Consider the following 105,237-nt stretch of genomic DNA (forward strand, 5'->3'; position numbering starts at 1 on the left):
AACTTTTGCACAGTACTGTATATTTTTATTCTGTTATTTATTTTTCATATATTTTCTGTACATCTAATATATTTATATTGTATTGATTTGTATTATTTTCGTCCACTAAGAAAAAAGAGAGCACAAAGAAAAAGAAACTACCTTAAATACACAGGTAGCGGAGAGTGTTTTAAGTCAGTGTTAGTACATTTTTTTCCCCTGAAAGTAAAGAATGATGTTATATATACACAATACACAGCACATGTTTTTATTAACATTGGTAAAAGCAGGGCCATAGCCAGGATTACATACAGTAGAATATAATAGAATAATAGTGAGTCCCCCTAATGCATCCCCTAGATCAAAAACTGGGGGTGCAGTCTTTTTTTTTAATATTAGCATTTTTCATATTTTATTTATTCTGTTAACTGCTCATTTATACCTTCTGTAAACGTTATTTCCCAAAATGAGGGCTTAAAGGCTGTTTCAAAGCCATACTGTCAGGTATAAATTTCTGAGGGGGGGATGCTGAACCTTGTGTTTATGTACAATTTTATTGACCCAGAGTCAGTCAAATCTGAACATATGCAGTCTAAGACTGTATTTGTAGAATGCTTACTTACCCCAGGTTGATAAAACCTTTAAATTTACACATACACACACACACACACACAAAAAAAAAAAATTCAGAGGACATGACCTCAATTTGCTCATGAGCCAAACCTGTAATTCTCTTTCACACCATCAGAGGGGGACCAGAGAGCTTAGCTACGTTTCAGCAGCAGCAGCAGACTTTCACACAGTTTATGTGTTTAACTCTTCATAACACTATCATTACTTTGACCAAGTCATATCAAGAATAACATAAATATGAAGTTGTTTTTTTAAAGATTCTTGAGTGGATTGAAAACGTATTTACTCTGTTTGCACATAATATATTGTTTCTTGTAGTAGCCTATGACACAGGAGATGAAGGGGGTAAATTTGCTGATGATGTTGCACATCCTTCAACCTTTGTTTGTGTAAACTGAGATTTTACACACGCTGTGCCTCGTGCAGCTGGCCTCAAGGCTAGGCAGCTTGTTATCCCTGTCAACACAGATAAGAAGACTTTTACAATCAGGGCTTATCTCTCTGTAATTTATGATGAGGCAAAACACTGCCTTCAAGATCAAGACAGTTTTTATGAGCTTGTCTGCTGGAAAGCAGGGACAATCAATGACGTTTTTACCAGAATCTATGTTTAATATTTCAATGTATGAATGAATTTATATCACCTTCTCAAAGTCACACACCTTGAGATTTTTCCAACAAAACAATACCACCATGATTGGCATTGTGTTGAATGTTCCTTCAGATGCATTTTAATACCCAAACACATCTGTTGATCCAACAGTTTATCACTATCTGGTCATTTTGAACATATAAATAATCATAGATTAGAGAGCAGAGGCTTGTCCTCCAGCATGGATTACTCTGGTGTGGTGGCCTTCGTACAAACTCCATTTTGATTATTAAAAGCAGGGGACAGAGGAGGCAAACTGTGTTTTGTTTCCTATTAAGGCGACTTTTCTCCCACTAAGAGGATTACCCCTGACACGCGCTCAGGAGTTACGTAAGGCTGTCAGGAGGATAATATCTGACATTTCCTCATATCCTGCATTTTGGCAGCTCAGCCCTCTGTGAAATCGGTGTAGTTGATCTGAGGTGTGTGGTAAAACAGTGAGCATGTGGCGTAAAAGAAAGAGGGACCATTTTTAGAACAGTGAAATTCTTTATTCTTGCTTTAATTAAACACATGATAGAGGGAACAGTAGCAAGAATAGGTAGGCAAGAAGAACATTAAATTATCCTTTAGGGATCAGATCATCAGATGTCATCATCCTAAAAAAGAAAATCATCCAGAAACACTCTCAGAAAACACCCTAAAGCATGCTATTTATATTCCTCTTGTGTGCCAATTTCCCACCAGTGGGCAAATAAATTTGGCAGACTGCAAATCTGCAGCATCTGAATTAATGGGGATGGGACACAGATGTGCTCCTAAATACAAATCTTGGCAGCTTTGACTTGCAGGATGTATGTTTTCTGATAAACAAGGCAACAATAAATGATCACATTTCAGCAAAGAAGAGCATCTCACTGTTGTGGATGCAGCTTGTGTGAGCTGCTAAAGTTACTGACAGAAAATCTTCACAAAAATCAAAAAATTTAAAGCAATAAAGTCAAGAAACAGCTAGACTTGCTTCTTTTTTTATATCCTTACCTTTATAAAGTATTACAGACTGTCTGGTAAATACAGTATGATGCCTGTATGTTGTGCACAACCTATTACCAAAGTCATACAGGATTTAACAGAAGTTTAGCTGTTTCAGAATGACACAATGTATGCTGTTTTGACTTGATGAACTCTCATTTCTACTTCAAATCCTGCAACCCACCACAAGCAGTTTGGAAACACATTGTTATGCCAGAGAAACCTGAACCTCTGAAGACTGCAGGATCTCCTGGGATTTATTCTCTTTGATGTTAAATTAAATGAGCAATTTGGAAAAACCTCATTTAATTCGTCCATCACATCATGCCCCATCCCTGTGCTCTGTGTGACTGGCCCAATCAGCGTTGTGCTGCTACTTGAATCACTTTTATAGGCAATTTTATTTTACTTTACTTTTATTTATAATTTATCACATTTAAAGATCCCCTCCAGACATGTTTTAAGACATATAGAAGTATACTGCTATGAAAAATAATTTGTGGCGAATATGTTTTTTCCACAAAAAAGTTCAATTACTTAAAATGAAATCTACTCCTTCTCCCTCATTAAAAATCCAGAATCTATGAATATGCAATATATTTAATTTTTTAAGGTTTTCCTGTTGGACACAAGATGTCTCCTACTTCACTGTAAAGTCCATTTTCAGTGTTTGTGCACTGGAGGCTTCAAGTTTCTTCATCACACTTGTGGAAGTTGAAAACTGGACTATGATTGGCTCCAAACTAGTTGTGATGTCACAAATCATGCTCGTAGGCCCGCCCCTTAAAATCTTATTTTCGATGAGCACAGAGAAACGTTCCACTTTCAGCAGATGAATGTGAAAATAAATTTTGCATACACATCATTCTGCACAGTGTTGTTCCAACATCCAACTGAAGGAATGAGAAGAAAAACATTTTTGAGTGGAGGGAGACTTTAAAGTTTTTAAGGCAGCTGCTGGACTTGCACAAATGTTTCACATTAAGGGCTGGTATTGTGGAAAAACAAAAAAAAAGATCTGGATTAGGGTGATGGTGGGGGCCCTCCTGTGTTATAAAATGACTCTCTCTTCTATCTCCTCGGTCTTTTTAAGTTATTTGAAATTTTTAAATTTGCAGCTCAAGAGCTAGCGGTGTTGAGGCGGAACCCAATACTATGTCATACCAGAAAGTCAAATCAAATATGCAGGAAGCTTTAGCATGAGCCCATCACCGCCCAGCCCTACGCAGAATGACTACGTAACTTCTGTAGTCACAGTTCAGGACACTGGAAGCAGGACACTGGAAGTGTTGTTGGTTGTTCAGCAACTTAAAAGTCTTTACAGCCTTCCAGAGGAGATTTCTTTCTCTTTTTTTTTTGGAGATTTTCCCTGCATTATTGGCGAGTAGTTCTGTGTGTGTGTTTGGCGCATTTTGCAGCTAACCGTCTGCTTAACGAGATGCAGTACACTGCAGGATTCTCTACTTTTACATCTTCAATCTTTGGATGAAGTTTTAAAACATGGTTTCTTTCTGTTACTCAGCTAAAATAATATATCTGTGCTAAAGCTAAGCTAGCGACCTCCAGCTACGTTTGAAAAAATGACTTTTACTTTGTGGGAAACTTAGACACGATCTTCTGAAACATCCTTGTGAAATCTCACCTGGGTAACAGCAGGTTCTTCCCCTTCATTCAGGATCAGACTCCAGTTCATATATACAATATATACTGTCCTCCAGCTGCAGCCATTATTCCAGGTAAAGATGCAGCGTAAGGGAATTTGTTTTATTGATTAGGTAGTACTCTGACTGGCTGGGGGTGAAGGTGGGGGCCACACCTCCAGCCAAATGTAGTAGGTGGTCATTATTAATGTTGATTTTATGTGAACAGCTTCCAAGATAGCCTGCTGGAGGACCGAAGGGAATCTGGGCTGTAAGGAGAGATGGATTTAGAGAAATCCAAACAATCTTTGGTGAATAAAATGTCACAGATGTTTAAAATAGACTACTCATAAAAATGAGTCAAAAAAGGCCATAATACCAGATCTTTAAAGATTTAAGAGGAAAGGCAACCTTGAGTATATTGTAATCAATCCTGCACTCCATTTAAAACCATTATTACTTTAGACTTACATTATTAAACTACTAAATTTGAATATGTCTGGCTTTTAAATTATTTAAATATTCATTTTTACTTGTGTTTTCTCTGCTATATGTTGTTTGTTATAATCCATATGCCAAATATTTGTGTCCAGGTACAGTTTCCTCCACAAATCCCTCCTCATATTAAATATTTGCATCCATCAGAGGCTTAAAGAGAACAGACAGCGAGCCAGGCGTCCAGCACGTGTTTTCTCCCCCTCGTAACCTGCACGGCGAGTAGATGAATTACCCTCGTGCCAGAAACCCGCCTCCTTGAAATGTCAAGGCTCCAGCTGCCTGGCTCTGTATTTCAGATAACGAGCGCTGCTTGTAAGCTGCCAGGCAGATTGTTTGCACACACAGACATTAGACAGCAAGGCCCTGATGTCACATCCTGGATCATCCCTGCAAATGCTAGGGAAAAAAAAGAAAAGAAAAACAGAAAAATAAAACACTCCTGCTGTTTCCTGGCTGCAGTTGCCAGGGCGACACAGCTGACAAGTCCATCTCAATTTTCCTCCCTTTTCCTTTCTCTTTTTCTCCATTTTTCATTCTCTTTCTCAGTCTGTCTCATTTCTTTTTCTTTTCTGCTTCTCTGTGTTTGGACTTATGAACTAATTTCATCAAATTTTTGACTGTCAGGACTGTCTTGCTTGAGTTTACCTCAGTATAAACAGTCTGCTGATGATGGCATACTTAATTGTTCATTTAGTAAGCGGTATGCAGTACATACTGATTATGTAGTAGGAAGTACGTTTCTGTAGTATGCGATTTTGAACATAGCCACAGAGAGCCGAAGTGATACTGGAACTTCCGTTCTGTTACAGGTGTAAGAAAACTAAATTCAAAATCCCATTGACATTTGAAGTGTGGTAAATAACTAAAAATCCAGCCTTAGTCCACAACCTATTTAATATCACTGTTTATTCAATATCTCTGTTTTGGCCAGTCAAGGGGTTGCAGTTAGTGCAGACATGTCTGTAATAACAGCAAGAGAGAGAGGAGCAGCCCTGTAGCCAGAACAAATTGAACGGGGGAGCATTCAGTTTTCACAGGGAGGCCAGACTTTAAACATGGTTGGAAATGTGTGCCTTTACAGGGTAAAAATGCCAATACTACTATGTGACAAGAGAACCCCTCATATTAAAATAATGCTTAACAACACGTACTTTAATACTTTAATAATCACAAACTTGTTAATTACACAGTATCAACAGAAAAAGGGTTCACTCAATATCTGTGTCAGAGCGCATCACAGTGTAGCACAAGCAATTTTCTAATTCAAACTTAATGAACAAAAACCACAATGTTGCTAAAGCAAAAGCTGATTAATTTAACCAAAATGCCACAACATAACATAACAAGCCTGAGCCTTGCACCCCAATACCCCAAGATAGCAGAGGTGACAACAAAAAGTTTTTTAAAAAAGACATTAGTAGTCAACAAAGCCAAGTTACAATGATGTAAATAGGCTTCCCATGCCACTGTGCTGGTAAGTTTTGATGAGAGCTATGCTAAAAAATTAATGGTTGTTTATTTTTGAAGGTTTCAACTTCAAAAAGCAAGTGCTGTCTGGAAAGTAAACCCCAGGAACACGCTTCCTTTTTTCATAAAAATCGATGAAAAAATATCTGAATGAGAACTTGCACATAAACTAGACGCTAGTGGAACAGAGGCTAGCCTTCACATGATGTCATGACTAATGTTGTTAGCCATCGCTTAGTCCTATCTGTGATTTAGCTGAGCAGTATCGACATTACTGCGATTCCTATATTTCTCCATGTTGGACTGGACTCATAATAGAGTGACAGCCAACGCTAGCTAGACTCCCCTCCTTTGTATACCATGGGACAAACACAACACTGAGTGTGTGGGAGCTGCCAATGACTCAGCAGGTGTTGAAATAACATGATAGAAAAGTAACTTGTAGTGAGAATCAGTGTTTATGTTAGCTAGCTAACTAGCTTCTACTTTCTGAGTGGGATACAAATTGAACAGCATGATTGGTGCTCCCAAATGATGAATGTTCTAAAGGGACTTCTTAAACAGTAACCTGCACTATGCAGATGTACTGAAAAAGCACAGGATTTGACAGCAATGGGAAACACCCACCCATAGGCTGAGGGTTGTGTCCAAAAACACACAATATTTGCACCATCATTATCGTTCACATTTCCTTACAGAAAAAGTAAGGACAATTTGAATTTCAGCTCAACTTTTAACCAGCAATAACAGATTTTTGGCTTCTCGTGGGCAATGGAAACAAGCTATGAACACACTGACATATCATCACCTTTTTTTTGTCTTCACTATGATTCACTACTTTTACATACAAGTAATCATGTGATCCATTGCTAATATAAAAACACTGATTATAGTTGCTTTAACATCCCTATGAGATTCCTAAACCTAAATTTTAATCTCAGTTTTAACCTTTGACCCAAATCCCAACCTTTAAGTGTCACTGAACTTAATCCTAAACCCCATTTTAAAGTCCTTCAAACTGAATACTCATTTACTTTGCCCTTGTGAGGGCATTTGGCTGTCATTAGTTTGGTAATACAGAATTTATACACACACACACACACACACACACACACACACAAACACACACATACACACACACACACACACACCCAGTGTGCAACAGTGGACAGATAATAAGGCCTAATAACATATTGAAGATACAGCTAGCAGCTCACATCCTGCCCAGACTGTGACCCTACATTCACACTGAAATATTTGATCAGACAATTTTAAGGGCAAAGCTGTCATCGCCTGCTGCAGAGAAAGAGGAAATTACTTTGCAGAGAAGACACTCCTTTCACCTTCTTACCCATGGAATCTGGGTCATCTTCATCTGCTGCATCTTTGGGTAGCACATTTCTCCCATCTGTCCCTTCAGTATTAAGGCTTTACAGCTCTGTCTTAAGAGGGGGTTGGATGATGCACTTTACACCTGGCTGTCTTAGAGGAGCTGTAATTGCCTAATGAGGGGAAATATGTTAGCACTCCTGTGGCTCTCTAACATGATACATAAAAATAACCAGTATGAGTAGATACCATTATTTTACTAAAATTGTAATAGTTTACATTTTAATGTAAAAAATAAAAGTCAGAATATAATTATATTATTATAATATAAAGGTCTGTTTTGTGCTTATATACTGCTCACTGTTCTTGTTTTATTGGCTCTTTACTCTAAAATTCCTCCAGTGCACAGGAGGAGATGCATTTAACATTTCTGTCATTTTGGAATAAACAGGTTTGAATTAACAAAGACAGGCACAGTGGCCATGCTGCTGGAACTGCTTTAATAGAAACTCTACAGTAGTTACCAGTGGTTACAAATTGTTTGGTTGATAGGCAATTTAGGAATTTCACTGCTGTGAACATAGCATTGAACACTTATTGTAGTATGAGACTGAATCAAATATATGTCCACAAATAAGGGAAAGGATTTCCCCTCAAAAATCAAGGGACATTGCTTTGCTAAAGTGTAGAAATTCCAGAAATGCCATTCACATGGACACAAAAATGTGGCTTCTTCTGCTCAAAAAGTCTGTCGCACAGTGCCTCCATCTCCCAGCATGCTTTGTGCATTATGTTATTATGTTATATAAAAAAAAAAACTCAGGAACACCTGGATGTGATTACCTGCATGCAAATTCAGTTCAATTCAAAGAACTGTATTCATCCCCAGAGGGGAATACTACATGCTGGGCACATCAGTCAGTAGTGGGGATGGGAGGATTCCCAGAGGGGAGGGGGGAGTTCAATAGACAAATGGCCTCAGGTACAGTATGGAGGTAGCTCTTTTTCTTTTTGTACTGCAACTGGGGCAGCACAGATTTATTCTTCTTGGGGAGAAGCTGCATCTGACAGTTTCTGAAACTTTTTGCACAGGTCAAGCACAAGTACACCTACTTCACATAGCAACTGGCCAGGTGTGTGACAGTCGACTCAACTAGCTACTGTTAGCTACTAACCTCTTTTGGCAATTATAACCACATTACATATTATGTATTGTTGCTTATATCTGAACACTGCAACAGGTGAGAAAAACACTTAATTGATCAAAACTTTTGACAACAAACAATTTTTTCAGACACCCATGCTATGAATGTGTATTCCGTAATGGATATAATTTTATTTGTAGTCAAGTGAAAAACACTTACTTTACACAGCAGCGGTGATGGCTTTAAAATGTCAAATTACTGACTTCAAGTTGCACTTTGGGGGGGCACTTGATGGAAGCACAACAAGCTGCAAACTTATTAGTAAGCAGCTGTTTATTTACAGCTTCAGCAGAAACAAAGCAAAATTATCATTTCCACTTGGTGAATCTAAGCCCAATATGCACCTTTTAGCACTAGTTTCTTTAGCTGCTAAATGCCACCATGTTCACCAGCTAGTCACTAACTTTGTCTGACGCTAAAATGCTGCGTTGAGCAGAGTCGATGATAATTCTTTGTGGCATTGTTACTAAGAGCAACACCTCTGACATTACACTTTACCCGTTGTTCATATAAAAATATTGATCAGGGCAGCTTTTAAAAAAAAACTAAAGTGCCGAAAATTCTCATCAGACTAAATGTTATTGCGTAAATATCAGCAGCTTTAAATTTGAAACATGTTGAAGTAAGTAAAAAATGTAATGTGGGGCAAAGACCAGTCTTTTAATGTTGTATGCTGTATAAATAATAAAACCTCACTTTGAATGTAAATGAAAGATGTGTTTAAGGTTAACTGAAATATCTCTAAATGCCACAGCTTGTATTTTTATTTTTGCATAATGAACACCTTTGGCACTTCCTTTCACTCCTGATATATTAAACATCCAGATACTTTTGATGTCTCTGCTCGACCTTGGTAGTGTTGTAGTGAATACATTTGAAGTTGACACACCATCTGTCACTTGACGCACACTGCTCTGCAATCTATTGCAACAATCATATGCCTTCGTAGACAGAGTACTGTGTTAGTACATGAGTAAGGGAGGTAAGTGCTATGGTTATGATCAGGAAGCCTGAGGTGACATAACAATAAATTAACTGTAACCTTACAAGCTTCCTGTGTCTAAAATTCTGTTGAGTTCCTTCATACTTCATTCACTACCATCATTAGCGTTTGATTGCAAATTCTCTCTCTGTATTCATGGGAGTCTCTATAGTACCTGACCTCTCTTTCTCTCTCAAAGGAAATTTCCTGGCAGTGTTATGTTGCCTTGATTATCGGAAAACACACATACCTCATAGAAAATGGATTAAGAGCTGTGTGAGATCCACAAATCATCAATGTCAGCTTTAAAGATCAATTTGTAGTCCTTCCTTTTCGGTGGAAAGAGATGAAAGAATAAACCACTAGAATGTCGTAATTTTTAGCATCCAGCCTTCTAAACATGGCAGTGTGTAGTGCCTGTCTCTGCCCAATTAAGCTGCACAGATATTTGCTACCTCATGTCATTTTTAAGAGAGATTTCACCTGCAATTTCACAGGTAATATGCTGTATTCATCCTGTGAATCCCACTGAATGATCTTGCAGAATAAAGAAACTTCTTACAGTTCACAGCAATAAATGAAAATTGTATTATTTGCCTTTGTACATTTTAATGAAGTGTGATGTAGCTCATCATCATGCCACCTAGTCCAAACTTCTCTTTTTGTGGCTTTAAAATTACACTGGAAACCTTATCTCACATATCTACAATATCAGGTTAGTCCGGCTCTAATGCACTCATAATATTAAAATTTCTCCCTATCTTGTTGTGGGCTGAACACTCATCCCTTGAACAAATAGCTCACATCTCTCAGTAATGAATCACATTCCCTCCTCTGTCTGCCTCCTCCATCCACTCTGATATGTTCCTTAAGCTAAAGCATATTAGAGCAAGTTGATTAAACATCCATTCTAGCTCTCTCCTAAGCACTTACTGGTTCGTCCTCAAACACTTAATCATTCTGAGCTTGAAATATTATTTTCAAGTGTTTAGACTATGATATTAGTGTTCCTCAGTTACAGTAGTAATGTTGAAATATCATTCTGCCCTAATACGGTCATATTACAATGTTACGGACAATACTGCTCTGCAATCAAGGAAGACTTAAAGTTATAATTTTTAAATTTTTCATTAAATTAAATCCCATTTTTGACAAGTGACAATAGCCACTCAATATATTTATATTCTTTAATCACCTTTCTATATAGTAGTTTTCATTGCTATTGGCAGGGTCTGCCATTCCCACATGGGTTTCCAATGGTCTACATACACATGACGGATCCACAGAAAAGCAGGCATGTAATCTAGCATAATTTATCTCATTGATATCGTCCATACTGTTTACTGTTGACTCTCCTTCAACCGTGTCAGTGCTGTATTAATTTACTGCTAATGCTAACCCAACATTTCCTCCTGCTGCTAGTTTACATTGTAAGTGTTCATCTGGCAATACAAGGAGTGGCTTTTATTGTGAAGCAGTTTATGCATGCCTCTAATTCTTTGTCAAAACTTGGCACCTATATTACCCACAATTCAAGTTGACCGGCAACAGTTGGGTCGTATATGCTAGTAGTCTGGAGCCGCTAGCCTCCAGCAGAGATGAGCAGCAGGCTAAAGAGGTCTGGTAACCTAACTTTTTTCTAGCTAGACACCCCCAAATTTTTTTCATTTTCAAACTTGTAGTCTTCAGCCCCATCGGACGCTGACTCACTCGAGTTAATTTATCAGACTTTGCACATGGAGCCACTAAAGGTACTCCAACCTAACATTATAATTATAATTTAATTTAAGAGTTACAACTTTAAGGTAAAGTCATGAAGAAAGTCAGAATGCAAAAAAGGATATCTTGAATACATGACATGGCCCTGCAGGATGTAATAAACTCTCTCAATGTAAACCTGAAATATTTTTCCCACCTTTAAGGCCAATTCATCGTCAAGCAGAGGCTTTTCACAGTTATTACAGAACTCATACTTGGAGTTGGTGTTATATATATTAAGTTTTCACCCTGGATAATGGAATTTCTGTCTGTTACCCTTTTTCCTCTGTAATATATGGCCCAAGTTCTGGAGAGCATGATGTCCCTAAGAAACTGAAGGTGTGTCATACATTTTACTCCTATAAATCTGCTTGTTTCAGTTATTTATCAATTACATTGTTTATTGTGCTGCTTCACTCCAAATGGTTTTACTTGTCATAAAAAATTAAACAAATATTAATGCAAATAGTGTAGTTTTTGGACATGGTTTTTATGCATGTCACCAGGAACCCTGAAAGCACAGTACTTAGTACTCTAACTGTTAAGCTCTTGGGTCCAACATACATTATACAGCAGCAGGAAATATGCCACCAATATTACAAGATCAAATCCCACTGGGCTCACACATGCTCCAAATGTTGGCACTTACAGTATAATGTGCTATGAATAAAGGAGGTGTCCATCAAATGGCATTAATTTTTGATGCATGTTGACAAGACTTTTTGACAAGACTTTACATCATTATTATGTGCTGTGAGTTGAGTTCTGGCTCCAAAAGAGCTGATTATCATATAAGCAGCATTTGCTTATGAAATGGTAAGTCTGCGGGGGGCATGATTACCATAATAGTGGAAAGATTATAGTGATCTTTCTCGGGTAAGGTGTGTCTTTCTATATAACATAGCTCTGGACTGCACTGTCTCAACATGGTGGTTGGATCGTACAGTTAAGAAACATTAACAAAATCACAGCCCGTCCTCACAAGAACAATGACAGTTTAGGTCTAAAATTCACGCCAACAAAAACAACCTATAGTTACATTTGAGTGACAGACACCATCTAGCGGCCATAGTAATTATGACCCAGGGAAGTGATGCAGTTCAGATGATGTCAATATGAGGTGACAAATTTCCTTATTAGGAGGAAGCAGGTAGGGTGGACGGCTAGATAGATAAATGGCAAAAAGTGGACTTTGCTGCAAGAGACCACAGTTCGCTTCCCATTTCCAACCACAAATGTCATGTTTCCAACTGCAAGTTGGGACATTTTTAAAAAAAAAAACTGTAATAATTGTCTTGGTGTTTACTATTGCCATGATGATAAAGGTTGCCTAACTTCACGGAAGTGGTAACCACGTTACAAGTGAACATTTTAACCCAAACCATGATCTTTCCCTAACCCTAACCAGGTAGTTTTTGTGCCTAAACCTAATCAGACCTTAACCACAGTGCTGTCACACCATAAAACATCATTATTTTTCAACAGTGATTTGTACAAGTTTTGGAAAGCAGCATATTTCACTCTTATGGGTCGTTCTGAAAACGATCCTATGGGTCTTTCTGGAGTGCATGGTACAATCGACCTATGTGGTCATTTAATTATGAGGATGTGCTGTAAAATCATGTTAATTAGATTTGCTAAATGGTCCCATTGTCTTGAATGTGTCCACATTAATGTTCCTATTTCAATTACAACCCACACATCCATTACACTCCTCCAGCATTTGAATTATGGATAGTCAGGAAATTACTACATTTATATTGGGCACAGAGGAGATTAAATGCTTCTGTGGTGTCGGACTATATTTATGTCTCAAACTTTTTTTTAATCAGTTTTAGCAGAATTTGCAAATACTACATTGTATAATATTGATCCAATGTGTATTATTATAGAAGCTAATACACCCACTACTCCTGCAGCTCCATTACTGCACCTACTCCTCTATTACTATACAACCAAGTATTACAATGAATGCAACTGCTACTAAATTACAAAAACAACTACCACACAATTATATAGAGATGACAGATTAAATTCAGCATCACTCCATACAGAGTATATTGTGCCATAAGCCATATAGACTGCATAAAGATGTACACCCAGCCACACAAGTTCACTGTGGCTTTCTTTGTTTGAGCACCCTGATGGCTGTGCTATTAAACTAATGTTAAGACATGGTTGCAAGTCAATACACTGTAACCCAAGAAAACACATTGAAATCATGCTATCAGAATGTTAAAAGTCCCCCTCCAGTCAAAAATGTGTTTAGCTTATTGTGCCTTCACTTGGATGTTTGAGCTTCACTGTGCAGAATGAAGGTTGTTTTCACATTCATCTGCTGAAGAGGAAAGTTCCTCTGTGCTCATCTTAAATGGACTTTACAGTGAATTAGGAGAATTTTGAAGCATTGAACAGTGAAAGCAAAATAAAAAGCATTTCAAAGCAAAGTATTTGTTATATGTCTCAAAAGATGGAGGGGATCTTTGAATCGCAAGCTCATTTTCCAACACAAGTAGTCAACTTCAGAGCATTTCTGAATTTGGTTGTGTTGTCTGGGTTTGTGTCTTCTGTACTTGTTATGCTGAATATGTGTTGTGTTAAATTAGTGAATGTGTTTTCTTTTTGTTTGACCGTGTTTTATTTCTCAGCATACACATGTTGTGGAATTGGTGAAGATATGTCTTTGTTTACTTGTGTTTTGTGTATTTGCAAATGCACTCTTCAGGTGCAGTGCATTGAGCTCTCAAGGCCACCACAAATAATAGAAAAACATACATATAGACAGACGGTTGCAAAGTGTGGTGGTTCAACTAAAGGCTGAACCACCACACTTTGATTTGATTGATTCAGATTGATATGGAGATTTTAATATAGGAAGGGGTCAATCAAAAAAAAAAAATAGAAGTTCAATAAAGGCAAGAAATGAAGGAAGGGTTTGATTGGAATGATGTGCTCCTCCTTCTACTAATACTTTTAACACTACAAACATGAGTACTAATACAGTTTTCTATGGCTCCTAACATTAAATATGAATCTACTAAATCTACTAAATGAAATGCAGAAATGAGTGGCTGGTTTTCTCTACTGCATTTACAACACCTGCAACACACTTCAGATGTCACTGTCTTGACCTGTGAAAAGCAGTTTGTAGCTGTGAATGGCGAGGGATGCTTAAATTAGTCCCAATGGGATCCCACACTACCTGAAGCATCTATCCAACACTGCCATTGGTCTGTCGCCTCTGAAAGCATAAAGCGTAATAAAAGGTTTCTTGTGTCGTTACTGCAATTACAACACACTGAAATTACTCTACATTCATATGAAATATCTTTCCACTTGGAAAAGTACTGACCAACAAGTGTGCAAGAAAAAAAGGGTTTTACAGGATTTTTACGTTTTTCACCAGCCATTGAAAAAGCTTATAAGAGGATTTTTGAAAATGCGATTTGTTGTCTCACTAAGGGGTTATTTGCTATCCTTAAATCCTTCTGATGTAACACTACTTTTTCATTTTTCACCCAAACTGCTCTGACTCTGTTCATTTTACATCGGAGTACTACCAAAAAAATATTTGAACAGACCTCCAGAGAGGAGCAAAACATGATACTAAACACCTCAAATATGGGTATTATTTTAATTTTCACTTGTAGGCATAAAAGAACATACTCGTCCTCCAAAATTAGCACATTTTAAATACAAATTAATTAAATTAGATTAAAACACAAATAAACTAAATTAAAACAGAAATATTAGTCATTGCAGACATGACAAAGTGTTACCTTCATTGCTCTACTTAAAATTTATGCTGCATTCTAATGAAACAGAAAATACATAAAAAGATGTTAATATTCAAACAGTGGTACAACCAAGGACACTGAAACTTTAACAAGTCTCTTGGCACCTTGCAAATGACTCCACACACCTATCGAAATCAAACAATGGAAGGATGGAGGAATGTGGGTCATGGTGGGCTCGGGGCAAGCTGGCAAACCTTCTGATTTCTGTGACACTGATCTAGGCTGACTGGAGCTATATTGCCCAGCCAAAACTCCCTTCCTGTCTGAACTGATAAGGATCAATTCCTCTGTGAATGTGGTATTTTTAAAGCTAGTCTAGCAAGTCTGTGTAACAAGGTGGAGGGTGAGCAGGGAAATCAATTTTAAAGAGGACAACCAGGGATCAGGTTGACAAATGTCCGTCCTGCTTAAGTGTCAGTCCTAACCAGTTCCAGGCGGGTTGTTCTACAGCTGACCTCTGACTGACCATGGAGAAGACTGAATCTTCCTATGATGTTAGCAAAGTATCACTTTTTGATATGGTGCTCAAATTACAGCTTAAAGGGTCAGTGCACACAAATGACAAAATAACATATTTTCTCACTTACCTCTACTGGTGTCTAGCCGTACATATCATTTTTATTGACCAAAATTTTGAGAAGTCCTTTGCTGAAAACAATTACAATTCAAAGCATCAATTGATTTTATTGGCCTCAGCACAACAAGCTGTAAACACACCATAGACATATTATCACGTTATAAAGTTGATGGTGAACATGTTAGCAAACAGTTACCTACTTACATATCCAACAGACACAGAGCAACATAAGCATTTTTTCATTTAGAGTCATGTTTTTGGACTCTACACTAATTTAAGTCCAATATTCACTTTCATTTTAACTCTGTTTTGGTCTCCACCAACTCATGAGGGATCTGGCTGCTAAGCTGCAAAATGCTTCACTATGTTCACCAGCTACTCGGTAACTTTGACTGTCTGCTGTTTGGTGCTGGGCGGGTAGTGTTCAATGGATTTATCAGAGGTTTTTCACTGAAAATAGCTGCCTTCTACAAATTGAAACGTGGTTGATGAGAGCTGTGGGAATGAACCAATAAGCTGAAAGACGCTAACTGTGTGTTCAGAAAGAACTTGAAGCGAATTTTAGACGTGATGCAATTATATACAAAGTCAATGCAAAGACACAAGTAGACTCAAATTCGCCCTAGGCGGCGTGAATGGACATAAAGACATGTCAATGAGAGTTGAAGATGTTTCAACTCAGAACACAGTTGAAAAATTCATGCCTATCCTGTGGCTTGCTTCATAAATGTACAGAGACAACAGGGAAAAGGAGAGAGACTGGAGGGAAATAACAGAAAGAACCGGTGAGTTCTGAGTTCCGTTAGAAGCTGAACTGAACACAAAAAGCAAAGATTTGCTTTGCATTCTGTCTGAACATACCATAAAACACTAAGAAGAGCTGGGGGGAGAAACTGCAGAGTTGGTGTTAATTCTCTATGGGTTTGTGACTACAAGTGATCCCATTCACATTACACAAATTGATTCCAATTTACAAATATTGATTAGTGCAGCTTTAAATGTAATTTTTACCTCCATTGTACTGGTGTGGAGGCGGAAATCTCAGAGACAGATATCTCAGAACCTTAAACAAATAAATAAAACTTTCTGCATGGCTAGATATCACTATGTGTAATGAAGAAAAAAAATATTTTTGTAATTTGGGTGAAGCAACCCTTTAAGAGAATTCCATCAAAACAAATATGTATCAGTCAAATAAAAGTCTGCTTTTCTTAGCACAAAGTAAACATTTTGTTGGTTTCCACTTGATAACATCACTATATGTTTCTTTTAAGAAGCAACTTCCACAGGGTTACATTTGATTAACATAATTTGAAGATGATGCATAGCAGACAGTTTGATCTGTAGAACATCGAAGTTCAGATCATTTCATACATATGACTGTTTTATGTTTTGAAAATGACACAGCACAAGACAGACAGTTAAAAATAACAAGGGTCACCATGATGGCAGTATTCACAATGTATATACTGTATAATATCCATTAACGTCTCTAGCAGCTTATCAGAGGTGAATATTCCCCTCAGCCCAATTTAAAACACCACCCACATTTATATGATCTTTGTGATCTTTGCGGTAACAATTTCTCACGGCAACAGTGAAATTTCCATATGAACTCTTAATGTAAAAACAGACACCACTTACAGTCGAGAAGTAATTGAAATTCTGCCTACAAATAGACTTCATTTTCTGCTTTAGACCAAACACTCAAACCCTACAGTACATAACTACTTCACAAGAATCACAGCACACTACATCAAATGGATTTTTTCATCATGAACTGAAACAGAATGGTGAAAAAAACACTTGGGTCCAGACTCTAAGAATACAACAATTTGCAAAAGGTGATTATTTTTTTTGCTATACCACATGAGCAGTGTCTGTGAGGGTCTGTCCCACTGTCCTACTCCCATTCTTGAGAATTCCCTCAGTGGTAACATGGCCGAAATTTATCACTGGTGTTTTTGGGCCATCAATATTAGTATCCTCTGCCTGAGGCTCTAAGAAAGCTACCCTCTTTCCATTTGACCGCCGCTGTCCTGACTCTACCTCTCTGGGGTCCGAACAGAGGATTATGGCTCGTCCGCCGCACCCTCTTGATGCCCCACCCCTGCTTTCTCTGCATCGACAGGGAGTGAGGTACAGGTAGAGCAGCACCAGTATGATGCTGACCACACAGGAAGCCAAGGTGGTGAACGCAGTGTTGAAATGCTCTGCGCCACTGCGATGTGCCAAGCCACTGGCAGAGCTCAAGTTTCCGACCACCACAATGATCTCCAGAGACTCGTTGGGGTCATAGTGGCGCCCACGGGCTGCAACACAGCCATATGTACCAGAATCCTCCAACAGTGCTCCTCTGATTTCGAGGGTGCCATTAGGGAGGACTGTGAGGTGGTCACTTGGATCATTTGCTGATGAATTAAGCACTGTCCCAGGAGTAACCCAGAACACTGCCAGCCCATCCTGGGCAGGCACAGCTAGCCCCACACATGGCACCCATAGCCATTTACCCAGCTCTACTTGGTACATTTGAGTCTCAAGGGGCATGTCCGACACTCCCTGCTGGCTACAATTAGGCCCTGGTCCTGCATTGTCTCTACATGGGTATTCACCTTTGAAGTCTACCAGGGGACGATACTGTTTCCACATCCAGTACTCCAGCAAGGCGAGTAAAGCACAGTCACAGACCAAAGGGTTTTCCTGCAAATAAATTCCACCTTGTCGGGTGAGAGACAGTAGGATCTGGACGGGCACCTTGGAGAGCCTGTTAGATGACAGATCAAGAAAGGTCAGGTTACGAGGCCCTCCTGGTTCCTCATAAAGCCCCAAGGGGAAGTCTATGAGTCTGTTCCCTGAGAGGTAGAACCTCTTCAGGCTGTGAAGATCACTGAAGGCCCCTGGATTGATTAGAACGATCTGGTTGCCAAACAGCAGCAGCTCTCTCAGCTCCTTCAGACCAGTAAATATGGACGAGTTCAGCACTGTCAGGCGGTTGGACGAGAGGTCCAGGTGAAGGAGATGCGGCATCATCACAAAGGTGTTCACCTCAATTTGGCCAATGGAGTTTCGGCTGAGAACCAGTGTAGAGAGCCTGTCAAATGGCTGGGAGATCCAATCCGCAGGCAGCACAGTGAGGGCATTGTGGCTCAGGTCCAACCGTGTGGCATAGCTTGGGAGATCAAAGGGCAGCACGGACAGATTGCGGCCACTGCAGGAAATTATATCACTGGCACAAAGGCAGTAGGATGGGCAAGTAGCCACAGAGGGAGGGAGGCCAAGACACAGGGAGAGCAGCAAGGCTGCAGCAGCAGGGTTGCAACGGCTGCCTCCAACATTGATCTTGCCTAAAAGCTGTGACACAATGGGACACATCCTGGTTTTCCCTCAGGATGGGATCTCAGGTTACTGTCTCACTGGTTTTACACATGTCAGGATTACAAGCCTCTGATACTGGACTGCTTTTATGAACTGAAGAGAGACACAAAGACAGAGAAAACAAGGAAATGAATCACATTATTCTTTTATACAACTTTTAGTAATAATCTACCAGCAAAACTGGCACTAAACACGTGCTCGCCAGTCACATGTAGTAAAACACTATAAATCAATTGTAATCCACATTTAAACACTACTGTTGGCGTTATCTGTAGTGGAAACTGTTAGTAACTGCTGGGACAAGTGTAACCTAATCTGTACATGTCAGTGATCCATACTCCTCCCCCATATTTACCACCAATACAATACAGTCTGATTACTTATTGCGTCGGTCGACAGCACCATACTTTTTAATAACACCACAACTGTTTTCATTGAGTTTTGTCTTTTTTTATACATTTTAAAAATACATTTTTTTCATCCTCTTTTTTTTCATCCTCTGTTCAGTCCTAACGTGTTTAATTAAACCTATGGCACATTACTACTGAAATATTTAGTATAATAAAAAACAAGAATATTACTTTAAAAATATATAATTTTGAAATAATTAGAGTTAAATTAAATCGCGCTACTCTGTTATTCAAAATCACCATAATTATACAAGATAGGAGCGGCTCTTTCCTTTGTGAATCTGTCCTTATAATAATCATTTAAGAAGATGAAAGTATGAAAACAGTAGAGAATAGGTTAAGTTTTACAGAAGTAAAACGTTAAGAATAGTGCAATTATTAAATAAGAATAACAGAATGAAAAATAGGAAAGTGAGGCGGAAAAATAAACTGTTTTTTAGTATAATTATAATTTTCATGCCTGTCTAAATTTCCCAAGTTCTCTGTCCTATTCGCACACGCAGTTTGTCTCAGCAGAGATACCAACTACGACTTTTGTGGAAAACACAATAAAACAAACAGAAGAAACCCAGCCGACAGCTCACCTATACGCCCACACTGCTGCCTTCAAATCATCCCCTTGCCTGCGTTTGCCTTCATATCCAGACGCGCGATGCAGGACCGCGTCCCGTTTGTGAATCCTACAATCCTAAAAGGCAACTTCGCTTTATCTGGAGTACATCGTCTCTCCCTCCAGCAAATAATCCACTGAGAGTTTGGGGAGGAAACAGGGAAGCTGGGTCTGAACTGCTCACCTGCAGGTCGGGTTGCATGTCGCTGTGGGAGGGGTCGCCCTGAGAGTAAACACGGAACACAGCAGCCGCAGCCAGAACACCAATAATATGAGAGTGGATGCTGCCAAAAGGAGGAGAGGGGTGCGTGGTGAAGAAGAAGGGGAGGAGGAGGAGGAGAGGAGTGTGTTGTGAAGAAAAAGAGGAGGAGGAGGAGGAGAAGGAGGAGGAGAGAGGTGTGTGGTGAAGAGGAAGATGAGGAGGAGGAGAGGGGTGTGTGGTGAAGAAGAAGAAAAAGAGGAGGGGGAGGAGAGGGGTGTGTGGTGAGGAAGAAGAAGAGGGGGAGGAGAGGGGTGTGTGGTGAAGAAGAAGAAGAGGAGGAGGAGGAGGAGAGGGGTGTGTGGTGAAGAAGAAGAGGAGGAGGAGGAGAGGGGTGTGTGATGAAGAAGAAGAAGAAGAGGAGGAGGAGAGGGGTGTGTTGTGAAGAAGAAGAAGAGGAGGAGGAGAGGGGTGTGTGGTGAAGAAGAAGAGGAAGAGGAGGAGGTATGGTAGGAGGAGCATTTTTTGTCCATCTGTTACTAGTAGAATCACTAGTTTTATTCTTTGCTTAAAATAAGTCAAGTTAACTGCAGTGGATATATGGAATTGAAACATTCTTGTGTGCAAATTATTACATAAAGATGTTGTTTGAGTGTAAAAGCTGCGTTATGAAACCACACCTGTCTGGCAGATGGTTATACAAAGGTGTCTGTAGAGCTTTTATCAAACCTGCAATGACAATGTATTCATGAAACAACTGTTGCATAATTGGAATACATAGAAACAATAAGAAAACTGTTTACCTGCAAATCAACAAAAAATGTGCTGGCTGGCAACTTTAAAGCTGCAATGATTCATATTTTTTATTTTAACAATGGATCAAACAAATGTGTAATGTGTCACTTGTAGTGTCAAGCCCACAGAGATGTGTCATCCTACTGGATATACATTTGTTTTATCATCTTTCAGCTCATAGTTTTAGTTTTACAGCCCATAGCTAAGCTCTGGTGCCACTGTACACTACCTACCCAGCACCAAACAGCAGGCAGATCAAGTTAGTAACTAGCTGACAGCGGTGGTGAATAGAATTTGTTTGTGTTGTTCACAGCACTGAAAGTCACATTTAAAGCTGCACTGAACAATAATTTTTGAATAAGAATGTGTCAGTTGACTATGAATGAAATGAATGGGGTCACTTGTAGTCATAAACCCACAAAGACTCTGCAGTTCTCCTGAGTTCCATGGAAGATGTTAGTATCTTTCAGCTCAGTTTTGGTTTTACAGCCCATAACTTTACTGTTTTGATTCACTCCCACTGCTCTCATCAACACATATTTCCTACAGGAGTTGACCTTACATTCACTAGGCCGTTAAATTGTAGTTCTATTGTGTTTAGAAGTAGTAGTAATACACAGTAAATTACTTCCTTTTTGAGGTTTATATCATTTTACTTAAACGTGAGTATGTTTTGACATAACTGTTATGTCTCATTTTATTGCTGCATTATCTTTTTGCACCTTTCATTTCTTACATTCAGGTACAAAAAAATCAAAGAGAATAAAAATCTCTGGGAATTAACACCCTTAAATCTTTGATACTGACAGTGTTCATTTCAGTGGTTCAGGCTCATAACCCCTGCAGAAATGGCCCAATGTGATTATCAGCACAGCCTGGTGGTTCCCAAGCCTGCCTATGCAGCATCATGGTGTTAATGGTTCCTTTGCAAGGACGATTTGGTTCATTAAAGATAACATCGTTGTAATTAAACATCTGTGACCTTGAAGATGTCGTTTTCATTTTCTCTTACAGAAGCACAGTTTCATTGCTGCGGGGTTGCACTGTGCTGCTTAAGGTCTATGCAAGAATCTATAATGCTAGTATGAAATAGCGTGTCAGAAAAAGAGCATTGAGTTTTGAAAACAAGCAAACAAACACTGATGCTGCTTACAAAAACTCCCCATTTCTTTTTTCACTGTAAAGGAAGAGCAGCATTTTAGGATTTGCTTGTTGAAGCAGAATATTTCAGATGGTGTTAAGCTGTGCAAACGGTTTACATAATCCCCCTCTTTTTTCAAAATACTGTTTATCCATGTAGTATTGGGATGCAAAATTTAGCCTGCTGCCTTATTCACTTCATGTGGTCTCATTTGGTCTTAAGTGTTCATTATTACAATCACATGAAACTTTATTTTCTAAAATGCTTTCTATCTGTGGTTCAGAGGCTGTTTATCGCTGTTTGTGTATGTGTCAGTTTGCAACTAGCAGATGGTGTCTTTCATACCACATGAAAGTATTTTTCTACCTAATCAGTTTGTCAAGGTTGTAAGCTGTGAGCTTGAAGCTCCGTCAGCTGTTTTTTTTTTTCTTGCTTCTTGCTTTCTTGTTCGATCTTGTGGATCCTCACATACACACAACCAATTCAATACCAGACAAAAAAAAAGAAGAGAAAAAAATCAATTGAATTCTCATTTCTGAAGATGAGTCAAATCCATTAGCTGAAAGCCAAGTGAGAATGAGGCCAGTTGCCTTATAATCCTGACTTCAGTCTAATCACAATGCACTAGTAATTATGAGCTTTCCACCCGGGACACCGTGACAGACAAATCGCCGTATGTTTCCATGGTGCCAACCATCAGAGGGGAAGGCCTCTGGGGATTTTGCCAGAGTGTCCATCTTCACACCAGAATCACATAGTCAGGTCATTGATATGCAAGGCGTGGATAGACCAACATTTTTCTTATTTTTCTTCTCTTTCTCATTTCAGATAATTTTCTGTTCTTGATTACAGGAATGCGGCAGCAGTCATGAACTACAAAGAAGGTCAGGGACGCCTGTGCATAATATGAAGCATTCTCTTTAGAAATACACATCTACTCTGTCTACCTTGCTGAAATTGGATGGTTCAGTAGCTTTTACTCATGCGACTCAGGATCCGCAGCCTGCTGGTGTTCTGTCTTACCTAGTGGTTAAATGTTACTAATTGTATCTCTTTTGCATTCCAGGTGTAAAATAGTCCCTGATTACATGGTTAGAAGGAACACCAGAAAGGCTTTGACGGCTGGCAGAGGACCAGGTTTGAAGAGCACTGTGGTCTGGATGATGAGTGTAGCTGGAGTTCAACATCCCATCTATCTGTCCATCCACCGATTCGACCTACTTATTTCTTTTCAGCGTGATGAAGAGATAATGTCATCAACTCAGTATGCCAAAGTCACGGGAACATGCTGAACGATCAGTGAGGTCAGGTGAAGGGTGCAGCAAAATTTTTCATGTCATTCTACTTTCTTGCTGAGGGTAAGACCAATGATATTCTCATGACTGTCCATGAAGTATAGCCAGTTAGCTTAGCATAAAGACTGGAAATAGGGTAACACCTACAAACTGTCCACAACCAAACAAACAAACAAACAAAAAAAGCCTTCCTGGCAACCTCATGATGACAACAAGACTCTAAGAAATCACTGTGCCCTACCTAGGAATATCATAATTCCTTGTCAAATCATGGCTTATCTTTTAAACGCTTTGGTTTTTGTTCGGATTAAACAAACAAGATATAGGGCCCTAAGCACACTGTCTGAAGCACATGGTGCAAGTGCATTTAGGTGAATCTTTGGTGAGTCCAAATCCACTTTTGCTATTTTAACTGCGGAAAAATTGGTGGTGGTTAAAAAAAAGGTTGCATTTAGTCTCTTAATTAATCATGGGTGTGTTTTGTGTGTAACATGCAATAAACCAATCAGGGTGTCATCTCCTATTCCCTTTAAAAGCCAGGTGCGCTTGCACCTTGGCAGATTGTTATTATAATGGTGCATTTGCCAAGTAGCAAGAATGAACACTTCTCTGCAAAGGAAAAAAGTCTGCTCATGCACCAAATGAAAGCACCCGGTCCATAACGAGCACACTGGACCCTGCAGCTCCTGGACCCTCCCGTCTCCAGCCCCATCATGGTGCTCCTCGCTTGCAAACCCAAGGAGGAAGAAGAGCACCAATTTAAGGTCCTGTTCATTAATTTGTTGCAAATTTCTGTGTTGTGTTGTTTCTTTTTTGAAAAAGTTTATTTTTTAATTACAGCTTTGGTTCTTTTTAAATTGTTTTGTTCAGTCATGGAGTCACAGGTAAAATCAGCAGGGTTTTAATTGCTGAAAGTATGGAAACCTGATCACTGTATTCTCAAAAATGTTAAAGAATATTTGTTAAATATTGTTCAAAAATTAGATCGTTAATTTTAATCATGTAAAAATTAACCATACAGTTGTCAGGACTTGATCAGCTCTCCAAGGTGCTGATCCTGCTGCTGGCAGCAGCTAGAAACTGTCCAGAGTTCTTTCTTTCTCCCCTGCCCACAGTAGCGGAAGGCTCCTGCCAGTGGGCGCTTCCAGCCAACACCTTCTTTAGTTTAATCATTGTTTCACCTCATTTATTTCCCCATGTGTTCCTCATATATTGATGTAGCAGGAAAGTCGATGCATGTCTGATCTGTTGTTGAAATCTGTTTGCTGGGTCTTAACAGACACCCTCATCCTGACGGGTCTGTTTAAATACCTGCGTGTTTTGCCACGATTTGGTCAAATACTTAGACAGTTTAATTTTATCAGACATGTCATTACTGTGATTATCTATTTCTGATAAATATTATGACTAACCATTATGACATGTATCTTTAAAAATATGTTAATGTACACAATAAACATCTTTCATATTGTAATCCTTTAATTTGTAATGTTTGTGCGCGTGTCAGTGTGTGTGTAACAAGCAGAGTGCGTTGTGCACCTGCCTATAAAGGTGCATATTACTGTCTTGATAATGTGCCCTTAAAATAACAGTGAAACACTGCGCCATTGACTTCAGACCAGGTTTTTGTTGGTCAATAGCACAATCGCTTTCTGCTGCCTCAAGTTGGCAATATGCCAACAATGCGCCTGACCACACCTCATTTTAAGACCAACACGCCCATGGGTGCTTAGATGGGCACAAGTGCATTTGCTATTTAAACAACATGGGCGCTGGACAGGAAAATGACAACTATGTTGGTCTTAAACTAACAAAGACATTTGCGCTTGCGTCAGGTGTAAGATAGGGCCCATCATGTGTTAATTAGTGAGCTGTAGATGTGCTGGTAGGTGGATTTTGTTACCTGTAGATAGAGTCAGGCTAGATTTTTTCCCACTGTGTCCAGACTTTATGCTAAGCTAAGCTAACGAGCTACTGCTGGGGGTAGCTTCATATTTACCATACATGAGAATGGTGTCAATCATCTCATCTCACTCTTGGCAAGAAAGTGAACGTTTTTCCCAAAGTGTTAAACTATTTTTTTAAAGGAGTCAATTTCAAAAATAGATATTGTATGTACTTATCAAATATCTTTTAAAGACACCAATATTTTTGCAGTTTAATTTGACGCATTTGATCAGTTAAGCAAGGCAAGCTTTCATTAATTTTTATCCCTGTCTCACAGACATCCTTTTACACCAAACTGAATAGAAATTAGATCCACTCTTGACCTTTATATACCATGAAGACTAAGCAGCAAGTACTTTTTTCTCTTCTCTCATAACGAAACACACTTGCAGCTTAAAGTTTTTAGTCCAGATGTCACTGAAGAGGTCACTTTAAGTGCCCAATAGAGGCAGCAACCTTAGTGGGCTTCACAATTAATGGTAAAATCATGCGGTGCAATTTTATTTCCCATACTTTTTTAGAATATGCAACTATTTCATTTTGAACAGCGGCTGTTAAAAAAATTCAAATGTTCGCATTAATTTCCCCCCTCTGTTCACTGTGACAGATCCCAACCATCAAATGTGAATATCCCAGCAACTGTCTCCATTTGCAACACTCGAACTTTGCAGAACTGTAGTTTTAAACACTAGGTGAGAATGAATGAACCCACTGATGGAGAGGAAAATCCATCCATCGTCTAAGTGGAAACACTCATCAGCATGGATTTTAGTAGCAAACCATCAAGCAGGTCATTTTGTGTCATTTGGCAACGTTTCCTCTCGAAATCAGACATCAAATCATGCTCACAACTGCTCACATTTCTTGCTAAGTCTTAGAGGGACATCATTAAAACATACCATTGTGAAAGGAAAATTGCTCTTGTTTTGTTTAGAAATTTTTTACATTTTTTTTTCCCGAATTTTGCAGCGCTGACCCAGATTATAGTGGGACTCAGAAATAACAAAAATGAAGAGTGAAAAAAATAAGCACTGAGAGAAAAAGAGGCACTGCATATTTTCATGAAAGTGGCGACTCTTGGCCTGTCTGCACAGTACCTTATCTTACACTTATATCCATCCAGCAGATACTATATGTGCTGCTGTTAATGATGACCCTTCACACACCGGAGGCTGTCACAGGGCAAAGGAGCTGCAAGAGTGATTTTAATGGAAGGACCTGCCATAGTTGATTGAGTGCATATATACCATAATTACCAAGGGTGTATAGTACAAGCACATACACCATATGAAAGAGCAGATAGGGTGTGTGAAAGAGAGTGAGAGAGTGTTTTAATGGTATGCATGTATGTTAGTATGTGCAGGTGCAGCATGTCCACCATTACATAGTGCTTTATTTAGAGGGATGACAGCAAGTGAGTGTTGTGATTTCATAAACCTGAGGGACTGAAACATTCAACAGAGGTCAAAGTATTGTGACTTTAACTCCAAATATGTGTGAAGCTCCAAAACCACATTTGATCCTTCACCCATTATGCAGTTTAATAATGTTTTTCATTATAACCACCCTGCCAGGTAAATCTCTGTCTGTCAAACTCCATGTTACCAGTTTGTAATGCAGGCTTTCTATTATAAATTTGCAGTCTGAAAGCCATAATTTTCTCCAGAGCGCAATAACACATTATACATCTGTTTTCACTGTCTTAGTAATACCTGTAACTACTAAATTACTTTGACATGTCAAATCGACAAAGTGCAATTTTAAAGGATGAGGCTGGTGATATCCTGTATTTTTGTTATTGTCAAGAAATCTCATGGAAAGACCAAACCCAACAATGAATTCATCCTACTAACAAGTATTGTCTGTGTATCTTGTTGCACTGGGTGACATGTTCCTTCATTACCATGACACATGGGCACTGTTTATTTTGACTCAATCCCATATTTACCATCCCGCTGCCAGAAAAAACTCACAAGAGCACCAAATGTGTATCAATCCGCAGCTGAAAATAGTCCTTACAAATGCACTATTTTTTCCAGTTTGAGTAATGTTTGCTAAAAACTACAGTTCCCAGCTGTATTGGGATATTACTAAGCCTGTTTTCAAAGTGAGGCAACATATTTGTGACCTGTTTTTAAAGATTTGCATCATCAGTAAGAGGACAAATAGGTTTAGGGTGAAGGATAGGGTAAGGATGTAGGAAGAGTGTGTTGAGAGATGGCCTAACACACTGCTAGTTTTGTTTTTTCCATGCGATTTTTTGACAATAACAAAAACACAGAATATCACTAGCCTTGTTTTTTGCAGGGCTTGGATTACCAAATTCAGAACAATTGTCAGCAGAAGCTCAGAAATGCTTGATGTACTGAAAGCTCCCACACTCACTGAATGGAATCTAAATTCAAAATGGCCAATAAATAGCATGACCAAAAAAGGTGAAAAGAGAAATAGCTAATGAAAGTAGAGACTATTAGCTGTGACGATTTAGAAAAGATGGTTAGGGTTTAACTAAATAATGTTGAAATGTACATTTTAATTCCATTCCACATTAACACATATAACACATCACATACCACCGCAGGTGATGTAACACCCCTTGCATGTTTCGACTTTTTACTTCAGCGCTCACAGCTGCTGTGTCTATAGACCCTCTATGTTATGTGTGTGTTCATAGACCAAACGCTGCTGTTTTGCACTAGAAACACAGGTGTTAAGACCTCCACACATTTCTTCCCGGTTCAAAAGCTGCCTTCCACCTCCTCTTGGTGAGTGTGAGGTGTAAGATAATGTATAGGTATAAATAATGCATATAGCACCTTGCAGGACCCTTGTGACTGCTTTGTAGTTTTTAAGTGTGTGCAAGCCCACATTTTCACTGTGAATTATAAAGGATAAGGGATTTCACTGCAGCTCTGGGGACATTTCTATTAGGTAGTGATTTGATTAAGGCAAACTGTATTGAACATGTTTCACCCGCCAAAACCCTCATTAACCACAAACACTGCAGTGGCATGGCAACCACTAGCATGTTGGTTTTCATGTGACCTTTGACCCTTTTCAGGTTCAAAGGGATGCATCTTTTGAGCGTAACCTAAAACCAGCATGTTAAAAATTCAACCTGTCCTCCCACCCACAGTGTTATTTACTATATGAGCCTTTGTTGACAGCAAAAACAGACACATGTCATGTGACAGCTCTGGGGGACATTTTGCTTTAGATATTGATACATTCTGATGAGCTGACTTCACACAGCACAGCTAGATTTCAAATCCAATACACAAAGATTTTAACAAGAGAAAACAGGTAATGATGACATTTTGAGTGGCAAACATTCTTAGCTGGAACATATAAACGTGCTAGCTAAAAATAGCAGCTAACCACTACAAGCAATGGAGGTAATCGTCATTCATTAGCACTTTAACTTCTAAACACATCATGTATCAATCCCATACTACTAAAACATATACATTATGTATATTGACAGTGCACTATGCTGGTAATTGTTTTACTATTTTGTACAACACATGAAATGATGTGAGGCTAACATTAACTGTCAACCTAGCTAATGCAACTTTGAACACAATTGCCAGTTTCAAATTGTTAAATGTCCCACAGTAGCAAATCAATTTGATGTTTAGCTTTTCTATTCTGGGCTGTCAGTGCTGCTGTTACGTTGCCTTCCTACATGTTTTCATGCATTATTCATTTCTGTAATGTGTTTCATTGTTTGACAATTGCCTCCATCAATACCACACTCGAAAATCAAGCATTTTTAGTACGCAATTTTTATTTCCCACTGTCTTTTTCATTTGACACAACAAACAGAACATGTCAGGAAAGAAATGTATGCATATCATCAAATTACGTACCCAAAAGCATACACTACTATCCCAGCGTGTATACATACAATAGGCTCTATACAGAAATCGATCAAATTAAATCATCTCAACCTACCGTCACAAAAAAGAGCAGAGAAAGGGGGAGAAATAGGAATGCATTCACAGTTAAACAAAACATAATATGTTGAGCAGTAAAAGAAAAGACAATATGCTTATATAATCTACTCCAATAAAGATTTGAATGGGTTGTTCTACCTTAATGAAAAAATGATTGTACTGTAAAGTGATTGTACTGTATCATACCACTTTGATAGGTCACTATCAAGCCAAACATACAGAATGGAAAGGTATGCGGCATATAACATGATACTAATAATTTTTTCATTTTTAGCAGACAAAGAGCTACCAACAAGGATACCTTGCTTTGGATTTCATAATAAAAAGAAATAAATGTGTCAATCTCTATTTGAACAGAAAGCCAGAATGTTATCTTAAGTTCCAGGTTGTCTTTGCACTCCTGGCAAACTGCAGAACACCATTCATTGATTTTTTTTATTGTAATTTAGAGGGTTAGAATGTGCATTTTATAACTGAGCAGACAAAGAAAAGACAAAAACTAAAACTCAGCATGGAGGAGCACCTGGCAGCACTGCCCACAGTGTTTGATTGACAGGTGGTCTCTGGGATGTGCAGTGCTGCAACAGCAGATAAAACAGAATTCAAAAAAGCAAGAACATTAAAGGAGCTTTGGATAAAAGTTTCTACACGGTTTACGTTCCACATTATATCCATCCAGCTTACATTCTCATCCAGAGTGATTTCCTGGCACAATATTAAATTTCCACACCACCAGAGCACTGCAAATGAAAATAATCAAATCTTTCTCTGATCATTTAGGCTAATGAAGTGTGGGAAAAGCAGTTGGGAAAATATAATGAGCTGAAATAGAAATGTTTTGTCTATCTATTGGCACTGCTCATTTCTTTGGATAAACGTATCTTCTGGCTGCTGCTGTGTAGGTTAATACGTGTGACAGATTTAGGTCTGTTTGATGGTAGCTAACAATGACGGCTTTTACTCTCTTTTTGATGAGTACAGTATTTCCCAGGGAATAGCTTCAGCCCCGATTCTCCAGTCCAGCACCAATTAAAGCAAAAAAAAAAAAAACTCTGCTCTGCTCTGCTTTGTTTCAGTTAAGGCAGTTCTTTTCCTTCCACAGCCAAAGAAATCAAGAGCTGGAAACAGCTTGGTTTTGCCTGATGACAATGCATTTTGGCTTTATGCAGTAGGATTGGAAAGGATTTCTCCTTTTTAGTTCTACTGGAGTCTGAACTAACATATATAGAATATAGATGCATGTAGTTCATTCGCTAACTGAGGTAAAATCATTCATCATTAATCAAATCATTGCCCAAGATTTAAAAGTATGTGAAAAATAGTCTTAGTTTTCTTTTTTTGTCTTGAAAAGTTAAACCTGTGAAGACACAACCTGTGGAACAAGTGATCAACTAACCTCCTCTAGTGTTATTGTAGAGAAACAGCGCTCTCAGGTGGAGACATGAGATATTTCTACTCACTGCAATGCTGCTCATTTCAGTACATGTCCTAACCTATGTCTGATGCCTTTGAAATGGATAATATTGGCCATTAACCTTTGAATGCTGATAACATAAGTGGTACGTTGATTGAAATAAAAACAGGATGGTTATTCTTAAAGTAAATAAAGTGCATCAAGGTGAAAGCCCTTTTCCTAATTAAAGGGAGATTCTGCTGATTTTACACAAAGGTCATACTCATCATGGAGATTACTGTTTAGCCTGTTAAAACAGCTGTAAAATGTCATGACTCTGGTATAGCTTTGAGAAAATAACCCTGATGATGGCAACAGGGTTGAGACTAACATGCAGGGAAGGTCTAATGAATTTGGGAATTTGTAGTATGGGAAGTGTAGGATCCAGCTTTTTTGAAGATTGATTCATACTAAGGACTAAAAGTCAGGATATCTCAGGGTTTTGCAGCATTGATTTAGAGTAAATGTGTCTCTCTCAGGGCCCCCAATTTTATGGAAGAGAGCATGGAGAAGTGTTTTACATTTCTGAGATGTTGATTAGAGATGGATTGCTTGGATATGAGGCTTCAAGTCAATACTACAAAGACATTCCTCATATTTTTTACATTTAGTCCATGGCTTGTGTAATTTTTTACGAGGTGAATCTACGGAAATCCAAACATGATGATGTTCCCTCTCCAAATGATCTGTCAGTGAGTTTGTAACTTTTTTATTATTTTATCCAATAGTTGAGCAGTAACAGCCAGTGAAGTGAGGATAAAACTGAATAGAAATGTATTGAAACTCCAGTGAGAGCAGATGTTTTTCCCGAGCCCCTTATGACCATATTGTGCAATGGAGCAGTAAAAAGTCTTTCAGTTTTAGTTGAATCCATGCTGTTTCATATTATGAGCATCAGACTGGTGAAACAAATGCTGACGCTGAAAAATACACTGGTGGACACATCAGTTTCAACAAAAATGTAATCTTATTAAGTTCACAAAAGTAGTTGTTGCAGGGTTTTTGTATTGGACTACATTAGAGTGCACAGGCTCCCAAAGGCTAATATTTCTAATACACAGAAATGTTGTAATATGCACACAGCATGCTCATGTTTACCAACTGATAATGTGCAGAGATTAGATTGTCCTAAAATGTGTTTCTATGACACTCAGGCCTTGTATTTGGGACTTGCTTACTGTTTTTCAGCATCAACAAAAATTTGCATGTGATCATCAGTTCGGTGAAAGGTATTGAGGTTGTGAATATTTATCTGACAAGATGAAGGGTCAGTACAATGGTACGTTGTATCTCTGTGGTGCCAGGAAGTGCAAACAGACTGAAAGGTGGAGCAGATGATGATCTGATGCTTATCAAATGTCATGACTGTCGGTTTTAGGTGAAGGTGTACCACATATTGTTTGATTACAGTGTGGTGGTGACAGACATGACAGAGATGAGCACTTGAAAGGAGGCCTGCACACAGGTTGTAGAATTGTTAGCATATTACTTAAGTGTGTCAGTGTGAAGAACATTTGTTTTGAGCTGCCACATACTGGATCATACAGATGCATGCAGGCGCTTTTGTAGTTTTAGAAACTGCTTTAAACCCAGAGTGCACTCACTGTTTGTATGAATTTGCTGGTAGTGAATTATCAGAAAACACAAATGAATGAAAAGAAATTCACAACTTATTAAGACTCTTTTTTTTACCTAATAGCTTATAACAGGACAGATATGCGGGGTCTATGGGTTGTGAGAAACTGTGATACTTTGTACAATGAAATGCTTTCAAACCTCTTAGATGATAAGCCTTCTAATTTAGTTCTAAATGTTTAATTATCTTCTAAAAGGCTATTTTGAAATATATATATATATATAAATATATATCATATCAAAACTAAAATCTATGTACATTTTTTTCTACTGTCAGTCAGTGTACCCACACTCACGTTGTGTTTGTGTAGCTGTACATTCTGTATGTATAGGTGTGTGTTTCTGAGCCTGTTTATCAAGATGTATGTGTGGCCCTTCCTGTCAGCCATCTATTTCCTCCACCACCATGTTGACACACGTGTGCTTGCAGTGACAACTGTGGGAGGTGAAAAGGCCTGCGCACATCATACGTCATGCTCTCATCACTGTATGAATATAAAGACCAACCCGCTCAACACACACACACACACACACACACACACTTCCCTCTTTCAGCCTTTACCCAGCAGCCACTGCGGAAAGGTGTAGCCTAGTGGAGGTTAGAGAGTTCACATTCCAGGTAGAGAACATGAGGCCCAGTAGTGTCCTTGAGTGAAATTCATAACTATAGTTTCAGTTGCTTCACAACTTTTGAGTTTGTGTTTGTTATAAACTCCAATCTGTTGTCCAACATGCAAATGCTGCAAAAATGCAGTTTTTCCAGAGCCACAGATTTTATTTTGTCACCAATTTCCTGCTAAGTCAATGTTATTGCCTCCACTTGTGGTCGGTTTATAAGGGCACAAGGTCAAATCCAAAAATATAATGTTGACAGGAAGGTGGTGGGGCCCATGATGCAGGTGGCAGGCGTTCAGACAAAGCCTTGGCCTCACACTCCGCAGATCCTCACTCAGTCGCAAAGAAGCGTGTCATCTGCAGCTCAGGAAACAATAACATTCTTGGTCAGGGACTACTTTCGTCCCCCCAACCCCCCTTGACCAGCCAGACAAAAGCACAAGGAGGAGAAGGAGAAAGAAAAAAAAAAGATCCCCCTTGATAAGGCACAGCCGCTTAGAAACTTCCAGAGGCCCTCTCCATTTGTTCAGCTGCCTGATGGAAAAGTACAGGGCTCTGGCTCGCTACCCACCCACTCGCTTGTATGGTAGCATCTCATCCTCCTGAGCTGCAGCTCTGTGTGTAGAATTAGCGCAACTCAATTTGTGAAAACAACTGGCGCATGACGTTCCGTCAGACAAATCCCTGTTTGTGCAAACGTTCTCACGAGGGACAACTTCACATCATGAGTGGTGACACAGCAGGACAAAAAACAAGCCGGGGAAGGAATACCCAGACAGCAGACACTGAAATATCACAGATAAAAGACAGAGTACCCAGGAGCTTTGAGAAATGAAAGGCCCTGAAAACTCATCTGCTCAATCAGCTTCTTACTAGTATGAGGGATAGGATCTGACATGAACACACATCTTTGTGCCAAAGTTAGAACAGTTTTATTTATTTCACTTAGAGATTGGAGTATTTCATATTTGTCTGTGCTCTTCTGACTGGTTCAGTTGGAATATCGTGATGTCACATACTTTCATGCACCTATCAGGATTTAGCAACATTTGATTCCAAATCTTAGTTAAAGCTATAGTTTGTCCCCAAACTTTAACATTGATTGTTGCTTATTTAATCATAAATATTATCATGTATATATTGTTATGGAGAAATACTGGATTTGAAAGTTTTCAGGGGCTTTAAAGGACATTAAAAAATATCACTTGGCCTACTAACATTATTTCTATGTTTTTTCAGCAGTATTTGAAGCACAAACAGTAATTTATCATTGTTATAGAAGTAATGAGCCCAGTTTTAAAGTGGGCACAGTCAATTTTTTGGAATAAAAATGGATCAAATGACTTCTCATTGGCTCTCGTGCATTGTTTTGGGCCACAGCAAGCAGCAGTTTTCAGCAAAAAGTTCTAAAAACCCACTATACACTACCTGCGCAACACTAAATGGAAGAAAGACAAAATTAGCAACTATCTGGTGAACACAGTGGAGCATTTAGCTGCTAAAGAACCTGATATTTCCCTCAGGAGTAAGTGGAGACCAGAACAGAATTAAAAGGAGAGTAAATATTAAGTTTACATTTGTCAGGTGGCCACACACGATTTCAAACGATTGCTAATGTTGCTTTGTATCTTCTGGTTGTGTAAATAAGTAACAGTTTGCAAACAAGTTTGCTATGCTACCTTAAGAGGTGATAATTTTGTGTTTAAAGTCTTATCTGGTGCCCTCAAGTGGCCAAAAACTTATTGCAGCTAACTGCAACTTCCTTTTAAAAGGTGATAACCATTTTCTGGAACAAAACTCCTTAGCCTTTTTGATATTTTTAGAGTGTTTTAAGAGACGCTGGCACTCTCAGGTTAGTAACAGTTCTATTTGCTTTGGCTGAACTGAGTTTCACATCATTGACTGATGTTTGATTGGCAGGAAATGACGGCTGTACTTTGACAGCACACCTGTAGCCGAAATGGCCTCGAATGGCCACCCACTCAAAGGATTTGACGCATTTCTGTGTCCTTTCCAAACTTCAGTCACTTTTAGCACAGACACTGCACTACAGGGACAAATATGATTAACTCGTGTGACCAGTGGAGGTAACAAGAGGATACCTTTGTCGGTCACATCGGGACAAAGATAGCTAATGGCTATTTTTGGGTTTGAAAGAGGTCTGCTTGTTGGGTCTTGTGTCAGAGGCTTATATTGCAAGGTTTGAGTTCTGCTAGATAGTATTTATCTTTATATAGGAATGGTTATATTCAAATGTTATATTACAGATGGTTTTGTTATTGCAGATGGTTAGTCTCAGGTATAAAGCTAGAAAATAAGGGCTATGTTTAGGTATTTGAGACTGGAAATATATTATCACGTTAGAAATGATTGGTATTGATTCACAGATGGTATGGATATTCCTTTATTAGCACTGTAAAAAATGATCATCTGTAAAGTGAAAGGTGTCGCTCGTAGTGATGAACCCATGGAGAATTCTGCAGTTTCCCTCAGCTCTATAGAGCATTTTAGCATTTTTTGTTGTCATTTATTTGGTGTTATGGCAGGCAAACTATTTTGGTTGGTATATTCTCACCACCCTCATCAACCCAATTTCCAGCTGGTACTGACAGCTGTTTTTGTTGAAAAGGCCCTGATAAACTATAAACTACCTGTCCGGCACCAAATGGCAGACAATGTTAGCTAGTAGCTGGTGAACATATTGGAGCACTTAACAGATACAGAAAAAGATATACCCCCCAGGAGTTGGTGGAGAGCAAAACAAAGCTAAAAGGAGAGTGAATTAGCTAATTCCTTTGGTTTTACAGCTAACAAATTTATTGTTTGGTTCAGTTTCTCATCAACCTCATCTCAAACCACAGCATGATACTGTTTCCAGTAGGGGGAAAAAAAGTGCAGTAACTTCAGGAAAACAGTAAAGTTAAAGACCAGCATTGGCCTTTGAAGAAGGTTAAACATATAGCCAATGTTAACAAAGAACCAGATATTTTTCTCAGGAGTTGTTGGAGATCAAAACAGAGCTAAAAGGAGAGTGAATTAGCTCATTGCTTTGGTTTTACGGCAAACAAATTAACTGTTTGGTGAAGCCTCTCATCAACCTAATTTCCAGCAGCAGCAGCAGGACAATGTTTTCAGCAAAAAATGTGCAAATGAATTGACTGTATTCTACCTACATAAAATGGTTAGGGTTAAAGTTACAGACCAATATTAGCCCATGAGGAAGGTTAAACATCTAGCCAATTTTAGCAAAAAGACCCAGATATTTCCTCTCAAGAGTTGTTGGAGACCAAAACAGCGATAACATTTGTCAGGGGGCCAAAAGTATCCAAGTGATTAATAATGTTGCTCCATATCTGTTGGATGTGTAAATAGGCAGTTGCCTGCTACATCTGCCATGTCAATGTTGTGTTTACAGTTTGTTTTGCTGCCCCCCGGTGCCAAAAAATCTATCAGTGCAGCTTTAAATTACTAATTAACTGTAGCCTGTACACACCTTCAACTGATGAATTAAATGAAAAAAAGTATAAAGAATAAGAATAAAAACTACTCAGGTCTTTCCATTTTCTTTCTGGGTTACTATAACACCAATTAGATGTTTTTTATTTGAACTTCTACCTTCATCTTAAACAAAAACACTTAGGCCAAAACAGACAGTGTGAGTCCAGATCGGAAATATGTCACACCAGATGGCCTGTGAATCCTGCTTTTCTGTTCTGTGTTTTCAAAATACTCAAAATAACACAGCAGACAATATTCAGGATCAGGAGGACCCATGCTGTGCAGTAACTGACAAACAGGTTTCTCCGTCTGCACGTGTCCCCTGTTTTCTCCAAACTTTTTGGGACACGTGTGCGTCATAGCGGTGGTCCCTCCAACCCAGCCGACCGTTAGCCTGTTTGGGTTTGATGTGGACAGACCCCGACAGCAGGAGAGGAGCAGGGGGCTCCATTCATGAGCATGTGAATGTCAACAGCAGCCTCAGCCACCAACAACCTGCCCCCAGACCCATTAGCGTGCAGGGGCCAGAAAAATAGACGACAGAAAAACACATTGCATAATACCTTATGTAAGAAGCCTCTGAAATTAATAGCTTGGAGCAGAGAAGCGGAAGAATCGGGAAATTATGTCGAGGCCTTGCAGTATTGTGTTGGCGCCCTGGCATGAGGGGCACACAGGAGGGCTCAGAGGATTCATGAACGGGGACGCTACTGCTTGTCATGGCTAGACACTCTGACAAGGACAGTTTAGAAGCCTAACAATGTACAACAGTTGAAGGATAAATGATGCGGATATAACTTCCTCTAAACCGTCACTTTTTGAAGATAAGAGGAACAAGATAGGTAAAAACTTACAACAGCAAAATACATCAGTTCAGCTCAGCAATCATTGTGTTGTGGTCAATAAATATTTGTGGCAGTCTCATCCTGGAAACAACATTTCTGAGTTCATCGTAATCTAATTTTGAAACTAAACTTGACTGTCTTGTTATCACAGTCTTGGTTGCAAACCCCACCTATCTGAGGTGTAGCTTGGGTAAAAAAAAATTATAAGCAAAGGTTTTTGAGATAAGAGAAGACTTATTTCGTATGTAATGTTTGGAAACATCCAAGTCTGACTTTTCTGAGATAAGAAGGAATGTTACAGCCCTCATCTCGGTTTTAACAGTGTGATAGGGCAATGACATTTTTACACACAGATAATTCCTGATAACAAAGCTACAGGTTCACGTTCGTGTAGTGCAACACATGAATGTTCATGTGCAACATTAAAGAATAGGTTCACTGTCTTAAAACAACAATCAGGTGTCCATATGAACAGTGAAAGAGGTTTTCCTCACTGTAATCATTCCTCCTGTTCACACTGGATATTAAAATATCCCCTTCAAATGTACTTTCAATGTAACTGATGGGGGCTGAAATCCACAGTGTGTCCACACAGTCATTTTCTGCAAAAATATATTTCAAAGTTGATCTGAAGCTTATATGAGGCTTAAGCAGTATAATTTAATCATATCAAGTGGATATCTGCCACATTTACAGTCTTTTTAGCATCAAATTACCTCTGCGTGTCCTCGGACAGTGTTTCCCTGTTGAGCTGTGGTGGAAGTATAGTAACAAAAAGAAGGACTTTGGCACTAAAAAGACTGTAATGTTGAAAGACATTTTCTTGATTTGACTCATTAGGAAATCTGAACCTTTATATTGGCTTCAGATAAACTTTTAAATACATTTTTGCACAGAAGGAGGACTGTGGATTTTGTCCCAAATCACTTACATTGTAAGTGCATTATGAAGGGATCTTCTAATGGCCAGTGTGAACAGGAGGAATGATTACAGCAAGAAAAACCTATTTCAATGTTCATTTGGGCTCCTGACTGTTGTTTTTAAGACAGATATATGAACCAGTCCTTTAATATCATCCTAATAAATTTTTTTACTCTTGATGTCAGGTCTAAGAGGAATAACAGCTGCTTAACAACAGAAAAAAGTGAAACTAAAAAGCCAACACAACCATTTCAAGTATTAGCAAGTCCTGTTCTGAGGATTTTCTCTTTGGCCTTTATCTGATCTTTATCTTGTCTGTCACAAAGAGATAGGCAAGAGCAGATGGTCCAAATGGAGAAAAGTTATCCAGGGCACAGTAGGGCCAGTAATTTTCATTTTCAAAAGACAAATAAAATCAGGAACAGGTATCTTTAAAGCTAGTTAAAGATACCTTAGATAGCTTAGTTTACAGGAGCAATAACCAGTATATAGCACAATCTAATGTCCGTGCCTATGCCAAAGCATCTCCTGATTTTAACAGCAAGGAGATATTTATGATTGTATATACTATTATTTCTTTACAATGACTTTAAGATTTCATAAGCTGCCGAACCAAAAAACTGAGCCTTTAAACGTACAATTTGTAATTTCAGCCGCTAGGGGTCTCTCAATCAAAACAATAACAAAAGACGGCGTGTGATGACGGTGTGAAGTAGCAAGGGATCATGGGAGTTGTTGTCTTCGTTGTTAATAACCAGCGTCACCGGGATAGGATTACTCCGGTGTTAATCTTTCGGGATGTTTTTACCGGGAGCCGAATTACCCGCAGAGGTCTTCTCCTCTCCAGAACAAACGGACCCAGTGATTACAGGTAAAAACACTGAAAAAAGCTGTTTCACCTAAAAAATCAGTGTTTCTCCGACGATGTACGGCGACCACCGGACGTCCGGTACGGGCTGTTAGCCGAGCTGCTGCTAGCACTTGTTCGGTTTATTTCTCTTATAACTTTACATCCAGACGTTCGGCCGGTTTCTCCCGGGAGCCGAATTATCCACAGAGGTCTTCTCCTCTCCAAAAACAAACGTACACAAAGATTAAAATCGCTTAAATACTAATTAAAGCTGTTTTACCTAAAAAATAAATAAATAAATAAAAAAAATCAGAGTTTCTCCGACGATGTACGGCGACCACCGGACGTCCGGTATGGGCTGTTAGCCGAGCTGCTGCTAACACTTGTTCGGTTTATTTCTCTTATAACGTAAGATCCAGACGTTCGGCCGGTTTCTCCCGGGAGCCGAATTATCCGCAGAGGTCTCCTCCTCTCCAAAAACAAACGTCCACGCAGATTAAAATCGTTAAAAATACTAATTTAAGCTGTTTCACCTAAAAAGTCAATATTTCTCCGACGATGTTCGGCGACCACCGGACTTCCCGGAGGGGCTGTTAGCCGAGCTTCTGCTAACGTTTGCCCAGTTTATTTCTCTGATAACTTAAGATCCAGACGTCCAATGACTAAAATTCTTCTTCCGGCTAAAAGATATAGTTAAAAGCAACCTAAATTTATTATGAAAATGTGGCTTAAAACTGATCAAAAGTCAAATCATAACAGTTTCTGTGGAACAACCACAACGCCGATATATTATCTTGTATGTGTGTAAGTTACTCTTTGGTAGACGCCATTGTAGCGGACAAACACAGCGCCGCCTTATGCATCTTGTGCGTGTTTACTCTTTGGTATAGGAGGTGTGACGCCATTGACATGCGACCAAATGAGACGGTCCGTTACTTTGATTAAATTACAGATTTCTCTGGGTTTGAAAATTGTTGGAAACATTTGGGATAATCTAAGTACACAACTCAACAAAATATATAACATAGGTCTAGTTGTTTTTATACATTTTAATGTGGAATAATTACATATTATACCTTTTAAGAAGACAAAAGTGGATAACGTTACAGGGCTGTGTACCATGCAGTGGAAGAAACAGACCCGACCTGAGCTGCAAGGACAGCCTGCAGCTTAAAAACCTCCATAAAAATAAACCCCAGTATTGGACACATTAAAATTGATGATGACGCTAGATGAAAAGTCAGAAGACAATCTATCTAATAGCTGTTGAGATATTTCACTTAAAACCACAAAAATGAATGTCATGGTGACCTCATGCAGCTAGCAGGGCAAAAAGTCAGTTTACTGAGTTCTGCAAACCTACACTTGAAAATAAATTCACTATTTGCTCAACATGAATACACAGAATGCATTCAACATGTACACTGGTCACTCTATTTCATTAGTACATTGTTTATGCTAGGCAAAAGTTTGTCTGGACCTTCATGATAGAGTCAGAAGTGCTTGTTTTGAAAAAAAAAAAAAAGCCTCCATGTCTGTCCTTATCAGCTGATATTTGTCCATGGCTGGGTGACATGTTGGTTTTATTAAGCTTTCCTACTGCAAAACAATTTTTCTTGCATGCCAGTAATGGCTTCAACTTAATTTTAGTATTCCAGTATGTGTAATTCCATTATTAATGCATAGACTTGAGGCTATTCTTAGACTGTCTTTGCTGTCATGGTCAAAATAACATCCATCTGGATAAACAGCCATTCATAAGAGGTGAAGGGTCTTTGTCAGGGTCTGTGGTCTCTCCCTCTAACAGATGCAAAGCTCTTTTTGTTCTAAATAAAACAGACAGATGTTGGATTTAGCAAAAACACATATACAGGGGCTGAGCATTGGCCCTCCTGCACTGTATGTCAATCAAACAGCAGCAAAACACAGATGTGATTATTATCTAGGAAAACAGTGAGTGATTGCACCATGGCATTTCTTATTCTGACTCTGAACAAGGCATTTTCATGGTTAGAAACTCAATTCCCTGCGAAGAACACAACAGATTCAGTCACTGTGGTTTTCAATCTTCGTGTGCAGTAAAGTGAAGTTGTCCCAGTGATCATTCAATTCAAAAGAGCAGACATTTGCTCAGCACACTTGTGTCATTTCAGTGCCAGTTATATAACGAGAGCTCTTGTTTGACTGGTTTGCTCAATGGGAGTTATCCCACAATAACAGGTATGTTCCAGTCTGCAGTTTATGTAAGCTCTATTTGTCAGTATTATGCGCAAGTTCAAGCTATCAAGTTCAACAGTGTTTGAACAGAGTGGTTGGCTGCTGGTTCAGTTGCATGTCGCCAAACAAATTTTCAACCCTTAATTACTAGGAGAAACAACGAAGGGGTAGAGTTACAATCATCCGTTGGAAGTTAAAGACAATTTCGTTCTTATTGCTTAATTTTTGGTATGCTGATCTCTTGTTAAAAGCTATGTGACTCACTCTTGGTCATTTTAATCCAATTTGTTAACCAAAGACTAAATGAGGTCCAAGATGACAAGCCTCCACATGCCTGGTAAAAAGTGAATGTTTGTGGTGCAGAAAGGGTTTCCTTCTTTACAGCCAGATGTGCAACTAAGAATCAATCCAAATCCATGACTCAACATGATGAAAAAAGTGTTAATATTATCACACTTCAATTAAAAGCAAAAGTCAGAAAGTGCTCTAAAAAAGTGCCAAATGTAAAAAAGAAAAGGAGGAGCAACATAATCCACTATCACATTGCCAGAAGTGCCTTCATTGCCTCTTTCATCATGTAGGTCAAACGTTATTTCAATGTAGAACTAAACGTGAGCTCACTGATTCCATTATCTTTATTGCGTGGGATTAAAGGGCTTAAGTGTGGCAAGTGACTCCGAAAGAATGTTGCATTCATGCATGTGAGGACTTTTCAGGTTACTCCTTTACTGCCTTTAGGTCATTTCAGTCTAAATGCAAACAGTAAAATGCACAGTTCCAGTTTTAATACTTATGTCAATCCAACATGTTTCATGTTTTAATGTACAGCTATTATTTAAGGACAATTTATTTAAGTTAAATTATTCAAATAAAGGTAGTATCTAAAATCCTACACCTTTATTTTTCAGTATAAAAGTTATATGCATGCAACAACCCTATGTAGCAAAATAAGTTTTGTACACAAAGCACATGTATACCACTTTCTGATAACAATCTAACAATGCACCACATTTTATAGATGTGAACGTTACTGTTGTGCGACTCTACAGCTGCCAGTGATGACACAAAATGATGATGATAAGTGTGCGAAATCTTGAATTGCTGCTCACTATTGAGTTAACTATTGAGTGTCGATTACATAGGGAGTAGTGAATGAGCGAATGAGTGTGGGAGAGACACAACCATGATTACTGACACACATTAATGGAACAGAGCCATATGCATCTTAATGTTAATAGTTACACCAGTGCTGCTACTTAATAGCGCTCAGTTACTGAGTGCAACATAAAGCTTTTTTGTTCAGTAGGTATACTGGCCAAAACTACAGCAATAACACAGAAACAAAGTTTAAAAAAAAAAGAAAACAAAAAAAGAAACTTAAAAGCTACTTTCTTTTATTTGTGGGGCACTTGGGAGCCGAAGAACTACAAACCAGTTGAAAGACATGCAACATCTGACATATTATCGCATTATCAAGTTGTTCCGGCTAACATCATAGCAAGCAGTGGCCTATTTACACATCCAGCAGACAGGTAGCATTTGGAGTCATGTTTGTGTCCACCTGATTAATTTAAGTCCAATATTCACTCTCTTTTAGTTTGTTTATGGTCTACACTAACTTCTGAATAAATATGAGTCCTTAGGTTTAGCTAACATTAGCTTGATGTTTAAGTTTCTTCACAAGCTAACATTAGTCGCTAACTTTGTCTGTTTGTTTTTGGTGCTGTGCAAGTAGTGTCCAGTCAATTTATTTGAGTTTTTCCGACCCATACAGTAAATATGTGGGTAAGCAATGAGCTAAAAGAGACTAAAAAGCTGTTAAATTGTCTGTGGGTTCACAATGAGTGACATTTTTTAGGTTACATATAGCCATTTGATTTATTGGTAAAATAGAAAATAATGATTAGTAGCTCTTACATTCTATGTGATATGCATTCAGACTTTTCTTTATTTTTTTTTACATACAAAGAAATGGGCACAGTATGTGGGCAGCTTTTTTTTAAATTAAAATGATTCCATCCCATTATCATAACATAATTTACACCCACACCTAGTGGTAAAGTTCATTATTCACTTTTTCTGCTACATTTATTTGTAAAACATCATGAGCAGCATCACTCCCCTGAGACATAGTATACTGTAACTGAAAATAAAATCAGTGAAGACGAGTCATGCATTGTGTGGTGCCACCATGTCTTCGCTGGCTCGAAGACTCTCACCTCTCTCCCACTCCGCAAGTGAAAGGCATTTTCTGTTTCAGCTATCTAGGTCACCCAGCTTTGTGACCCAGGTTCCACACAGTTTGGACTTGCAGTTCAGTATCTCGGCCTGCAAATCCCTCAGTCTCAGATATGCAGTTCCGAGCTCAGCAGCTATTAAGTAATAATAGTCCACATCATTTACTTGTTGCTAGACACATTGAAAGCAGTGCCAAATGCATAACATGCTGTCAAGACCCACTTACCTGTTGACTGAAACTAAACCTGATTATTCAGTGTTGGAGTATTTAATTGTTGTCAGCTGAAGGAGGCCTACTCTCATGTGAGATGCTTTACTGAGTTTCTGTGCTTTGATTCAGAACATGAGACAACTCATGTCACGTAACACCAAAATATGAGTCTTGCTGCTGCTGCACAGTGAGCATCCCTGCAACATCCAAAATGGGTATTTGTGTACTGTGGAGACTCATCCAATACGGTGATAATGGGGTATCTTGGTATTGCAATTTAGCACTTAGGCTCAGGTGTATTCTTTCTTCTGTCTTTTCCATCAGGAAATTCTCAACTTATGCTTGGAAACACACAGATAAATACTTTCTGCATGCTTTATGTGCAGTAAAACAGCTAACTATTTCTCAAAATCTGCTTTACACTACACAGGCACTTGGAGATATTTTTACTTCATCACTGATTACAGCCCAAATGTACTGTACCGCTAATCAGCTCGAGGTCAACTGTTGTCTTAATCTCATTCGCCCCATGCTCAAGAGTTTAGAGAGTGTTGTTCTTTTAGCTTTTTAAATCAAAAAACACAAAGAGCAAAAGTGTGAGGAATGAATTAAACTGTTTTATATAATGTAAGCTGCAAACGTTAGCATGTCCAGGTGAGTACACATTAGCATGTCCAGGTGTGTAATTTACCTACAATGGTAACCTAGTGTTATTTCTAAGCTAACTACAACATTTGGTGTGGTTGCATTAGAAAAATACCTGTGCAGGACTGGAACATCTGCCTTGTGGGAGCCAAGGTGCTAACATATGAGAGTTTAGAGCAACAAGAGCAGCTCTGTCAGGTTCTTTATTTACTTGTGTTAAACAGTTTGACATTTGCCAAACTAATTGGTTATTCCTCATCCTCAAATCCTTTTCTTTTTTAAAAATTAGCCATAATGCTTTAAAAATACTCTTTTTTTTAAAGGGAATTTTTATATATATAGTATATTTTTAACCTTTCTGCTGCTGTTGCACTGCTGTGGGCTGGGAGGAACAGCATTTCGTTTTTTTTGTGTATGCAAATTCAATCTTGAATCTTGAATCTTGAATAAATGTACGTACAGTTTCCTTTTTAAAATGTTATCCACTGTCTTACTGGTAATGCCATGCGCTGTCTCTGTCATATGCTCTGAATAACGTGTGGCGATGACATGTACAAAATGGTTTCACAACTGTCTGAACTGTCTGTAAATGTGAAGTAATTCCATGGTGTAATGGTTAGCATTCTGGACTTTGTGAACTGTGATCAAATCTCGGTGGAACCTGATTTCAAGAGGATTTGCAAGTGAAATGCCGTAACTTTAGTCGGTTAACAGTTAGAGGTTAACAGGTTAACTGTGGGCCAAAAGCCTGAGTAAACAGATAGGTTTTGAGGGCTGATTTGAAAGAGTCCAGGGTAGGAGCATTGCGTATTTCAGAAGGGAGAGAGTTCCAGAGGGTGCGGGCTGCCAGGCTGAAAGCTCTGTCTCCAAAAGTGCGTCAGCAGGTGCGGGGGACGGAGAGCAGTCCTGAGTCAGAGGACCGCAGGCTTCGGGAAAGTGTGGGTCAGTGGAGGAGGTCAGAAAGGTACTGGGGGGCCAGGGAGTGGAGGGATTTGTAGGTAAGGAGGAGGAGTTTGTAGGAGATGCGGTATTTCACAGGGAGCTTGTGTAGGTGAATGAGAGTGGGGGTGATGTGCTGCCAGGGTTTGGCGTGGGTAAGAACCCTGGCAGCGGAGTTCTGGACATATTGGAGCCTGTCCAGGGTTTTACTGGAAACCCTGAACAGGACTCCATTGCAATAGTCCAGATGATTTGAATTGAAGCTATGGATCAAGGTGTGAGCAACAGTGTTTGAGAGTGACAGCTGGAGTCAGGAGAAGTTCTTGAGGTGGAAAAAGGTAGATTTTGTGACGGATTTGATGTGTGACTGGAAGGAGAGGGAAGAGTCCAGGATGACGCCCAGGTTGCAGACTTCAGGGGATGAGGAGATGGAGCAACCGTTGACCTCAAGGAGAAATCCCGAACCTTCTGGAGCAGCGCCTTAGGTGCCACAACCATGAGCTCTGTTTTTTTGCTGTTTAGTTTGAGTAGACTGGACGACATCCATGATTTTGGCAGTTGATTAGGCAGTGAAGGTTCCTTTATGAAATGTTATCCACTGTGTTACTGGTATTGTCATGCGCTATCTCTGTCATATGCTCTGAATAACATATTTGGCAATACCATGTATGAAATAGTTTCAGTACTTTCTAATGAGCCTAAGTGGTGCTTCCATGGTGTAATGGTTAGACTCTGAATCCAGTAACCTGATTTCAAATCTTGGTGGAACATTGTTTTAAGAGGAAGTACGGGTAAAATGGATTGCAGGGAAACTCCTGCAAGGTGGACCTTGTTTGTCAGTTCCTGGAAATATCTGAATGAGTGTGCAGGGATGGGTATCAAGGACCTTTCTCAAATTGGTATTGGTCTGTGATTATAATTGCATTGTAAACACAAAGAATGCATACCATAATTCATATGTGAACTTGTTGTCTTTACAATATTTATACTCATACTATAACAATTAGGCTAGTGCTTTGCTAAGTGCTATGTGGAGCAAAAATAATAGGTCTGGCATTTGTAACCCAGTCAGGATGGCCGAGCGGTCTAAGGCGCTGCGTTCAGGTCGCAGTCTCCCCTGGAGGCGTGGGTTCGAATCCCACTTCTGACAGCCAGTGTTTTTCACAGTTGCTTGTAACACAATATTGGGAAAGAAAAGTTGACCTTCTCTAGGTGATGAGCACTTGATATGAAAGTTTCAGTCTCTACACTCAACTTGTGCTGACAAAGCAATGTGTTGGTGTACAGTGCCTGTGCTACTATGTGAACTGTAAAACGAGTAGACCTCGTCCTTCAACCCACATGAATGAGCATCTCCCACATCCCCTCTTGTCTGTGAATGGCAAATTAGCTAGTTATGCCAGGTTTGTGTGTGTTCACCTGCGGTCACGTAGTCACCATATGGTCCAGTCTTGCTCAAAGGTCTGCCAGGATACAAGTAAGAAAAAATAATGTCTTAAGAGACATTAATTTATTATTAGCCTATCTCAAATACCATACCAGATAACTTCATAACCAGAGCTAAAATATTCATCTTCAACTTACAGACAGTTGCTAGCGGAAGTTAGCAAAGGTCATCAAGGTAGCTAGCTAGTGGTTAAATTTTCTTTTTTTCACATGATCTATCGCTGTTAATTGCTGTATGTATCTCTGTCAAATACTATGTATTATAGCTTTTATTGACACTAATATACATATTGTATTGCATTTTTCTACGACTGTATGGAAACAAACATGAAAATCTGTGTACTGAATTGGGGGTTAGCACTCAGACCATCCGTACAATTTGGAATTACATGACTTGCAAATGACTGAATCCTTTGTGGTTACTGTTCTTACTGTAATCTATTTGTGTTATAAATGACAACAAAATACCATTACCATACATTAATATGGAAATTGACACTGTTCTCCACTAGCTTGTCAAGAGCCATTATGCAACTGAGTGTGTGGTTCCATGGTGTAATGTTAGCACTCTGGACTCAGAATCCAGAGATCTCAGTTTAAATCTCAGTGGGACCTGGTTTTAAGAGGATGCACAGTTTTAAGACTGCAACCTGTCTACCTGCCTAAAGGATGTACCTTCACATAATATTGTCAGTAGCTGACAATTGAGAATTTGTGTAAAGCAAATGTAGGTTTAAGTTTGAGTTGGTTTGTTTTTGTAAAAGTCTGATTTCTTTGTACATAATACTTTTCTTGTATGTTAATGCATCATGAGGCCTGATAATTCTGACATTCAAGTGGGAGCATTGACAGAAAGGAGTTTAATCTTTCATCTGACTTTATCAGCACCTGGAAAAAACAATTTAAAAAAAAATTTAGGTCATTTGTTTTTGTGAAAGATTACATTTTTGAGGTTTTCATTTTTGTTGTCTGTGAGCACAGCGTTGGCTAGCTATATCTGTTTTTTGTGTGCTCACCTTTGATCACGCAATCTTGATAAGGTAAATTCACCTCAAAGACCACAATTCCCACAATGTAAGGTCATTGTTGGGTGTGGTTCCATGGTGTAATGGTTAGCACTCTGGACTTTGAATCCAGTGATCCGAGTTCAAATCTCGGTGGAACCTTCTTTTAAGAGGAAGTATGGGTAAAGTGGAATATTGGGAAATTTCCTATCATCCACCTTCTTTGTCACTTCCTGGAAATGTCTGAATCTGTGTGCAGGGATGGCTACCAAGAACCTCTGGTCTGTGATTGGTAACAATTGCATTGTAAACACAAAGAATCCACCACTTATATGTGAACCGTTTTGTCTTTACAATATTTATACTGATACAATAGCAACTAGGCTAGTTCTTTGCTAATTGCTATGTGGATTAAAAATAATAGGTCTAGAATTTGTGCCATCGTCAGGATGGCCGAGCGGTCTAAGGCGCTGCGTTCAGGTCGCAGTCTCCCCTGGAGGCGTGGGTTCGAATCCCACTTCTGACAGCCAGTGTTTTTCACAGTAGGCCTAATAGATGCTTGTAAAACAATGTTGGGAAACAAAGGTGGTGACGAGTGCTTGACCAAAAGGCCAGAAAGTTTCAGTCTCTGCACTCTCAACCACACACAGCAATGTGTTGCGGTACAGTGCTAATATGCGCTTGATGAACTGTAAAACAAGTGGACCTGGTCCTTCAACCAACTGACGCGAACAAGCATTTCCCACATCCTCAGTTGTCTTAAAACATATAGATAAATACAGCCAGGATCTAAAAGTGTAGCGTGTAGTAAAACAAATATGAAAATCTGTGTACTGAATCGGTGGTTAGCACTCAGATCATCTGTACAATTTTGAATTACATGACTTGCAAATGAATCCTTTGTGGTTACTGTTCTTATCATATGCTATTTGTGTTGTAAATGACAGCAATATACCATCACCATACAGTAATATTGAAAATGATAATAATATCTTCTCCACTAGCTTGTCAAGAGACATTATGGTCTTGAACACATGGTTCCATGGTGTAATGGTTAGCACTCTGGACTCTGAATCCAGCGATCCGAGTTCAAATCTCGGTGGGACCTGATTTTAAGAATATGCGCAGTTTTAAGACAACCTGGACACAGATATGAGATGAAACGTTCCAATGAAGTAACTGCGGAAAACCTCTGTTTTTGGGACAGCAAAAAGTCATATTCAAAGAAGTGAAATGCTAACAATAGGCTGAAATCATTCAACAGAGTAAGAAGATGTAGAAACATTAGAAATAATTACAAATAATTTCCAAATAGTAAAAGTAGGCTAAGGCTTAAAATACATGTAGGTATTATTGTATATGACTTAAATATAGAGTGAGTATTTTTTGCTATTTAATTGGATGATGAAGAATCCATTCTGAATCGTCGGGATCCTGTTGGAATGATGACTCCTTTTTTTCCAGTGATCTGATTGGTCAGTGGTCAGGGTGTTGACAGGTTGTGATCCGATCTTCTGAAGTTAACCTGCTCCAGAGCAGTTTAGCTGTTCAGCCTAAATTTCCATGGTGGTGTACCCTGGTAAGAAGTGAACCACCGTCGTAACCCTGAAAACCCAGGATTAAACCTGAAGTTTCCTCACTAACTACAGATCCTGCTTCATAGTACAGGCCCCAGGAGTCCATTCCAGAAAGCAGGTTCAACAAAATCTGAGTCTAACCCTGAATTTTCAGTTTATGAACCCCGAGATGGGAAACTCTGAGTTTTCAGATCCAGAACAGTTGATCAGAGTCGGTTCAATCAACTCTGAGTACGTTCACTCTGAATTAAGTGCGTGCATGAACAAAAGAAGCCATCATCAATCGAGCCCCAATACTATGATTCACCATGGCAACAGGTAAATAAAAGACAGAGCCTCCATTTTAATCCAGTAGATGTAGAGATATTAATGCATGTGTATGCGGACCGTGCACATTTATCTTTAAAAAAAGAACCTAAGTCAGAGTGGGGAAAGTGTCAATAAGTTAACACAATTCAGTTTTATTCAGTATTGTCTATTAATTCATCATTTACCATACTTATATTTGCTTAATGATGATAAAGTGGAATCTGACCGTTTATCAGGCTGTAGCTACATTACATTTTAAATATACAGTATTTATTCAGCTTTTATCTGACGAGGGACAAAACACAGGAGATGGCACTGAAGATGAAAAATATGGTTTAAGATTTAAAAAATATATAGATCAAAGCACATAGAGACATGACTGTAAGCTCACAGTCTGATCCAGTAATAATGTGTTTGGTGATTTGCACTTGAAAAGGCATCGAGGTTAAAACACAATAGATTTTAAAATATTAGGTATCTATTTATATCTTGTTTCAACAGCTTTCAGTGATGCTGCTCGAAAAAGCTCTATACTGATTTTTTAGATTTAAACTGAGATTACACATTATGTGCAATAAATATTTCAGGTCAGGAGCTGCTCTAACAAGCTGACAGCTGTCTGTCTCACAGTGTTATAAAAGAAGGACATGCAGAGGTTTTATTCTGAGCTGAAGGTGAATTCATGCTGTGTTATATTTGAATGTGAGAGCAAAAACCACTGTTCAAAGAAATGACTAATGCACGTAAAAGCAGTAATTTTAGAAAGTCTTGAATAACTAAACTAATATTCAACCAGGATTTTGATCCTGACAGACAGTAAACCTCCACTAATGAATGTGCTTCAATATGCGCTTTGATATGAACTGAATGAGGAAATGAAACCGCATATCTTGCTCTGTAAGAGGGAGGAGGCAGAGAAACTCAAGGTTTGTTGAAGAAAAGCTGCCAGTGAGCAAGTTAACTTCACAGAGTCAGTCACCATGGTAACTGACCCCGAGTTTAAGTTACCTCTCTTTCTGGAATTGAAAATCCAAATTTCCTCATCTCAGAGTTAACAAACTCAGAGTTTTCACTAAACCCGCTTTAGTAACATGTGAAACATGTTTTCAGAGGAACTGAAAACATGGAACTGAAAAAATGTAACATTAATTCTAATAATTCTGATTTTCATGTCAGAGCATTGACAGAGAGGGAGTTTCATCTTTCATCTGACTTTATCGGCACCTGGAAAAGTCAAACTCTTTACTTTTAAAATTTGAGTTAATTTGTTTCTGTGAAAGATTACATTTTTGGGGGTTTCTGTCTTAGCTAGCTATGCCTGGTTTTTGTGTGCTCACCTTTGATCACTCAGTCTTGATATTGTAAATTCTCCTCAAAGACCACAATTCCCACAATTTAAGGTAGTTGTGGGGTGTGGTTCCATGGTGTAATGGTTAGCACTCTGGACTTTGAATCCAGTGATCCGAGTTCAAATCTCGGTGGAACCTAGTTTTAAGATGAAGTACGGGTAAAGTGGATTGGGAAATTGCTTGTCATCCACCTTGTTTGTCAGTGCCTGGAAATGTGTATGCAGGGAGGGCTATCAAGGAACCTTCTCAAATTGGTATTGGTCTGTGATTGCTTAGAATTAAGTTGTAAACACAAAGACTGCATACCATAATTCATATGTGAACTTTGTTGTCTTTACAGTATTTATACTCATACTATAACAATTAGGCTAGTGCTTTGCTAAGTGCTATGTGGACCAAAAATAATAGGTCTGACATTTGTAACCCAGTCAGGATGGCCGAGCGGTCTAAGGCGCTGCGTTCAGGTCGCAGTCTCCCCTGGAGGCGTGGGTTCGAATCCCACTTCTGACAGCCAGTGTTTTTCACAGTTGCTTGTAACACAATATTGGGAAAGAAAAGTTGACCTTCTCTAGGTGATGAGCATTTGACAAAAAAGATTTAGTCTCTACACTCTCAACTTGTGCTGACAAAGTAATGTGTTGGTGTACAGTAGCTGTGCTACTATGTGAACTGTAAAACGAGTAGACCTCGTCCTTCAACCTACTGACATGGCTCACGTAGTCACCATATGGTCCAGTCTAGCTCAAAGGTCTGCCAGGTTACAGGTAAGAAAAAATAATGTTGATATGAGTGTTGATATACAAACATTAATTTATTATTAGCCTATCTCAAATACCATACCAAATAACTTCATAACCAGAGCTAAAATATTCATCTTCAACTTTCAGACAATAGCTAGCTGAAGTTAGCTAAGTTCATTAAGGTAGCTAGCTAGTGGTTGAAGGTTTCCTTTTTTCACGATCCTCTATATCGTTGTATGCTATCTCTGTCAAATACTAAGTATTATAGCTTTTATTGACACAAACATACGTATTGCATTTTTCTACAACTGTATGGACACAAACATGAAAATTTGTGTACTGAATTGGTGGGGGAATTGGTGGCAAGTGACTGAATACTTTGTGGTTACTGCTTTACTGTAATTTATTTGTGCTATAAATGACAACAAAATACCATCACCATACATTAATATGGATATTGACACTATTCTCCACTACATTGTCAAGAGACAGTATAATGCTTGATAAATGGTTCCATGGTGTAATGGTTAGCACTCTGGACTCTGAATCCAGCGATCCGAGTTCAAATCTCGGTGGAACCTTTTTTTAAGAGGATGCATAGTTTTAAGATTGCAAACTGTCCACCTGCCTAAAAAACCTACTTTCACTTTAGTGTTATTGACAGAAAGGGAGTTTCATTTTTCATCTGACTTTATCGGCACCCAGAAAAGTCAAACTTTTTTTAAAAATTTGAGTTAATTTGTGTCTTTGAAAGATTACATCTTTTGAGATTTTTCGTTTTTCTCTTGTCTGTGAACACAGCGTTAGTTAGCTATGCCTGGTTTTTGTGTGCTCATCTTTGATCACTCAGTCTTGATATTGTAAATTCTCCTGAAAGACCACAACTCCCAACATGTAAGGAAGTTGGCAGGCATGGTGTAATGTTTAGCACTCTGGACTAGACACAATTTTTCCATTGTCTTAAATATCATGAGGGCAGATGACCTGAATACATTGGGCTAAAAAGTTGATCTTGAAGTGAAAGTCTGGCCAAGGAGGGAGCCGAGCAAGTAGCAAAAGTTTAATAAGTTGCTTACGTTAGGCAGTAAAGGTGCCTTTTTAAAATGTTATCCACTGTGTTACTGGTAATTTCATACGCTATCCCTGCTTTATTCATTCATTTATTTTAATGATCTACACTGTCAGTTTGCCTGACTTTGTCACTACTTGCAGCCATACGCTGAGAGCGGTGCCTTTTTTGCCTCAAGAGAGTCCATCAATCATTGCTAATTGCTATGTGGATCCAAAATCATAGGTCCGGACCTTCAGGCGAAGTCAGGATGGCCGAGCGGTCTAAGGCGCTGCGTTCAGGTCGCAGTCTCCCCTGGAGGCGTGGGTTCGAATCCCACTTCTGACAGCCAGTGTTTTTCACAGTAGTCCTGAACGTTGCAGCTAAGACAACATTGGGAAAGACACTGGATGATGAGCGCTTGTCTCTGAGCGGCGCATTAGCCCGATATACCAGATTTATGTGTGTTCACCTGTCGCTTGGAAATGACTGAATCCTTTGTGGTTACTGTTCTTAATGTAGGTTATTTGTGTTATAAATGATAGCAAAACACCATCGCCATAGGCTAATGGGGAAATTGACACTGTTCTCCACTAGGTTGTCAAGAGACATAATGCAACAGAGCGCATGGTTCCATGGTGTAATGGTTAGTACTCTGGACTCTGAATCCAGCGATCCGAGTTCAAATCTCGGTGGGTTTCAAGACTGCCACCTGTCCACCTGCCTAAGTAACCCACCTTCACCTGATGGCGTCAGTGGCTGGGAATTTGCGACTGATATCAAGACTGGTCAGTCGCTCAGTGATCGCAGACTGCTCTTCAGATCGTCCAATTCTCCTGAGGGACCTGTGAGGTGACTTTACGGGTAGTTGTGAGCTGTGGTTCCATGGTGTAATGGTTAGCACTCTGGACTTTGAATCCAGTGATCCGAGTTCAAATCTCGGTGGAACCTGATTTCGACAAGATTTGCACTTAAAATGCAGTGACTTTTGAAAATGTGAAAGCTCTGCCCTCTTTTTGGAAGACGCTGTGTTTTTTGAAAGACTGAATCCTTTGTGGTTACTGTTCTTACCATAGGCTATTTGTGTTATACATGACAGCAAAATGCCATGGTCATAGGCTAATATGGAAATCGACATTGTTCTCCACTAGCTTGTCAAGAGCCATTGCACAACCTAGTGTGTGGTTCCATGGTGTAATGGTTAGCACTCTGGACTCTGAATCCAGCGATCCGAGTTCAAATCTCGGTGGGACCTGGTTTTAAGAAGTCGCGAGACCATTTACAGGTAAAATGCAGGGACTTTAGTCCTATCTTGTCAGCGCTTGTAAATGTGGAAATAGTGCCCTTTCTTTGGAAGACACTTTGTTTTTTGAAAGACTGAATCCATTGTGGTTACTGTTTTTTCAGTCTATCTGAAAGTCATGGTGATCTACACTTAAGAGATATTCATCTTTTGATTATGTGGAAATTGACACAATTTTTCAATTGTCTTGAATATCATGAGGGCAGATGACCTGAATACATTGGGCTAAAAAGTTGATCTTGAAGTGAAAGTCTGGCCAAGGAGGGAGCCGAGCAAGTAGCAAAAGTTTAATAAGTTGCTTACGTTAGGCAGTAAATGTTCCTTTTTAAAATGTTATCCACTGTGTTACTGGTAATTTCATACGCTATCTCTGCTTTATTCATTCATTTATTTTAATGATCTACACTCTCAGTTTGCCTGACTTTGTCACTACTCGCGGCCATACGCTGAGAGCGGTGCCTTTTTTGCCTTGAGAGAGTCCATCAATCATTGCTAATTGCTATGTGGATCCAAAATCATAGGTCCGGACCTTCAGGTGCAGTCAGGATGGCCGAGCGGTCTAAGGCGCTGCGTTCAGGTCGCAGTCTCCCCTGGAGGCGTGGGTTCGAATCCCGCTTCTGACAGCCAGTATTTTTCACAATAGTCCTGAATGTTGCCGCTAAGACAACATTGGGAAAGACACTGGATGATGAGCGCTTGAGAAAAAAGCCACAACGGTTCAGTCTCTACACTCTCAACCTCTGCACAGAAAGCAATGCGTTGGTGCACAGTAGCTGTGCTGCTACTATGTGCTCCATAAACTTGTAAAATGACTAGACCCGCTCCTTCAAATCACTCACTGAATGATCATCTCCCGCATCCCCTCTTGTCTCTGAGCAGCGCATTAGCCCGATATACCAGATTTATGTGTGTTCACCTGTCGCTTGGAAATGACTGAATCCTTTGTGGTTACTGTTCTTAATGTAGGTTATTTGTGTTATAAATGATAGCAAAACACCATCGCCATAGGCTAATGGGGAAATTGACACTGTTCTCCACTAGGTTGTCAAGAGACATAATGCAACAGAGCGCATGGTTCCATGGTGTAATGGTTAGCACTCTGGACTCTGAATCCAGCAATCCGAGTTCAAATCTCGGTGGCACCTGGTTTCAAGATTGCCACCTGTCCTAAGTAACCTGGGAATCTGCGACTGATATCAAGTCTGGTCAGTCTTGATATCAGTGATCACAGACTGATCACTCGCTCTTCAAATCGTCCAATTCTCCTGAGGGTCCTGTGAGGTGACTTTACGGGTAGTTGTGAGCTGTGGTTCCATGGTGTAATGGTTAGTGATCCGAGTTCTAATCTCAGTGGAACCTGATTTGGAGAAGATATGCACTTAAAATGCAGTTACTTTTGAAAATGTGAAAGCTCTGCCCTCTTTTTGGAAGACGCTGTGTTTTTTGAAAGACTGAATCCTTTGTGGTTACTGTTCTTACCGTAGGCTATTTGTGTTATACATGACAGCAAAATGCCATGGTCATAGGCTAATATGGAAATCGACATCGTTCTCCAGTAGCTTGTCAAGAGCCATTGCACAACCTAGTGTGTGGTTCCATGGTGTAATGGTTAGCACTCTGGACTCTGAATCCAGCGATCCGAGTTCAAATCTCGGTGGGACCTGGTTTTAAGAGGTCGCGAGACCATTTACAGGTAAAATGCAGGGACTTTAGTCCTATCTTGTCAGCGCTTGTAAATGTGGAAATAGAGCCCTTTCTTTGGAAGACACTTTGTTTTTTGAAAGACTGAATCCATTATGGTTACTGTTTTTCCAGTCTATCTGAAAGTCATGGCAATCTACACTTAAGAGATATTCATCTTTTGATTATGTGGAAATTGACACAATTTTTCAATTGTCTTGAATATCATGAGGGCTGATGACCTGAATAACTTGGGCTATAACATTGATCTTGAAGTGAAAGTCTGGCCAAGGAGGGAGCTGAGCAAGTACCAAAAGTTAAATAACGTACTCATGTTAGGCAGTAAATGTTCCTTTTTAAAATGTTATCCACTGTGGTACTGGTATTTTCATAGGCTGTCTCTGTTATATTCATTCATTCGTTTAATGATCTGCATTGTTAGTTTGCTTAACTTTGTCACTACTTGCAGCTATACGCTAATAACGGTGCTTTTTTGTGTTGCTCACCTACGTTGCGGTTGTGTTTACATTCTGTGGACTGAATAATGGATGAGAGAGTCCATCCATCATTGCTAATTGCTATGTGGATCCAACATCATACGTCTGGATCTTCTGATGCAGTCAGGATGGCCGAGCGGTCTAAGGCGCTGCGTTCAGGTCGCAGTCTCCCCTGGAGGCGTGGGTTCGAATCCCACTTCTGACAGCCAGTGTTTTTCACAGTAGGCCTAAAAGTTGCTGGTAAGACAATGTTGGGAAAGACACTGGATGATGAGCGCTTGAGAAAAAGCCACGTGTCAGTCTCTACACTCTCAACCTGTGCACAGAAAGTAATGTGTTGGCGTACAGTAGTTGTGCTACTATGTGCTCCGTAAAATGGGTAGACCCACTCCTTCAAAATACTGACCGAATGATCATCTCCTGCATCCCCTCTTGTCTGTGAACGACGCATTAGCTAGATTTACCAGATTTATGTGTTTTCACCTGTGACTTGGAATTAACTGAATCCTTTGTATTAACTGTTCTTAATGTAGGTTATTTTTGTTATAAATGATAGCAAAACACCATCGCCATAAGCTAATAGAGACACTGTTCTCCAGTAGGTTGTCAAGAGACATTATGCAATAGAGTGCATGGTTCCATGGTGTAATAGCTAGGTAGGCTGTCTGCCTACCTAAGTAACCTACCTTCACCTGATAGTGCCAGTAGCTGGAACATCAAGATTGGTCACTCAATTTGATCACCTGTGAGGTTACTTTACAGATACTTGTGAGCTGTGGTTCCACGGTGTAATGATTAGCACTCTGGACTTTAAATTCAGTGATCCAAGTTCAAATCTTGGTGGAACCTTTCAAGAAGGTTTACAGTTAAAATGCAGTACCTTTTGTCTCGTCTTGTTAGGACTTGAAAATGTGAATGCTGTGCCCTCTTCTTGGAAGACGCTGTGTTTTTTGTAAGACTGAATCCTTTGTGGTTACTGTTCTTACCGTAGGCTATTTGTGATATACATGATAGCAAAATACCATCGTCATAGGCTAATATGAAAATTGACACTGTTCTCCACCAGCTCAAGAGTCATTATGTGAATGAGAGTGTGGTTCCATGGTGTAATGGTTAGCACTCTGGACTCTGAATCCAGCGATCTGAGTTCAAATCTCGGTGGGACCTGTTTTTAAGAGGGTGCAAGATGATTTACAGGTAAAATGCAGTGACTTTAGCCCTAGCTTGTCAGCGCCTTTAAATGTGGAAACAGTACCCTTTCTTTGGAAGACCCTTTGTTTTTTGAAAGACTGAATCCATTGTAGTTACTGTTTTTCTATTCTGTCTGAAAGTCATGGCAATCTACACTTAAGAGATATTCATCTTTTGATTATGGGGAAATAGACACAATTTTCCCATTGTCTTAAATATCATGAGGGCTGATAACAGGAATAAATTGGGCTAAAAAGTTCATCCTGAAGTGAAAGTCTGGTCAAGGAGGGAGCCGAGCAAGTAGCAAAAGTTTAAGAAGTTTCTTATGTTAGGCAGTAAAGGTTCCTTTTTAAAATGTTATCCACTGTGTTACTTGTAATTTCATACACTATCTCTGTTATATGCACTGAATAACATATTTAGTGATGCCATGTGTGAAATAGTTTCACAACTTTCTTATGAGTCCAAGTGCTACTTGCATGGTATAATGGTTAGCACTCTGGACTCTGAATCCAGAGATCTGATTTTAAATCTTGATGGAACTTCGTTTTAGGGGGAAGTACAGGTCAAGTGGATTGTAGGGAAATTGCCTATCTTCCACCTTGTTTGTCAGTTCCTGGAAATATCTGAATGAGTGTGCAGGGACCCTTCTCAAATTAGAACTGGTCTGTGATTGGTCAGAATTGCATAGTAAACACAAAGACTGCATACCATGATTCATATGTAAACTTTGTTGTCTTTACAGTATTTATACTCACGCTATAACAACTAGGCTGGTGCTTTGCTAAGTGCTATGTGGTGCTTGAGACACAGTCAGGATGGCCGAGCGGTCTAAGGCGCTGCGTTCAGGTCGCAGTCTCCCCTGGAGGCGTGGGTTCGAATCCCACTTCTGACAGCCAGTGTTTTTCACAGTAGGCCTTCTAGATGCTTGTTACACAATATTGGGCAAGAAGGGTTGACCTCTAGGTGACGAGCGCTCGACAAAAAAGCCTGAACATTTCAGTCTCCACACTCTCAACTTCTGCAGAGAAATCAAAGTCTTGGTGTACGGTGGCTCTGCTGCTATGTTTTTGATGAACAGCAAACATTGTTTAGCAAATCAAACATTGATTTGATTTGAATGAGCAGATGTCAGTGGAACCTGGTTTTATGCACAGTTTTAAGACTGCAACCTGTCCACCTACTTATGCATAATAACCTACCTTCACCTGATTTTGTCAGTAGCTGGAAATTGAGAATTTGTGTACAGCAAACATTGGTTTGATTTGAGTTAGTTTGCTTTTGTAGTCTGATTTCTTTGTACATAGTAGTTTTCTTGTAAGTGAATGTATCATCAGGCCTGATAATTCTGATATTCAAGTGAGAGCATTGACAGAGAGGGAGTTTAACATGTAGCAAAAGTTGAATGAATCATTTGGGTCAGCCAGGAATGGTTGTTTTTTCACAAAATTATCCACCACGTCACTGGTATCGTTCCATGTTTTCTATGTCATACTGTATGGTCTGTATAACATTCATGGTGCTATGATGATATGAGCACTCTGTGCATCTGAAAGATTCACAAGGCTACAGATTAGAATTATTCATGTATTAAGTTTGTTGTTAAAATTGTTATATTGTCAAATATCATTTAGCCTGGTAACTTTGATAACCTGATTGGTTTTCAAGTGAGAGCCTTAGAGGAACCTGAGCATGCTGCAAAGTTAAATAAGTTGGTGAATTTTGCCAGCCAAAGGTTGTATTTTCTCAGCATTATAATTAAGGTTATCATTGTGTTGCTTGCACGTTTTTTTCTACAGTGAGTATCCAAACCCCCAAATGTTATATTAGAACAAGTAACATTTTGATCACATTTTTATTTACAATACTACAGCAAACTAGCTCTAGTAGCTCTACCAAAATTTCAGCTGACAAACTCCATGGTCTTCAGCTAGATATGAGAAGCCGCTTTTGTTTACTTCTGTGTGAAATTGAAGACTCAGAATCAATTTTCGAGTGGTAAATCTGCCACCATTATTAATATAAACTGCATATTTGCTGGGCAAGAACAGAAATCATAGAGCATAGAAACAGTAACTAAGTGGGGTGAGGCTTTGCAAATGGCCATTGACCCTTTTGGTAGCGTGCAATGTATTTTCAATTAAATAATGTAGATGACATGCAGTTTGTAGTTATTTATAAACACTGGTGATTCCTAAGTGAGGTCTTGTGAGGATGATTAAGAAACTGAAAGGGCCAGGAATAATTTTCATGGGACCATACGCAAAAAAAATCATCCCACAGTCCAAAGACCTGCAGGTTTAGTGAACTGAGAAATCTAAATTGTCAATGTGTGAATGTAATTTGTAAATATGGTTGTATGTCTACAGTATATGATAGATCTGTCCAGGGTGTATGACCAGTGCATGCTGGGAACTAAAGTTTGTTTAGTAAGATAGAAACAGAAACTGATTTTTTTAAAACATGGAGGGAACACAAAGACTGGGTGGGCCTCTTTTCTTTCTTCTTCTTGTAATTCCATGTGGGATGGGTTTTTTGTTTTTTGGGGGGAGGGTGGGGGGTATTAGTAATTTTCTTTGGAACAGTTCATGAAAACATCTATCTGGGGTCTGGTAGTTCTCCTTGAAAAAAAAGTTTTTAAAAAAGTGTTAAAATTGTAGCAGTAAGAAAGCAATGTATTCTATATTTGTGGTTTGTCTGAACTAACAAAAAAAGGAGCGCCTCAGAAAATCAATCACAGTACCACACACACTGTTTGATTGACAGTTTGATTAATCATCGCAGCTATTATTACTAATAACATGTAAATAGCATATTAGGGGTAGTTTAATCCAATGTGTCATTTTATAATCTCATCCTTGGTTTTCTGTGTTAAAAAATAGTAACTATAGCTGTAATTTTTTTTGTTTTGTTTTGTTTTTGTTATGCAATATTTCCTTCTGAAATACAGTGGAGTTATAACGACATAAAGTGACATAAAATGGAAATAGTACCTCGAAATTGTACATAAGTAGTACTTGAGTTCTAAGTTATTGTCCATTGAGTTTATTGGGCAAATTCCACTTCTTAAAATATTCATGTTTTTATTCCCTACTTCCCCTTTAAAACATAATGGCAGTCAATTGGGAGTGTGGATCGCCCTTTTTTTCCTTACAACGTGGCCAACCGGAATGTAAACAAAGGATCTCAGTCACAAAAAGGCTCACAATCATTAAATAAACCTTCCTCTTTTTTTATATCTCAGACGTCTCTCAAGCACCCTCTAGCCAGTATAAATATGCACACTGATTATTATATCTCAAGATAATAGAGATAAAGAAATTGGAACAATTAGACCCGCCTCGAAAACAATTAAAACATCTATGAATTTAAGGCGGCAGACGTTTCGCTCATGGCAGCTTAAGTATCTTTTCAAACGAGTATCTGGAACGGGGGTAATTGAGAGAATAAAGAGCCCCCAGCAGAGCAAGGCGGTGTAACACGACGCTTCAGGAGTTGCCATCATCACATGGCAGATGGAAATTTCCACTCAGTCTTCTTGCTTGTTAAATGGGAAGGGTCTCCAACTCTTGTTTCCACTAGTCCGCCTCCTCCTCCGCCTGCTGCAGCTGTTCGCTACACTGAAACCCTGGGTAAGACCCAACATTTAAACATCTAGTCTTTACTTTTACTTTTTTCTATCTTGCATGTGATTTGCTGGTTAATTTGGACCTCCATATTTGATTATGCGGAAGCGGGCAATTTAATTCTGATTATTTATTTGACTTGAGGAAGCGGCTCTGAGGACCTTGTAGCCTAATTGTCAATAAAAGAAAGCTTACCTGTGCATAAGTGTGCATGAGTTTAATTGGTTTCTAAAGCCGTGTTTATTTCTTTGTATTAGTAGACAGCTTAAATGTATAAACAGACTTTAAATGTAAGCCAAAGAGCAACAGTAGCAGCGCGTACTGAACGCTTCCTGCAGGGTGTTGCCTGAAGTCAATATAAAGCGGCGTTAAGCGCCAAACACGCGTCTTTATTTATACCAGAGAATTACTCTTTATCTTGGTGCATGCTGATCATTTACACTCCTGTCTAAATTTCGCTCAAAAACACATTTTTCCACTTATGCTCACCAGTTGATCACATGAAGTGAAACTGTATTCTGCACGGGGCTGATGTGTTTTGCATGCGCTGCCTTTCCGTATTTACTGAGAGAAAACACAAAGGCGACTATTAGTGTTTCCAGTTTGCATCATTTAGGCTGCACTGTCTGCTGCTAGCAGCCTGTGTGCAGCTCACACATCATAGCAGACATAAATTAGAGTATTTGTTTTGAAGAGATAACCAGACGAATATATGAAGAAAAAAAAAATAGCTGAAATATGGATCATGGATTTATGTAACAGCAGACAGTAGCATGCTGAGTGTGGCCTGCAGGGCTCAGAGGGCTCATAAATATGTTATGACTGCAATCACGGGCTCAAACTGTTGCCATGTTCTGGTTGAAACTATTGTACAAAATTGCTGTGATCATTTTAACTTGATTTGATGGCAGTGCAACATATTCTTTATTTTATATCTTATATATTTTACCTTTTCATATTGAATTTACTGTTGTTTAATTCAGGGCCTCCTCTCTTTGATGCTGTAAGTACTCAGTAATAACTCTGGGGAAGAAAATCTTCTGGATTTGACGATAAGACAGAACAGTATTTTTAAAGTGTTGAGTGGGATTTTCCATAATGTGCCTTTGCTTTAGCGCTTTTCAGACATTTGCACAGTTGTTGTCACTTACTTTTCTGTGATCCTGTATGCTCATCCTTGTCTTAAGCCAGTTTTTAGTTAAGCATTTGAAGCAACACGCCCTGTAATCCCCCACCACATACAGCAGAGTAACAGCTCTTGACTGAAAACAAAGACCAGATTCAGCCAGGAGAATATGGCTTAAGCATATTTGAGTGGTGAGTTCAGTTTCTGTCATTGCCATTCTGACCGCTAAAAATACCCAGTTGCCACACAGTACATATATATATATATATACAGTCAGACCTGCTCTGTTCTCTATGCACCTTGCGTAATACTGAACTAGTAATGTTTTCCCTCAATGAACCTCTACCTATTTCTTTGTCAAATGGCCCAAGTGGGAGTGTTGTATGATCATTATCAAAGTTGTGAGGTGCACAGTCATGGTGATTAGGAAAAGGCTGCTTCCATGCAGGCACACAGAATAGTTTTCTTTAAATGAATGTGCTTAACGTGAAATGGAAAAAGAGAAAATAAGAAAGAACACAAATGTGACGAGTGGCTACCATTCATTAAAGAAGGATTGCAGGGGACACAAGGTGTAATTAAGTTGATTAAAGTTTTAATGGTAATCTGTAGTTTGCATTATTAATCCCTTTTGTTTAAAGGGGTACTCCAGCTATTTAGTCACTTCAATAAAGTTGGGCGACTTGCAAGAGATAAATTAGAAAAAGAATGGTCAAAATTGAAGCAGCAGAAGCCAAGATACCCTGACTTTTAGTCCCTAGTATGGATCCTATATTTCCCATAGTGCACCTAGATGGTGTCTGGCCTTAAACCCTCATTGCCTGGTAAATGCCGACACCTTTCAACCTCCATTGCTCCAGTTTGTAATGCAGGCTTTCTGTTAAAATGTTTCATTGCCAAGCCCAAGCTTCGAAAAGCCAAATGATGTCACAATGACATCAGGTTGATTTTCTCAAACTCTGCTCCGTCCAGAAGTGCAGAAGACTTGATACAATTATCTTCACAGCCTGAGGAGGATGACTCAGGACAAGTAAACTGACCTCCATATGTAAAATCATAGGAGTGCCCCCTTAATGTTGCACCACTTTAAACCATTTTGTTAAACACTCAAACACAAAGACTCCACAGTAACTTCATAAGACTGCAGGTGAGGGGCAATGCCGGCACAGGTTTAAACACCTGTCAGCATGTTGGAGCTTGGCTGTGGATCCGCACTCCTCATTGGTTGTTGGGAGACTGGAATGACACATGTAGGTCAGACCCTGCTGGGAAGCTGGGGTTAAAGCGCTGCTGGTGCTGGCTGATGAGCAAATGAGCTGTGAGCCAGATGCCGAATCAGTTTCAAAGGAGTGGATATCACTAACACAAAGACACAGTGAGGCAGTGTCACAAGGGGAAAAAAACATTTGGCAATTTTCCAAACTGCTGTCAACACATTCAATTGAAATCTGAGAAGGTGGCACACTGTACAATATAAGAAGCTGCCTATTTTTACCTGCCGTATTGCATAATTTGTAACTCTGAAAGTGCATTGAGGACACTTGTGGTGTTCGCAAATCAATAGCCGTGCAAAATTGCTTTATAGCTTTTAAAGTGTGAAACAATGTTGATACTTACAGGGAAAATCCCTTTCACCCACCACATGGTGGTCAGAGGTCAGAGGTCAGCTGCAGGGGTTCAGAGTCTTGCTGAAGACCTTATAAACATGGAGGGATGTTTGCAGACACAGCTGCTTGAATACTTTGTTCTCGCTACAAAATTCTTTACAGCTTATGCCCGCTGCTGACAACGGGATAGTTTACAACTGCTTCTGTCACCTTATTTAAAATGAGCATTACTGATTTTACTGAATAATCGTTTGAGTCATTTTTTAAGCAAAAATGCCAAACATTCCCAAGTTCTAGTTCCTAAAAGTGCAAAGACTTGTAGTGAACTGAATATCTTGGAGTGTTAAACATCACCTTGGGCTTTAGGAAATTGTGATAGGCATTTGTCTCTAATTTCGAACATTTCACAGACTAAAAACATAATCAATTAATCAAGAAAATAAGATTGATCGATAATGAAAATGATTGTTAGTTGCTGCCCTTGTCTGTACAATAAACATAAAGCTACTGCCAGCAGTCGTTTAGCTTAGCTTAGGATAAAGACTGGAAATTGGGGTAAACTTAATACTTACTATACAGACAAGAGAGTGATATCAATCTTCTTATCTGACTTTCACCAAGAAAGCAAATAAGCGTGTTTCCTAAAATGCTGAACTATTCCTTTAAGATTGCAGCATTTTTAATGCCCCTATAGACCCAGTGCTATAGGATCAGGCTATGCTATGTGTCCAGTACAGTTAAAAACAAGTTGAAAAGTGTATTTATACAGCACCACAAAATACCTTGTCATTTACCAAATGACTACGTTGGCTGAAAATGAAGCTTTTTTTGTTTCTAACATATTTTGTTTTTGTTTTCTACTATATGCTGAGAAACAGAACCAATTTCATTAAGAATCAGTAACAATAAACAGAACTGCAATTGATGAAATAAAAACAGCCCTAGATCAGGAAAGTGGGGAAGGTGATGTCATTAAGTCTCTAGTTGACACTCTCCCCACATGGTTGGCGTGTCACAACTAACCAGTGCCCAAATGCCTCTCAACGGGCCTGTGAATGATCAGAGCACTCAAGGTTCATGGTCACTGATGCAACAGAAAATGCGTTGTAGACTCAGTGGAAAAGTACCTTTATATGACCCATTTTACATTATTAAATTGATCTATTATGAACTCATGCTTACATAATGTAAAGCGATGTCCTCCAGCTTCTGCTGCACTTAATTTGAACTGCTAGAGAAAGTAGAGAGGGTCAGCTTCCTGGAAGTTAAATTGCTGAGACGAGTTGTAGGTCAATGTTTTTCTGACCTACAAAATGTCAGTAAGTATGTCTTCTTTTAAAGGCAGACCCTTAATTCAATACTGAATGCATCGACTGTAGTACATAAAAATATAGTTGGATGGGAACAGGTCATGAGTCATCACAGTCATCAGATATCTTTAAATAAGCAGTCTGATTAGTTCTGTGTATTAACTATTTGTACTTATCTAATGAACTTGAAAATGTAAAGTGTTCTCTACACAGTGTTTGTCATAGTCTGTTTAAGTTGGCAAGCATTCATGGTGCAAAACAGGGAAACAAGAAAAGTGGAAGATTATTCTGTAAATGTGGTATCATGAGGAATGTGCACATTGTAACAAATGTTTGACCACCAATGACATCTTTGTACAGGTGATTTATGGACAGAAGCAAGGGCTGAATGCTCTCAAATTACACTTAGAGGGGTGTTTTCGTAGTGGTGAAAAATAGCACAGACTGAGCTTTCTTAGTCTCTGGGCTCCAGTTTTGTCAAACAGAAACTGAAGTCATGTACATTTGCACTCTTGAAATAACAGAAAAAAATCCTCAGAACCTTTTAGGCTCTTTCTGTCTGAACCCTTCTTCCAGCCTCCTACTTCCTCTGACTAAAGTCAAGGTCGAAACCTTGAGCTTCAGAAGACCTACACATTGTTACAAAGCATGATGACGTTGTCATCCTTAGCAGATCAATGCAAACTGATAAGATGAACAGAGCAAGGGTCCGCAAGAACAGGTTCGCAAACAAGGTTATGTACAAAAGGCCACTATGGTGTTTACTAAAGGCCAACTGGCCTTTAATGTCACATGACAACACTGAAGTCAAAGTTTTATCAATATATTTTTTTTGTCTTTGGCTCTGAATTTTTGAGTTTTGGTGTCCTTCAGTCTGTCTTGTCAGAAATCCTGCTTCAGACCAATGCAAATGCTCATTGTGATCTTCTGCCTGCTTTCAGCATATAAACCTTATTAGTTGCAGTTTTCCTCATAGCTTCAGCCAGTGAGGAGAAACAAAGATCAGCTTTGTTAGCTGTTGCAGAAGGTCTCATTTTTTCTGCTCATTCCATTCAACTTCCTTAAAGCAGCCTACACTGCTGTTTCAGTGGATATATGACCCTTGGTATAGAGATGCCAAGTCAACAGTCAAGAACAGTTAAAGACCAGATAAAAAAACCTGAGGTACTGAGGTAAAACCTACTAGCAACCACACTTCTGAAAATAATTAGGCTGTCCAAACAGGTCTTGCGCTAACTTACTCTGGAGGTGTCAGACATCAGAAATGTGGTGAGAGAAAGTTAAACTTTAATTAGTCCCAGTGATTTCTCTAGAGAATACTCAGCAGTATTATTACCTCTGCTCATGTATCATGCATCCATATATTTTAGTTGTCTAAGCTAGGCTGTTAAGCTACTTTTATGTGTCTTATTAATTAGCACTGTGCATTAGTTCAGCTTTTGGGACATTGGCTCACATGATCTGACTTGTGGGAATTCAGGTGTAGGACATCTCTGTCTTCTGAAAGCCGTGACAAACATTAGCCCCTAAGGCAAAACAACAATAATTTATTGCAACAGTAAAAGAGTCAAATTAGCACAATGCTACAAGCTATTCCATCTGGTGTGTGGGCTTGCATGGATCTAATTGGTCACTGCAGTGATTATGTTGTATTACCCTGTGGAAAGCAGAGCCAAGACATCCTTCTTTTTTACTGTCTACCCCTGTTTGTTTTTTTATCACTAGTAGCATGGCTCTAGGGGTGGCCACTTTGGTCCAGACGGATATATCTCACAACAGACATTCACCACTATCAGGACAAAAAAATATTTTGTCTAATACTTAAGCTTATAACCAAATACCTGCAAAACTAATAACATTCCCATCAGCCTTAACTACTTTGTGTTTAGCGCTAATTAGAAAATATTAGCATGCTAACACACTAAACTAAGATGGTCATGGTAAACATAACCTTATAAATATCAACATGATAGAATTGCAGTTGTGAGCATGTTAGCATGTTGACATAAGCATTTAGTTCAAAGCAAAGCAATCATTGAAAGAAAACTGATTTTTGCCGCAGTTCCAGTGATGCTCTGAAAGAGCTCTGACGTGTTCTGTTAGTCCGTGTGACGCTCTTGTACAGTCATGCATTTATTGATTCATTCCAAATACAGATACATCTGCGTAATAGTAAAAAATGGGCAAAACACACAGCCATAGGGTGATAATAGCTTTCTCCTCTTTCAAATACTGTAGGTTGTAAACTGTGAATAGAGTATAACAATGTAAAATGACTGGATACAAGTGCTTAAAACAAATATACTATCAAGTGGTGGTCTGAAACACACCTACAGTGCATGCCAGGTGATAAATGATGGCCCTGGCTGAAACACTTCCACGTACACCACGTCTGCAGACTGCAGGAGTCAAGTGTTCAGCTGGAGAATCAGAAGTATGCAGCTGAATATTCGCCAACACTAGACGGTAGAGTTGTGAGGCATGGATATTTTATTACCATGGTCATCTCCTAACAATATCAGAGGGCTGCTATTCTATGGAACTTTCTAAATTCTTGGAAGGGAAGATTTCTAGGTTAAAGGTAGCGTAGTGCTTTAAAGTCTACACTATCTGTTTATATTTTCCAACTTTATCTTCTTGGAGTACAAAAATGACGCTTTGATTTCTTGGAAGCAGATGTTAATGTTAATAGTAGACTACAGCCTGGCCTTTCTGTTCACATGCTGCCAACATGTAAAATGTGTGACTGGAGAAGGGATGAAGGAGTTGTCTCAACATGTCAGATATAATAAAAATCCTCCCAAGTGGAAGCACAGACAAACTTGATCTTCTGGAGGAGTGTGTGCACTCACTCAGTTCAACACAGATGTGTGTGGCTGTCAGCTCTGTATGATGTGGTTGTATTTGTGTAGCTTCACCATTTTCTGCAGTAGGACACGACGGTTACGTATTATGATTAAGCACAGTAGTCTCCTAGGTCACCGCGCTGACTGTAACCAGCAGCTGTAAATCTCTGCTACATGATGTGCTTAACTAGTAGCTGTGATTGCTTGGGTTGAACCACTTACATGAGAGCCACTGCCTGAACAAACTCTCACATAGTATCGCAACCTCATGCAGCTGTGGAATGGTTAGTTTCTAATACCACAGCTTTAACACAGATGACAATGACATAGTGGCGTTTAGAGCTGAGGAGCTATTAAAGGAATAGATTAACATTTTGGGAAAGACACTTATTTGCTTATTTGCAAACAGGAGAGGAGAAGTTTGGTATCACTCTCATGTCTGTACGCTGAATATGAAGCTACAGGCTAACAGTTTCTCCCTGTTTCCAGCCTTTATGCTATGTTAAGCTAAGCTAACCGGCTGCTAGCTGCAGCTTCATTTTTGACAGACAGACATGAGAGTGGTATCGATCGTCTCATCTCACTATCGTCAAGAGCGTGAATAAGCGTTTTTCAAAAAATGTCAAACTATGGCTGTAAGTTGACTTTGTGAGAGGAATGCAGGGCATGTGAACATTATAAGACAAAAAGATTTTTAGCAACTCATGCCTTTGATCTAAGATCCATTTCTCTCTCCGGACAGATTCGATCCCTCAAGTGAACATGAGAGAAACTATGAGTTGCCTGATGTTACTGATTCAATTCAATCATTTTTAATGACAGTGTTCAGTCATTTAAATATTTTTCAGTCCAGTGGCCAGACAAGTGCAAAAGTCAGTTTCCCTTTAAATACTGCATTTATACATCCAAACTACTTCGTTACAGTTGCTATGTGGCTTCCAGCAGAGGACTGCAGTTGCAATTTGTAGCTCCCATGATGAGTAGTAAAAACACTGGTTCATGAACATAAGCTGCAAATAAAGTTCGATTTTCTACATAAAGTTGCTTTTCAGTGACAGTCCAGACGTAGTATAAATACATGTTAAAATGTAAATAATTTGTTATAAAGCAGATATATTGTGTTTTTTAAATGAATTCAGAGGGTCTAAATATAAATATCCTGAGAATTCTCTTTGATGGGGGGGAAAACAAGTGTTGGACTAATTTCTATGAATAATGACTAAGTGTCATATGATGAATGTTATGTCATATAGCAGTTGCCTACTTGTAAACAAGTGCATAGAGCTGATAGATTTTACACGCAGGGGACAGAAATATCTGTTGCCTTGGACCTGTGAAATTCTTTAAGAGGCCCAAGCACTTTCAAACATTTCAAAGACATCAAAGGTTTTTTTTAATATTATTCGGAAGTTTTCACCTTTCATGTCTTTCCTTTTTTAGACAGTCCAAGAGAAAATTTGCCTTCTATTTTGTATTTGGGCTGATATTAGCTGTCATTTGGCTAATGATTCAGCGGCAGGCTGTGTGTGGTATTTCCAGCCAGTCACATGGAGTTTAGAGGTATAGGCTTAATTTAGAGACCTTCAAATTACAGCTCTTAATGATCACTGACTGTCAGCTGCACAACAAAGATGCAAGCTGATGTGGTTTTGGATACAACTGTGTGGGAGTGATTGACTTGTTCAAACAACCAGAGGTACAAAATATTGTGCATGCCGTCATGTTACAGATGTTTTTGTCAAAAAGGGAAGTTATTAACCCACTGATCCATGATGGAAACATTTTCCTCAGCCTCTTGTCTGATGTCAACACTCCGTTATTTTCCTGCTACAGAAGTTACCACATTCACACATTCACATGCGGAAATGTAGTTAGCCAAAAAGTGAGAACATTTTTACAGTGTTTGGTTGTTTAGAAAATTTTCAACGCCAGGATTTTTATGAGGTCTTGTGCTCTCAAGTTAAAATGCATACAAGGGTCAAACCCAGCAGCAAAACAGCTACTTAAAGGAAATGAAATACACTGAAGTAATAATGTTACTTAATCTCTGATTCTGAGCAATAACTTCAACAAACCCTGTGTCAAAACCAAGAAGGTATACGTTTCTTCCTCATGGTACAAAGACTGAGCTTACATCGAGTAAACTTCAGTCAAAATGTTTTGGCATGCTGCTTCAGTAGGCGGGCTCTGCCGGTAACAGGACACAGTTTTACCAAAATACTAATTAAAAGAAGGTACAATTCATGCACACTGCAGAGAGAGGTGGATACAGAGCAGACAGCAGGGGAGAACATGAGCAACATTTACTGGAAAGAACAGTGAAACAGAAGGAAACTGAAGCAGGAGAACAATGAGCGAGCTTAGGATCTTGTCCAATTTGGAAAAGCCTGTTCCAGACAAAGCTATCATTGCATTGCCAGCATTTTCAGTCAAACAGGCAATTTTCTACCATATTTACCTGGATGATTCCATGGATGCAGTCACATAAAAGACCAACACTTAACCATTCATTATGTCTGATTTATCCAAACTAAAAATGTTTATTTATAAAGTTAGTCAAAGAAATTTCCCCACAGATTGCAGCACTGACACTATATCACACTATATCACACAGAAATTACATAACTGAACCAGTTCATATATGTTTAGAACATCCATGTTTTCAACTTTGTTTCAGATTTCATTCTGAGAGATTTTATTTAATGTTTGCTTGTTATCTACGCCAGATACTGAATTATTGCTCAGCCAGATGATGGATTCGTATTATCTGGGGAAAGAGGCTTTTACCAAATATAGCAAGTAATTTGTGCCTAAAGAGGCAATCCGGAGATTTTGTAAATTCTGTCATAAAGTTGGAGAATTTATGAGATGATTACACGAAATGCATTAAAAAAAGGACGTCAAAATCAACAAAGCAGAGTTGAGACATTGTGGTTTTTAGTTTCTAAAATGCATGAAGTTCTGAATATGTGGTACTCTAAAATTTCCATCATCACAGTCTTCATGTGTAAAATTGGGTGAGTTTTTGTTTTACACAAGATTACATTACTATCTCTGCAGTTGTTACAGATCATTACATGTCCTAAAGTAACCTTATTTCTGCTTTGATATGGTTCATTAAAGGAGGTTCAGGTGTGATATTACGGAGATATCAACTGGACGTGTTTCTATGCCATGACTGGAAACTTAAGTATTTTTGTTTTGGTGTGTGTAAGCTATCTTTGACCTCAAACACTCAGCTCAGGCACTTCTATAGCTGGCTGCTCCACTCTCTGAAGTTTGTGACCTCTACAACCCCCCAGCTAAATCCCGTCCCTGTTTGGTATGTCGCGGGATTGGCTAAGGAACAGCTTTCTAGTCACAGGTGATTGGGCGAGTATGTGTGTGTGAAGCCCCCACACACACTTCAAGGACTGCCATGCCATTTAAGGAATGTCCCTGGAGCTGTAGTGAAGATCGTGGTGAGCAGTTCACTGTTGGTGGGAATTTGGCTTTCACTGCCATTCACTTGGCTGGCTTGGCTGTGTTGTCCTCTGTATTGGCTACATAAAAACATCTTTCTTGTGGCTTCCCTTCACTTTTTTTCTTAAATAACCGATACCCACATGACTAGACCCAAAGAGTTGCTTTTTTTAGGCTGATGGGCTGTGAGTCCATTGAAAACCAGCAACTTTAACAGACTCCTTGTTTATTTTAGTTGTAACAAGCAGTTTTGTTAGCATGCTTGCTAGCAAACTCTGCTTTGGTTTTTGTAATATAGCTTAGATTATGATTTTTTTCTGGACTGAAAGAGAGACCTTGTAACTTTAGAAAGAAAAAAATAGCACATTCTTCCTCTTACAAAGGAAAAGCTGAATAGCTAACTCATCGTCATGCTCAATTCATTACACAGTCTTGCTGGTACCACCTTGTTATTTCTGGTATACACAGCAGCTTATGGTGGCTAATGTGGGCTAATGTTAGCAGGCTGAGTGTTGAATCTTTAATAAGTGATAAACAGTGCTGTATAACTGACATTGCTGAGTCAGTTCACTGATTCTATGACTCATGTCTACTTGTCACCTGTGTATTTTGAACGTATTTAAATGGTCTATAGCTGAATGAAATCAACAGTTATGTCTCTTTCTGTGTTTTGCGGCTGTTGGTGTTGGATATTTTAAAATTTAAACTGTTTATGGATGAGGTTGTCGTTTAAACTCCAAATGAAAGATTGCTCCTCTGTATGTTGAGAGAAGTCTTAAATCCTCATTGAAAACCTTTTAAAAACCAAGTAGATTAACTTAGTTCATGAGTTCAAAACAAGTTCAAATCAAAGCATTTTTTCTTTGTTCATGATTGAGTAGGTAAGTTTTCACTTAATAGAGTTCACAGAGTCTTAGCTGCTCACTGGACAAAAACCTTTCGACAGCTAATTTAAAGAAAACAATAGTGATGCAGTTGGTTCCTTACATACCGCACATGTGCATATGTGTGTCTATTTCCTCCATTTGGACAGTGTTACAAAATAGACAGAGATAAAACCTCATCCCTGACATGTACATGACCTTGGGCGCAGTGACATCCCAAACGCTGTCTTCTGATTGGTCGGCCGGTGGCACAGCCTACCCCAAACTACTAACAGTTGCTCGTAGCCCAGCTGGACATCCATGTGCCAACATGTGCACAGGTGCGTGCGCAAACAAGCGTGTGCACAGTGTGTACGATGACGATGGAATTGAAAAGCCTGGGAGGTGTGTGTGTGTGTGTGTGTGTGTGTGTGTGTGTGTGTGATCAGTTAGTCGGTCCACCCATGGCAGCCAGCAGCCCTGTGTGACCTCAGCCTCTCACTGGTCCACATGTGTTTGGCCTGTATAATTCTGCACCAGTATGAAACTTGATAGTCATAGTCAGGTGACATATCATGTGATGACGTCTTGAAGCAGCCCAGGATATTTAACAGTGTCAGTGCATGCTGGTGTGTTCAGTCTGATGGAGGCGGACCTCCTGGCGATGTTACAGTTTAGGTTCCTGTTTTCTCGTTATACACAGGCGTGAACCCTTCTCTTTCTATCTATCTATCTATATGAATTCATACTTTTGATAGAGGCCCCAAATTACAGTACTTTTCTGCTTTGGCCTTCTTGCTCTTTTCTAATGAAGCAGCCATGTGTATGTGTATTGGGGGTGTGGGGGTGGGTGGGTTTTTATGAGCGTGCTCAGAGAAGGGGCCTGACTGATCTGTGTCTGTCCTCATTGGTCCACAGAGGCCCTCCCTCCTCCCTTTTAAAAGCTTCCTTTCTCACCTGAGTTACAAAAGAGCTCCTGCCCCTCACCCATTCAGTTGTCTGTCTCAACCTTCTTTGAAAAAAAAAAAAAATCAAAAAAGAAAAAAAAGGGAACAACGCGGAACCTCTTTAAGGAACTTCTGAGTAAGTGAATATGCCTGCTTTGTTTGACAAATTTGGCTCATACTTTGAATGAAAATTACATCTCTACCTTTTGGCTACCAACACTTTGATTTACTGAATCTGATTTACTAAAACAGCAACTTGGCAACAGGAAGGTTTGGACATTTTTCTTCTCACCTTTTCTCGATGTGCACTCCTCTAGCTGTGGCAGGGTGTGTTTGAGGAATACAGCTGCTCGTGAATGTGTATTTTCTTCAAACTTTCTGCAGTGTGCCTTCCTGGAGGAATTTTGCTCTCAAGTGGTTGGCTGATGCAAGACTTTGTTTGGGTTGAGGACGTAGGAAGTAGCAGGAGTTTTTTCTCAGATTGGAGAAATTTGGACTGATCTTTTAGTGATTCATCTGATATTTCTTCTGAAAGCAAAGTGCTTTGTATTTTCAAACCATATATAAACACATATCAAATCAAATCAAAAGATCATCTTGATGGTTAATTTTTTCAGCTTTTCTGTATTGCTGCACAATTTATATTTTAAAATAATTGTTTGATCTAACCACATAAAAACTGGAGAATATTCTGTCAATCAAATTCAGCTAAAAAGAGGCTTGCACGTCTCGTAAACTCTCTGATTCAAACAGAATTTGTGTGATCTCTTGGCCAAAACAAAGTTCAGTAGTTTGTGCTTGGTGTTTCTGAATACTCTGTGAGATTGTAAACAGCAGGAAATGTGATTACTGATAGGTTTTGTTGATTTGAAGCATGAAGGCACATTTCTCCAGTATGCAAACCTCAGCAATCTTCTTTTTTATCTGTATGACAGAGTGCAAATGTTTTTTCCTCTGTTAAGCAGAATTAAAGCAAATTCCAGCAACAAGTGATCGCTCAAGATGCATTTTACGCAAATTATTATAATTGCAGGTGTGAACTGCTGTCCAGCTCAGCTGTGCACGTTTGATCCCATGTTAGAGCAGGGCCTGTGCACTGCACGGCACTCTGCCAAACGTGTGCTTCTGTAATGTTATGATTGTAGCAAGGGCAGCATTAGACTCGAGAACATATGAAGTTAACAAAGTCAGACAGGTTAATCCTTTTGGCAATGAAAAGTGAAACCGTTCTCCGATTTCTCTCTCGCCACACAGCGGAGAGCGACACCAAGAGATTAGGTGTACTGGTGTGTGTGATGTGGTTGTTAACGGTAATGTACCCGTTTAATCTCTGTTGGCTCAAACATATCAGGTTTTAGGGCGGCCTACTTCCGAAGAGCAAGATCACAGCAAGAACAACACCCTATAAATGACTACAACTTAATTTAAATGAAAGTCTAGTCTTGTGGGTCAAAACCAGATCAGCCCAGTGGGGGCTGATACCTCTGACATTGTTTTCAGCTTGAGGAAAGCTTTCTGTGGCTGCATAGAGGCCTATTGACTGTAAACACTCTTCATACATTGTGATGCAAAGATCTTGCTGCTCAACCACTTCCCTCATTAAGTCACAATTACGAAACAAAGACTCTGATGAAGTAGTGATCAGTTGTTGAAAGTAAGATATGTACAATTTTGAGGTTCTTGTACTTCTGTTATTTAATTTGTGTTACTTTATACTTTTCACTGCATTTATTTGACAGCTGCAGTCACTACTTACTTTGTAGATCAAGACCCTCCTTTCAAAATCAGTTTTTAGAAAATATGATGAATTGTTAAACTACCCAACCATAGTTGTTCCACCATGTCCAGCTACAGCATTAGCTGAGAGAGGTGGGTACAGCTTTCATGTTCAGTAATATGTAATAGGGTAATAGACAGATAATAACATAGAACCCTGAAAGGAGCTTCCGCATTATCACTATTTCTATTTTTGTAGTGTCTTTCAGCTCATTGCTTTGGTTTACTGGCCTGTAACTTTACTGTATTGGTTCATTCTTATTGCTCTCATAGCATCATGTTTGGCCACTGCAGATAGCTTTTATCAGTGGAAATACACTTAAGGACACACTGTACACTAATTTCAAGTCAAAGAGCACCAACTACAGAAACATAGACACCATCAACATCTCTACCTCAACGTCACACTCAAACATTAAATTGTACCCTGGTTGCAACTCACAGGGTTGCTGTGACTTATTTGCTGTTGTAAATGCTTTAACAACAACAGAAAATTTCAGAACCCAACTTTTTTCTTGTTTGTCCCTTGTTGTGTGTAATGTCTCTGTTGTGTGGTTGTGTACTTGTTGCCTTGTTCTTGTTCTTGTTCTTGTTCTTGTTTGTGTTTACCCTGCATTGTTTGTCAGTGAGGAACACTTGGGATCTTTCCTTCCAACTCTATCAAAGAGCTCTTTGTGTGAGTGAAAAACAGCAGTGTGATTAATTTGGCTGTTAGTAGCATTTATAATCATACAGGCTTCGCCTTTTATCTCCTTACGTAACTTAATGATGAATGTTACAGAAGGAAAATGTAAGTGTGTGTCCCTGTGTGGCGCTGTTGCCTTTTTTTCTTTAATAGCAGTGGGTGAGGCTCAGTAATGAACAAGGGAGCCTGTTGATGGTGGCGGTCAGACACCCTCATGAACTCATTGCATCCATGACCTGGTTTCAGGGTTTGTTGACTTAACTCCAGCCCACAATCTCTATGAACGTCAACATTGGCCCGTAATGTCTTCCTAAAGATAGAGGACACCGGAGTTAGACATTGTTATGTATTTTATTAACCGACAGTCATGACACAACACAATCTAGTTGTTAATACCACATATCAAGCTGGTATAAACAACTAGTCCTGGCGAAGCTGTATGAGAGGTGCCAATGTTGCATCACGCCCCAGCTTTCCTCTTCAAGGTAGCAACAAATAGTCCCTCAGTTCAAGGAAATGAGATGGACTTGTTTGCAGGCTAGAGGGCCTTATTTCACTCCTGAGTGTTCTTCCTTAAGGCCAATAAGGCAAGACAATACAGCACATGTGTCTGCAGGCTTGTAATCAGTTGCAAATTGGCATTCCTGTGGTGAACTTAAGTGATAGTGAATTTTTAAGACCAGGCCAGTTGCTACTGCTTTTTTCTACTATACATTGCTGACATAATGGTTCAAAGACACTTAAAGCCGCTTTTCCACCACATGGTACGGCTCGACTCGACTCAACTCTCCTCACCTTTTTTGGTTTTCCATTGGGCAAAAGTTGTAGATAGTACCTGGTACCTGGTACTTTTTTTTGGTGTCACCTCGATCTAGGTTCCAAGTGAGCTGAGCCGATACTAAAAGGTGACATGAAAACACTGCAGACCACTGATTGGTCAGAGAGAACCGTCGCTAGAATCATCACATGAGTGACACAGGACATCCTACACAAACCCCCCATAAGAGTGTCTGTCTCTACAGTAAATCATCTGTTGAGTGTTTGATGGTTATTTATTTGTGCTTTGGAACATAACCACCATGAAGCAATCAGAAAATAACATTTTATCTGCAGTGGAAAACAAAATCCAGAGAACTACCTGGTACCAAAAGCGAGTAGAGTCGAGCGGAGCCGGTACCATGTAGTGAAAACATGGCTTAACAGACTGCATGTACTGCTGAAGATCTGAACTGATATGTCGTTAAACCTTTCCTGTAACTTTTTTTTGTTTGTTTGTTTGTTTTGGGTCATTTCTTCTAGGTAACAAGGTCTATTAGAGGTTGAGGAAGAAGCGCATCACCACCTTGTAAACTCCTAAACCTGAAATCAGCACCCGAACTTCTCCTTCTGTCATTCTGCTGCGAACCACTATGCCGGGAGTTGTGGATCGTATGGAGCTAAGGAAAGTCTCCATGGAGGCTGACGATGACAGCAATGACAGCCTGGACGACCGCTACACAGAGCCCATCGATTCTGAGAAGGCCACCATCAACAGGTCAGCCACCATGAGATTGATTTATTGTTCTTCCCCACATGAGTTGGCACCAACAGTCATTTGACATTGCAGCTTTGTTCGCAACTTTTCTCAAGAACTCTCAGTCATATTTTGGGTGCAACATTCATCACTGCCTCAAGTTTGATCTCAAATATTGTAGGCTGTAGAGAACATATCTGATTAATGACCAGGGTTTTACTGCAACCAGGTTACTGACGTCCATGTAAACATATTCCCCAAATTCTAACCTTAACCTGACTTCTCCCTGTAACCTGGTTAATCATGAGCATTTAAACATAGCATTTGTTAAGTGTTAATGGTCATTTGGCATCACCAGAAGTAATGTTACACTCTCTACGTAGTTTAAAGGCCCTGACACATCCAGCTGACCTCAAATAGCACTGACAGATGTCAACCGGTCAGAACTGTTTGTGTCACATCACCTGACATCTTATGTAAAAGGTTCTTGAGCACAACATATCTTCATAGGGAGCAGGTTCTCTTCTACAGAGCCCGCCATGTTACACCACCATGTTTCTACAGTAGCCCAGAACGGACAAACCAAACACTGGTTCTAGAGAGAGTTTTTTGCAAGTTTTGCTGCCAGCGTAGGTTCTCCTACACACTTAAAAGGGGAGGGGAAGGGAGAACCCCACTAAATCCTACACACTGGTCCTTTAAATGCCCTCCAGCAAAACACAGAAACTCCAGGTTCACTTACTTGAAAAAATATTTTTAAAAAATGCTTATGTAAATTAAATTGTCTGAGACTGTGACACAAAATACAAATAGCACGCTGTATATATAATACGCATGAAATGACATAAAGTGAACTATCTACCTTGTATGCAAGTGTAAATTTTGTTTCCTTATCTTTGCAGTCAATTTTTGGACGATAATGATGACGCAGAGAGCCAGAAGTTCCTGTCAAATGGGATGATGAAGAAGAAGAAATATGAGGAATACCATGAAGAATATGTAAGAATTCACAACGCTAATGTAGTCTGTGTCTGTCAGTCAGATTTCGAAAGCAAATTAATCCTAAAAAAGATTGAAAGCAGTCTTATTTATTTTGATGCAATGAAGCAATTTTCTATTTCGAAAGCAGGCACTCAATAACTACAGAGGATGTAGAAACATCTCAACACCAAAGAGGATGTAGAAACAAACCTAACATTTATGGTTTTCAGACTTAACAAGAAGCCTCTCTGGAAGTATCTACAGTATGTGTTCCTCACCATAGCATACAGTGCATTTCCTTAGTAGTAGTTTGTTGAAGAGATCACTGGCACTGTGGTGCTGCTGAAAGAGGTCGTGTCACTGTTTGAGACTAACATTTTATTTTTGTGTTGATCATATTTCTTTTCATATTCTATTATATTTAGGCATTTGATGCATGTTTCTTTTTCTCCTTCATTATAAGTGAGGATTTCTTTCCAAAACTGCTGTTTTGTACCTATGTTTAATAATCAAGAGAAAGAGAGACAGTTTTTATGCCTTCAGTTTATTTTCTACAATCAAAGTGTGTACGTTTCAAGGCATCCATGCCACATGAGGCTGTGAGTCACTGTGAAAACAGCCACAGAGGTTATTAGAAGGTAGTTGAACTGTATGTCAGTAAATCAAAAGCATGTGCTCTGCAATCGCATACACATGATTGCAAGTGATGCTATATTTTTGGCCCTTGAGTGATTTTGACAAACTCAGATGGTCATCCTGCATGCACCACAGCCTAATGGAGCACTTAGTTTTGTATGTGATTTTTTTTTACCTGTACAAACATAACAATTTGGATTTTGTTGGAATGTAATGTCAGCCTTAATCGGCATTTCAGCAGTCAGTAGCTCTGTTAAAAAAAAACATAGCTTTTTCAATCATTTTATTGAGACTACACAGTGCTGGCACTCCAGAAATGTGTGAGGAATGTAATCAGCTATGAGCTGAAGTAGAAACTGTCCAATAAAACGCACCAAACGGTTGGTACCTTTACAGCATTGGGAAATGCAAGGGTGGATTTTTCCTTGAATTGCAGCCAGTGGGTGACAAAGTATTTGCCAATGTCAGTAAAGTCTTGTGTGGTTTGCTGCACATTGCCAAATGTTTGCTCTCTTTCTTGTTGCAATGCAGGGCAGATATTCTAGAGGATTACATTATGATTCCAATTTTAAAATATCTAATCAATTATCTAAGAATGATTAAAGGCAGACTTATCTAAATATGTCACTGCTACATCACTTTCTCATACAGATCCCTCTTCCTTCTTTCTTTTCTCTCTGATCAGCATCCCGGCCATGCTTCTTTCGGGATGTCTGTCTTCAACTTGAGCAACGCTATAATGGGCAGCGGCATCCTGGGTCTGTCCTACGCCATGGCAAACACTGGCATTGTGCTCTTTACGTGAGTATTGCTGCAGCAGAACAAAGAAACCAAAGACATTCATGTCAGGGTGTGTACATGAAGTGGCATGACAGGACAGGCAGGTAGTTAGTCTAGGTAGGTAGTCTCACAGATTGACACGAAGTAGATGTTTATCATTTCATATTTTCCATTTACTGCATATTGCCTTTTTAAAATATTTTTTATCCTTGAAGCTTCTGACATGTCATTCATTCGTTCATCTCACAGTAACACCTTGCCTTAAAATTCTGAATAAAAGCCCTGAAATAATCAATAGGGCTTCTTGACTGACAGAAGTGTCAGTCTCACCATCATCTTCAAATTAATATATACATCTTTTCAAGTTTAATTATAGAGCAATTTTAGATGACAGGATTGTCATTGTGGGTTTTACGCAAAAGCCACAATTACAAGGTGCTGTACAAACATTTCCTGCAGACAGAAAATGAGGTTGGTTGAATGCAACGTTTTTGGGTAGAACAGTAGTTAAGAATGGTGTAATCTTCAAATTAGGCCATGTGTGTTGTGATAAGTAAAAATGTTTCTGCTTTCTGACTTTAACTGTCTTAAGCAGTATGACTTCATAATTTAAGTACAGTATATAGTGTTAATAAAAAATATTAACAAGACGTACTTGTCTTGTTTTACATTTTAAGATGTAAAGAAACAGTCTACAGCCATGCTAGCATCTCTGTGAGGCTACACTTACAAACAATGGTGTTTCAAGCTAAATGCTAATGTCAGAAGGCTAACATGCTTATGTTTATCTGCTATAAAATTTACCATGTTCACCATCTTAGTTTAGCATGTTAGCATGTAGCACACTGAGGCTAATGGGAAAATAGTTAGTTTTGCAGGCATTGGACAAATTAAAATAATGATGATGGTGGCACCAGAGGAAAAGTTAAAGGGATCACCAAAGTCATAGTTATCTGTTAACTGGAAGGAACTCTTACAATCAGACTACTACCTGGAATACAGCTCTACCACACAGAAATGTTTGAACTCCTGCACCCTTGGCCCTTATTTCCTCTGCCATCTTTCGCCCGGCTCTGTCTGTCCCGTGCACATGCATTATCAGCATTCATGGCTGACATCCAACATCCAACACCCCTCTGTCACCCTACACCCCTCAAATGCAACTCCCCCCGCCTTCCACCCAGTATTCATGCCCCTGGTGCATGGCCTCCTCATGAGCTGCCAAAGTTACAGGGAGCAAGAAAGAGGAAACATAGGTGTCAATGTAGTAGAGAAATATTGCAGTAGCTACTGCAGAATGATAGCTGAAAGGGAATAGTAATGCTCTCCTGCCATCTTCTCAGCTTGCCACAAAAACATCATCTGTCCTGTAACTTAGAAACTGAATAAACTGGGTAAAAATATATCCCCAGTCCCAGTCCTTCCAGTATCACCCTGTTGACGGGCTGGGTGCCATCTGAAGAATGTAGCAGAGGGATGCATTGACGTAGCGTTGATATTACTTTGCTCTGGTCATGCTACCACCACGTTAAAGTGTCCCCTAAGACAAGCCCCAAACACCCAAACAACCAAATGACACCCACATCTAAGCAGCTGGAGCATATCACAGCCACTGTTATGTTCTGTATCGGAAAAAAAAACAACTGAAACGAGTGCCCACGTGCCAGAACTGAGTCAAAGCAACAACATTTGGATGAATTCGAAACTTCATTTTTGGGGTTTTGAATGTCAAGAGACATTTGACTCCTACTCCATTCAGACATTCATCAGACATTTCATTCCCCTACTCTTTTTCACTTCCCCACTGGCTAGATTAAATTGTTAAAAATAACAGAGTTGACCTCATACACAGAGTTTGATGGTATCACTTTCACAGTCTTGTACTCAAAGCTGAACTCTACTTTCCTTCTTTGTGCAGAATCCTTCTCGTCGCCGTGGCTATCCTCTCCTTGTATTCTGTACATCTGCTTCTTATGACAGCTAAAGAAGGAGGTTGGTATTCATGTTTACTTCAGCAGCAACAGCAAAATGTTCACACCCTTCTCTGAGGGCGTTGTGGGAAAGCCAGGAAAACATGAACTGGAGTAAAAGTAGACAAAACAGGTTAAAGAAAGTGATAGATGTCTTATAGAGTTATGTATGCATGAAATGGAACTTACTTTGGAACAAAGTCAGAACAACTAATGTGAATGTATAAAATACACCTGATGTTTTTATGTAGTTACTCCTCTTGTCTGTTTTTCATTCGTGTCTGTGATGCTTGAATTGTTTTCAATATCTAATTCTCCATAAAATTGTCTGTTCTGGCAGGATCCCTCATCTATGAAAAGCTTGGAGAGAGAGCTTTTGGTTGGCCTGGGAAAATGGCGGCATTTGGATCGATAATTATGCAAAACATAGGAGGTAGGCAATAAATCAGTGTGTTCGTGTGTATACTGATGGGAGACAAATTAAAGGAAACACCTGAAAAGATGAGCGGACAAACAAAACAAATGCATATGCTTCCATAAGAGCATGAGGGGTTTCTCAGTGGTCTGATCAGTATGAAAATGAATCACATCCTGGCCTTCACAGTCTTGAGTAAATGCACTTAGTTACTTTCCATCACTGCTTTGGAGAAACAACCTACAGTATTTCAAACGAGAATTTTCCTTCAATGTCAGTATGAGTTCAAATCTCAGGGAGTCTAATAAGATTCTGTTGTGTCCCTGTTGTTCTCCTGCAGCCATGTCCAGCTACCTCTTTATTGTGAAATATGAGCTGCCTGAAGTGATCCGAGCCTTCCTGGGTTTAGAAGAAAACTCTGGGTGAGTATATGTACGTGTGAGTTTGAAGATATTTAAGTTAGATTTTTGTGTTTCTCTTCTGATTTGTACCCTCTCTGCTGTGTTCGCAGTGAATGGTACATGAACGGAAACTACCTGGTGGTGTTTGTGTCGATCGGAATTATTCTCCCTCTGTCTCTACTTAAAAATCTAGGTAAGGATACACTCTACGTTTTGCTGACTGTAACTCAGATACTTCTAATATTGCTGCCCAACTGTAAGAGGCAGGATCTGTGTCACTTCCTTCAGTCTGAAGCCAGAATCTTCTGTGCCTCTTGGATCTTGCAGCTGTCTGTAATCAGCTCTGCATAACCAGAAGAAATCTAACACTGGTCGAGCCCTTAGTCAGCTCTGGCAATTAGGAGTTACAGTAATGGAACACTGCTATTAAGTCTGTAGTCAGCTCCACCACTCACATGTAATTTATGAACCCAAGAGTCAGAGCCACCTCAGCTGGCTCTGCCTCAAGACACATCGAGCCCACTGCCCAGATTATGTAATTAAGACAGTTGGACGTAAAACAGAAAATAGGATCAAATATTTATGTCAGAGCTGAATTTAATAAATAACACCCACAGTGATCATTGCCATTACATTTGTATTTGTGGCTTTGGTTACGTTCCATCCAGACCTTTAAGGATTCATTCTCACTGTATCTCATCGCAAACTGCTGCTCATAACTGATTTTTGTTCGACAATTTTAGGATGTGGGTCACAACCTAGAATGGGATGTGATCCATATCCTAGAATAGACAGCCAAGATGAATTAACAGCAGCGTTAAAAATACAGAACAGAGTACCAGAGTGCAGAGGTGCATAGTAAACTATAGTATATATAGCTGTTGTCATTGAAGTAGTCTTGTGTTTAATCAGTGATGTTTTCTCCCTCTGTAGGTTACCTGGGCTACACCAGTGGATTTTCCCTTTCCTGCATGGTGTTCTTCCTGGGTGTGGTAAGTTCAGCTTTTTAACAGCATGACAGTATGAACTGTTAATGCAGTTTTAACAACACAGCAGTGATAGATAACCAGATTGTTAATGTGCTAATAAGCTGACTAATAAGCATGACATTTGACACTGTTCTCCTGTTGCCTGAGAGCTATTGGCCTCTAATATAACCACCACAGGGTGTATTACACTGTACCCTGTTTAGAAACCTGTGTCTGCAGTTCACATTTTGTTGAACTGTAACTGAAAGCTGACAACATCCCACTTGAAGAACCATTTAAATGACAGGGGATTTAGAAAATTACATTGTACACTAAATCCCAAGATGAAGAAATTGGAGAACTCTCATAGTGGTAAACTGCAAGTTTGGTCGCTATCTCTTGTTTTCATTAACTTCTATGAACACCACTTCATACACAGGCATAGTAGTGCTAATAAAACAACATAACATAACTTGTAATTGTTATTTTCCAGTTGATCTACAAGAAGACCCAGCTGCCCTGCCCTCTTCCCTTCTTTTACCACCACTCGTCCAACCTCAGCATGAACGCTTCAGACATGCCGGGTTTATACACGTTACAGAACCACTCGGCACAAATGGATTTCTCCCGAGCTGACGTTTCCCCGGCGGTACCGGGCAGCCATGACGCTCATCACTCCACTGGAGTCCACTTCGAGCCTCACCCTGATGATGAGGAGATGTGCACAGCAAAATACTTTGTCTTCAACTCACAGGTACAACAGGGTTGGTGGAAGCCTACATGTTAGCTTGTAATGATGGTTCAGAAACCTTTGATTGGCTTTCAGTAGTGTGAAAACTTCTACTGATCCCAAACATTTGTTCAACTTGCAAAGTCGAGCTCTCTGTGTAAGCATTACCTTGTCTTAAGTCTCATTGACAAAGGTATAACGAGCGTGACTTTTGAAATACAGAGGTTGGTTTTGTTTTGTTTACTATGCGAAATAGCGACTGCAAGACTTTACAAGGACCCAGTAAAGTTAAAGATCTTCCTGCTGTTAAGAAACTGTTAAATGAAGAGAAGATTTAGACAAAATTAATCCATGTGAATAATGAATTTTACATTTGCACAATATAACGTGAGACAATAGGGCTCAGTGGGGTGGAAAAGGGTGCGTTTTACAAGCTACAAATCCATTTGAAACGGAATGCCAAGTATTTGCCAGGACATGTTTGGTAAAGGTGGGGTTTTTAGGGTGTGTTTTGGCTTTTGTGTGTGTGTGTGTGTGTGTGTGTGTGTGTGTTTAGGGATTTGTATCTGGGCCTGGGCCAGGATAAGAATATGACACATGGCGCCCTATTCACATTGGGACACAGGGTTAGTTGCTCTAACTTTATTCACCAGAGTTGTGATTTTCAGTGTTGCAGTTTGAGAATCCAGGTACTGCAGAAAGTTTGTTTTGTTTTGTTTTTTAAATAGTGGATGAAAAAACTGGAAATATCTAAGTGACAAGCCACCTTAAATTATTCCTGTAGAGTACTGACGCTCCAAGCCAACCTCAAAGAACAAGTGCAAACTCGACACTGTGTTGCATCATCTGGTAAAAGTAGCACTTGAACATACTTGAAGTCTAATGCTGACAGTAGCTGACAGCTTAGCATGAACTTACAGTATGTTCTGTGTCTGTGTCAATAGTCTATTTGCTATATCCAGAAATCATTAAGTTAAAACAAACAACACAAACTAGTCTTCTACCATCAGATCACTGTGAGGGTCTTTTCACATGCTTGGAATAATAAAATGAGAATATGTCTCATAAAAAGTTGAAACTCACACTGTTAAGTGTTGCTTTGCTTGCATGACAGAAAAAAATCAATATGCTGATTGAGCATGTTTCTGACATGACAGTTGTACAGTTAAATTTACTGCCTAAAGGTGATTTTTTGCACCTGACACATTTGTCCTTTTTTTTTCAGACGGCATATACTGTGCCCATCCTGGCCTTTGCCTTTGTCTGCCATCCTGAGGTGTTGCCTATCTACAGTGAGCTTAAAGAGTAAGTGAGCTCCTTCTCTTTCAATCAAGGGTTCCTTCATACAAAAAAAAACATTTCTCACTCACTGCTGGAGGGATTGAGCCATGCATATTTTTTAACTGCTGATGAGGCTTTAAGATATATGCCCTTGAATCTTGTGTTACCACCGAAATACAAAGGACATGAATGTGATGACATGAAAAGTTACATTTAAAAAAGTAGTATTCAAGACTGCAGAAATGCAGCTTAAGCAGAGATACATTTTCACTGGAACCTTTGGATGCAGCCATGAACCTTTTTAAAATGCTCTGATCTCTCTAAATATGAGTATGTGTTTGTTATTTCTGCAGTCGCAGCCGGAAAAAGATGCAGAACGTGTCCAACCTGTCCATCTTGGCTATGCTCACCATGTACATGCTGTCGGCACTGTTTGGCTACCTTACCTTTTATGGTAAGAAGACACAGACAAGTATTTAAGGGGACATAACAAGCTTTTTGTGATTTTCTGTTACTTATATACTGTTATAATGTCTACATTTTCCTGTCTACGTCAAAGTTCTGAAACTTGAGGTGAACAAGTTTAAAAATAGTCCTTGAAAGTCAAAAGCCAGGGCGTCAACCTGCTTTGAACACTCATTTGCATTTCTACTTCCCGATCCAACTGATGTCAGAATATTCATGCATGCCCACAAACAGCCGTAGCCTTTATTGCTAAGGTTGTTCCATGGATTCAAGTTGTCCACTTGCGTATTTTGAATCGGATTTCAGCTTGAACATGTATATATTTGAGAAGTTCACATTTTGAGTAAAGAACCAGAAAATTATCCTGCTACTGTTTGTTTATGTTGCCTCCCAAGTCACTGAGGGGGTGCGTCCAGGAGCTAACCAATCAAAACAGAGTAGTGTCATCGGGAGGAGGGCCTTAAAGAGACAGGAGCTAAAACAGAGTGTTTCAGACAGAGGCTGAACTGAGGGGCCACATAAAGAGCCAGTATAAGATAAATAAGGAGTTTTTTGAGCTGTAAATCATGGAGAGATGTACCAGTGGGGCCCCAGAACATAAAATAGGCCTGGAAATGTGCATGATATGTCTCCTTTAATAATCAACTTTGATCATAGATACGCAATTGCTTAAATTTAGTTTTAGGTAAACTTAAGCTTAAGTTAACTGATATTAGTCCCTTATTGTAGACTAAAAGAATTAGATTACTTAAACGAAAATTGTTTGATGTTGCGTCAGGCAGTTGAATGTCTCCGTTCTTAGCTGTGCCAAACCTGCTGTTCTGTAGCTTCTGTTACCTTTTGTTTACGAATGTTTTTTTTGCTTTGTCTTCTTCTCCAACGCAGATAACGTGGAGGCAGAGTTGCTCCACACCTTCACCAAGGTTTACAAGTTCGACACCATGTTGCTGCTGGTGCGTTTGGCTGTTCTCACCGCCGTCACTCTGACTGTCCCCATCGTGCTGTTCCCTGTAAGTACATCGTACATAAACACACAGTCTGTCTTTGTTGTCTCTTAAAAAGTCTAATAATAATTTTAAAGCAGTCTCCTCCAGTGACAAGCAGGAGACGCCTGTAACAGCAGTGCAGTTTATGTGTCCTCAATGTAAAACATCATGGCATCATGGGTTCACTTCGAGGGTTTTTATGCTAATGTTCGCTTGAGCACTGCTGTCTTTTTCTTCTTTCGTCTCTCTCAGAATCATTAAAGTGAGTCTTATTTAACCACAGATATAATTTGATTTACGTCAGAGCACACAAACATGTTCTTCAGATACACATAAACATACACCACCCTTGTAATTTCAGATACCTGGCTGCTGCCTTCCACCCCATGTCAACCAGCCACTTGTAAAACCATTTCCATTCATTCGGTGAAACATTACTGCTACTCTGTGTCATTCTGCTCACAGACTGTGTTTTGTGTTTGCAGCAGAGCGAGTCTATTTTTTTTTGTCATTTTCTGGACGAAGCTGTTTTTTTCCCTGGCAGTTTGGTAAAAAGAACACACTGTTCGGTTGGCGCTTTGCTTGTTTCGTCATTTCAAATCCCAAAGCACACAGGCTGAGGTCGTAAACGGCCACGCCTCTTAATTACACCAACATACACATGCATGCATACACACACTTTTGGGTTAGGAAAAGAAAGCCTGTCTCATTTTTTGTGTCTATTTCCTCTTTTTCTAAACAAAGGGGTCAAAGGCCAACCTTTGTGTGTGATGTCCACTTGACAAAACTCATCATCTCAGTTACAGTCCTTCACACTCTTCACCCTTCCCTCCTCATATATGGTCACGGGCTAAATTTAGCTTGGCCCTTATCTGACAGAGGGAGAACAAAAATGGCTGCTGACTAAGAGGAAGTGTAATGCCCCCTTTTAGCTTTCATGCACACACACACACACGCACACACACACACACACACACAAACTTAGTGGTATGCAAAGACAAGCAGCTGCATATTCTTCAATGATTTCCGAAATGGCTGTAGCTGCAGCAAGCAGCCACCAGAGGGCAGCAGCTTTGTTGATGTTGAGTCACAGGAAGTGCTGACAGAATGATGCAGCAATGCCCTGTCATGGGAACACACATCTAGAGGCAGCTCACACACACATTTTTTTACATCTTTACAGAATTTAAAGTCGTTCATTTAATTATTCTCTTAAATATTCACTCTCCTGCATTTACTCATACATTCAGGCATAGCTGAATTTTTTGCTGTTTCGCTTATGTTTGTGTTCTCACAGACTGACAATGGACATTCCTGTTCACCCCCATGTCTCTCTCTGACACACACACAAACACACACTCCCCCCACCTCCCTTTCAGCAGACACTGCTGTTTTTTCTGTCGAAGGGAATGTGAGAGAGAGAATCCCCCTCTCTGCAGTGGAAGTTTACAGGCTCAGAGTGGACAGTGGAAAAACCCTCACCCTGACCGCTACCTTCAGGGAGATAGAGAGGCGGAGCCACTGAGACAGTGGAGGGGGGCGGGGGGACAGAAACATAAACCTCTGCGAAGGCCGTACAATCCCCTAAATGTTTTCATTTAATGATAGAAAATGTTTGGAAATCTGCATCTGGATCTGTATTAAAAACAGTGAGAGATGATGATCGGCTGATGGTTTTGGAAGAATACAATACGGACTCATGACCACGGAGTTCTGATTTATTTTTATCATGTTGCAGTAGTGCCATCTATAGGTGGAACGTCATGACATTGTGTTCAAGATTTCATGTGCACATATCGTGTAAATTTTGTTATAACCGCACAATATGTTCAAGAATTATGAAAATTGATGTCAAGTAGGCCAGTTTTCTACCAACAACAGGAATGTGGTATGGAATATCAAAAAAAACATACAGACTCTTTGGGGGCACATCCAAATATACCATAAATCTAATTTAAAAACATACAAAACTGCCCACCAAAGCCAAAAAGTTGCAACTACATATTCGGTTAAGATTGAGTTAAGACCAGAGTTTTTGATTTCTGTTTCACCCTATACAAAATATTATCTCAGAAAAATGTGTGTTCAATTTGCAGTAACTATAAATCATAGCTAAAAACCAAAGCACAGTAACTCTGATTTGGTAGTCTGTAGACAAATCAAGTGTAAACTAGCTGGTGAGATAGCCTGTAAATGAAAAATTGAATGAACTGACATCTTAGTAATTCAGTTAGTTATTCCATATAATTAAATGATGCAGCAACTAAATCCAATCACTATGGAAACCAAAAACCCTGCTGAAGCTAACTAGCTAGTAGAGTATCAATAGCTGCCATCTCAGCTTTTGACCCTAATGGATTTCACTGGATTAGGTTTGGTTAATTTACCTGTAAATCACATATTATATAATAACAGTAGTCAGGCAGAGACACATAGAAAAACAGAGATATATAATAAATCTTTATGAACTGTACACTCTAAATAATTAAGTTAAAGTGTATTTTCTCAAACAAAATAGCTACAATGAAGACAAGAAAGCTGAAAGAACACATTTTGTTGGTAGATCCTGTGAAGACTATCCAGAGACTGCAGTATTATATGGTTCTATTGCAATGATGTTTTGGGGTAAAACAATTAGCTAACAAATAAGGTATGACAGTTTGGCAGCCAGCCTGAAAACTTAATACCAGTTTTTCTCATCTTCACTGCTTCTGTGCTTACTGCTCTCTGTCTTTGTCGGCCAGTACACTGTTAGCTGTGTCTTCTTGGCCTCAGGAAAGAAATTGGAATTTTCTTTTACATGATACTTAAAGTCAAAAAGAAAAAAATCATAATTAGTTTCGGTAACCGCAAACATGAAATTATATGCATGCAACATTTTTCTCCTTTTTCTCCTTGTTATCTGGCACAAACGTGTTATCATTGTGTGAAAACATGGAAGCTTGAAATGCAATAGTTTTATGTGACACCAACTCGATCACCTCACTTCGAATGGTGCTGACAATGAATTATACAATTGAAATAGAGAAGAGTAAGCCTGTAAAAATATCAAATGGTAAGAGATTGAGAGGGAGGAGGACTGAGATCACAGAGAATATAAAACTTTGACAAGGACAGAGAAAGCCTGAAATGTAAGCAGAGCAATTGTGATCAATTGTAGCATAGTGAAAAGAGCAAGTCAGTCACGCAGTCAGGGTTGGAGTCTTTAAAAGCAAAAGCAAATTCCTTTTGTGAGGTTGTGTTAAAAACTGGTTTTGGCCCGTATATACCTGCACAGATGCCTCTGAAAACACGAGTTACAACCTGTTGTGCATAAGTCAGTTTTGATGATAAGAACTAGTTGCTGAGAGAGTTGTGAAAGAAATAGCTGATGCTTTTGTTAGCTTTTATGCAAAGTTGTGATTCACTATAACTAAAATCATACAAGGTTCAAATCATAATTTACTTGTTGCACTCCGGTTTAATTAACTGACCATCACTATTCTTGCAGTAAATTAAACTATATTGCTCTGGCATAGTCTCAAGACTGACACACTTGGATGCATGCAAGACATCAGATCAAAAGAACTAGTCGCGCCGCCGCTCTGCCAAGTTTCCATTTGACATTTGAGAATCTCGCCTTGAATCCTCCTGACCTTCATTTTGCAAGAAATGCTGTCGACCTTCAGCTAGAGATTAACATTAGCTTTGTCTCCAACTGTCCTTGGCTCCACTGGGGAAGTAGTATATGAGAGCAGAAAGAATGTGTGTGTGTGTGCATGGGAGTGAGTGTTGTGAAGACACGTGTTGAGGCATAAAAGTGTATGTGTGTGTGTGTATGTGTGTGTGGGTTTGTGGGTGTGCAGTCACGTGAAGGATAGATGCTAACAGAGGCCAGATCACACAGGGCTTTGCCAGGATTCAGTACATAATGAAAGAGCTTTATGTGGAGTCAAACATGCCCCAGTTCTCATGGCTCCGGCTGGAGGTCGAAACCATGGGAGAGCGCCACAAACGAGCTGATTAACAGCACCAATGTTACCTTTATGTCTTACCATCATGTTGTAAAATTTCAGTCTTAATTCAGACCTTTCTTCGTGGTGAGCCACCTCGACTTCTTGTCTTTAAAGCCTCATATGTTACCAGTTGGTTTCTTCTTACTTAAAACCAGCTGTTTTTGCTTTACTCTTAATAAATGACTAAATGACTGTGCAAATGTCTACGTTTTGTCTACTCTGATTTAATTTGTCTTACATTTAAAGATGTGGGACTGTCACACAGAGCAACTACATCACCATTTCAAACACCACAGTAAAAGTTTGAATTAGCTATTAGCTTGTGTGCTAATAGCAGCAGCCTTCCACCCCCTTTATGCTGTTTGTCAGCTGTGACCAGTTTGGACAATGAAAGGTTTTATTAATGACCAAGACTTTGCAACACTGTTCTCAGGGTTTATAAGTTGTAACTAATGACTTTATTAATGGTTAACTGATGTTTTATTGATTTGTTATAAACCATTAAGAAGAACCATGTTTGGGTTGCCAGGTTATGAAAAATCCCTTTTTGCTGTTGTTTCTGCTCCCAATCAATAAAAGTTGATGGGTCCAACTTTTTAATAAATCATCAAATGTTATTTAAGTCATTCATGAAGGGTCTCTTACTTTCCATCTATCAAGCATATAACAAATAAATAGTTAATTCATTTTACTCCAGATGCACTGCAGCTCTTTTCCAGAAGGTCAAAGGTCAAACAGGCTTTCTGAGTGATTCTCCTGATGAATTAAAGAGCTGCAAACTGAATGCAAGTGTCATGCTGGAAGAGGAAGAAACCAGCTAGAGAGATATTTCACAACCTGGCAACCAAATAAGTTGTTCTTATTAAAGGTTTATAGCATATTTATGAAGCGGTATCACAATTTCAACTTTATTACATTAGGAAAAGTACCAAGTCAGCTCTTTGTCAAGTACAGAGGGAAGTTTTATAGATAAACGTTCAGAAAACTGGCACAGTCCGTGTGCTTGATGTGGCGTTTAAATGCCGCAGAGAGCCAGTGTCGCCACTAGAGCGCTCATGTCTGCATTCGTTGCATCATGTTTGGGCTCTGTGTTGCTCATGGGTTTGTTTTGGTTGCAGTAAAGAAACACTGATCTGAAGTGTTAAGAAGCAGTTTGGCTGTCTAGTTTCAAGTAATGCTTCAGTGCTTGTGTGATCAAACAAAATTTCCTGTTGATATTTTTACTTGGAAATGGGACTTTTACCTCCCTGCGTAGTTTCAGTTCAGCATCTGGGCTGTACTTTGTGCCATGCAAGTGGGTTGTATTTATATACTTCTACAATTCATACTGATTTTGCAGAAGTAGATCATGTAGCTGAGATCTGAGAAGTGGCTGGTGTGGTGTTAACTTGCTGAACCTAGATGTGGCCGGGCCAATCCGGCTGCCTACATACTCTGTGTGTGTACATATGTGCGTGGGGGGGGGGGGGACTCTGACAGGTAAAGAGTAGGAGTAAAGAGTGTGCAAATATCACACGGTGAACTCCAAAGGCTTTACGCCAGGTAACAGTCGGGTGCTGAATAGTTTGGAGCCTTGGAGAGAAATGCCCCGTCCAGGCTCTAGTTTTCCAAGCTGGCCTAATTATGCAACAGCTGGTGGGAGGGAGGGAGGGGTAGGGCCATGGTTGTAGAATTTTAGGAGGGATGCACTTAAATTATTGTCATTATCTCAGATAAAAAATTAGTTTTGGCTTACGGGATGACACTTTTTTGGCAGTAGACAGTGAAGTGCAGGCGTCATCCCGGTGCTGCCTGACAGTCATGATGGAGGTCACTTGGTTCGATCTGACAGTGCAGAAAATCCAGTTAATGTGATTTTTTTTCCACTGTACCATGCTAAGTGGATATAAATCTTGTGCTTAAGTCCGACTTGAAAGGATACAGAGGAAGCATGTGGTGTGCTGCCAGCAGTGCCTCTTAAAAAGGAAAAGATTGCACATGCTTCGTCCTTTTCAGGTCAACTAAATAAAGAAGTAAAGATACTTTCCCTGAAACTGTTCTTGCACTACTACACAGCCTGAAGTGTCTGCCACAACTGTTATTAAACTGGTGGCCTTCATCTGTAGAAAAAAAAGAGGAAGGAAGGCAAGCTGTCATGAAAACAGTCAACTGCAGGTGACAATAGCAGCTTCATATAAAGACACACTTCCCCCCCTGCAGGCCAGCCCGCCCTCCTCTCACTACCGGCTGATGCAATCCCATGGTTCCATTGCACTGTGGGAGATAATCCCCTGCCTTTTTGAATGGGCGCCATAAGCACCGCCCATTGTAACCTTTTCCCCCGTGGCCGTCGAGCTGACGGTGCCTCAGGTTTCACCTGATACTCGCGACCTTTCACCCACTGGAGGCTTGAACAGGCTGCCTGTGGTTCAGCAGCACCAGGCGTCTTAGCTGGGATCTGTGCGCTCCTGGATCTCTCCGTTTCCCTCCCTCACACTCTCACACACACACACACACACACACACAGTTTCTCAAACACATACTTGCATTTGTAGTACTTGACACACTTCAGTCAGTGGCCAAGTATGGGAATCAGCTTCAGGCAAAGGCTAACAGACGTGCAGACTGTTGTTAACAATTCATTTCTTTGGCGGAAACAGAGAAACAAGAGTGACACATGTTTGATTATAATGCAACATTATTTTTATTTTAATAAATTAAATTGAGACGTAAAGTCTGAAGTTTATGAAAAAAGCATGTGTGTCACGTTCCCCCGTTCTCAGTCAGTTTATTGTGAACTTTCTACAACTTTGTTATGATGTTAATGATTTGTCTGATTCTGGTGTGATCAAGCCAAAGACTAAAATGTCAATGCTTTGTGTTTTTCCCAGATCCGTTCCTCCATCACCACGTTGCTGTTCAGCAAACGAGAGTTCAGCTGGACTCGTCACATGCTGATCGCCGCTGCCATCCTGGCCTTCAACAACATGCTGGTTATCTTCGTCCCCACCATCAGAGACATCTTCGGCTTCATCGGTGAGTCCTTGCTCACAATTCTTTCTTCTTTCTTTTTTTTTCAGATCAAATTCAAAATGTCACAATGTGGTGAGGGAGATTTGGTTGACAGACAATAAAAACACACACCATGAGGCACTCCACAACATAAACCTATCAACCATGTGGACAAATATGAGTTAATGTAACAGGGAGAGTGGCAGTTGAGGCCTGATTAGCGCCTTCAGTTCAGGGGTCGTTTATTAAGCAAAGACGTTGCAGAAGCTTAGAGTGTCGGATCGTGTCAGCTGTGCAGTCGCGTGAGCCGTTTGTGACCACTGGATCTAAACACTCACATTCCCGGTGCTAACACACTCAACGCTAACAGTATAAATATTTGGACATGTCTCTGTCATGATATTACGCTGCAGCCTTTTCGCAGAAAAAAAATATTATATTGGAAAATCAAAAAGGGAAAAGGATAGCAGCTTTTCATCTCACCATGAAAGTAGTAAGTGTTGTCCTTTTTTTGGACAGTGTAATAGAATTGATTAAAGGGAATTAAAGGGATTTATGCTTAATACTACTATGAGATTTAAGCTTTTTATTAATGTTAGCATCATATTGCTACATACATAACCAACTCGGTTATATGCCTATACACAGAAAGCCCATAGGCTATATTAAAAAGTGGTGCTATTTTCTGCATTTTGAATATTTCTAATGTTTAATTTATCAAACCGCAACTGTCAAAGCATTACAATATGTAAGAAGCTTCATAAACATTAAATTCATACATAAATACAAGTTCCTTCCTGAGGTCGGAGTACCTTAAGTCCTTGTTAACTTCCCCCTTTTTTCGTTGCAGGTTCCTCTGCAGCCACCATGCTAATCTTCATCCTACCTGCTGCCTTTTACCTCCGCCTGGTAAAGTCAGTGCCATTCCGCTCCCCGCAAAAGATTGGGGTAAGTCTAAAGGAACACACACACTTTATCAAAAGCTTTCTCACTGTATCAGTTTTCTCAGTCTTTCCCCCCCTGAGGGGCGGATAGCATTTCCAAAACGTGACTCGTCAGAAATTTCAACAGATCCCTGCTGTGCATCATCACACATTCTGCTACATTTAATCCCCTCGTGTTCTGTCTCTCTCTCTTCAGGCGGCCGTCTTCCTGATCGTGGGAATCGTCTTCATGATTGGCAGCTTGTCACTCATCGTCCTCGACTGGATCCACAACCCCCCGGGCTCCAGCGATGGTCACTAAGCCCCTCTTTTTCCCTGTTTAGGTTCACAATTAAGAGTGCAGCAAACCTTCCCCTCAACCCCCACCCCACCATGTCTCTTCTGGTTCGCCTCAGATGTTCCCTTCCCTTCATCAAATCACAAAACCTCAACATACTGTATCAACATGATGTGCTGCACCGGGTTAAGACATCTTCAGTTTTCCCCCAGAAAATATTGCTGGAGGGAAACTATTTAGCTCGGTTTTTATTTTTATTTTTGTCTTTTTCTGTTTTTCTTTGTTGCTGTAAAGTTCTGGATGTGACACAACACAACAAGAGAATTAAAACCCGGAGAGGGGGAAACAGACTGTGGTTTAACGTGCCACCAAGACAGCCTGAAATCATCATCATGGTCATCATCATTATTATTTCCAGCTATGAAGAGACAGAACAAACACATATTGTGCAGCCCTCAACTGAAGCAGATCTGTGAACTGCCATTTGCAGCTGGAAAGACGATGCAAGTCCCTCAGTCCTCTGTGCACTTGAAGAAGACATTTGGAGGTGGAATCTGTCGCCCTCCATGAAACAAGGAGCACTTCTAGCATTACGTTTCACTTTGTGTGCAGAACTAATACACACACACACACACACACACACACACACACACACACACACACACACATAGAAATATATTAAAAACACATCGAGAGCCCATGAAAAATTCCTAAAATGAATCTCAATCTCATCTCAAAGCAACAATTAATTAGCAACTTTATTCAATCATGTAGATAGACGTTTTGGTTTAATTTGCTGCTCTGCTATATGTTAACAATCAGAAGCATTGCCAAAGTCTGCAAGCACATACAGTTTTAGCTAATCGGGTTCATGCTAGAGCTTTCCAGCTCCACACTATCAAGGATCTTCCTCACTGGCCAAAAGATGTTTTCATCCTGGCTGTGTGCACGAAGCATGTAATAAGGAGATGCTTTCAGTGTTACTGTCACAGAAGGATCTTAACATGCAAGATATGAATGTACATAATTAAGTGTCTCTACTGAAAAAATTAGTGTTGTACATAATATCTTACTTGGCCTCAGGCTTTTTGCCATTCAGGTTGTATGAAGTTACACAATCATTTCCTAGACACAGTTTGTACACATGCTGGAATAATTTATTAGGCACTTGATGTAGGGCTGGACAACTAGCTATAAACCATATGTTATTTTTATAAATAATTCCTGAAAAAACACGTATAAAACAAAAACACACAAATATACAAATACAAATATACAATTGGACAAAAAATGAATGAAATTCAAATAATAGAACCAAACGTGAAACGTCAAGTATCCATATGTATGTACATTCAGGATGCAAAGATTGTTGTAAAATAGTTTCAAACTCGTGCCATATCCTTATTAAGGTTGAATGAAAACTTTGTATCTTAAAATTTCATTCAAATGTAATTTATGAAAGGCCTTATTTTTAACATGATTGTGTACTATTCAGTTTAAGGAATGTGCATGTTTAGAGTTAAATAAGAAAACTGACACCAGTCTTGTGTCTGTATGCTAAATATGTAGCCACCGCCAGCCGGCGGTTAGCTTAGCAGAAAGAAAGGAAGCTGGGGTTAACAGCTCTAACTCCTCATAAAACCACAACTCAGAGGTTTACATTTTGGTGTGTATACAAACTAAACAAACAAGATACAAAATGTTAATTAATGAGATTTAGATGTGTTGGTTGGTGGATTTTAACCTTTAGACAGAGCCAAGCTAGCTGTTTCCCCCTGCTCCTAGTCTTCATGTCAAGCTAAGCTACTAGCTAAGCTAGGTACTAGCTTCATCTTTAGAGTACAAACATGAGAGTGGCCCAAAATGTCAAAGTATTTCTTTAAAGAGTGGTGATTTGGAAGAAGCTGGATAGTAAACAGTATCAAACATACAGGAACTAGCTACAGTATTTACTATTTATATCTTGCAGAGGATGTGACCCATGTTTAAAGTGTAAGAGCACAGTGAAATAGTGATGTCAAAAACATACTTGATGTCTCACTCAAAAGCGGAATTTAATATCTGCCATTAAATAGTCAAAGTTGATTTTTTTATGTGAACATTTTGCTTAGATAACACCACTTTGTTTTACTGTGTTTTTAAGTTAGCCACATGTGTCACTTCATCTGATTATGTTGACAAGATCAAGGTTGAGTCATTAATCTTAGTGGATTGATTATCAAATATTTGTAAATTTTAAAATCATTGGACACATCTTAAAATTTAGTGATACTTTTATCTAAATGTATAATCAGATAAAAATTGTAACGTCCCCGCTGATACACAAGGGTTATTCCTTTACATGGTGCCTTTTGAGTTTTCCCCATAATTGGCTTCTTATACTGGTGCCTTTGATAGACTCATTGACGGCAACATCAAAAAAAACGATTTGTCTCATTTCACCTCTTCTCCAATGTCGTTGCGTGTCACGAACACATCCAGCCAAAGTGGACAACATTTATAGATCCTTTGCGGATCTATGTACATGAAGCAAATAGATATTTCAAATGAAATAGTGTATTATGTGCATGTTTTTGGATTACAAACATGGTCTTTTTGGACAATTGTATATGCTCTGTAAATAATCTTTATTTTATGGTACACTGACACTCATTGTCTGTGAATGGGTTGTTGGGGGATTCTGCCTTACAAGTCTTCTGCAATCCATTTGTTTGTTTTAGTATATATATAAATATGTATAACATGTATTAGATCTTTTTTTTCTTGCTTATGACAGTAGTTTTTTTTTTTCTTTTATTGAAGCTTGTATATTTGTAGAAAATTTGATCTCTATATATCCATTTTCATGTTTTAATGTTAACTTGTCATGTCAGGATGAATAACTCAACGGCCTACTTCAAAAACATGGTTTTCCCAGAAATTTCAGAAACAAGGCAACATGTTTCTGTAGCTTATTGGCTCCTGCTTACCAACACTGGGTTGAAATTAGCGCCACAAGTAAGCAGTATTGATGTAGAAACCTGTTTTTCAAAAACGGTGCTGTAACACTTTACAGAAGACAAAATCATCTGATACGTTTCATAAGCACACTACAGGAAAGTTCTTACAGGACAGAACATATGATAAATCTGTTACAAGAGCTCATGGCTCTTCCTCTGCTATTTATCACATGGCACGTATGCTAACATGTAGCTGTATATCTTTAGTGAAATATTACCACGGTATAACAAAATGCACAAGAACCTTCCATGTTCACTGGTTCTGAAGCTCTACCTGGACAATCGTAGTTCTTACCTTACTGTGGCTACTCATGTATATCACTACTGTCATAGAAAAACTTTTTCAAAACCAGTTTTGGTGAGGTTTTACTTCCATGACGTTACTTGAACCGAAGCTTTCCACGGGCCTCATAAAGTTAGCAAGCTTCATGACCGAAGGGTCCACACGGCCCGTTCAGTACTCACTATGAATGTTCAAAAATGGATTGTTTGAAAATCCGGCTCACTCTCTCTAAATTTATTTTTTACGAATGTTTGGCTGCAACTTGATTAGCCTCCTGCCATCAGTGGTTTATTCTGCTCATCGGCAGTCCATGGAGGAGCTTTGTCTCTTCCTCAGGTTGGGTTTCATCTTTTTAAAGGCTCATCTTACAAAGAAAGTCTCCCAACACCACACCTCGACCCTTGTTAGTATCTCAGGTATTCGGTCTGGCAGAATTTCTCTTCTCACTTTCAGATAACTTCTTTAAATCTCTTCACTTTTGCATGATTGAGCCAAGCTGTACAATACTGTCTTATATCATTCTGGCTAAGTTTAGCAGTCATTTTGTGGACTTGTAAGAGTAGAGCAGTCCCCAGCCAATGTTGACAGTGTTTAGAAAGGAGTTGTACACAACCACCTGCCTTATTTTTCTATGGACCCTCAGCCGCGGAGAAGCACTGGCTCAAAGTTTCTGCTGTTCAGTGTCTTTTCTTCCTGTGGATCAGGCTGAACATACAGATTTGTAATTTTACCCAAACAAAGGGGATGTTTTTTGTATCAGTGAAGCTGTTTCATTATGATGAACAATAAAAATGTGAAATGAAAAAGTCTGTGTTTTTTGTAAATCCTTATAAATTCTCATCCACTGGTATGGATGATATGAATCTATAAGTTTTATTGGGTTCATATATTGTATTTTGAGTTCATATACTGAACTATACCAAGATGTAGCTGTGTAGCTATTATGTAAGTCCAATTTCAAATGTAAAATGTATGAGTTTCTATGTTCAAACACTGAAAAAAGGGCTTACATAACATGTCTCTGTCCAAACTGGCGTCTCGGGATGTAATGACCAAAGCCATATTTCTGGCATAACCATCAGATGGTATTAGGCCTCTAGAAATAAAATAGATCCTTCTGTTTCTGTCTAGCTAGCATCTACTGCTGACATGTAACACCAGCTTGTAATGTTCCCAGACGGTCAAAATGAAGGGTGGGGGAAATGGGGAGTTAAGTAACTTTTCCATTTATCAACAAAAACACAGTCAGATAAATGTAGCTGTTGGACTCTTAATGTGTGTAACTGGGTGCTTTGTGGTTGTGTCTGCATAGTAGAGTATTTATGATTTATAAAACACACACACACAACATATGGAGGACATAAAGGTCTTTGCAAATAGTTATAAAGAAATATTTAATTGGAAAAGCATTAAGGAGACTTAATAGATCAAGTAATCTTACAGCAAATACATGAAATTAAAAATTGATTCACAAATGAATTAAAATAATAAAAGGTCTTACCATCTGAGCTTCAGAAATGTCTGAGAGAAATATTATGTAATATTATGTTTTTCCTATTGAGTGAGTAGAATTTATGATTTCCAGCATCTTTAGGATGCATGGTAATGTTTCTTGAATACACTTTAAATAAACTACCAAGGTATATAGAAATGAAGTCCTCCAAGCTACATGACAAAATGGGTCAGTCGTCATTGATTTCCAATATAACCCAAGTGTTAGCAGTGCCTGGTGCAAAAGTGTGTTGATACCTTGTTGTTTTGTTCAGTAAATTAATATTTAAGAACATTTTTTCATGTTTGAGCTGAGCCCTCTTATGTTTCCAAAGGGGTAAGATACATCCAGCACTTCTTCTTCCTACAGGTGGATGATGTATGTGCAGAGTTTATAACTACAAAGCTGTGCTCACTGAAAATCCGATTTAAGGGGCGGCCCATGAGCATGATTTGTGACATCACAAATAGTTTGGAAGCCAATATGCAGCTTATACAAGTGTGATGTGGAAACTTGAAGCCTCCAGTGCTCATACACTGAGAATGGACTTTACAGTGAGGTAGGAGATGTCTTGTGTCCAACAGTTCAACTTCTGAAATGAAGTATATCTGCATATTCATAGATTCTGGAATTTTAAATGAGGGAGAAGTAAATGTAAATGTCATTTTAAGGATTTTAACATAATAAAGCAGAGTATTTTCATATGTGTTAGTACATGTCAAAAGGGGGTCTTTAAGTACAATTTTAAGTAAGAGTATTAGTTCTTTACTTTAGTATTTTAAGTAGATTATTACTTTGACTACACTCTTTCAAAAGGGAAATATAGCTTCTTTTTTTTACTCCCATACATTCGTCCAGTGTTACATATTTTCAAATGAAGAGGCTATTAGTACGGATTCTTCCGTGTCAATAGTGTGTTTATTGTTGATACAGAATTGGAATATGATCCAACTAAAACATGTTTCCTTCTTTTGTTAACTAGAATGAAATGTGTCAGTTTCTTGAGGATAGTTTTCAGTTACAGTAACCACCTCACATCAAACTGTTTAACCATCTGCTGTATTTTGAATTAAATGAACAATTTACTAGCAAATGAAAAAGAAAAGATATTTATTCAACTAGTAAGAACACAAAAAAACGTTTCTACTTTCCACTTAGATGAAAGATGCATATTGTGGAACCGATGCTAAAGATGGACATGGAGCAGCTGTTTGTTATGGCTGCAGCTGTAGGTGTGATGGTGTTATTGACATATGTGTGTGTGTGTGTGTGTTTGCAAAGGAGAGAGAGAGAGACACACACACAGAGGGACTGAGCAGCATCACCAGATGAGGATGCAGGTCACATTCTGCCACACGGTTTTGTTGTAAATCTGGTTACACAACACTTGTGAGCTTCGACCTCTGGATGATAACCTGCTGTATCCTCCCTTCACCTCGCCGTGCCGTCAGTGCTCTCCAACACGATCAGGACATCTTTTGACACATTCTACTTCCATCTTCTTCCTTCCTGTCTGTCCCTCTCTCCTTTCCTCACTGCATCTGTCTTTCAACTTGCAATGTTTTGCAAAAATGTTTGATTTCTCCGTCGCTCTTTCTAACGTATTTATAGAATTGTGCGCACCAATTCAACACAGAAATGAGATCTCCAGTAAGCATGTAAATACAGTTGGTGAGCTGTGACCTTCAATCTCACTCTCATTTCCCAGGAGTCCGCTGTGTTGTTAGTATTTATCCTGTTTGCAGTAGCAGATAGGAGGGTTTTGATGCATGATTGATTAAATAATTTAAAAATGACATTCATCAGCCACATAGTGATGCTAAAGCAAACCATAACAAAGGATGCAGAGAGTCTTCAACCCATATGTGTCTCACTGTATGCAAACCACACACACATACACACACACACACACACCTGAATTTTATTTATTTATTTATTTATTTTAATTTATTCTTTCCAAAGGAACACACACATACACAGATAAATCATAACAAATTACAGCAAACAAACAATGAAGGAAACATCATTGACTGAAAAGGTGGCTGAAAACAAACAATACAAAACAATAATCCCAAAACAAACATTTCATTCATCATTATGTTCATGCCTCAGTTTTATATTTGTTAACTATGTTATTTTTGAATATTTTTTAAATTCATAAAGTGTACTACACTTTTTTAATTCCTGTCACAGTTATTCTATAAATTAACCCCTTTAACAGTTATACATCTATTCTTTATATTTGTCGTATCCCTTGTTATTCTTTTAAACATACATATTCCCCTGAATCCATTCTGACTCTCTCTGATGTTAAACACGTCTTGTAGACAGTTAGGAAGTTATTTTTTACTTTGTACATTATTTGTGCAGTTTTAAAGTCAACCACATCACTGAATTTTAAAGCATGAGAGTTGATAAACAGTGCTTTAGTTGGTTCATAATAATCCATAATTCTCATAACTCTCTTCTGTATGATGAAAATTGTGTTTGTGTTGGTTTTATATGTTTCCATACCTCCACACAGTGAGTAATGTATGGAACTATAAGAGAACGATACGGTGTATATAGTGAGTCCTGGTTCAAGAGATCTTCAGTTTTATAGAATAATGTAACGGATTTAGACATTTTTGATCTATTATTACTCCCAAGAATTTGTTCTCATACACTCTTTCAATTTCAACATCATTGATCATGATTTTAACAGTGGAATTGTTTCATGTTTTTTCCAGAGCAAAATATATTAATAATCATAATGATAATAACTTTATTTAAATAGCACTTTTCAAAACACAGTTACAAAGTGCTTTACAATAAAAACAGAACACATTTAAAATGCAAAGAGAGTAAATCAAACTAAAAGCAATAAAAACAAATCACATTATAAAAACACAAATAGAGTCAAATGAACTAAAATGCCATGAAATATGATGAAATCACTGTCAAGATTTTAACAAATAATTTTCTAATATTTCAGAGAACTGAGGAAGCAGAGAAACCGGTTTATCCCCATTTTTATTAATAGGAATTAACTTGGCTGTTTTCATTTTGTGGGAAAAAAGCCTGTCTGGAAAAACAGATTAACAATTCATTCAATTATATCCTTCATAAGTATCATAAAGAATCACTTTTGTATTTATTTACTATCTCAATGACGTCATTTTCATGAACTCCTGTAAGGAACATTGAATTTTTATTTTCAAAGCTCATATCTCCCCAACCAACCTTATAGCTTGTGACATTTGTTAGTATTGGAACAACATCACAAAGTAATCATTTAATTCATCAACAAGATCTTTTATATTGTCTATGACATCATTATTGTTCTTAATGGAATAATAATTATTACAATAATATTCTGCTATGCTGTTGAGCACTCTCCATGTTCTTTGGCCTCTAGTCATTTCCTAGAATAATCTTTCTTTTGAGATCTAATTAAGCATATCAATTTATATTTTATGTCTTATTCCTTTTTCTTGCCTGCATTTTGTAGCCCTTAGTGATCCATGGCTTGTCCAGATATTTTTGTTTCCCACTGCACTTTATTAATGGAGTGTTTATCATATAGATGTGTTAATGTTGTCAGAAATGCATCGTAAGCTCTATCAGGATCATCACTATAATCCTCTTTCCAATTTTCTTTCATCAGGTCGATCTTAAAAGCAGCAATTTTCTTTGATGTTCTGTGTCAAATCATCTGACAAACAGTTTTGCTCTTAAGATACTTTGGGAAAATTGCCAAAACAGGTAGACGGTCACTTATATTATTTATGAGCAATCCACCATCCACTGAGTTTTTTTCAATTTGTAAATATGTCGTCAATTAATTAATGTACTCTCTTTTGTAATTCTACTTGGTGTTGTAATCATGCAATAGAGACTGTACATGGTGTCCTTGTATGTTCATGTAAATTTAACAAATCAATATTAAAATCACCACCTACAAAAACCACTTTATTACTTAATTTATCATATAATCCAGCTATCATATCCTTGAACTGGTCAATACATGTTCCTGCTGCTCTCTATACACAGCTTATAAGTATATTTCTAGATTTTCCATCTCAATTTCAATAGTTAAGCATTCCATCACATTGTTTATAGTAGTCGTCATATTATCTACAGTCTTACATTTGAGAGCTGTATCCACATACAAGGCCACTCCTCCTCCCTCATTTCCCTCCAGTTAAACATCCACATCTTTATCATCACTTAACCAAGTCTCTGATATCACAATAACACTGAAACTCTAGTGGAACTGACTCAAGTGATCTTTGATTTAAAGAAAAAAAAGTGACTGTAGAGGCTTCTACTATTAAAGTATATTAATGACAGTCCTTCTATTATTGTTGAACTGGTCTAAACTGTATGGTACTTACAGTTTATATTGATGTTGTTGTAGAATTTGTTTACTTGGTTAGTGCAGTTCTCAGTTCTGTATATTCAAAAGTCTTAAATTTCCAGTTTTAACTTGTCGTCTCCACTTCATTTAATTTAACGTCTACTTCCTCATCCTCAACATCACAATACACATCATGATAATTTCACCTCTCATTTGTGCATCTCAATGTCCCCTTAATCATAACATCTGCACTGCTATAAAGACATTAAGATGCAGACAGACATCTTAATTTAAGTGTAAAATAAATAATTAAGCAATCCATCGTCACTTTCCCGCGAAAATTAGACGAAATGATGTGTATTTTGTTGAATGAAGACGTGTTGTTCTTTTTTACGACCCACCTTCACTCCTGCACTCACTCTTCTTCTTCCATTTCAATTTTTCATGATTCTCCAGTTCTCTGTCACTTTCTTCTCCGCCGGACTCCTCTTCTCCCTCCTCTCCTCTTTCTCTCCCCACTAGATTCCCTCTTTCCTCCCTCCTCTCCCCTCTTTGCAGCTCTGCAGCACCCTCCCCTCCCCTCCTCTCCCCAAACCCCATCCCCCATCTCTCCCCCCCTTCCCCCCACCACCCCTGCCACCCCCCCACCCTATCATCTTTTTATGAGGATTAACTGTACTGTTCTGTACAGTGGGGTAAATTCCAGGAATACGGTCACCGTTAATAACCTACTATCTGTGTGGGAAAAAGCCTCAGGAGCACCAATCTGCAGAGATTTGAAGTCAAACTAACCAGACGTGGGTCAGATAGTTTTGGATTAGTCTGCTTTTCCTTACCAAACAGGTGGGACCCTACAGTAAAAAAACAAGCTGCTTGGCAAGTTGGCAAGTTGGCAATTATAGGAAAGCAACTGAAAGCCTGTAATCAAAAGTTCAAACTATGATGTTTTTGTAATAGTTATTATATTTGAATTGTTATGATTGCAGTTGAACTCCATCATCTGATAGGCTGAACCATACTGAGACTGAATTATTTACATACCAGGTCAGAGAGGCGGAGCAGCAGTTAAAGCTGCAAGTATTTTTATAGGCCCGTCGTATTCCTCGGCGAGGCTG

General features: G+C 39.1%; 2 protein-coding genes and 16 non-coding genes across 23 annotated transcripts; 17 read left to right on the top strand and 1 right to left on the bottom strand.

The window, feature by feature from the left end:
• Nucleotides 1-15,580: 15,580 nt before the first annotated feature.
• Nucleotides 15,581-20,212, bottom strand: LOC121890891 (amphoterin-induced protein 2-like). Of its 2 annotated transcripts, none has more exons than XM_042403514.1 (2): nt 20,069-20,212; nt 15,581-18,957 (listed from the first exon to the last, which is right to left on the bottom strand). In XM_042403514.1, the coding sequence occupies exon 2, from the start codon at nt 18,859-18,861 to the stop codon at nt 17,350-17,352; it is 1,512 nt and encodes a 503-aa protein (XP_042259448.1). In that variant the 5' UTR covers nt 18,862-18,957; nt 20,069-20,212; the 3' UTR covers nt 15,581-17,349. The 2 variants fall into 2 exon arrangements, with proteins under 2 accessions (XP_042259448.1, XP_042259447.1); XM_042403513.1 differs by having other exon boundaries at nt 19,859-20,212.
• A 14,538-nt stretch (nt 20,213-34,750) lies between these two features.
• slc38a4 (solute carrier family 38 member 4) lies at nt 34,751-99,090 on the top strand. 5 transcript variants are annotated; one of them, XM_042403568.1, is made up of 16 exons: nt 34,751-34,772; nt 76,976-77,210; nt 78,092-78,188; nt 79,492-79,607; nt 81,505-81,578; nt 81,897-81,989; nt 82,312-82,393; nt 82,483-82,565; nt 83,306-83,364; nt 83,834-84,094; nt 85,296-85,375; nt 85,705-85,805; nt 86,702-86,826; nt 93,668-93,812; nt 94,639-94,736; nt 94,929-99,090. In XM_042403568.1, exons 2-16 carry the CDS (start codon nt 77,086-77,088, stop codon nt 95,031-95,033), a joined length of 1,644 nt encoding a protein of 547 aa, XP_042259502.1. In that variant the 5' UTR covers nt 34,751-34,772; nt 76,976-77,085; the 3' UTR covers nt 95,034-99,090. The 5 variants fall into 5 exon arrangements, with proteins under 5 accessions (XP_042259502.1, XP_042259503.1, XP_042259498.1 ...); XM_042403569.1 differs by lacking the exon at nt 34,751-34,772 and adding an exon at nt 51,712-51,733; XM_042403564.1 differs by lacking the exon at nt 34,751-34,772 and adding an exon at nt 60,902-61,060.
• Nucleotides 46,352-46,434, top strand: trnal-cag. Its single transcript has one exon. It is a non-coding gene; the product is annotated as a tRNA-Leu (tRNA).
• Nucleotides 47,825-47,896, top strand: trnaq-uug. Its single transcript has one exon. It is a non-coding gene; the product is annotated as a tRNA-Gln (tRNA).
• Nucleotides 48,178-48,260, top strand: trnal-cag. The gene has a single exon. It is a non-coding gene; the product is annotated as a tRNA-Leu (tRNA).
• trnaq-cug lies at nt 48,771-48,842 on the top strand. Its single transcript has one exon. It is a non-coding gene; the product is annotated as a tRNA-Gln (tRNA).
• trnaq-uug lies at nt 51,036-51,107 on the top strand. Its single transcript has one exon. It is a non-coding gene; the product is annotated as a tRNA-Gln (tRNA).
• On the top strand, nt 51,397-51,479 carry trnal-cag. Its single transcript has one exon. It is a non-coding gene; the product is annotated as a tRNA-Leu (tRNA).
• Nucleotides 52,219-52,290, top strand: trnaq-cug. The gene has a single exon. It is a non-coding gene; the product is annotated as a tRNA-Gln (tRNA).
• On the top strand, nt 53,023-53,105 carry trnal-cag. Its single transcript has one exon. It is a non-coding gene; the product is annotated as a tRNA-Leu (tRNA).
• trnaq-uug lies at nt 53,637-53,708 on the top strand. The gene has a single exon. It is a non-coding gene; the product is annotated as a tRNA-Gln (tRNA).
• Nucleotides 53,941-54,012, top strand: trnaq-cug. The gene has a single exon. It is a non-coding gene; the product is annotated as a tRNA-Gln (tRNA).
• trnal-cag lies at nt 54,601-54,683 on the top strand. The gene has a single exon. It is a non-coding gene; the product is annotated as a tRNA-Leu (tRNA).
• On the top strand, nt 55,134-55,205 carry trnaq-cug. The gene has a single exon. It is a non-coding gene; the product is annotated as a tRNA-Gln (tRNA).
• On the top strand, nt 55,652-55,723 carry trnaq-cug. Its single transcript has one exon. It is a non-coding gene; the product is annotated as a tRNA-Gln (tRNA).
• Nucleotides 56,360-56,442, top strand: trnal-cag. Its single transcript has one exon. It is a non-coding gene; the product is annotated as a tRNA-Leu (tRNA).
• trnaq-cug lies at nt 57,333-57,404 on the top strand. Its single transcript has one exon. It is a non-coding gene; the product is annotated as a tRNA-Gln (tRNA).
• On the top strand, nt 58,241-58,323 carry trnal-cag. Its single transcript has one exon. It is a non-coding gene; the product is annotated as a tRNA-Leu (tRNA).
• Nucleotides 99,091-105,237: the final 6,147 nt, after the last annotated feature.

The sequence above is a fragment of the Thunnus maccoyii genome, chromosome 23 (assembly GCF_910596095.1).
Source record: "Thunnus maccoyii chromosome 23, fThuMac1.1, whole genome shotgun sequence".
In the NCBI taxonomy this organism is placed as follows: domain Eukaryota; kingdom Metazoa; phylum Chordata; class Actinopteri; order Scombriformes; family Scombridae; genus Thunnus; species Thunnus maccoyii.

What these genes read in the sequence shown, in the direction of transcription:
- LOC121890891 (XM_042403514.1), bottom strand. Translation starts at nt 18,861, where the DNA reads ATGTGTCCCATTGTGTCACAGCTTTTAGGCAAGATCAATGTTGGAGGC.
- slc38a4 (XM_042403568.1), top strand. Translation starts at nt 77,086, where the DNA reads ATGCCGGGAGTTGTGGATCGTATGGAGCTAAGGAAAGTCTCCATGGAG. An exon ending in AGGAATACCATGAAGAATAT is followed by an intron (nt 78,189 to 79,491) that starts GTAAGAATTCAC and finishes CTCTCTGATCAG; the next exon opens with CATCCCGGCCATGCTTCTTT. An exon ending in ACTTTGTCTTCAACTCACAG is followed by an intron (nt 84,095 to 85,295) that starts GTACAACAGGGT and finishes TTTTTTTTTCAG; the next exon opens with ACGGCATATACTGTGCCCAT.